At 41.9% G+C, this 144,179-nt stretch overlaps 1 protein-coding gene, 1 long non-coding RNA gene and 1 pseudogene across 3 annotated transcripts; 2 read left to right on the plus strand and 1 right to left on the minus strand.

Annotated features, from left to right (window-relative positions):
• The first annotated feature begins 47,756 nt into the window (after positions 1 to 47,756).
• On the plus strand, positions 47,757 to 65,904 carry LOC139969382 (uncharacterized). 2 transcript variants are annotated; one of them, XM_071974277.1, is made up of 5 exons: positions 47,757 to 47,843; positions 60,798 to 60,872; positions 61,282 to 61,619; positions 63,054 to 63,240; positions 65,518 to 65,904. In XM_071974277.1, the coding sequence occupies exons 3-5, from the start codon at positions 61,452 to 61,454 to the stop codon at positions 65,727 to 65,729; spliced, it is 567 nt and encodes a 188-aa protein (XP_071830378.1). In that variant the 5' UTR covers positions 47,757 to 47,843; positions 60,798 to 60,872; positions 61,282 to 61,451; the 3' UTR covers positions 65,730 to 65,904. The 2 variants fall into 2 exon arrangements, with proteins under 2 accessions (XP_071830378.1, XP_071830379.1); XM_071974278.1 differs by having other exon boundaries at positions 61,285 to 61,619.
• LOC139970207 (uncharacterized) lies at positions 65,736 to 71,610 on the plus strand (annotated as a pseudogene).
• A 22,596-nt stretch (positions 71,611 to 94,206) lies between these two features.
• LOC139969383 (uncharacterized) lies at positions 94,207 to 97,745 on the minus strand. The gene is made up of 3 exons (XR_011793710.1): positions 97,132 to 97,745; positions 96,297 to 96,452; positions 94,207 to 96,027 (listed from the first exon to the last, which is right to left on the minus strand). It is a non-coding gene; the product is annotated as an uncharacterized lncRNA (long non-coding RNA).
• Between the last annotated feature and the right edge of the window lie 46,434 nt (positions 97,746 to 144,179).

The following is a 144,179-nucleotide window of genomic DNA, read 5'->3' on the forward strand; positions in this document are numbered from 1 at the left end:
TCGATCGAATGTGCGGTACCGATCAAACGAATGTGCGGTACCGATCAATCGAATGTGCGGTACCGATCAATCGAATGTGCGGTACCGATCAATCGAATGTGCGGTACCAATCGATCGATCGAATGTGCGGTACCGATCAAACGAATGTGCGGTACCGATCAATCGAATGTGCGGTATCGATCAATCGAATGTCCGGTATCGATAAATCGAAGGTGCGTTACCGATCAATCGAATGTGCGGTACCGATCAACGAATGTGCGGTACCGATCAATCGAATGTGCGGTATCGATCAATATAATGTTCGGTACCGATCAATCGAATGTACGGTATCTATCGATCGAATATGCGGTACCGATCAAACGAATGTGCAGTACCGATCAATCGAATGTGCGGTATCGATCAATCGAATGTCCGATATCGATCAATCGAATGTGCGGTACCGATCAATTGAAAGTGCAGTACCAATCGATCGATCGAATGTGCGGTACCGATCAAACGAATGTGCAGTACCGATCAATCGAATGTGCGGTATCGATCAATCGAATGTCCGATATCGATCAATCGAATTTGCGGTACCGATCAATCGAATGTGCGGTACCGATCAATCGAATGTGCGGTACCGATCAATCGAATGTGCTGTATCAATCGATCGAATGTTCGGTAGCGATCAATCGAATGATCGGTACCGATCAATCGAATGTGCGGTATCGATCGATGAAATGTTCGGTACCGATCAATCGAATGTGCAGTATCGATCGATCGAATGTTCGGTACCGATCAATCGAATGTTCGGTATCGATCAATCGAATGTGCGGTACCGATCAATCGAATGTGCGGTATCGATCAATTTAATGTTCGGTATCGATCAATCGAATGTGCGGTATCGATCAATCGAATGTCCGGTATCGATAAATCGAATGTGCAGTACCGATCAATCGAATGTGCGGTACCGATCAATCGATCGAATGTGCGGTACCGATCAAACGAATGTGCGGTACCGATCAATCGAATGTGCGGATTAGATCGATAAATCGAATGTGCGGTACCGATCGATGGAATGTGCGGTACCGATCAATCGAATGTGCGGTACCGATCAATCGAATGTGCGAATCCGCTCGATCGAATGTGCGGTATCGATCAATCGAATGTGCGGTACCGATCATTCGAATGTGCGGAACCGATCAATCGAATATGAGTTACCGATCAATCGAAAATTCGGTACCGATCGATCGAATGTGCGGTATCGATCGATCGAATGTTCGCTACCGACCCATCAAATGTTCGGTACCGATCGATCGAATGTGCGGTACCGATTAATCGAATATGCGGTATCGATCTATCGAATGTGCGGTACCGATCGATGGAATGTGCGGTACCGATCAATCGAATGTGCGGTACCGATCAATCGAATGTGCGATTCCGCTCGATCGAATGTGCGGTATCGATCAATCGAATGTGCGGTACCGATCATTCGAAAATTCGGTACCGATCAATCGAATGTGCGTTACCGATCGATCGAATGTGCGGTAACGATCAATCGAATATGCGGTACCGATCAATCGAATGTGCGGTACCGATCAATCGAATGTGCGGTACCGATCGATCGAATGTGCGGTATTGATCGATCGAATGTGCGTTACCGATCAATCGAATATTCGGTACCGATCGATCCAATATGCGGTACCGATCGATCGAATGTGCGTTACCGATCGATCGAATGTGCGGTACCGATCAATCGAATGTGCGGTATCGATCAATCGAATGTGCGGTACCGATCGATCGAATCTGCGGTACCGATCGATCGAATGTGCGGTATTGATCGATCGAATGTGCGTTACCGATCAATCGAATGTGCGGAACCGATCGATCGAATGTGCGGTACCGATCGATCGAATGTGCGGTATTGATCGATCGAATGTGCGTTACCGATCAATCGAATATTCGGTATCGATCGATCCAATATGCGGTACCGATCGATCGAATGTGCGTTACCGATCAATCGAATGTGCGGTATCGATCAATCGAATGTGCGGTACCGATCGATCGAATGTGCGGTACCGATCGATCGAATGTGCGGTATTGATGGATCGAATGTGCGTTACCGATCAATCGAATGTGCAGAACCGATCAATCGAATGTGCGGAACCGATCAATCGAATATGCGTCACGGATCAATCAAAAATTCGGTATCGATCGATCGAATGTGCGGTATCGATCGATGAAATGTTCGGTACCGATCAATCGAATGTGCAGTATCGATCGATCGAATGTTCGGTACCGATCAATCGAATGTCCGATATCGATCAATCGAATTTGCGGTACGGATCAATCGAATGTGCGGTACCGATCAATCGAATGTGCGGTACCGATCAATCGAATGTGCTGTATCAATCGATCGAATGTTCGGTAGCGATCAATCGAATGATCGGTACCGATCAATCGAATGTGCGGTATCGATCGATGAAATGTTCGGTACCGATCAATCGAATGTGCAGTATCGATCGATCGAATGTTCGGTACCGATCAATCGAATGTTCGGTATCGATCAATCGAATGTGCGGTACCGATCAATCGAATGTGCGGTATCGATCAATCGAATGTGCGTTATCGATCAATCGAATGTCCGGTATCAATAAATCGAATGTGCGGTACCGATCAATCGAATGTGCGGTACCGATCAAACGAATGTGCGGTACCGATCAATCGAATGTGCGGTATCGATCGATCGAATGTGCGGTATCGATCAATCGAATGTGCGGATTAGATCGATAAATCGAATGTGCGGTACCGATCGATGGAATGTGCGGTACCGATCAATCGAATGTGCGGTACCGATCAATCGAACGTGCGTTACCGATCGATCGAATGTGCGGTAACGATCAATCGAATATGCGGTACCGATCAATCGAATGTGCGGTACCGATCGATCGAATGTGCGGTACCGATCGATCGAATGTGCGGTATTGATCGATCGAATGTGCGTTACCGATCTATCGAATATTCGGTACCGATTGATCGAATGTGCGGAACCGATCAGTCCAATGTTCGGAACCGATCAATCGAATATGCGTCACGGATCAATCGAAAATTCGGTACCGATCGATCGAATGTGCGGTATCGATCGATCGAATGTTCGGTACCGACCCATCAAATGTTCGGTACCGATCGATCGAATGTGCGGTACCGATTAATCGAATATGCGGTATCGATCTATCGAATGTGCGGTACCGATCGATGGAATGTGCGGTACCGATCAATCGAATGTGCGGTACCGATCAATCGAATGTGCGATTCCGCTCGATCGAATGTGCGGTATCGATCAATCGAATGTGCGGTACCGATCATTCGAAAATTCGGTACCGATCAATCGAATGTGCGTTACCGATCGATCGAATGTGCGGTAACGATCAATCGAATATGCGGTACCGATAAATCGAATGTGCGGTACCGATCAATCGAATGTGCGGTACCGATCAATCGAATGTGCGGTACCAATCGATCGATCGAATGTGCGATACCAATCGATCGACCGAATGTGCGGTACCGATCAATCGAATGTGCGGATTAGATCGATCGAATGCGTTTAACCAATCAATCGAATGTTCGGTACCGATCGATCGAATGTTCGGTACCAATGAATGGAATGTTCGGTACCCATCGATTGAATGTGCGGTACCGATGAATCGAATGTTCGGTATCGATCCATCGAATGTTCGGTATCGATCGATCAGATGTGCGAAACCGATCAACCTAAAGTGCGAAACCGATCAATCGAATGTTCGGTACCGATCAATCGAGTGTGCGATACCGATCAATATCATGTTCGGAACAGATCAATCGAATGTTCGGTATCGATCAATCGAATGTGCGGTATCGATCAATCGAATGTACGGTACCAATCGATCGAATGTGCGGTATCGATCGATCGAATGTACGGTACCAATCAATCGAATGTGCGGTATCGATCGATCGAATGTGCGGTACCGATCAAACGAATGTGCGGTACCGATCAATCGAATGTGCGGTACCGATCAACCTAATGTGCGAAACCGATCATTCGAATGTTCGGTCCTGATCAATCGAATGTTCGGGACCGATCAATCGAATGTGCGGTACCGATCAATCGAATGTACAGTATCGATCAATCGAATGTGCGGTTTCGATCGATCGAATGTTCGGTACCGATCAATATAATGTTCGGAACAGATCAATCGAATGTTCGGTATCGATCAATCGAAAGTGCGGTATCGATCAATCGAATGTACAGTATCGATCAATCGAATGTTCGGTACTGGTCAATCGAACGTGCGGTACCGATCAATCGAATGTGCGGTACCGATCAATCGAATGTTCGTCATCGATCGATCGAATGTGCGAAACCGATCAACCTAATGTGCGAAACCGATCAATCGAATGTTCGGTCCTGATCAATCGAATGTTCGTGATCGATCAATCGAATGTGCGGCACCGATCAATCGAATGTATAGTATCGATCAATCGAATGTTCGGTGCCAATCAATCGAATGTGCGGTATCGATCGATCGAATGTTCGGTACCGATCAAACGAATGTGCGGTACCGATCAATCGAATGTGCGGTACCGATCAATCGAATGTGCGGTACTGATCAATCGAATGTGCGGTACCAATCGATCGATCGAATGTGCGGTACCGATCAAACGAATGTGCGGTACCGATCAATCGAATGTGCGGTATCGATCAATCGAATGTCCGGTATCGATAAATCGAAGGTGCGTTACCGATCAATCGAAAGTGCGGTACCGATCAACGAATGTGCGGTACCGATCAATCGAATGTTCGGTATCGATCAATCGAATGTGCGGTACCGATCAATCGAATATTCGGTACCGATCAATCGAATGTGCGGTACCAATCGATCGATCGAATGTGCGGTACCGATCAAACGAATGTGCGGTACCGATCAATCGAATGTGCGGTACCGATCAATCGAATGTGCGGTACCGATCAATCGAATGTGCGGTACCAATCGATCGATCGAATGTGCGGTACCGATCAAACGAATGTGCGGTACCGATCAATCGAATGTGCGGTATCGATCAATCGAATGTCCGGTATCGATAAATCGAATGTGCGGTATCGATCAATCGAATGTGCGGTACCGATCAACGAATGTGCGGTACCGATCAATCGAATGTGCGGTATCGATCAATATAATGTTCGGTACCAATCAATCGAATGTGCGGTATCGATCAATCGAATGTCCGGTATCGATAAATCGAATGTGCGGTACCGATCAATCGAATGTGCGGTATCGATCAATCGAATGTCCGGTATCGATAAATCGAAGGTGCGTTACCGATCAATCGAAAGTGCGGTACCGATCAACGAATGTGCGGTACCGATCAATCGAATGTTCGGTATCGATCAATCGAATGTGCGGTACCGATCAATCGAATGTTCGGTACCGATCAATCGAATGTGCCTTTACCGATCAATCGAGTGTGCGATACCGATCAATATCATGTTCGGAACAGATCAATCGAATGTTCGGTATCGATCAATCGAATGTGCGGTATCGATCAATCGAATGTACGGTACCAATCGATCGAATGTGCGGTATCGATCGATCGAATGTACGGTACCAATCAATCGAATGTGCGGTATCGATCGATCGAATGTGCGGTACCGATCAAACGAATGTGCGGTACCGATCAGTCGAATGTGCGGTACCGATCAACCTAATGTGCGAAACCGATCATTCGAATGTTCGGTCCTGATCAATCGAATGTTCGGGACCGATCAATCGAATGTGCGGTACCGATCAATCGAATGTACAGTATCGATCAATCGAATGTGCGGTTTCGATCGATCGAATGTTCGGTACCGATCAATATAATGTTCGGAACAGATCAATCGAATGTTCGGTATCGATCAATCGAAAGTGCGGTATCGATCAATCGAATGTACAGTATCGATCAATCGAATGTTCGGTACTGGTCAATCGAACGTGCGGTACCGATCAATCGAATGTGCGGTACCGATCAATCGAATGTTCGGCATCGATCGATCGAATGTGCGAAACCGATCAACCTAATGTGCGAAACCGATCAATCGAATGTTCGGTCCTGATCAATCGAATGTTCGTGATCGATCAATCGAATGTGCGGCACCGATCAATCGAATGTATAGTATCGATCAATCGAATGTTCGGTGCCAATCAATCGAATGTGCGGTATCGATCGATCGAATGTTCGGTACCGATCAAACGAATGTGCGGTACCGATCAATCGAATGTGCGGTACCGATCAATCGAATGTGCGGTACTGATCAATCGAATGTGCGGTACCAATCGATCGATCGAATGTGCGGTACCGATCAAACGAATGTGCGGTACCGATCAATCGAATGTGCGGTATCGATCAATCGAATGTCCGGTATCGATAAATCGAAGGTGCGTTACCGATCAATCGAAAGTGCGGTACCGATCAACGAATGTGCGGTACCGATCAATCGAATGTTCGGTATCGATCAATCGAATGTGCGGTACCGATCAATCGAATATTCGGTACCGATCAATCGAATGTGCGGTACCAATCGATCGATCGAATGTGCGGTACCGATCAAACGAATGTGCGGTACCGATCAATCGAATGTGCGGTATCGATCAATCGAATGTCCGGTATCGATAAATCGAATGTGCGGTATCGATCAATCGAATGTGCGGTACCGATCAACGAATGTGCGGTACCGATCAATCGAATGTGCGGTATCGATCAATATAATGTTCGGTACCAATCAATCGAATGTGCGGTATCGATCAATCGAATGTCCGGTATCGATAAATCGAATGTGCGGTACCGATCAATCGAATGTGCGGTATCGATCAATCGAATGTCCGGTATCGATAAATCGAAGGTGCGTTACCGATCAATCGAAAGTGCGGTACCGATCAACGAATGTGCGGTACCGATCAATCGAATGTTCGGTATCGATCAATCGAATGTGCGGTACCGATCAATCGAATGTTCGGTTCCGATCAATCGAATGTGCGGTACCGATCGATCGATCGAATGTGCGGTACCGATCAAACGAATGTGCGGTACCGATCAATCGAATGTGCGGTATCGATCAATCGAATGTCCGGTATCGATAAATCGAAGGTGCGTTACCGATCAATCGAATGTGCGGTACCGATCAACGAATGTGCGGTACCGATCAATCGAATGTGCGGTATCGATCAATATAATGTTCGGTACCAATCAATCGAATGTGCGGTATCGATCAATCGAATGTCCGGTATCGATAAATCGAATGTGCGGTACCGATCAATCGAATGTGCGGTACCAATCGATCGATCGAATGTGCGGTATCGATCAATATAATGTTCGGTACCAATCAATCGAATGTGCGGTATCGATCAATCGAATGTCCGGTATCGATAAATCGAATGTGCGGTACCGATCAATCGAATGTGCGGTACCAATCGATCGATCGAATGTGCGGTACCGATCAAACGAATGTGCGGTAGCGATCAATCGAATGTGCGGTATCGATCAATCGAATGTCCGGTATCGATAAATCGAAGGTGCGTTACCGATCAATCGAATGTGCGGTACCGATCAACGAATGTGCGGTACCGATCAATCGAATGTGCGGTATCGATCAATATAATGTTCGGTACCAATCAATCGAATGTGCGGTATCGATCAATCGAATGTCCGGTATCGATAAATCGAATGTGCGGTACCGATCAATCGAATGTGCGGTACCGATCAATCGAATGTGCGGTACCAATCGATCGATCGAATGTGCGGTACCAATCAATCGAATGTGCGGATTAGATCGATCGAATGCGTGGAACCAATCAATCGAATGTTCGGTACCGATCGATCGAATGTTCGGTACCAATGAATGGAATGTTCGGTACCCATCGATTGAATGTGCGGTACCGATGAATCGAATGTTCGGTATCGATTAATCGAATGTTCGGTATCGATCGATCAGATGTGCGAAACCGATCAACCTAAAGTGCGAAACCGATCAATCGAATGTTCGGTACCGATCAATCGAGTGTGCGATACCGATCAATATCATGTTCGGAACAGATCAATCGAATGTTCGGTATCAATCAATCGAATGTGCGGTATCGATCAATCGAATGTACGGTACCAATCGATCGAATGTGCGGTATCGATCGATCGAATGTACGGTACCAATCAATCGAATGTGCGGTATCGATCGATGAAATGTTCGGTACCGATCAATCGAATGTGCAGCATCGATCGATCGAATGTTCGGTACCGATCAATCGAATGTTCGGTATCGATTAATCGAATGTGCGGTACCGATCAATCGAATGTGCGGTACCGATCAATCGAATGTGCGGTACCAATCGATCGATCGAATGTGCGGTACCGATCAAACGAATGTGCGGTACCGATCAATCGAATGTGCGGTACCGATCAATCGAATGTGCGGTACCGATCAATCGAATGTCAGGTATCGATAAATCGAATGTGCGGTACCGATCAATCGAATGTGCAGTACCGATCAATCGAATGTGCAGTATCGATCGATCGAATGTTCGGTACCGATCAATCGAATGTGCGAAACCTATCAATCGAATGTTCGGTCCTGATCAATCGAATGTTCGGTATCGATCGATCGAATGTGCGGTATCGATCAATCGTATGTGCGGTACCAATGATTCGAATGTTCGGTAACGATCAATCGAATGTGCGGTACCGATCAAACGCATGTGCGGTTCGATCGAATGTGCGGTACCGGTTAAACGAATATTCGGTACCGATCGATCGAATGTGCGGATTAGATCGATCGAATGCGTGGAACCAATCAATCGAATGTTCGGTACCGATCGATCGAATGTTCGGTACCCATCGATTGAATGTGCGGTACCGATGAATCGAATGTTCGGTATCGATCCATCGAATGTTCGGTATCGATCGATCAGATGTGCGAAACCGATCAACCTAAAGTGCGAAACCGATCAATCGAATGTTCGGTACCGATCAATCGAGTGTGCGATACCGATCAATAAAATGTTCGGAACAGATCAATCGAATGTTCGGTATCGATCAATCGAATGTGCGGTATCGATCAATCGAATGTGCGGTACCGATCAATCGAATGTTCGGTATCGATCGATCGAATGTGCAAAACCGATCAACCTAATGTGCGAAACCGATCATTCGAATGTTCGGTCCTGATCAATCGAATGTTCGGGACCGATCAATCGAATGTGCGGTACCGATCAATCGAATGTACAGTATCGATCAATCGAATGTGCGGTTTCGATCGATCGAATGTTCGGTACCGATCAATATAATGTTCGGAACAGATCAATCGAATGTGCGGTATCGATTAATCGAAAGTGCGGTATCGATCAATCGAATGTGCGGTACCGATCAATCGAATGTTCGGCATCGATCGATCGAATGTGCGAAACCGATCAACCTAATGTGCGAAACCGATCAATCGAATGTTCGGTCCTGATCAATCGAATGTTCGTGACCGATCAATCGAATGTACAGTATCGATCATTCGAATGTTCGGTACTGGTCAATCGAACGTGCGGTACCGATCAATTGAATGTGCGGAACCGATCAATCGAATGTTCGGCATCGATCGATCGAATGTGCAAAACCGATCAACCTAATGTGCGAAACCGAACAATTGAATGTTCGGTCCTGATCAATCGAATGTTCGTGACCAATCAATCGAATGTGCGGTACCGATCAATCGAATGTATAGTATCGATCAATCGAATGTTCGGTGCCAATCAATCGAATGTGCGGTATCGATCGATGAAATGTTCGGTACCGATCAATCGAATGTGCAGTATCGATCGATCGAATGTTCGGTACCGATCAATCGAATGTTCGGTATCGATCAATCGAATGTGCGGTACCGATCAATCGAATGTGCGGTACCGATCAATCGAATGTGCGGTACCAATCGATCGATCGAATGTGCGGTACCGATCAAACGAATGTGCGGTACCGATCAATCGAATGTGCGGTATCGATCAATCGAATGTCCGGTATCGATAAATCGAAGGTGCGTTACCGATCAATCGAATGTGCGGTACCGATCAATCGAATGTGCGGTATCGATCAATATAATGTTCGGTACCGATCAATCGAATGTACGGTATCTATCGATCGAATATGCGGTACCGATCAAACGAATGTGCAGTACCGATCAATCGAATGTGCGGTATCGATCAATCGAATGTCCGATATCGATCAATCGAATGTGCGGTACCGATCAATTGAAAGTGCAGTACCAATCGATCGATCGAATGTGCGGTACCGATCAAACGAATGTGCAGTACCGATCAATCGAATGTGCGGTATCGATCAATCGAATGTCCGATATCGATCAATCGAATTTGCGGTACCGATCAATCGAATGTGCGGTACCGATCAATCGAATGTGCGGTACCGATCAATCGAATGTGCTGTATCAATCGATCGAATGTTCGGTAGCGATCAATCGAATGATCGGTACCGATCAATCGAATGTGCGGTATCGATCGATGAAATGTTCGGTACCGATCAATCGAATGTGCAGTATCGATCGATCGAATGTTCGGTACCGATCAATCGAATGTTCGGTATCGATCAATCGAATGTGCGGTACCGATCAATCGAATGTGCGGTATCGATCAATTTAATGTTCGGTATCGATCAATCGAATGTGCGGTATCGATCAATCGAATGTCCGGTATCGATAAATCGAATGTGCAGTACCGATCAATCGAATGTGCGGTACCGATCAATCGAATGTGCGGTACCAATCGATCGATCGAATGTGCGGTACCGATCAAACGAATGTGCGGTACCGATCAATCGAATGTGCGGATTAGATCGATAAATCGAATGTGCGGTACCGATCGATGGAATGTGCGGTACCGATCAATCGAATGTGCGGTACCGATCATTTGAATGTGCGGAACCGATCAATCGAATATGAGTTACCGATCAATCGAAAATTCGGTACCGATCGATCGAATGTGCGGTATCGATCGATCGAATGTTCGCTACCGACCCATCAAATGTTCGGTACCGATCGATCGAATGTGCGGTACCGATTAATCGAATATGCGGTATCGATCTATCGAATGTGCGGTACCGATCGATGGAATGTGCGGTACCGATCAATCGAATGTGCGGTACCGATCAATCGAATGTGCGATTCCGCTCGATCGAATGTGCGGTATCGATCAATCGAATGTGCGGTACCGATCATTCGAAAATTCGGTACCGATCAATCGAATGTGCGTTACCGATCGATCAAATGTGCGGTAACGATCAATCGAATATGCGGTACCGATCAATCGAATGTGCGGTACCGATCGATCGAATGTGCGGTACCGATCGATCGAATGTGCGGTATTGATCGATCGAATGTGCGTTACCGATCAATCGAATATTCGGTACCGATCGATCCAATATGCGGTACCGATCGATCGAATGTGCGTTACCGATCGATCGAATGTGCGGTACCGATCAATCGAATGTGCGGTATCGATCAATCGAATGTGCGGTACCGATCGATCGAATCTGCGGTACCGATCGATCGAATGTGCGGTATTGATCGATCGAATGTGCGTTACCGATCAATCGAATGTGCGGAACCGATCGATCGAATGTGCGGTACCGATCGATCGAATGTGCGGTATTGATCGATCGAATGTGCGTTACCGATCAATCGAATATTCGGTATCGATCGATCCAATATGCGGTACCGATCGATCGAATGTGCGTTACCGATCAATCGAATGTGCGGTATCGATCAATCGAATGTGCGGTACCGATCGATCGAATGTGCGGTACCGATCAATCGAATGTGCGGTACCGATCGATCGATCGAATGTGCGGTACCGATCAAACGAATGTGCGGTACCGATCAATCGAATGTGCGGTATCGATCAATCGAATGTCCGGTATCGATAAATCGAAGGTGCGTTACCGATCAATCGAATGTGCGGTACCGATCAACGAATGTGCGGTACCGATCAATCGAATGTGCGGTATCGATCAATATAATGTTCGGTACCAATCAATCGAATGTGCGGTATCGATCAATCGAATGTCCGGTATCGATAAATCGAATGTGCGGTACCGATCAATCGAATGTGCGGTACCAATCGATCGATCGAATGTGCGGTACCGATCAAACGAATGTGCGGTACCGATCAATCGAATGTGCGGTATCGATCAATCGAATGTCCGGTATCGATAAATCGAAGGTGCGTTACCGATCAATCGAATGTGCGGTACCGATCAACGAATGTGCGGTACCGATCAATCGAATGTGCGGTATCGATCAATATAATGTTCGGTACCAATCAATCGAATGTGCGGTATCGATCAATCGAATGTCCGGTATCGATAAATCGAATGTGCGGTACCGATCAATCGAATGTGCGGTACCGATCAATCGAATGTGCGGTACCAATCGATCGATCGAATGTGCGGTACCAATCAATCGAATGTGCGGATTAGATCGATCGAATGCGTGGAACCAATCAATCGAATGTTCGGTACCGATCGATCGAATGTTCGGTACCAATGAATGGAATGTTCGGTACCCATCGATTGAATGTGCGGTACCGATGAATCGAATGTTCGGTATCGATCCATCGAATGTTCGGTATCGATCGATCAGATGTGCGAAACCGATCAACCTAAAGTGCGAAACCGATCAATCGAATGTTCGGTACCGATCAATCGAGTGTGCGATACCGATCAATATCATGTTCGGAACAGATCAATCGAATGTTCGGTATCAATCAATCGAATGTGCGGTATCGATCAATCGAATGTACGGTACCAATCGATCGAATGTGCGGTATCGATCGATCGAATGTACGGTACCAATCAATCGAATGTGCGGTATCGATCGATGAAATGTTCGGTACCGATCAATCGAATGTGCAGCATCGATCGATCGAATGTTCGGTACCGATCAATCGAATGTTCGGTATCGATTAATCGAATGTGCGGTACCGATCAATCGAATGTGCGGTACCGATCAATCGAATGTGCGGTACCAATCGATCGATCGAATGTGCGGTACCGATCAAACGAATGTGCGGTACCGATCAATCGAATGTGCGGTACCGATCAATCGAATGTGCGGTACCGATCAATCGAATGTCAGGTATCGATAAATCGAATGTGCGGTACCGATCAATCGAATGTGCAGTACCGATCAATCGAATGTGCAGTATCGATCGATCGAATGTTCGGTACCGATCAATCGAATGTGCGAAACCTATCAATCGAATGTTCGGTCCTGATCAATCGAATGTTCGGTATCGATCGATCGAATGTGCGGTATCGATCAATCGTATGTGCGGTACCAATGATTCGAATGTTCGGTAACGATCAATCGAATGTGCGGTACCGATCAAACGCATGTGCGGTTCGATCGAATGTGCGGTACCGGTTAAACGAATATTCGGTACCGATCGATCGAATGTGCGGATTAGATCGATCGAATGCGTGGAACCAATCAATCGAATGTTCGGTACCAATGAATCGAATGTTCGGTACCCATCGATTGAATGTGCGGTACCGATGAATCGAATGTTCGGTATCGATCCATCGAATGTTCGGTATCGATCGATCAGATGTGCGAAACCGATCAACCTAAAGTGCGAAACCGATCAATCGAATGTTCGGTACCGATCAATCGAGTGTGCGATACCGATCAATAAAATGTTCGGAACAGATCAATCGAATGTTCGGTATCGATCAATCGAATGTGCGGTATCGATCAATCGAATGTGCGGTACCGATCAATCGAATGTTCGGTATCGATCGATCGAATGTGCAAAACCGATCAACCTAATGTGCGAAACCGATCATTCGAATGTTCGGTCCTGATCAATCGAATGTTCGGGACCGATCAATCGAATGTGCGGTACCGATCAATCGAATGTACAGTATCGATCAATCGAATGTGCGGTTTCGATCGATCGAATGTTCGGTACCGATCAATATAATGTTCGGAACAGATCAATCGAATGTGCGGTATCGATTAATCGAAAGTGCGGTATCGATCAATCGAATGTGCGGTACCGATCAATCGAATGTTCGGCATCGATCGATCGAATGTGCGAAACCGATCAACCTAATGTGCGAAACCGATCAATCGAATGTTCGGTCCTGATCAATCGAATGTTCGTGACCGATCAATCGAATGTACAGTATCGATCATTCGAATGTTCGGTACTGGTCAATCGAACGTGCGGTACCGATCAATTGAATGTGCGGAACCGATCAATCGAATGTTCGGCATCGATCGATCGAATGTGCAAAACCGATCAACCTAATGTGCGAAACCGATCAATTGAATGTTCGGTCCTGATCAATCGAATGTTCGTGACCAATCAATCGAATGTGCGGTACCGATCAATCGAATGTATAGTATCGATCAATCGAATGTTCGGTGCCAATCAATCGAATGTGCGGTATCGATCGATGAAATGTTCGGTACCGATCAATCGAATGTGCAGTATCGATCGATCGAATGTTCGGTACCGATCAATCGAATGTTCGGTATCGATCAATCGAATGTGCGGTACCGATCAATCGAATGTGCGGTACCGATCAATCGAATGTGCGGTACCAATCGATCGATCGAATGTGCGGTACCGATCAAACGAATGTGCGGTACCGATCAATCGAATGTGCGGTATCGATCAATCGAATGTCCGGTATCGATAAATCGAAGGTGCGTTACCGATCAATCGAATGTGCGGTACCGATCAATCGAATGTGCGGTATCGATCAATATAATGTTCGGTACCGATCAATCGAATGTACGGTATCTATCGATCGAATATGCGGTACCGATCAAACGAATGTGCAGTACCGATCAATCGAATGTGCGGTATCGATCAATCGAATGTCCGATATCGATCAATCGAATGTGCGGTACCGATCAATTGAAAGTGCAGTACCAATCGATCGATCGAATGTGCGGTACCGATCAAACGAATGTGCAGTACCGATCAATCGAATGTGCGGTATCGATCAATCGAATGTCCGATATCGATCAATCGAATTTGCGGTACCGATCAATCGAATGTGCGGTACCGATCAATCGAATGTGCGGTACCGATCAATCGAATGTGCTGTATCAATCGATCGAATGTTCGGTAGCGATCAATCGAATGATCGGTACCGATCAATCGAATGTGCGGTATCGATCGATGAAATGTTCGGTACCGATCAATCGAATGTGCAGTATCGATCGATCGAATGTTCGGTACCGATCAAACGAATGTGCGGTACCGATCAATCGAATGTGCGGTACCGATCAATCGAATGTGCGGTACCGATCAATCGAATGTCAGGTATCGATAAATCGAATGTGCGGTACCGATCAATCGAATGTGCAGTACCGATCAATCGAATGTGCAGTATCGATCGATCGAATGTTCGGTACCGATCAATCGAATGTGCGAAACCTATCAATCGAATGTTCGGTCCTGATCAATCGAATGTTCGGTATCGATCGATCGAATGTGCGGTATCGATCAATCGTATGTGCGGTACCAATGATTCGAATGTTCGGTAACGATCAATCGAATGTGCGGTACCGATCAAACGCATGTGCGGTTCGATCGAATGTGCGGTACCGGTTAAACGAATATTCGGTACCGATCGATCGAATGTGCGGATTAGATCGATCGAATGCGTGGAACCAATCAATCGAATGTTCGGTACCAATGAATCGAATGTTCGGTACCCATCGATTGAATGTGCGGTACCGATGAATCGAATGTTCGGTATCGATCCATCGAATGTTCGGTATCGATCGATCAGATGTGCGAAACCGATCAACCTAAAGTGCGAAACCGATCAATCGAATGTTCGGTACCGATCAATCGAGTGTGCGATACCGATCAATAAAATGTTCGGAACAGATCAATCGAATGTTCGGTATCGATCAATCGAATGTGCGGTATCGATCAATCGAATGTGCGGTACCGATCAATCGAATGTTCGGTATCGATCGATCGAATGTGCAAAACCGATCAACCTAATGTGCGAAACCGATCATTCGAATGTTCGGTCCTGATCAATCGAATGTTCGGGACCGATCAATCGAATGTGCGGTACCGATCAATCGAATGTACAGTATCGATCAATCGAATGTGCGGTTTCGATCGATCGAATGTTCGGTACCGATCAATATAATGTTCGGAACAGATCAATCGAATGTGCGGTATCGATTAATCGAAAGTGCGGTATCGATCAATCGAATGTGCGGTACCGATCAATCGAATGTTCGGCATCGATCGATCGAATGTGCGAAACCGATCAACCTAATGTGCGAAACCGATCAATCGAATGTTCGGTCCTGATCAATCGAATGTTCGTGACCGATCAATCGAATGTACAGTATCGATCATTCGAATGTTCGGTACTGGTCAATCGAACGTGCGGTACCGATCAATTGAATGTGCGGAACCGATCAATCGAATGTTCGGCATCGATCGATCGAATGTGCAAAACCGATCAACCTAATGTGCGAAACCGATCAATTGAATGTTCGGTCCTGATCAATCGAATGTTCGTGACCAATCAATCGAATGTGCGGTACCGATCAATCGAATGTATAGTATCGATCAATCGAATGTTCGGTGCCAATCAATCGAATGTGCGGTATCGATCGATGAAATGTTCGGTACCGATCAATCGAATGTGCAGTATCGATCGATCGAATGTTCGGTACCGATCAATCGAATGTTCGGTATCGATCAATCGAATGTGCGGTACCGATCAATCGAATGTGCGGTACCGATCAATCGAATGTGCGGTACCAATCGATCGATCGAATGTGCGGTACCGATCAAACGAATGTGCGGTACCGATCAATCGAATGTGCGGTATCGATCAATCGAATGTCCGGTATCGATAAATCGAAGGTGCGTTACCGATCAATCGAATGTGCGGTACCGATCAATCGAATGTGCGGTATCGATCAATATAATGTTCGGTACCGATCAATCGAATGTACGGTATCTATCGATCGAATATGCGGTACCGATCAAACGAATGTGCAGTACCGATCAATCGAATGTGCGGTATCGATCAATCGAATGTCCGATATCGATCAATCGAATGTGCGGTACCGATCAATTGAAAGTGCAGTACCAATCGATCGATCGAATGTGCGGTACCGATCAAACGAATGTGCAGTACCGATCAATCGAATGTGCGGTATCGATCAATCGAATGTCCGATATCGATCAATCGAATTTGCGGTACCGATCAATCGAATGTGCGGTACCGATCAATCGAATGTGCGGTACCGATCAATCGAATGTGCTGTATCAATCGATCGAATGTTCGGTAGCGATCAATCGAATGATCGGTACCGATCAATCGAATGTGCGGTATCGATCGATGAAATGTTCGGTACCGATCAATCGAATGTGCAGTATCGATCGATCGAATGTTCGGTACCGATCAATCGAATGTTCGGTATCGATCAATCGAATGTGCGGTACCGATCAATCGAATGTGCGGTATCGATCAATTTAATGTTCGGTATCGATCAATCGAATGTGCGGTATCGATCAATCGAATGTCCGGTATCGATAAATCGAATGTGCAGTACCGATCAATCGAATGTGCGGTACCGATCAATCGAATGTGCGGTACCAATCGATCGATCGAATGTGCGGTACCGATCAAACGAATGTGCGGTACCGATCAATCGAATGTGCGGATTAGATCGATAAATCGAATGTGCGGTACCGATCGATGGAATGTGCGGTACCGATCAATCGAATGTGCGGTACCGATCAATCGAATGTGCGAATCCGCTCGATCGAATGTGCGGTATCGATCAATCGAATGTGCGGTACCGATCATTTGAATGTGCAGAACCGATCAATCGAATATGAGTTACCGATCAATCGAAAATTCGGTACCGATCGATCGAATGTGCGGTATCGATCGATCGAATGTTCGCTACCGACCCATCAAATGTTCGGTACCGATCGATCGAATGTGCGGTACCGATTAATCGAATATGCGGTATCGATCTATCGAATGTGCGGTACCGATCGATGGAATGTGCGGTACCGATCAATCGAATGTGCGGTACCGATCAATCGAATGTGCGATTCCGCTCGATCGAATGTGCGGTATCGATCAATCGAATGTGCGGTACCGATCATTCGAAAATTCGGTACCGATCAATCGAATGTGCGTTACCGATCGATCGAATGTGCGGTAACGATCAATCGAATATGCGGTACCGATCAATCGAATGTGCGGTACCGATCGATCGAATGTGCGGTACCGATCGATCGAATGTGCGGTATTGATCGATCGAATGTGCGTTACCGATCAATCGAATATTCGGTACCGATCGATCCAATATGCGGTACCGATCGATCGAATGTGCGTTACCGATCGATCGAATGTGCGGTACCGATCAATCGAATGTGCGGTATCGATCAATCGAATGTGCGGTACCGATCGATCGAATCTGCGGTACCGATCGATCGAATGTGCGGTATTGATCGATCGAATGTGCGTTACCGATCAATCGAATGTGCGGAACCGATCGATCGAATGTGCGGTACCGATCGATCGAATGTGCGGTATTGATCGATCGAATGTGCGTTACCGATCAATCGAATATTCGGTATCGATCGATCCAATATGCGGTACCGATCGATCGAATGTGCGTTACCGATCAATCGAATGTGCGGTATCGATCAATCGAATGTGCGGTACCGATCGATCGAATGTGCGGTACCGATCGATCGAATGTGCGGTATTGATGGATCGAATGTGCGTTACCGATCAATCGAATGTGCAGAACCGATCAATCGAATGTGCGGAACCGATCAATCGAATATGCGTCACGGATCAATCAAAAATTCGGTATCGATCGTTCGAATGTGCGGTATCGATCGATGAAATGTTCGGTACCGATCAATCGAATGTGCAGTATCGATCGATCGAATGTTCGGTACCGATCAATCGAATGTCCGATATCGATCAATCGAATTTGCGGTACGGATCAATCGAATGTGCGGTACCGATCAATCGAATGTGCGGTACCGATCAATCGAATGTGCTGTATCAATCGATCGAATGTTCGGTAGCGATCAATCGAATGATCGGTACCGATCAATCGAATGTGCGGTACCGATCAATCGAATGTGCGGTACCAATCGATCGATCGAATGTGCGGTACCAATCGATCGACCGAATATGCGGTACCGATCAATCGAATGTGCGGATTAGATCGATCGAATGCGTGGAACCAATCAATCGAATGTTCGGTACCGATCGATCGAATGTTCGGTACCAATGAATGGAATGTTCGGTACCCATCGATTGAATGTGCGGTACCGATGAATCGAATGTTCGGTATCGATCCATCGAATGTTCGGTATCGATCGATCAGATGTGCGAAACCGATCAACCTAAAGTGCGAAACCGATCAATCGAATGTTCGGTACCGATCAATCGAGTGTGCGATACCGATCAATATCATGTTCGGAACAGATCAATCGAATGTTCGGTATCAATCAATCGAATGTGCGGTATCGATCAATCGAATGTACGGTACCAATCGATCGAATGTGCGGTATCGATCGATCGAATGTACGGTACCAATCAATCGAATGTGCGGTATCGATCGATGAAATGTTCGGTACCGATCAATCGAATGTGCAGTATCGATCGATCGAATGTTCGGTACCGATCAATCGAATGTTCGGTATCGATTAATCGAATGTGCGGTACCGATCAATCGAATGTGCGGTACCGATCAATCGAATGTGCGGTACCAATCGATCGATCGAATGTGCGGTACCGATCGATCGAATGTGCGGTATTGATCGATCGAATGTGCGTTACCGATCAATCTAATATTCGGTACCGATCGATCCAATATGCGGTACCGATCGATCGAATGTGCGTTACCGATCGATCGAATGTGCGGTACCGATCAATCGAATGTGCGGTATCGATCAATCGAATGTGCGGTACCGATCGATCGAATCTGCGGTACCGATCGATCGAATGTGCGGTATTGATCGATCGAATGTGCGTTACCGATCAATCGAATGTGCGGAACCGATCGATCGAATGTGCGGTACCGATCGATCGAATGTGCGGTATTGATCGATCGAATGTGCGTTACCGATCAATCGAATATTCGGTATCGATCGATCCAATATGCGGTACCGATCGATCGAATGTGCGTTACCGATCAATCGAATGTGCGGTATCGATCAATCGAATGTGCGGTACCGATCGATCGAATGTGCGGTACCGATCGATCGAATGTGCGGTATTGATGGATCGAATGTGCGTTACCGATCAATCGAATGTGCAGAACCGATCAATCGAATGTGCGGTACCGATCAATCGAATGTGCCGTACCGATCAATCGATAGTTCGGTATCGATCAATCGAATGTGCGGTATCGATAAATCGAATGTGCGGTACCGATCAATCGAATGTGCGGTACCGATCAATCGAATGTCAGGTATCGATAAATCGAATGTGCGGTACCGATCAATCGAATGTGCGGTACCGATCAATCGAATGTGCGGTACCGATCAATCGAATGTGCGGTACTGATCAATCGAATGTGCGGTACCAATCGATCGATCGAATGTGCGGTACCGATCAAACGAATGTGCGGTACCGATCAATCGAATGTGCGGTATCGATCAATCGAATGTCCGGTATCGATAAATCGAAGGTGCGTTACCGATCAATCGAAAGTGCGGTACCGATCAACGAATGTGCGGTACCGATCAATCGAATGTTCGGTATCGATCAATCGAATGTGCGGTACCGATCAATCGAATGTTCGGTACCGATCAATCGAATGTGCGGTATCAATCGATCGATCGAATGTGCGGTACCGATCAAACGAATGTGCGGTACCGATCAATCGAATGTGCGCTACCGATCAATCGAATGTGCGGTACCGATCAATCGAATGTGCGGTACCAATCGATCGATCGAATGTGCGGTACCGATCAAACGAATGTGCGGTACCGATCAATCGAATGTGCGGTATCGATCAATCGAATGTCCGGTATCGATAAATCGAAGGTGCGTTACCGATCAATCGAATGTGCGGTACCGATCAACGAATGTGCGGTACCGATCAATCGAATGTGCGGTATCGATCAATATAATGTTCGGTACCAATCAATCGAATGTGCGGTATCGATCAATCGAATGTCCGGTATCGATAAATCGATTGTGCGGTACCGATCAATCGAATGTGCGGTACCAATCGATCGATCGAATGTGCGGTACCAATCGATCGACCGAATATGCGGTACCGATCAATCGAATGTGCGGATTAGATCGATCGAATGCGTGGAACCAATCAATCGAATGTTCGGTACCGATCGATCGAATGTTCGGTACCAATGAATGGAATGTTCGGTACCCATCGATTGAATGTGCGGTACCGATGAATCGAATGTTCGGTATCGATCCATCGATCGTTCGGTATCGATCGATCAGATGTGCGAAACCGATCAACCTAAAGTGCGAAACCGATCAATCGAATGTTCGGTACCGATCAATCGAGTGTGCGATACCGATCAATATCATGTTCGGAACAGATCAATCGAATGTTCGGTATCAATCAATCGAATGTGCGGTATCGATCAATCGAATGTACGGTACCAATCGATCGAATGTGCGGTATCGATCGATCGAATGTACGGTACCAATCAATCGAATGTGCGGTATCGATCGATGAAATGTTCGGTACCGATCAATCGAATGTGCAGTATCGATCGATCGAATGTTCGGTACCGATCAATCGAATGTTCGGTATCGATTAATCGAATGTGCGGTACCGATCAATCGAATGTGCGGTACCGATCAATCGAATGTGCGGTACCAATCGATCGATCGAATGTGCGGTACCGATCAAACGAATGTGCGGTACCGATCAATCGAATGTGCGGTACCGATCAATCGAATGTGCGGTACCGATCAATCGAATGTCAGGTATCGATAAATCGAATGTGCGGTACCGATCAATCGAATGTGCAGTACCGATCAATCGAATGTGCAGTATCGATCGATCGAATGTTCGGTACCGATCAATCGAATGTGCGAAACCTATCAATCGAATATTCGGTCCTGATCAATCGAATGTTCGGTATCGATCGATCGAATGTGCGGTATCGATCAATCGTATGTGCGGTACCAATGATTCGAATGTTCGGTAACGATCAATCGAATGTGCGGTACCGATCAAACGCATGTGCGGTTCGATCGAATGTGCGGTACCGGTTAAACGAATATTCGGTACCGATCGATCGAATGTGCGGATTAGATCGATCGAATGCGTGGAACCAATCAATCGAATGTTCGGTACCAATGAATCGAATGTTCGGTACCCATCGATTGAATGTGCGGTACCGATGAATCGAATGTTCGGTATCGATCCATCGAATGTTCGGTATCGATCGATCAGATGTGCGAAACCGATCAACCTAAAGTGCGAAACCGATCAATCGAATGTTCGGTACCGATCAATCGAGTGTGCGATACCGATCAATATAATGTTCGGAACAGATCAATCGAATGTGCAGTATCGATTAATCGAAAGTGCGGTATCGATCAATCGAATGTGCGGTACCGATCAGTCGAATGTTCGGCATCGATCGATCGAATGTGCGAAACCGATCAACCTAATGTGCGAAACCGATCAATCGAATGTTCGGTCCTGATCAATCGAATGTTCGTGACCGATCAATCGAATGTGCGGTACCGATCAATCGAATGTACAGTATCGATCATTCGAATGTTCGGTATCGATCAATCGAATGTGCGGTACCGATCAATCGAATGTGCGGTACCGATCAATCGAATGTGCGGTACCGATCAATCGAATGTGCTGTATCAATCGATCGAATGTTCGGTAGCGATCAATCGAATGATCGGTACCGATCAATCGAATGTGCGGTATCGATCGATCGAATGTTCGGTACCGATCAATCGAATGTTCGGTATCGATCAATTGAATGTGCGGTACCGATCAATCGAATGTGCGGTATCGATCAATTTAATGTTCGGTATCGATCAATCGAATGTGCGGTATCGATCAATCGAATGTCCGGTATCGATAAATCGAATGTGCAGTACCGATCAATCGAATGTGCGGTACCGATCAATCGAATGTGCGGTACCAATCGATCGATCGAATGTGCGGTACCGATCAAACGAATGTGCGGTACCGATCAATCGAATGTGCGGTACCGATCAATCGAATGTGCGATTCCGCTCGATCGAATGTGCGGTATCGATCAATCGAATGTGCGGAACCGATCAATCGAATATGAGTTACCGATCAATCGAAAATTCGGTACCGATCAATCGAATGTGCGTTACCGATCGATCGAATGTGCGGTAACGATCAATCGAATATGCGGTACCGATCAATCGAATGTGCGGTACCGATCGATCGAATGTTTGGTACCGATCGATCGAATGTGCGGTATTGATCGATCGAATGTGCGTTACCGATCTATCGAATATTCGGTACCGATCGATCCAATATGCGGTACCGATCAATCGAATGTGCGTTACCGATCGATCGAATATGCGGTACCGATCAATCGAATGTGCGGTGCCGATCGATCGAATGTGCGGTACCGATCGATCGAATGTGCGGTATTGATCGATCGAATGTGCGGTACCGATCAATCGAATATTCGGTACCGATTGATCGAATGTGCGGAACCGATCAGTCCAATGTTCGGAACCGATCAATCGAATATGCGTCACGGATCAATCGAAAATTCGGTACCGATCGATCGAATGTGCGGTATCGATCGATCGAATGTTCGCTACCGACCCATCAAATGTTCGGTACCGATCGATCGAATGTGCGGTACCGATTAATCGAATATGCGGTATCGATCTATCGAATGTGCGGTACCGATCGATGGAATGTGCGGTACCGATCAATCGAATGTGCGGTACCGATCAATCGAATGTGCGATTCCGCTCGATCGAATGTGCGGTATCGATCAATCGAATGTGCGGTACCGATCATTCGAAAATTCGGTACCGATCAATCGAATGTGCGTTACCGATCGATCGAATGTGCGGTAACGATCAATCGAATATGCGGTACCGATCAATCGAATAAGCGGTACCGATCGATCGAATGTGCAGTACCGATCGATTGAATGTGCGGTATTGATCGATCGAATGTGCGTTACCGATCAATCGAATGTGCGGAACCGATCGATCGAATGTGCGGTACCGATCGATCGAATGTGCGGTATTGATCGATCGAATGTGCGTTACCGATCAATCGAATATTCAGTATCGATCGATCCAATATGCGGTACCGATCGATCGAATGTGCGTTACCGATCAATCGAATGTGCGGTATCGATCAATCGAATGTGCGGTACCGATCGATCGAATGTGCGGTACCGATCGATCGAATGTGCGGTATTGATGGATCGAATGTGCGTTACCGATCAATCGAATGTGCAGAACCGATCAATCGAATGATCGGTACCGATCAATCGAATGTGCGGTATCGATCGAGAAATGTTCGGTACCGATCAATCGAATGTGCAGTATCGATCGATCGAATGTTCGGTACCGATCAATCGAATGTGCGGTATCGATCAATCGAATGTCCGGTATCGATAAATCGAATGTGCAGTACCGATCAATCGAATGTGCGGTACCGATCAATCGAATGTGCGGTACCAATCGATCGATCGAATGTGCGGTACCGATCAAACGAATGTGCGGTACCGATCAATCGAATGTGCGTTATCGATCAATCGAATGTCCGGTATCAATAAATCGAATGTGCGGTACCGATCAATCGAATGTGCGGTACCGATCAAACGAATGTGCGGTACCGATCAATCGAATGGGCGGTATCGATCGATCGAATGTGCGGTATCGATCAATCGAATGTGCGGATTAGATCGATAAATCGAATGTGCGGTACCGATCGATGGAATGTGCGGTACCGATCAATCGAATGTGCGGTACCGATCAATCAAATGTGCGATTCCGCTCGATCGAATGTGCGGAACCGATCAGTCCAATGTTCGGAACCGATCAATCGAATATGCGTCACGGATCAATCGAAAATTCGGTACCGATCGATCGAATGTGCGGTATCGATCGATCGAATGTTCGGTACCGACCCATCAAATGTTCGGTACCGATCGATCGAATGTGCGGTACCGATTAATCGAATATGCGGTATCGATCTATCGAATGTGCGGTACCGATCGATGGAATGTGCGGTACCGATCAATCGAATGTGCGGTACCGATCAATCGAATGTGCGATTCCGCTCGATCGAATGTGCGGTATCGATCAATCGAATGTGCGGTACCGATCATTCGAAAATTCGGTACCGATCAATCGAATGTGCGTTACCGATCGATCGAATGTGCGGTAACGATCAATCGAATATGCGGTACCGATCAATCGAATGTGCGGTACCGATCGATCGAATGTGCGGTACCGATCGATCGAATGTGCGGTATTGATCGATCGAATGTGCGTTACCGATCAATCGAATATTCGGTACCGATCAATCGAATGTGCGGAACTAATTAATCGAATGTGCGTCACCGATTAATCAGTTAGTCGGTACCAATCGATAAAATGTTCGGTATCGATCAATCGAATATTCGGTACCGATCGATCAAATGTTCGGTACCAATCGATCGAATGTGCGGTAACGATCAATCGAATGTGCGGTACCGATCAATCGACTGTGCGGAACCAATTAATCGAATGTGCGTCACCGATTAATCAGTTAGTCGGTACCAATCGATAAAATGTTCGGTATCGATCAATCGAATGTTCGGTACCGATCGATCAAATGTTCGGTACCAATCGATCGAATGTGCGGTATCGATCGATGAAATGTTCGGTACCGATCAATCGAATGTGCAGTATCGATCGATCGAATATTCGGTACAGATCGATCGAAAATGCGGTACCGATCGATCGATTGTGCGTTACCGATCGATCGAATGTTCGGTATCGATCAATCGAATGTTCGGTACCGATCGATCAAATGTTCGGTACCAATAGATCGAATGTGCGGTACCGATCAATCGAATGTGCGGTACCGATCAATCGAATGTGCGGTACCGATCGATCGAATGTGCGGTACCGATCAATCGAATGTGCGGTACCTATCATTCGAATTTGCAGTACCAATCCATCGAATGTGCGGGACCGATCAATCGAACATGCGTCACGGATCGATCGAAAATTCGGTACCGATCGATCGAATGTGCGGTACCGATCAATCGAATGTGCGGTTTCGATCAATCGAATGTGCGTTACCGATCTATCGAATGTGCGGTACCGATTGATCGAATGTGCGGAACCGATCAGTCCAATGTTCGGAACCGATCAATCGAACATGCGTCACGGATCAATCGAAAATTCGGTACCGATCAGTCCAATGTTCGGAACCGATCGATCGAATGTTCGCTACCGACCCATCAAATGTTCGGTACCGATCGATCGAATGTGCGGTACCGATTAATCGAATATGCGGTATCGATCTATCGAATGTGCGGTACCGATCGATGGAATGTGCGGTACCGATCAATCGAATGTGCGGTACCGATCAATCGAATGTGCGATTCCGCTCGATCGAATGTGCGGTATCGATCAATCGAATGTGCGGTACCGATCATTCGAAAATTCGGTACCGATCAATCGAATGTGGGTTACCGATCGATCGAATGTGCGGTAACGATCAATCGAATATGCGGTACCGATCAATCGAATGTGCGTTACCGATCGATCGAATGTGCGGTACCGATCGATCGAATGTGCGGTATTGATCGATCGAATCTGCGTTACCGATCAATCGAATATTCGGTACCGATCGATCCAATATGCGGTACCGATCGATCGAATGTGCGTTACCGATCGATCGAATGTGCGGTACCGATCAATCGAATGTGCGGTATCGATCAATCGAATGTGCGGTACCGATCAATCGAATGTGCGGTATCGATCAATCGAATGTGCGGTACCGATCATTCGAATGTGCGGAACCGATCAATCGAATATGAGTTACCGATCAATCGAAAATTCGGTACCGAACGATCGAATGTTTGGTATCGATCAATCAAATGTTTGATACCGATCGATCGAATGTGCGTTACCGATCGATCGAATGTGCGGTAACGATCAATCGAATGTGCGGTACCGATCGATCGAATGTGCGGTACCGATCGATCGAATGTGCGGTATTGATGGATCGAATGTGCGTTACCGATCAATCGAATGTGCAGAACCGATCAATCGAATGTGCGGAACCGATCAATCGAATATGCGTCACGGATCAATCAAAAATTCGGTATCGATCGATCGAATGTGCGGTATCGATCGATCGAATGTTCGGTACCGACCCATCAATATTCGGTACCAATCGATCGAATGTGCGGTATCGATCAATCGAAAATTCGGTACCGATCGATCGAATGTGCGTTACCGATTAATAGAATATGCGGTATCGATCAATCGAATGTGCGGTACCGATCGATGGAATGTGCGGTACCGATCAATCGAATGTGCGGTACCGATCAATCGAATGTGCGATTCCGCTCGATCGAATGTGCGGTATCGATCAATCGAATGTGCGGTACCGATCATTCGAAAATTCGGTACCGATCAATCGAATGTGCGTTACCGATCGATCGAATGTGCGGTAACGATCAATCGAATATGCGGTACCGATCAATCGAATGTGCGGAACCGATCAATCGAATATGAGTTACCGATCAATCGAAAATTCCGTTCCGATCAATCGAATGTGCGTTACCGATCGATCGAATGTGCGGTAACGATCAATCGAATATGCGGTACCGATCATTCCAATGTGCAGAACCGATCAATCGAATATGAGTTACCGATCAATCGAAAATTCGGTACCGATCAATCGAATGTTCGGTATCGATCAATCGAATGTTTGGTATCGATCAATCAAATGTTTGATACCGATCAATCGAATGTGCGTTATGGATCAATCGAATGTGGGTAACCGATCAATCGAATGTGCGGTACCGATCGATCGAATGTGCGGTACCGATCAATCGAATTTGCGGTACCGATCAATCAGAAAGTCGGTACCGATCAATCGAATGTGCCGTATCGATCTATCGAATGTGCGGAACCGATCAATCGAATATGCGTTACCGATCAATCGAAAATTCGGTACCGATCGGTCGAATGTTCGGTATCGATTAATCGAAAGTTGGTATCAATCGATCGAATATTTGGTACCGATCGATCGAATGTGCGTTACCGATCAATCGAATGTGCGGTACCGATCAATCGATTGTGCGGTACCGATCAATCGAATGTGCGGAACCAATTAATCGAATGTGCGTCACCGATTAATCAGTTAGTCGGTACCAATCGATCAAATGTTCGGTATCGATCAATCGAATGTTCGGTACCGTTCGATCGAATGTGCGGTACCGATCGATTGAAAGTGCGGTATTGATCGATCGAATGTGCGTTACCGATCGATCGAATGTTCGGTACCGATCGATCGAATATGCGGTACCGATCGATCGAATGTGCGTTACCGATCAATCGAATGTGCGGTACCGATCAATCGAATGTGCGGTACCGATCGATCGAATGTGCGGTACCGATCGATCGAATGTGCGGTATTGATCGATCGAATGTGCGTTACCGATCAATCGAATATTCGGTACCGATCGATCGAATATGCGGTACCGATCGATCGAATGTGCGTTACCGATCAATCGAATGTGCGGTACCGATCGATCGAATGTGCGGTACCGATCAATCGAATGTGCGGAACCTATTAATCGAATGTGTGATACCGATCAATCGAATATGCGTTACCGATCAATCTAAAATTCGGTACCGATCAATCGAATGTTCGTTATCGATTTATCGAATGTTGGTATCAATCAAACGAATATTTGGTACCGATCGATCGAATTTGCGTTACCGATCAATCGAATGTGGATACCAATCGATCGAATGTTCGGTATCTATCAATCGAATGTTCGGTACCGATCGATCAAATGTGCGATACCGATTAATGGAATGTGCGGTACCGATCAGTCTAATGTTCGGAACCGATCGATCGAATATGCGCTACCGATCGATCGAATGTGCGGTACCTATCAATCGAATGTGCGATACCGATCAATCGAATGTGCGGTACCGATCGATCGAATGTGCGGTACCTATCAATCGAATGTGCGATACCGATCAATCGAATGTGCGGTACCGATCAATCGAATGTGCGGTACCGATCATTCGAATGTGCGGAACCGATCAATCGATTATGCGTTACCGATCAATCGAGAATTCGGTACCGATCGATCGAATGTATGGTATCGATCGATCGAATGTTTGGTATCGATCAATCAAATGTTTGATACCGATCGATCGAATGTGCGTTACCGATCAATCGAATGTGCGTTACCGATCAATCGAATATGCGTCACGGATCGATCGAAAATTCGGTACCGATTGATCGAATGTGCGGAACCGATCAGTCCAATGTTCGGAACCGATCAATCGAATATGCGTCACGGATCAATCAAAAATTCGGTACCGATCGATCGAATGCGCGGTATCGACCGATCGAATGTTCGGTACCGATCGATCAAATGTTCGGTACCGATCGATCGAATGTGCGGTACCGATCAAACGAATGTGCGGTACCGATCAATCGAATGTGCGGAACCGATCAATCGAATATGCGTTACCGATCAATCGAAAATTCGGTACCGATCGATCGAATGTGCTGTATCGATCAATCGAATGTGCGGTACCGATCGATCGAATGTGCGGTACCGATCAATCGAATGTGCGGTACCGATCAATCAGAAAGTCGGTACCGATCAATCGAATGTGAGGAACCAGTTAATCGAATGTGCGTTACCGATCAATCAGAAAGTCGGTACCAATCGATCGAATGTTCGGTATCAATCCATCGAATGTTCGGTACCGATCGATCAAATGTTCGGTACCGATCGATCGAATGTGCGGTATCGATCAATCGAATGTGCGGTACCGATCAATCAAATGTGCGGAACCGATCAATCGAATGTGCGTAACCGATCAATCGAATATGCGTCACGGATCAATCGAAAATTCGGTACCGATCGATCGAATGTGCGGTATCGATCGATCGAATGTTCGGTACCGATCGATCAAATGTTCGGTACCGATCGATCAAATGTGCGGTACCGATCAATCGAATATGCGGTATCGATCTATCGAATGTGCGGAACCGATCAATCGAATGTGCGGTACCGATCGATCGAATGTGCGGAACCGATCAATCGAATGTGCGGTATCGATCAATCGAATGTGCGGTACCGATCGATCGAATGTGCGGTATTGATCGATCGAATGTGCGTAACCGATCAATCGAATGTGCGGTACCGATCAATCGAATGTGCGGAACCTATTAATCGAATGTGCGATACCGATCAATCGAATATGCGATACCGATCAATCGAATATGCGTTACCGATCGATCGAATGTGCGGTAACGATCAATCGAATATGCGGTACCGATCATTCCAATGTGCGGAACCGATCAATCGAATATGAGTTACCGATCAATCGAAAATTCGGTACTGATCAATCGAATGTTCGGTATCGATCAATCGAATGTTTGGTATCGATCAATCAAATGTTTGATACCGATCAATCGAATGTGCGTTATGGATCAATCGAATGTGGGTTACCGATCAATCGAATGTGCGGTACCGATCGATCGAATGTGCGGTACCGATCAATCGAATTTGCGGTACCGATCAATCAGAAAGTCGGTACCGATCAATCGAATGTGCCGTATCGATCTATCGAATGTGCGGAACCGATCAATCGAATATGCGTTACCGATCAATCGAAAATTCGGTACCGATCGGTCGAATGTTCGGTATCGATTAATCGAAAGTTGGTATCAATCGATCGAATATTTGGTACCGATCGATCGAATGTGCGTTACCGATCAATCGAATGTGCGGTACCGATCAATCGATTGTGCGGTACCGATCAATCGAATGTGCGGAACCAATTAATCGAATGTGCGTCACCGATTAATCAGTTAGTCGGTACCAATCGATCAAATGTTCGGTATCGATCAATCGAATGTTCGGTACCGTTCGATCGAATGTGCGGTACCGATCGATTGAAAGTGCGGTATTGATCGATCGAATGTGCGTTACCGATCGATCGAATGTTCGGTACCGATCGATCGAATATGCGGTACCGATCGATCGAATGTGCGTTACCGATCAATCGAATGTGCGGTACCGATCAATCGAATGTGCGGTACCGATCGATCGAATGTGCGGTACCGATCGATCGAATGTGCGGTATTGATCGATCGAATGTGCGTTACCGATCAATCGAATATTCGGTACCGATCGATCGAATATGCGGTACCGATCGATCGAATGTGCGTTACCGATCAATCGAATGTGCGGTACCGATCGATCGAATGTGCGGTACCGATCAATCGAATGTGCGGAACCTATTAATCGAATGTGTGATACCGATCAATCGAATATGCGTTACCGATCAATCTAAAATTCGGTACCGATCAATCGAATGTTCGTTATCGATTTATCGAATGTTGGTATCAATCAAACGAATATTTGGTACCGATCGATCGAATTTGCGTTACCGATCAATCGAATGTGGATACCAATCGATCGAATGTTCGGTATCTATCAATCGAATGTTCGGTACCGATCGATCAAATGTGCGATACCGATCAATGGAATGTGCGGTACCGATCAGTCTAATGTTCGGAACCGATCGATCGAATATGCGCTACCGATCGATCGAATGTGCGGTACCTATCAATCGAATGTGCGATACCGATCAATCGAATGTGCGGTACCGATCGATCGAATGTGCGGTACCTATCAATCGAATGTGCGATACCGATCAATCGAATGTGCGGTACCGATCAATCGAATGTGCGGTACCGATCATTCGAATGTGCGGAACCGATCAATCGATTATGCGTTACCGATCAATCGAGAATTCGGTACCGATCGATCGAATGTATGGTATCGATCGATCGAATGTTTGGTATCGATCAATCAAATGTTTGATACCGATCGATCGAATGTGCGTTACCGATCAATCGAATGTGCGTTACCGATCAATCGAATATGCGTCACGGATCGATCGAAAATTCGGTACCGATTGATCGAATGTGCGGAACCGATCAGTCCAATGTTCGGAACCGATCAATCGAATATGCGTCACGGATCAATCAAAAATTCGGTACCGATCGATCGAATGCGTGGTATCGACCGATCGAATGTTCGGTACCGATCGATCAAATGTTCGGTACCGATCGATCGAATGTGCGGTACCGATCAAACGAATGTGCGGTACCGATCAATCGAATGTGCGGAACCGATCAATCGAATATGCGTTACCGATCAATCGAAAATTCGGTACCGATCGATCGAATGTGCTGTATCGATCAATCGAATGTGCGGTACCGATCGATCGAATGTGCGGTACCGATCAATCGAATGTGCGGTACCGATCAATCAGAAAGTCGGTACCGATCAATCGAATGTGAGGAACCAGTTAATCGAATGTGCGTTACCGATCAATCAGAAAGTCGGTACCAATCGATCGAATGTTCGGTATCAATCCATCGAATGTTCGGTACCGATCGATCAAATGTTCGGTACCGATCGATCGAATGTGCGGTATCGATCAATCGAATGTGCGGTACCGATCAATCAAATGTGCGGAACCGATCAATCGAATGTGCGGTACCGATCAATCGAATATGCGGTATCGATCTATCGAATGTGCGGAACCGATCAATCGAATGTGCGGTACCGATCGATCGAATGTGCGGAACCGATCAATCGAATGTGCGGTATCGATCAATCGAATGTGCGGTACCGATCGATCGAATGTGCGGTATTGATCGATCGAATGTGCGTAACCGATCAATCGAATGTGCGGTACCGATCAATCGAATGTGCGGAACCTATTAATCGAATGTGCGATACCGATCAATCGAATATGCGATACCGATCAATCGAATATGCGTTACCGATCAATCGAATGTGCTGAACCGATCAATCGAACATGCGTTACCGATCAATCGAAAATTCGGTACCGATCGATCGAATGTGCGGTGTCGATCAATCGAATGTTCGGTAGCGATCGATCGAATGTGCGATAACGATTGATCGGATGTGCGGTACCGATCAATCGAATGTGCGGAACCAATCATTCGAATGTGCGGAACCGATCAATCGAATATGAGTTACCGATCAATCGAAAATTCGGTACCGAACGATCGAATGTTTGGTATCGATCAATCAAATGTTTGATACCGATCGATCGAATGTGCGTTAACGATCGATCGAATGTGCGGTAACGATCAATCGAATGTGCGGTACCGATCGATCGAATGTGCGGTATCGATCAATCGAATGTGCGGTACCGATCAATCGAATGTGCGTAAACGATCAATCGAATATGCGTCACGGATCAATCGAAAATTCGGTACCGATCGATCGAATGTGCGGTATCGATCGATCGAATGTTCGGTACCGACCCATCAAATGTTCGGTACCGATCGATCGAATGTGCGGTACCGATTAATCGAATATGCGGTATCGATCTATCGAATGTGCGGTACCGATCGATGGAATGTGCGGTACCGATCAATCGAATGTGCGGTACCGATCAATCGAATGTGCGGAACCGATCAATCGAATATGAGTTACCGATCAATCGAAAATTCGGTACCGATCAATCGAATGTGCGTTACCGATCGATCGAATATGCGGTACCGATCAATCGAATGTGCGGTACCGATCGATCGAATGTGCGGTACCGATCGATCGAATGTGCGGTATTGATCGATCGAATGTGCGTTACCGATATATCGAATATTCGGTACCGATCGATCCAATATGCGGTACCGATCGATCGAATGTGCGTAACCGATCAATCGAATATGCGTCACGGATCAATCGAAAATTCGGTACCGATCGATCGAATGTGCGGTATCGATCGATCGAATGTTCGCTACCGACCCATCAAATGTTCGGTACCGATCGATCGAATGTGCGTAACCGATTAATCGAATATGCGGTATCGATCTATCGAATGTGCGGTACCGATCGATGGAATGTGCGGTACCGATCAATCGAATGTGCGGTACCGATCAATCGAATGTGCGGTAACGATCAATCGAATATGCGGTACCGATCAATCGAATGTGCGGTACCGATCGATCGAATGTGAGGTACCGATCGATCGAATGTGCGGTATTGATCAATCGAATGTGCGGTACCGATCAATCAAATGTGCGGAACCGATCAATCGAATGTGCGTAACCGATCAATCGAATATGCGTCACGGATCAATCGAAAATTCGGTACCGATCGATCGAATGTGCGGTATCGATCGATCGAATGTTCGGTACCGATCGATCAAATGTTCGGTACCGATCGATCAAATGTGCGGTACCGATCAATCGAATATGCGGTATCGATCTATCGAATGTGCGGTAACGATCAATCGAATGTGCGGTACCGATCAATCGAATGTGCGGTACCGATCGATCGAATGTGCGGAACCGATCAATCGAATGTGCGGTATCGATCAATCGAATGTGCGATACCGATCGATCGAATGTGCGGTATTGATCGATCGAATGTGCGTAACCGATCAATCGAATGTGCGGTACCGATCAATCGAATGTGCGGAACCTATTAATCGAATGTGCGATACCGATCAATCGAATATGCGATACCGATCAATCGAATATGCGTTACCGATCAATCGAATGTGCTGAACCGATCAATCGAACATGCGTTACCGATCAATCGAAAATTCGGTACCGATCGATCGAATGTGCGGTGTCGATCAATCGAATGTGCGGTACCGATCGATCGAATGTGCGATAACGATTGATCGGATGTGCGGTACCGATCAATCGAATGTGCGGAACCAATCAGTCTAATGTTCGGTAGCGATCGATCGAATGTGCGGTACCGATCAATCGAATGTGCGGTATCGATCAATCGAATGTGCGGTACCGATCATTCGAATGTGCGGAACCGATCAATCGAATATGAGTTACCGATCAATCGAAAATTCGGTACCGAACGATCGAATGTTTGGTATCGATCAATCAAATGTTTGATACCGATCGATCGAATGTGCGTTACCGATCGATCGAATGTGGGGTAACGATCAATCGAATGTGCGGTACCGATCGATCGAATGTGCGGTATCGATCAATCGAATGTGCGGTACCGATCAATCGAATGTGCGTAAACGATCAATCGAATATGCGTCACGGATCAATCGAAAAGTCGGTACCGATCGATCGAATGTGCGGTATCGATCGATCGAATGTTCGGTACCGACCCATCAAATGTTCGGTACCGATCAATCGAATGTGCGGTACCGATTAATCGAATATGCGGTATCGATCTATCGAATGTGCGGTACCGATCGATGGAATGTGCGGTACCGATCAATCGAATGTGCGGTACCGATCAATCGAATGTGCGATTCCGCTCGATCGAATGTGCGGTATCGATCAATCGAATGTGCGGTACCGATCATTCGAAAATTCGGTACCGATCAATCGAATGTGGGTTACCGATCGATCGAATATGCGGTAACGATCAATCGAATATGCGGTACCGATCAATCGAATGTGCGTTACCGATCGATCGAATGTGCGGTACCGATCGATCGAATGTGCGGTATTGATCGATCGAATCTGCGTTACCGATCAATCGAATATTCGGTACCGATCGATCCAATATGCGGTACCGATCGATCGAATGTGCGTTACCGATCGATCGAATGTGCGGTACCGATCAATCGAATGTGCGGTATCGATCAATCGAATGTGCGGTACCGATCAATCGAATGTGCGGTATCGATCAATCGAATGTGCGGTACCGATCATTCGAATGTGCGGAACCGATCAATCGAATATGAGTTACCGATCAATCGAAAATTCGGTACCGAACGATCGAATGTTTGGTATCGATCAATCAAATGTTTGATACCGATCGATCGAATGTGCGTTACCGATCGATCGAATGTGCGGTAACGATCAATCGAATGTGCGGTACCGATCGATCGAATGTGCGGTACCGATCGATCGAATGTGCGGTATTGATGGATCGAATGTGCGTTACCGATCAATCGAATGTGCAGAACCGATCAATCGAATGTGCGGAACCGATCAATCGAATATGCGTCACGGATCAATCAAAAATTCGGTATCGATCGATCGAATGTGCGGTATCGATCGATCGAATGTTCGGTACCGACCCATCAATATTCGGTACCAATCGATCGAATGTGCGGTATCGATCAATCGAAAATTCGGTACCGATCGATCGAATGTGCGTTACCGATTAATCGAATATGCGGTATCGATCAATCGAATGTGCGGTACCGATCGATGGAATGTGCGGTACCGATCAATCGAATGTGCGGTACCGATCAATCGAATGTGCGATTCCGCTCGATCGAATGTGCGGTATCGATCAATCGAATGTGCGGTACCGATCATTCGAAAATTCGGTACCGATCAATCGAATGTGCGTTACCGATCGATCGAATGTGCGGTAACGATCAATCGAATATGCGGTACCGATCAATCGAATGTGCGGAACCGATCAATCGAATATGAGTTACCGATCAATCGAAAATTCCGTTCCGATCAATCGAATGTGCGTTACCGATCGATCGAATGTGCGGTAACGATCAATCGAATATGCGGTACCGATCAATCGAATGTGCAGTATCGATCGATCGAATGTTCGGTACCGATCATTCGAATGTTCGGTATCGATCAATCGAATGTGCGGTACCGATCAGTCGAATATGAGTTACCGATCAATCGAAAATTCGGTACCGATCAATCGAATGTTCGGTATCGATCAATCGAATGTTTGGTATCGATCAATCAAATGTTTGATACCGATCAATCGAATGTGCGTTATGGATCAATCGAATGTGGGTTACCGATCAATCGAATGTGCGGTACCGATCGATCGAATGTGCGGTACCGATCAATCGAATTTGCGGTACCGATCAATCAGAAAGTCGGTACCGATCAATCGAATGTGCCGTATCGATCTATCGAATGTGCGGAACCGATCAATCGAATATGCGTTACCGATCAATCGAAAATTCGGTACCGATCGGTCGAATGTTCGGTATCGATTAATCGAAAGTTGGTATCAATCGATCGAATATTTGGTACCGATCGATCGAATGTGCGTTACCGATCAATCGAATGTGCGGTACCGATCAATCGATTGTGCGGTACTGATCAATCGAATGTGCGGAACCAATTAATCGAATGTGCGTCACCGATTAATCAGTTAGTCGGTACCAATCGATCAAATGTTCGGTATCGATCAATCGAATGTTCGGTACCGTTCGATCGAATGTGCGGTACCGATCGATTGAAAGTGCGGTATTGATCGATCGAATGTGCGTTACCGATCGATCGAATGTTCGGTACCGATCGATCGAATATGCGGTACCGATCGATCGAATGTGCGTTACCGATCAATCGAATGTGCGGTACCGATCAATCGAATGTGCGGTACCGATCGATCGAATGTGCGGTACCGATCGATCGAATGTGCGGTATTGATCGATCGAATGTGCGTTACCGATCAATCGAATATTCGGTACCGATCGATCGAATATGCGGTACCGATCGATCGAATGTGCGTTACCGATCAATCGAATGTGCGGTACCGATCGATCGAATGTGCGGTACCGATCAATCGAATGTGCGGAACCTATTAATCGAATGTGTGATACCGATCAATCGAATATGCGTTACCGATCAATCTAAAATTCGGTACCGATCAATCGAATGTTCGTTATCGATTTATCGAATGTTGGTATCAATCAAACGAATATTTGGTACCGATCGATCGAATTTGCGTTACCGATCAATCGAATGTGGATACCAATCGATCGAATGTTCGGTATCTATCAATCGAATGTTCGGTACCGATCGATCAAATGTGCGATACCGATCAATGGAATGTGCGGTACCGATCAGTCTAATGTTCGGAACCGATCGATCGAATATGCGCTACCGATCGATCGAATGTGCGGTACCTATCAATCGAATGTGCGATACCGATCAATCGAATGTGCGGTACCGATCGATCGAATGTGCGGTACCTATCAATCGAATGTGCGATACCGATCAATCGAATGTGCGGTACCGATCAATCGAATGTGCGGTACCGATCATTCGAATGTGCGGAACCGATCAATCGATTATGCGTTACCGATCAATCGAGAATTCGGTACCGATCGATCGAATGTATGGTATCGATCGATCGAATGTTTGGTATCGATCAATCAAATGTTTGATACCGATCGATCGAATGTGCGTTACCGATCAATCGAATGTGCGTTACCGATCAATCGAATATGCGTCACGGATCGATCGAAAATTCGGTACCGATTGATCGAATGTGCGGAACCGATCAGTCCAATGTTCGGAACCGATCAATCGAATATGCGTCACGGATCAATCAAAAATTCGGTACCGATCGATCGAATGTGCGGTATCGACCGATCGAATGTTCGGTACCGATCGATCAAATGTTCGGTACCGATCGATCGAATGTGCGGTACCAATCGATCGAATGTTCGGTATCTATCAATCGAATGTTCGGTACCGATCGATCAAATGTTCGGTACCAATCGATCGAATGTGCGTTACCGATCAATCGAATGTGCGGTACCGATCGATCGAATGTGCGGTACCGATCAATCGAATGTGCGCTACCGATCAATCGAATGTGCGGAACCGATCAATCGAATATGCGTTACCGATCAATCGAAAATTCGGTACCGATCGATCGAATGTGCTGTATCGATCAATCGAATGTGCGGTACCGATCGATCGAATGTGCGGTACCGATCAATCGAATGTGCGGTACCGATCAATCAGAAAGTCGGTACCGATCGATCAAATGTTCGGTACCGATCGATCGAATGTGCGGTATCGATCAATCGAATGTGCGGTACCGATCAATCAAATGTGCGGAACCGATCAATCGAATGTGCGTAACCGATCAATCGAATATGCGTCACGGATCAATCGAAAATTCGGTACCGATCGATCGAATGTGCGGTATCGATCGATCGAATGTTCGGTACCGATCGATCAAATGTTCGGTACCGATCGATCAAATGTGAGGTACCGATCAATCGAATATGCGGTATCGATCTATCGAATGTGCGGTAACGATCAATCGAATGTGCGGTACCGATCAATCGAATGTGCGGTACCGATCGATCGAATGTGCGGAACCGATCAATCGAATGTGCGGTATCGATCAATCGAATGTGCGGTACCGATCGATCGAATGTGCGGTATTGATCGATCGAATGTGCGTAACCGATCAATCGAATGTGCGGTACCGATCAATCGAATGTGCGGAACCTATTAATCGAATGTGCGATACCGATCAATCGAATATGCGATACCGATCAATCGAATATGCGTTACCGATCAATCGAATGTGCTGAACCGATCAATCGAACATGCGTTACCGATCAATCGAAAATTCGGTACCGATCGATCGAATGTGCGGTGTCGATCAATCGAATGTTCGGTAGCGATCGATCGAATGTGCGATAACGATTGATCGGATGTGCGGTACCGATCAATCGAATGTGCGGAACCAATCATTCGAATGTGCGGAACCGATCAATCGAATATGAGTTACCGATCAATCGAAAATTCGGTACCGAACGATCGAATGTTTGGTATCGATCAATCAAATGTTTGATACCGATCGATCGAATGTGCGTTACCGATCGATCGAATGTGCGGTAACGATCAATCGAATGTGCGGTACCGATCGATCGAATGTGCGGTATCGATCAATCGAATGTGCGGTACCGATCAATCGAATGTGCGTAAACGATCAATCGAAAATTCGGTACCGATCAATCGAATGTGCGTTACCGATCGATCGAATATGCGGTACCGATCAATCGAATGTGCGGTACCGATCGATCGAATGTGCGGTACCGATCGATCGAATGTGCGGTATTGATCGATCGAATGTGCGTTACCGATATATCGAATATTCGGTACCGATCGATCCAATATGCGGTACCGATCGATCGAATGTGCGTAACCGATCAATCGAATATGCGTCACGGATCAATCGAAAATTCGGTACCGATCGATCGAATGTGCGGTATCGATCGATCGAATGTTCGCTACCGACCCATCAAATGTTCGGTACCGATCGATCGAATGTGCGTAACCGATTAATCGAATATGCGGTATCGATCTATCGAATGTGCGGTACCGATCGATGGAATGTGCGGTACCGATCAATCGAATGTGCGGTACCGATCAATCGAATGTGCGGTAACGATCAATCGAATATGCGGTACCGATCAATCGAATGTGCGGTACCGATCGATCGAATGTGAGGTACCGATCGATCGAATGTGCGGTATTGATCAATCGAATGTGCGGTACCGATCAATCAAATGTGCCCAACCGATCAATCGAATGTGCGTAACCGATCAATCGAATATGCGTCACGGATCAATCGAAAATTCGGTACCGATCGATCGAATGTGCGGTATCGATCGATCGAATGTTCGGTACCGATCGATCAAATGTTCGGTACCGATCGATCAAATGTGCGGTACCGATCAATCGAATATGCGGTATCGATCTATCGAATGTGCGGTAACGATCAATCGAATGTGCGGTACCGATCAATCGAATGTGCGGTACCGATCGATCGAATGTGCGGAACCTATTAATCGAATGTGCGGTATCGATCAATCGAATGTGCGATACCGATCAATCGAATATGCGTTACCGATCAATCGAATGTGCTGAACCGATCAATCGAACATGCGTTACCGATCAATCGAAAATTCGGTACCGATCGATCGAATGTGCGGTGTCGATCAATCGAATGTGCGGTACCGATCGATCGAATGTGCGATAACGATTGATCGGATGTGCGGTACCGATCAATCGAATGTGCGGAACCAATCAGTCTAATGTTCGGTAGCGATCGATCGAATGTGCGGTACCGATCAATCGAATGTGCGGTATCGATCAATCGAATGTGCGGTACCGATCATTCGAATGTGCGGAACCGATCAATCGAATATGAGTTACCGATCAATCGAAAATTCGGTACCGAACGATCGAATGTTTGGTATCGATCAATCAAAGGTTTGATACCGATCGATCGAATGTGCGTTACCGATCGATCGAATGTGCGGTAACGATCAATCGAATGTGCGGTACCGATCGATCGAATGTGCGGTACCGATCGATCGAATGTGCGGTACCGATCAATCGAATGTGCGGTACCGATCAATCGAATGTGCGATACCGCTCGATCGAATGTGCGGTATCGATCTATCGAATGTGCGGTACCGATCATTCGAATGTGCGGAACCGATCAATCGAATATGCGTTACCGATCTATCGAAAATTCGGTACCGATCGATCGAATGTTCGGTATGGATCAATCGAATGTTTGGTATCGATCAATCAAATGTTTGATACCGATCAATCGAATGTGCGTTACCGATCAATCGAATGTGCGTTACCGATCAATCGAATGTGCGGTACCGATCGATCGAATGTGCGGTACCGATCAATCGAATTTGCGGTACCGATCAATCAGAAAGTCGGTACCGATCAATCGAATGTGCCGTATCGATCTATCGAATGTGCGGAACCGATCAATCGAATATGCGTTACCGATCAATCGAAAATTCGGTACCGATCGGTCGAATGTTCGGTATCGATTAATCGAATGTTGGTATCCATCGATCGAATATTTGGTACCGATCGCTCGAATGTGCGTTACCGATCAATCGAATGTGCGGTACCGATCAATCGAATGTGCGGACCCAATTAATCGAATGTGCGTCACCGATTAATCAGTTAGTCGGTACCAATCGATCAAATGTTCGGTATCGATCAATCGAATGTTCGGTACCGATCGATCGAATGTGCGGTACCGATCGATCGAATGTGCGGTATCGATTAATCGAATGTGCGGTACCGATCAATCGAATGTGCGGAACCGATCAATCGAATGTGCGTAACCGATCAATCGAATATGCGTCACGGATCAATCGAAAATTCGGTACCGATCAATCGAATGTGCGGACCCAATTAATCGAATGTGCGTCACCGATTAATCAGTTAGTCGGTACCAATCGATCAAATGTTCGGTATCGATCAATCGAATGTTCGGTACCGATCGATCGAATGTGCGGTACCGATCGATCGAATGTGCGGTATCGATTAATCGAATGTGCGGTACCGATCAATCGAATGTGCGGAACCGATCAATCGAATGTGCGTAACCGATCAATCGAATATGCGTCACGGATCAATCGAAAATTCGGTACCGATCGATCGAATGTGCGGTATCGATCGATCGAATGTTCGGTACCGATCGATCAAATGTTCGGTACCGATCGATCAAATGTGCGGTACCGATCGATCGAATATGCGGTATCGATCTATCGAATGTGCGGTACCGATCGATCGAATGTGCGGTACCGATCAATCGAATGTGCGGTACCGATCGATCGAATGTGCGATATCGATTTATCGAATGTTGGTATCAATCAAACGAATATTTGGTACCGATCGATCGAATTTGCGTTACCGATCAATCGAATGTGGATACCAATCGATCGAATGTTCGGTATCTATCAATCGAATGTTCGGTACCGATCGATCAAATGTGCGATACCGATCAATGGAATGTGCGGTACCGATCAGTCTAATGTTCGGAACCGATCGATCGAATATGCGCTACCGATCGATCGAATGTGCGGTACCTATCAATCGAATGTGCGATACCGATCAATCGAATGTGCGGTACCGATCAATCGAATGTGCGGTACCGATCATTCGAATGTGCGGAACCGATCAATCGATTATGCGTTACGGATCAATCTAAAATTCGGTACCGATCGATCGAATGTGCGGTATCGATCGATCGAATGTTCGGTACCGATCGATCAAATGTTCGGTACCGATCGATCAAATGTGCGGTACCGATCAATCGAATATGCGGTATCGATCTATCGAATGTGCGGTACCGATCGATCGAATGTGCGGTACCGATCAATCGAATGTGCGGTACCGATCAATCGAATGTGCGATACCGCTCGATCGAATGTGCGGTATCGATCTATCGAATGTGCGGTACCGATCATTCGAATGTACGGAACCGATCAATCGAATATGAGTTACCGATCAATCGAAAATTCGGTACCGATCGATCGAATGTTCGGTATCGATCAATCGAATGTTTGGTATCGATCAATCAAATGTTTGATACCGATCGATCGAATGTGCGTTACCGATCAATCGAATGTGCGGTACCGATCAATCGAATGTGCGGTATCGATCAATCGAATGTGCGGTACCGATCATTCGAATGTGCGGAACCGATCAATCGAATATGAGTTACCGATCAATCGAAAATTCGGTACCGAACGATCGAATGTTTGGTATCGATCAATCAAATGTTTGATACCGATCGATCGAATGTGCGTTACCGATCGATCGAATGTGCGGTAACGATCAATCGAATGTGCGGTACCGATCGATCGAATGTGCGGTATTGATCGACCGAATGTGCGTTACCGATCGATCGAATGTGCGGTATCGATCAATCGAATGTGCGGTACCGATCAATCGAATGTGCGTAACCGATCAATCGAATATGCGTCACGGATCAATCGAAAATTCGGTACCGATCGATCGAATGTGCGGTATCGATCGATCGAATGTTCGGTACCGACCCATCAAATGTTCGGTACCGATCGATCGAATGTGCGGTACCGATTAATCGAATGTGCGGTACCGATCATTCGAATGTGCGGAACCGATCAATCGAATATGAGTTACCGATCAATCGAAAATTCGGTACCGATCAATCGAATGTGCGTTACCGATCGATCGAATGTGCGGTAACGATCAATCGAATATGCGGTACCGATCAATCGAATGTGCGGTACCGATCGATCGAATGTGCGGTACCGATCGATCGAATGTGCGGTATTGATCGATCGAATGTGCGTTACCGATCAATCGAATGTGCGGTACCGATCGATCGAATGTGCGGTACCGATCGATCGAATGTGCGGTAGTGATCGATCGAATGTGCGTTACCGATCAATCGAATATTCGGTACCGATCGATCCAATATGCGGTACCGATCGATCGAATGTGCGTTACAGATCGATCGAATGTGCGGTACCGATCAATCGAATGTGCGGTATCGATCGATCGAATGTGCGGTACCGATCGATCGAATGTGCGGTATTGATCGATCGAATGTGCGTTACCGATCAATCGAATGTGCGGTACCGATCGATCGAATGTGCGGTACCGATCGATCGAATGTGCGGTAGTGATCGATCGAATGTGCGTTACCGATCAATCGAATATTCGGTACCGATCGATCCAATATGCGGTACCGATCGATCGAATGTGCGTTACAGATCGATCGAATGTGCGGTACCGATCAATCGAATGTGCGGTATCGATCGATCGAATGTGCGGTACCGATCGATCGAATGTGCGGTATTGATCGATCGAATGTTCGGTACCGACCCATCAAACGTTCGGTACCGATCGATCGAATGTGCGGTACCGATTAATCGAATATGCGGTATCGATCTATCGAATGTGCGGTACCGATCGATGGAATGTGCGGTACCGATCAATCGAATGTGCGGTACCGATCAATCGAATGTGCGATTCCGCTCGATCGAATGTGCGGTATCGATCAATCGAATGTGCGGTACCGATCATTCGAAAATTCGGTACCGATCAATCGAATGTGCGTTACCGATCAATCGAATGTGCGGTAACGATCAATCGAATATGCGGTACCGATCAATCGAATGTGCGGTACCGATCGATCGAATGTGAGGTACCGATCGATCGAATGTGCGGTATTGATCGATCGAATGTGCGTTACCGATCAATCGAATATTCGGTACCGATCGATCCAATATGCGGTATCGATCGATCGAATGTGCGTTACCGATCGATCGAATGTGCGGTACCGATCAATCGAATGTGCGGTATCGATCAATCGATTGTGCGGTACCGATCGATCGAATGTGCGGTACCGATCGATCGAATGTGCGGTATTGATCGATCGAATATGCGGTACCGATCGATCCAATATGCGGTACCGATCGATCGAATGTGCGTTACCGATCGATCGAATGTGCGGTACCGATCAATCGAATGTGCGGTATTGATTGATCGAATGTGCGTTACCGATCAATCGAATGTGCAGAACCGATCAATCGAATGTGCGGAACCGATCAATCGAATATGCGTCACGGATCAATCAAAAATTCGGTATCGATCGATCGAATGTGCGGTATCGATCGATCGAATGTTCGGTACCGACCCATCAAACGTTCGGTACCGATCGATCGAATGTGCGGTACCGATTAATCGAATATGCGGTATCGATCTATTGAATGTGCGGTACCGATCGATGGAATGTGCGGTACCGATCAATCGAATGTGCGGTACCGATCAATCGAATGTGCGATTCCGCTCGATCGAATGTGCGGTATCGATCAATCGAATGTGCGGTGCCGATCATTCGAATGTGCGGAACCGATCAATCGAATATGAGTTACCGATCAATCGAAAATTCGGTACCGATCAATCGAATGTGCGTTACCGATCGATCGAATGTGCGGTAACGATCAATCGAATATGCGGTACCGATCAATCGAATGTGCGGTACCGATCGATCGAATGTGCGGTACCGATCGATCGAATGTGCGGTATTGATCGATCGATTGTGCGGTACCGATCGATCGAATGTGCGGTACCGATCATTCGAATGTGCGGTATCGATCGATCGAATGTGCGGTACCGATCGATCGAATATGCGTTACCGATCAATCGAAAATTCGGTACCGTTCGATCGAGTGTTCGGTATCGATCAATCGAATGTTTGGTATCGATCAATCAAATGTTTGATACCGATCGATTGAATGTGCGTTACCGATCAATCGAATGTGCGTTACCGATCGATCGAATGTGCGGTAACGATCAATCGAATGTGCGGTACCGATCAATCGAATGTGCGGTACCGATCGATCGAATGTGCGTTACCGATCAATCGAATGTGCAGAACCGATCAATCGAATGTTCGGTATACCGGTCGTTCGAATGTGCGGAATTGATCAATCGAATGTGCGGTATCAATCAATCGAATGTGCGGTACCGATCAATTAAATGTGCGGAACCGATCAATATCCGATTGATCGATAACGCACATTCGATTGATCGGTACCCCACATTCGAGTTAACGATACCAAACCTTTAATTGATCGGTTCCGCACATTCGATTGATCGGTACCTATCAATCGATTGATCGGTACCGCACATTCGATTGATCGGTACCGCACATTTGATTGATTAGTTCTATGGTACCGAACATTCGATTTAACGGTACTGCACAATTGATTTAACCATACCGCACATTTAATTTAACGGTACCGCACATTCGATTCATCGGTTCCGCATATTCGATTTAACGGTAACGCACATTCGATCCATCGGTACCGCACATTCTGTTTAACGGTACCGCACATATGATTTAACGGTATTGCACCGGTACCTATTTGTTTGTATATATCAGTAACAAGGTGTTAAATATCCCTTCTTAGTATTTATTTTACAACCAAATAGGGCATAACACCAACAACATTTATTTGAAGTATCATTACATCGTAGAATCACACCAGGTAAGAGCCTTTTATTCACTTCATGGTGTTTTCTTTTTGTCAGTGGCATATGAAGGTACTTTTGCTTAGGGGGCCTGAAGACTGATGGCCGTCCTGGGGGAGGGGTTTTGGTTTTGGATTTTTTTACATTTCCAGGTGGCCTCAGATGCAATTTGGTGCAATGTAGCACACTTCAACACCCACTCCATTTCGTAAATAATTTTGCATTTTCACATGGCCTTAGATGCAATTTGGTGCTCCCGAATGAGATTTTTTTTCTCATTTGAAAATGAAAAGAGGTTTTCTGACTTGCGAAGCGGGGGGGGGGGGGGGGGCCGAATGATACTTCCGCCTCTCCTTTTTTTCACTGGGGGCTGGCACCATAAGACCTCATATTGGGGCGACAATTGGCCAGCTGTTTAGCTTGACATATATTGATTAATAGCCTATCTTGTTAGAAATATACGGCAAACCGTACAGATATATGGAGTATCCCCGAAATTCTCCATGGAAATGTCTGTATAGTGATTAGTAAAATAAGAACTGTTTTTTATGTGGGGGTGAGGGGGATAGGGATGGAGTCGTGGGCTAGACCTATATGAAGTTTCGTGAAAGTGTAATAAGGCAAAACTAACTAATACAGTCAAAAGAGAAAATGAACCTGAGATAATGAAATGGTATGGAGCCGCGCCCAACCTGTAAATACAAACATCCGATTAGCGGGTCCAGATAATTATCTATATTGTTGCACGGAAAAATAGGTACCCATACAAATATATCAAATTGGCGTTCATTATAAATTACAAGCACCTAAACGCACACTAAATGTGTACATTTGTGCCTATATGTAGGAACGTACGTTGATAGGCGCTTGCTATATCTGCCAATTGAGCTGTTCGCTTCATATGTTCTCGGTCCCCTTTCTGCAGGTGAGTTTACATGAATTATTTAATGTCAAATACCAAAACTTCAACCAGTTGTATTAAAACACCTCTAGTTTTGATTTGATTAAGTCTTGGTTGATGATGTTGAGGCAAACGATGATATTTTACAAGACTACAAATATGTAACCACACGTGCAACGATGTCACAGAATATTACGTATAATATTGTAGGTTAGGTCAGCGAATAGCACTTATTCGTCGTTAAATACGTCAACTAAGTTTCGTATATTGCAGGACTTGGATCTGTGGTAATATAAACAGTCAATTAGGCAATTCAAGTAGGGTAATTAGAGTATTTTATAAAATGTTGATCACGTAGAGGTACGGTAGTAAATTTTTACTATTAGGCTAGGCTCACTGTTTCTTGACTGTTTAGTGTAGGCACAGACCTATCGTGTAAGAAGTCAAACCGTGCGTATTGTTCTTGAACATACTTGAAGGGCGCCACCGATTTTGTCGCACAATTAGGGGATTCACCGTAGATCAATATTCCAGGACCAATGTTGCAGTGTTAATTGTGTTTTACACTGGAAATAAGTTAAATTACTGCCATTTGATCAAATAATAAAAGTTGCTTGCTCTATCTACCAATTGAGCTGTTCGCCTCATATGTTCTAGGTCTTTCTGCAGCCCTAAACAAAACCACCCCGGTAGCAGCCCTAACCCATAGGATCTGGGGATGAGCAAACCATTTTTTTTTCTTGCCAAAAAAAACACGAATCTGGCTAAAAAACCGTTTCCCTCCCCCCCCCCAGTGTTCTCCACAGGTCAATTTTTTTGTCCGGGTGGTAATCACCGTCCTGGGGGTAATCGCCGTCCTGGGGGAGGGGTCTAAGGGGAGGGGGTGTCCCCCTTTTGAAAATTTTTGCCCTCCGAAGGTGGGCTGCACGCCAAATGGTGCAACATTTGGTGCTATATTTGCCTTGCATGTATCTCCAGGAATTGCTATTTTTTAGGCAGTGTTTTAAATTTTCTCTTACGTTTGTCAAATGAAAAAAAATAGGAACACTTCAAAATTGTTGCTGAAATATGAGTAGTAATGAATAGGCCCTAAGTCCAATGAAAAATTATTCTACACTGTGCAAGGCTAACCCAACACAGCCTGTGCTTGACTGGGATAACTGCCAAGTTCAGGCATATCAACCAATTATCAGTCCTTATTACACAGATGCACACAATGAATGAAAGAATGATAAATAGATGATCAAATAACAAATTAGTCTTTATTTATTTCAACACCAACAAGATAACAATTGCAGTGAGAAAGTTGAAATGAAATACAGTTTATCAACTTCATGACTTTTGAAGTTCGTAAAAACCTGTCCTTTACAACATTCACTGTATAGAGAACAAAACTCTGAAAATCAGTAGAGAAATTACCAATTGTGTACGAAAAGTAAGTTGGTACACCTTTCAAATTTTACGAAAGATCGAGCAAAATACTTTCGAAAAATTCACGTGAAACTGGCATATCGTGCTAAATGCAACTAATTTCATGTAAACAAGGCTCTAGTTCACCCATTTATGAATTATCCATAAGACCACATCTGGTGTTGAGCGGCAGAAAAAGAAAGTATTTTCTAGAATTTACACAAAAAAAGAAAAAATTAATATCCTACCATAGTTAAGTGTATAGTAAATAGCCTAACCACTTCGTCGGTTACGGATCTCACGTAACAACAAAAACACAACTTAAATTGTATTTTGCGAAGTTGACGTTCTCAACAAGGACATGGAAACAATATTTAGCATTTAGTTAATCATGCCAAGTGGCCGAAAACATGGGATTGCATGTTTTACTTTCATAAAGATGGCCATACTTTAGCCATTGGGCCTTGATATCGTGCTATGTCTGTATGGTATAGACTGTGCCTGGTGTATCATGGGGAATAGATTGTTTTGTTCATGCGAAAGGAGTCAGTTGGCTTGAGGTGTGTTTTACTTACCCTAATGTTACGGGGATATTTACCTACTTTTCTTGAACGTATAAGATAACATTTCGCATAACTTTACCGATCCTTTACTGACTGACCTAATTAATTTAGAGTGGAGCCAAAATAGTTTACTCCATGAAAATTTTTTTTGGAAACGTGCCAAAAATGTTAAAAAACAGGTGTTAGACAGGGGGTTGTTTGGCAAGGTACCTGGGAAAATTCAAAACACATGAAGCCAGCCTACCGTGATATTTAAGTAGGGTTAAACACTGCAGTTGTAAACTGATGTACGTATAGTGCACGCTGTTCATTGTTAGGCAGTCTGGAAACGGGGCTTTGCCGAACGTAGTTTGTTTCATAATATCGAAGAAGTTTCGTACCTCGCGGAGTCGGTGTTTATTTACGATATGTCATGTGTGTAGGTATTGGAGAATTTACAGGCATACAGGGGTGATGGGCAAATCGATCGCGGCCGCGGCAGAAACAAAACATGTATTTTCGATCAAATTCGTCACTCTTAAAGAATATGAGTGACTTTTAGAAAATGTTTGACGAGGTGCCAGTGTATTTTTTTTTTGTCCGGACGGCCGAGTTTTTCGTCCGGGCGCTAGTTTTATGTCCGGGCGCTAGCCAGCCCTTTCAAATTTTGTCCGGGCGGCGCGCCCGGACAAAACCGGTAGTGGAGAACACTGCCCCCCCAAATTCCATTGAAAACATCCAAATCTCTGACGGAGGTGTAGCGATCACTAAGATGGGTATTTTTAAAGCTTTACCGACAGCGGTCCAAGTCTAGTTCGTTCGCAGTAAAGAGTAAAATATAAGGAGAATAAATTCAAGAAATGCATTTCTCTCTTTTTATAAAAGTAAAAATGTTAAAAAGGAATGTGTTAGTGAAATGTTTTCTTAAAGTTTTAACATCACGCACACGTATCATTTGTCTTGTGTTTACTGTACTTCACCAAGTTCATGTTCGTGTTCAGAAAAAAAATCATGGTCATCCAGATCACCCAATGGTCTCTTCAGCTAGAAAACTACTCTGATAGTGACAGTACAAGTAAATATTTACTTACAATTGTCTAAGAATTTCCGTTAACTAAGGAAGGGCTTGCTCAGTCAGTTGCTTACTGTTTAACCTGCTAATGATGATAAAATAGAATTCGTTGGTTAACACACAAAAAATTAGTGTCTTGGGGGTAAACTAAATTTCTCTTCAAGGAGTTAATGAATTTACAGTCTACACTTTCAAGTACAAGTTGAATAATAATGCTGGCAAAAGCGGGGATTAGGTCGCAAAGATTATAAATTGTTTACATTAAAGTTGGAAACATGTGTTCCTCAACGTAAACAAACAACCAACTGAGAGACGCCTTGTCTGATAACTGATAAGAAGAAATAATGAAAGGGAACTTACAAATATAATAAAATCTATTAGCATACAAAGTAAACTTGTCCAACAGCAACATCTGTAATTTCCAGCCATATTTGCAACATTTTTACTCCTTTAGTATTCCTTGGCTCAAGCCTGATGCCAGGTGTTATCTTGTGAATAAAGGACTGTGATTGATCTAATGTTACTTTTTGCATCTTTAGTTGTTCAGCTCACAGAGCTAGCCTGTTATAAATGTTTGTCACTGCTACTAGGCCTGTGTTCTGGGCCGGCTGCGTGCGCGGCTGTACATGTCGTATGGTATTGTGGATTGCGCATTGTAACTTTCAAGTTTTAAAGATCAAGTTTTGAACACGAACCGTGCTCAATGTGTTTGAAAAGATTTTCTCCATGTCCTCTACTATTAAATTGATGTAAAATAATAAGAACAACACAAAGAGGACAAACACGTTGGATATAACAGTTTATTTTGAACTGCATCTGGTCATTTGATTGTGTACTTCTCACAACTACTAATGTTGGCCACCAAGGTCAGTTCAATACTACAAGGTCACCTAACTGATTTACTCATATAAGGGCTGCATAGCCTAATGTAAGGCCTAGCTATCCACCCTCAAGCACTGGTATATGACGTGTGCCGATCGTAGCTGACAATGTCGTCTAGCAGAATAGCTTTCTCTTGTTGCAATTTACTTTCATATTGCAAAAAGACCAGTAAATATGAGAAACCAAAGTCAACAAATGATGGATGGAAGCTTTAACTTTGTTTTTTCCAGTATTTGCAATTCACGTTTCAGTTTTTTTGTTGTTGGTTAAAATGGAAAATAATACCGAAATTCGGTCAACAAAAACCGGTTTGGGTACTAAAATTGTTTACCGTGCTAGCCTACCCAGGGGTAACAATATAAGATCTACATAGGTCTAACCATAGGCCTATGAGAAGGGGGAGGGGCTGCCCTTCCCTTCGCTCAGAAGGTTCCTTTTTTCAGATAAGCCGCTCTTTTTTGGGCATGCTTGTGTTGAAACAAAACTTGCCTCAGCCCCCACCCCCCCCTCCCACAACGAAGGTAGTCTACGCTTATGTACATAACAAAACAAAGGGAAGTATATAAGCTACCGCATATTTTCGCAAAACACTGAATTCCTCCCCTTCTTAATTTGCCCATGAAGATGGAGCCTAAAAGTGAGTATTTCTCGAGACACTTGTTGACACAATATTCTTAGTAGTACAGCTTGAGCTAGCTGGAACAATATTTTTTGTAATGCTATTTTACTGATAAGGGTCACCTCAATAATCGAGATGTATATGACTTCATAAATCCATATTTGTATCTTTGAAGAATCATCATTTGAATATTAATGGGTTCATTACTTCTCGTGCTTACTCTGAAGTTTTGTTGTTGTTCAAATGTCTAAACAAAAAATAATGGTATGAGCAATTATTCGAAATGAGGTTTGTCGGAACGGGTTCCTTCAGTCTCCTCACTGTTATGGGAACCAAAGTAGTGATGCACTAAAGATATCAAGTGCTATTTGTATCACCAGTTTTATATTGGTTGGCCGAATGTTGCACAAATTCATTATATAAATAATAAATAAATAAAAAACTGTAGAAACATCGCTTTCTTTTCAATTTGACTTGACCTTGTATTCAAAATATAGGGTTTTCCACATGTCCAGTGTATAGGGGTCAACCAAGTTATCCGTTTTTTGTTTGTTTTATTTTTGCCTATTCTGATATGAGCACCTGCTCAGTTGCTTTTCTAAACGACTCTCTTTTGCTCACGGTGTGCTCTTTTGCTCTTTGAGTCACTCATTTTATGCTCTTTTGCCCATGGTGTGCTCTTTTGCTCACGGTGTGCTCTTTTGCTCTTTGAGTAACTCATTTTATGCTCGCGTTGCTCACGGTCTGCTCTTTTGCTCACGGTGTGCTCTTTTGCTCTTTGAGTCACTCATTTTGTGCTCGCGTGCTCATGACATAAACCACATCATGCGTTTTTCTTGTTGCCTATTCTAATATGAGCACTTGCTCAATTGCTCATCTAAACGACATTGCTCTTTGAGTCACTCATTTTGTGCTTGCGTGCTCATCACAGTTAAAGGTGTGATCTAAACAATGCACGTTTACCCTCCTCATGACATTACCAGTCTGTCATGACGAAATGAAGCTCCTATCTAATCGAGTGGCGACTTAATGAATATGCGTGTTCTTAAAATGGAGCAAAAATAAATAAATAAATAAAAGCCAAAGACAAAAATTTCAAAGCATGCAAGTTGATTATCTCCCTCCTAAATATATGCGCCTGCTTACCGTGAATAGAACCAGACCGTCCAAGTGGAGACATCCATTTTTTGGAGATTTATCCTTAGTGAATATGCACGTTACGAAAACGGGTAAAAACGAATCAATACAAAATAGACACAAAGACACAGAATGCATGTTTAACAGAGAAAGGCTCGCTCTTTCTGGATTATTCAGTGGCCCTAAAAATAGCCGTTGAATTTTATCAATCTCTTTCAGTTCATAAACTAACGACCTCTTTGTTATACATAAGGCCTGTCCAGGATACTAAATATACGCTGGTCTTGTTGTGATCATGAACACAAAGGGTATTACAATTATACATCTACCTACCAGTCATAATTATTATTTTCTTAATGAGCGAAGGCTTATTCGTTATCCATGTTATTGAGTACCATTGAACATACAGATACAAATTCAGCGACCTAAAATCACTAAAGTAACTAGGATTAAAGAGGAAACATTCGGGTCTTTCCCCCCCCCCCCCCCCTTTCATTGGTTATCGGTTTTCAAGTGACCATTCTGTACGTGGAAGTTTCAGGCAGGCTTTGTTCAACAGGATGGCATATTGCCTTTTAATCAATTTAAACACTTAGACCTTCTTCCTCCTCCTCAATTAATCTTACCGGAATATCACTAAAAAGTTTCCAATAATATGCTGGTTCATGGAATATAATGGGAAAATGTTGCTCGTTCTTAAAACGTTAAAATCATTGATGGCTACATCTCAGTGACAGAAAATCTCAACTGATAAAAAATTGGGATTGCACGGGTGCGATTATTGATGGATACATCTCAGTTACAGGGAATCTCAGTAGATATAACACATTTTGATTGTACTGTGTGCGATCATAATGGCTACATCTTACCGGGGGAAACATCACAAGTTGGAATTGTACGGGTGCCATCATAAAGGCTACATCTTTCCGGGGGTACATCACAAGTTGGGATTGCACAGGTGCCATCTTAGGGGGTACATCTATGATGGAAATCAAGATACATCCAAATTAGGATTGCACCGGTGCGATCCGGGGCCCTCTATACTACTCTTGGGCAGTTCCAAGGATTATATATGCACAGAAAACATTCTTGTATGAATGTATGTACATTGTGATAACCCCTCCTCGTGGCTTTCCCACTACAGTAGTGGAAGAGTTTTGAGATATTTGACAGGAGGATGTAACTAATCATATTGGAAATTTTCAGGGAAGCTTTAAGATAAGAAATTATCACTGAAGCTATTCTGCAAGGGACTAATTGGTATGCCAAAGTTGAATACCACTTGAAATTTTCATTGTAACAGTTTACAGTTAGCAATATCAATCAACAAGCATTACTGTCCAATGAAAGTGCTAATCAAAATCAAATTGGTTTAGTAGTTTAAGATTTAATAGTAAGTAGCAAATTGCGGTGCAAATCCAGTTATTTTGTACTGAGCAACACAGATTTAATCCTTACATCCTGGGGCCTGCTCGTTTACAAGCTCTTCAAGTTCATATGACACCGTAACATTGGTTGGAATTGAAAAAAAGATGTACCTTGTAACAATGATTTTTCAGACAGATATCAGGAAGGTATCCAGGATTTTCAAACCCGGGGGGCGTGAATTACTGTCTAAGCAGAGCGCCACCATCGGTTGGCGCGCAGCGTACAAGAAAATTTCTGGTTTTGATACCCCCCAGATCACCGGAAATGGCACTTCTCGGGATTAAAAAGGACCAAACAGATGTAGACTTTTGCCTGAAGAACCAAGTATTTCCCCATAGTTTTTTTCATCCATAACCTTTTTGAAGATTGTCACCAGTCACACATCATGTTCGACCTCATCGCATCTCCTGTGGATCATTGCTTTTTGTAGGTGATTCTACGTCGTGGCCCAAAATACCGTCAACCCCATTTTGCAAGGTTTAAAGTCCATTATTTGTTCAGAATTTGAAAATTCACAATTCTCGTGAATATAATTCACTTCAAAACATACCCATAATGTTGCACAAAATTTCATCTATGGACAACCAATATAGAATAACCTCCTTCAACCCCTAACAGACCGGTCAAAAGTGGACGAGAGGGAAGTATGATGAAGAATGTTGGTCAGGGAGTTTTCGAAAATTCAGACACAGTTAATTTATTGGTGTGCAAATATTAAAACCTCTTATAACGGCTACTATAAAACTTCGTTGAAGAAATGAAAAAATACCAGATATTTCCAAAACCGAACACTAAACACATAGACAGATTGGAGGCTGTTCATCCTGGAACGCCATTTTCATGCTCACTGATATGATGTGATATCTCAGTGCTGTTTACTTTACAAATTCGAATAATTGAAATGAGACTGAAATATATAACATTTTCTGTTTATTTGGCTATGCCCCACCAGTGGCGTAACATGGAGCCTGGGGCCCCGGCTCCTGACCCAAAGGGGCCCCTATCAGGAGGTTCAAGCAAGGGCGTCCGCATACATGTTTACAAGGGGGGGGGGCAGTAGGTCATATAGGTGTAATACACTACTTGATACTATCTAAGCAGAGCGCCACCATCGGTTGGCGCAGAGCGTACAAGGATTTTTTTTGCCAACAAATACTCATAGATCGTCGGACCGTTCAAGTTGCATTTACACATCTGTTGTTTTGACATCTCATGTCTTAGGATTTTGACTTTCAATCATTTCAGTAATGCATTATGGGTCTGTATGCAATGAACATAACTAGACAACTGTTGGGGAAATCAATGAAATGTCAAATGCTTAATTTTTATTGAATTTATTTTCCAGGGAGAGAGTAGGACAAGTGCCGCCCCCCCCACTGTATGGAGTATAATGGAGACTACTGTACAAATACATTAATCAAACCTAGGCATAGGCCTAATTTCGGCTGAAACTTTGTCTCCATCTAAGCCTAAATTCCTGTGCATTTTTTACTTACCAGATACACCAAAGGCATCTTTATTCTTACATTTTATTATTATATTTATCAGGAAGCCTTGCCTTCTTTTCAATGAACACAGTTTCAAGTCTGTTGGGTTATTGTTGGGTTATTGTTTTATCATTTTTCAAAAAATCATATGTCCCGCTGTTGTACTCAGTACAACATTGGCTGGAATTGGGTTTTAAATTATATACTTTTTTTTCATTATAATAATATATAACAAAACTAGCTCGATACAGACATTAATACCCAATGAGCCCATGATCATGATGTCCGTATTAGGTATCACGTGAAAATATGTATATTGTCTTGTTCAGTCTTGCATGAGTTTTTTTTTCCAGTAAAACGGGCCCTCCCTATCCAAAGAGGTACCCTTTTTTCTGTGCATCAGTATAGCGGGGCCCCTATTGGTCGGGCCACCGGCTCAGCACAGTCCGAGCCCATAGGAGTTTCGCTACTTTGCCCCACATTCTTTTCATTCGAAAGACGCAGTTTCAAGTTCATTACACACTGAAGGATTCGATTCTCAATCTGCCTTCAGTTTAGGGAAGATAATGGGAATTTCATCCCTAGATATCGCTAGATATCCATACAGTACAGTGCCCTTGGGATTTCTTGGATTTTTCGGGTCCTGATCTTTGCAAAGTCGGGAGTGGTCACACTCCATGTAGGTCAGTGCACGACCTCTATGCGTCACTAATACACAATCCGATCACTTGTTATCGATGAAGTGGTGTGTTGCGGGATTTTGTCAAGGTCTTGGTACTACGGGCGAAGGTCATTAATTAAGTTTCGTAACTCATCTGGAAGCCATTAGATGGGTGGGGCGTTGGGCTGTGGGCCCATCATGTTCCCCGACGACTCGGTCGAGACCAGCCACAGTTGGTTTCATAGCACAATTGATTAAGGCGTCCATACACTTACGCGTTATAATAGACCATGTAGCATATATATATATATATATATATGCATTAATAATGAGAGAGGGGAATGGAAACATCAAAAATGGAGTTGTCTGTGTAAGGGGTAGGGTGAGGTGCATGCCCCCCTCCGTAATCCTCGATCCGTCACTGGCTACCCTGTGTATATAATAGTGATCAGCGCTGTAATTATGACTGTTCCTCTTCTCTTCCTGGTGTCTTGGCATTTATCTTCTACTCCCTCCTTTTCTCCTTTTTCTCTTTCTTTTTTTTCTTTTCCCTTCCTTCCTCTCCTTCCTCCTCTTTTTTCCCCCTCTTTTCCTTTATTTCTTCTCTTTTTTTCCCTCCTCTTTTTCTTACCCGGGGGGCGCGCCCCTGGATACCCCCCCTGAATACGCGCCTGTGTATGAAACAGTTTGTTTTTTATTATTATCCTTCATTGACAAGCAACAACAACAACAAAATAAATCTTTTTTTAATGTATCATTTCAGAGCTTATTTAAGGGTATAAGCAGTTGCCCCAAACTAATATGTAATATCAGCTAAATCTTGTAAATCTCTGGTGCTGACGTTACGATTATATTTTATGGCATTTTAGAACATAAATATTGCATATAAAAGGCAAATCTAAGGGTTATGCTGCATAAATTCAACAATTCAGTAACAAAAACAGTGTCACATGAGTAGGAAGAGCCATAATAGAGATATTATATACTACAGTATATTAATTCAAATCGGGGTGACTGCATTTTCTCTTTAAGCTATCACTAAAATATTAAGGGTTTGGGGAGGCGGTTGGTGGGTTTACATTAAGTCCCACACATTCCCTGCAGAAGATGGCCAGTAAAAAATCCCTTATTTGTAGAGGCCATTTATTATGAAGTCACATTTTGCTCAGTACTGGCATGCATGTTCAACAACTTACAGCCGAAGTTTTGAAAATCAAGCTGTTAAACCTATGTCAAAGTATATTCTGTACTGTTCATATAAACTGTGTTTAGGGTCACTTGATTGAAAGTGCTAATTCTATACCTTTTCGTAAAAAAAGTGGTGTTATTTAACCTGGAACAATAACACATTTGGAACAGTGGCAGAGCTAGGGGTATTGGTCAAGGGGGGCGAGAATGGTCTGTAGGGGTGCTTTCGACACTATCTAAGCGGAGCGCCACCACAGGTTGGCGTGGAGCGTTCAGATATTTTTTTTTTTTAGTAAAGATACACCCTAGATTGCCGGAAATGACCCTTTCCTGGCCTTGCTTATTTGCAGATAAATGAAGAATGAATAGGTGTCATCGCCAAAAAATGTGACAAATGTCAATATGTAGATGAGAGCGCAATAAAAAAAAATTAATAATCACGAATAAGTAAAAAGTGGTAAAAAGCTGAAAAGGGCGCCAGCAGTCCATTTGAGTCCGTCAGGGGGCATCCGCCCCCCTGACTGTATGGATGTATGTAATAGCACATATGACTCTTTCTGATAGTGTGCAATAGTTAATAATGCACAGAATTGAAGCAACATAAACACTTAAATTTAACAGTGCTATGCAAGTTTGTGTTGTGAACCATCAGTTAATATGCTTGAAACAGGAATCAGGGTGTTTTCAGGGTTTGCCTTGATGGCATAGGCGTACGAGGCGGGGGGGGCAGGGGGGCAGACTGCCCCCCCAAATTTCCAGAGGACAAGAAATTCGGGCAAAAGTCCTGAAAAATTCGGGCAGCATAAGAGGAAAAAAATGTATATATATATAATGCGTTTTGGGTTATTTGTTTTTTGACATTAATATTAATATAGGCCTAATGATTTTCTTTATTTAGCATCATGTTGCCCGAATATTTCCGTGTAACACCATCGTAAGCGCAGCTCATCTGGGCTACCACGCTTTATGCACTATCATTTTTTTTTTAAAACTAGTCAACTGTATCCCTGGACATCCCCTACATGAGTGTATATAAGAAACATTTTCTTGTTCATGGATGTTGGGGGGGAGTGCCTACAAGCCTAGAAGTACAGGTTTATCATATTCTTTGTTATTTTTTATATTTTTATGGTGAGACAAATTGCAGTCTCACCCAACACAGCGACATTATCCCGCCTACGTGTCGTTGAACAATGTATGTTTTCTGGAGGTAGCTGAGTACTGTGTTAAATAATTAATACGGTAACTAAATAGGAGCTTAAAAAACATACTGTCCTATTTTTCCCCTTCAAAGTGATGTTACCATTTTTTCTTCTTCAAATTTACCAAATTTTTGAAGAAGTGTAAATTTCTAAAACGTGAGATTATAAAATAAAGAATGTTTAGATGCAACTTGCAAGGCCTCAGAAGTGCCATTTCCGGCAATCCGAGAGGCATTTATTGCCCAAAAATTTCTTGTACGCTACGTGCCAACCGATGGTGGAGCTCCGCTTAGATAGTGTCACGGGAACTTTCGGGCACAAAAGTTTCTGCCCCCCAAACGGAAATGGTCCCGTACACCTATGCTTGATGGGGTAGACTCACGGCCAAATGGTTTATTAAGAGAGAGTGTGTATGTGTAGACCAGCAGCCGAGATAGGAAGCATGAGTACTTCTCACATTTGGTATGTGGATGAATTATATTGATTACAAACTTCCATTGTGGAATTTGAGTTCAGCAAAGATTAAAGATGAACATGTTATTAGGTCAGGCATCTCAAAATGGATAAAACTAATGATTTTACATCTAAATGTTCAGCTGTTTTCATGTATGAACTTGTCTTTGCTGATAGTCAAAATGCACTTTCATGTTACCAGATATATACCAATACATACTTGCATTATTACAGAAGACTAAAGTTTGTACTATGCCATTATTGCCATAACACTGTAAGCTACATGTCGACGAGCCCAGCTAACATGCATAAGTGAACATCAAGATTAACTATTGTTGCCAAAATAAAGGGCATCATACCTATATCGTCTTAGCATTTGGGATATATACAAATGAGGGATAAAGGCCTGTATTCAATTGTAAAGTGAACTCTCACCCTTAACCGATTAAGGGTGAGAGTTAACTTTACAATTGAATACAGTCGTTTGTTATTTCATTAAACATATATTGGGCCATCAGTCTTTATTATAAGATGTTTCAATACCTTGTAATTGTAGAACAGAATGATATCAAGAAGACTTTCTGTCCAAGTAGTAAGCTTTGTCTTGTGAACAGCAGAATCCTGTTGTGAAGTTACTAAAAATGAAATGTATGTTTCCATTTCTGGTTTTTTATGTTTGGTTGAGTAAAGATAATGTACTTTTATGATTACCTGATTCAATAACATGCAACTTGTCTTGTATGATAAAATATAACAGATTCAGCACATGACTCAAGTATGATCCTTCAATGAGAATGCACAGATCTTAACTAAGATTTCACCTAGTGTGCAATAATAATCTAGGCTTGTGATGAGAATGCGATTTGCTTATGGATCATCTTCTGTGTTCATTTTCAGATATCCCACCACTGAGCAGCAGTTATTGCAACCTTTCCTTGCCTGACTACAAGAACCCTGTTTTGTGAACCTTTTGTAAGCACTTAATTTCAATATATAAAATTTTAGATAAAGAAGATTCAAACTATTTGCTTCTAATCGTTCATTATTAAACAAGAACAAAAGGGTTTTGTTTATACAGGAAATTGAGGTTTTGTAGTCTGGGCAGCCAAATCCCAATGCCCTCACAGACATCCTGGGGAATTGAACACTTTTGCAGGAACATGGATATTTGCAATTTTGCATGGCATTCCCCCCCCCCCCCCTTTGAAGTCTAGTGTGAAGTCATCGGAACCTCAGTGCATTTTTGCATTCTGGTTTAAGTTCCATTCCATGCATGAAATATTTACCTCTTTCATTTTTGACAACATTTATTTTGCCAAATTGATGAAATGAAATTCTTACATGTACCTGAAGCACTCCCTACTATCTTCACATTACTCAGGAGGCAGTGAAAAATGCTTTGAGAGACAAGTTTAGAAATGAAAGGTGACACATGAACTCTGATGAAGTATCCAGGAAAAGAAAAAATCACAGTCATCTAAGGAAGAACATGGAAGTAAACGTAAATATTTTACAATTATACTTGAGGGAGAAACAAAGGAAACCATTGATATGCATGTGAAGGACATGAAGCAAGAATCTACCAAGAAGCAGCAAGACGAGAAAAAAATAAAATCTCTGATGGCAAAAACATTCGGACACCGAAGATCTTTTATTCTCGAAAGGAAACCTGTAATAGACATCAAAGACACTTACCGGTTGTTATCTGCCTCAGATATGGTTAGTATGTTAATTTGCTTACCCCTTGTTATACTTGTAAAGTGCAAGTTCTAGGCTTCCCAGTGTTAAAAGTTTCCCTTAACAAGGGCTGCATATACAGTCCTGGGAAGTCTCCACCATAATATAAAAACCCATAGAGGCTGTTCTAGAATTGGTTGCATACATCTGCAGGGCTTCCTAATAGTATCCATAGAATTATTATGGTTGAGGATACCAAGTTGCACATTATCATATGTGGTCTATATAGACCCAAGATGAACCTGGTTTACAACATATACACCCAATTGAATACCAATTACATCCACTTGAAATTTCAAGTTGGATGATACAGTATTTATAAGTCAGGAAAGTAATTGGTTTCATACTTAACAAAGCTAACAGAAAACCGAACCTGGAATGTCGGAAACAAAATGTAATTCTTATCCACCAATACAATCCTATAAAGGTCTATAAGTGTACCAAGAAAAAATAGCATCCAGAATCAGTAGGAAGGAACAGTAACTGCTAGGTTGCTTTCTTTGTAATTGACACTTTCTGTCAGTAAATGTTTAGGCAAACTAATTGGGGGACAAGGGCGGCGGAACCGGGGGGGGCACAGGGGGCACGTGCCCCCCCCACTTTTCCTCAGATTAAAAATGTGCCCTTTTTCTACATACAAATTTCTAAATAAAAAAAGAATTTACAAAGCGAAACCCACGTCGAATGAAATATTTCGGGAAGTTTTAAATGTTTACTACCACAGGCGTAGGAGCCCAATTTGATTTGGGGGGCTGTAACGACTTGCCCGAAAAATATTACCAAAATTTTTCACGCATGTGCATATCACATAGGCATGCGTTGGTTTTTACATCGCATGCCAATAACATACAATCATTTGCCGTGTTATAACCCTTCCAACTTGGTTAGAATTATTGGGAAAGTTGTTACAATCATAATGATCATAATAATATCAGTTTAACCATTGAAAAAAAAAGATAGAAAATTACTTTTATTTCAGTATTTTGACATATTTCATTTGCTTTCATGCATGTATCGATCGCGTGTGCAGGGACTTGGACTTTATAATGATTTCACCTCATTTTGTCTTTTTCCTTGTTTCCCAATTTGCACGTTAGATACTGCAGTGCTAGTAGGCATTGTTTCCTTGAGAGGGGGGGGGGGGTGGCGTTGATGGAGTGATGTGTATACGCAAATAAGATAATATAATAAGAGTTATAAAGGGTACTAAATATCAGGCTGCATCAGTCCAATCGAATTTCAGCAAAGTGCCCTTCGACGTTGGTGCCCCCCCAGACTAAAAGTGCTTCCGCCGCCCTTGTTGGGGGACGTTTATGCTACAAAATATTCTAAACAGATATGCTAATAATTCTAAACAGAATATTCTAAACATACATATATACATATTGTCCATTTTCTACTATCTTCTTTAAACAGATTATCCAAGACTTTTCAACCCTGTGTGATTGGCAAGACATATCTGAAGAATTTTTCAGAAACCTAGATGACATAGCCAACAACATTATAAACTTCAAAATGATCAACCATTCAAAGGGTACCTTATATTTTCTCCTGGATTATTGGACACACATGCAGAGGATGTTATCTCCAGAAGAAAATGCAAGTAAGTCTTTACCTGTTATTGTAGTGTGCACAGTACACAAACCTTACATAGTTTCTGAAGGCTACAGTTTTGTATTTTAAGTGCTTTCTCATAAACAGTTTTATAAACATTCAAGAAACTATAAATGTGAGCTTGGATATATCTAGAGAGCAAAATGAAACCTGTCTTGTTAATTTTATATGATTTTGGGTGGTAGAAATGACTGAAACTATACCACCCTTTAAAAGAATACCACACTATGTGCTGCTAGGTTACATGTAAAATATCTACACATTCTATAAAAAAGGTTTTGAAAGTCCCAGAGGTACACATGAGCTGAAAAACATGTTTTCTTTATGAGGAAGAATGAAAAGAAGGTGAGTAGTCAAAAACTCTCTAATTTACACTGTTAAGTGGTCAGGTTTGACTTCTGCACTCACATTTTTGTGCGTAGTAAATATGGAAGGATGGGTGGTTGTTTTATTGACCTAACATGAAGAGCAAAAGTTCTTGAAATTGTCCATGGTAGTCTGAATATATGTCATCTTCTACTGCCAGACATGGAATTTTGCCCGAATATGTTTTTTCTGTCAATTATGTGACTACTTCTAGCCCTCATCACAAAATGACTGTGTTTGATATGCTGAGCATAGGCTATTTACACACTGTCATTGTGCTTTATAGTTATAGCTTTCTCTCTTATCCTTCATTAGATATTCTTGTTGATCAATGTATTTTTAATATGCTCTTAAGGCCTTTATGAAGAAAGACATCAAGTTTACTCTCATCACTTACTGTTGGGATAAGTACTGATGGTGCAAGTCCAAACCCCTCCCCCCCATTTTGGCCACCCTACCAATATTTCTAAAGTATATTTGTGTCCTGACCTTTTGTGCTAAAAGTTTGACATCAACCCCCTCAAGCGACATTGCTCAAAGAACACCAATTGCCCTGCACAGATGACTTATAGTGAAGAAACTTGTACGATATTCGAGGTTAGTATGATGTCACACTACAGCCTATGATCCTGGGTATGACTAACTATACAGCCTATGATCCTGGGTTGGATATGATGTTAAACCACAGCCTTGGGGCGAGTAGTGCCCGTAGGTGTGTAGTGCCCTGTGGCGAGTAGTGCCCTCAGGTCAAGTAGTGCCTCAGGGCATGTGGCATTGTGGTGCCCCTGTAGTGAGTACTGGTAGTGCCCTTGGGGGAGTAGTAACCCATGGTGGGTAGTGCCCTCACAGTTGGTAGTGCCCCTGTGGAGAGTAGTTCCCTGGGGCGAGTAGTTCCCTGGGGCGAGTAGTTCCCCCAGGGCGGGTAGTGCCCGGGGGAGAACTTTATATAGTGCTTTAATGGACAATTTTATGAATATTTATTTGAATTTTACAGGAGTACAGATGAACACACTAATTCTATTTGCGATAGTGTTCTAGGAGGAAAAAAGTTACCCCAGTAGTTCCCCCAGGGCGAGTAGTGCCGCCATGGCGAGTAGTTCCCCTGGGGCGAGTAGTTCCCTTAGGGCGAGTAGTGCCCAGGGTGAGTACTGAGTAGTGCCCCATGGTTGAGTAGTGCCCCTGGGGCGAGTAGTGCCCAGGGTGAGTACTGAGTAGTGCCCCATGGTTGAGTAGTGCCCCTGGGGCGAGTAGTGCCCCCATGGCGAGTACTTTACATAGTGCTTTAATGGACAATTTTATGAATATTTATTTGAATTGTTATTTTACAGGAGTACAGATGAATACACTAATTCTATTTGCGATAGCGTTCTAGGAGGAAAAAAGTTACTGCCTGCCTACCTCACTATAACCAAACGAAAATCCAAAATATTAACTACGATTCCTACTTTAACTTTATTAGAAAAACTTCAGTTGAGCTCATACTTGTATTTAGCATAACTTGAATTGAGAGGCAAACTTTGATTGGGCTTATCCTTTTAATATGCTGAATTTTGATACCTATTGCTTTTGGTTATATTGAATGGATGCATGTCCTCAACCTTGTGGTACCTACTCTCCAGTGTATATAATTCCAGAACAAGTTGGTATTATATTAATGACTACATCATATACAATCTTGTACCGACAACTAATCACTGTGCCAATTGGAATAATTTCTTTTACTGATTTATAAGTGTCATCAGAGGAGACCCTCTTGGATCACTTGTGGAGCAGATGTAATGACAATTGAATTGACAATTGTGTCTGTCTGTCTGTCTGTCTGTCTGTCTGTCAGATTGTTGTTGATGTTACTGATTGAGATTTTACCTATCAAAATTTATTTTATTTCTATATTTTATAGACTATACTATAAATGCTTCAAGAAAGCCTCAGCAGGCTGGTGTCCTCCAACACCTAGAAAATCTGATTCTTCAACTCAACCAGGTAGATGGTGACTGTGTCAAAATGGACTGCACTTCAGATAACCAGCTAATAGTAGGTATTTGCACAATGTTGATGAAACAGGTTCTCAGTACAGTTATAGTCTGGCGAATTGATGATTGTGGATTCTAGGTAATTTTTCTAGGACAGAATTGTCGTATATATCTCCTGATGACTCATTCATGCAGTGGAGGCCTTCCTGTGGGATGTCTTAAAGTCACCAATGAAAGCAGTAACACAATGAGGTGGCTATGGGATGGAAAACATGGTATTAGTAACCTGTGTTAAAGATCTGCTATATGCTAATGATGCCAAACAACTTGATGATGTGTACACGTCCATGCTAACAAATAACAGTAATTAAGTATACAAGCTTCCAAGACTATGTTAAGCAACTGTATAGCCACAAAGAACAATGGGCCCTATGCTATAGAAAAGACATTCCGGTGAGAGGAATAACACAAACAATTATTTGTGAAGCCGCAATGCGTGTTTTGAAGGATCGTATTCTGCAACGCAGCAAGGCATTTAATGTTGTCCAGCTTCTTGATTTTGTGTCAACGAGAATGATGGACTTCTATGAGCTACGCATGTTGGACATTGCCAACAATCGCATGTATCATAGCAAGAAGAATAAATTCTTGCCACCTGCAAGTTCCATCGACCAAGAGCAGATTGTTTCCATATCTGAAACACAGTATAGTGTACCCAGTTCCAGTGAAGATGGCATTGTGTATACTGTAAATACTGCATCTGATATAATAGAAAGTACTAGTGAGTATTCAGCTGTGCCGTCAGATGAATATGGAGCACTTCTGCTGTATAAGGCAGCTTAAGTATTTCAAAATGCATATCTTGCAAGGACTGCACATTATAATGTCTCCCAAGAGCAACCCCTACAAACCAGAGTTAAAAATAACTTAAAGAACTATTTTGACTTGCTGTCATCCGAGAAGTTAAATGACAACCCAGAATGCTATGCTCCTGCTATTGAAGCATTCATTAAATCTGGTAGGAAGCTTCATACCGATGCCGCGTTACTTTCTGCATTGAATTGCTTTGGGAAGTTTTCAGGCTTAAAATCAAAATGCAGGAAAAGCAGTCTAGTCAGCTTGAAAACCATTGGTTTGCAGCCAACTGCATTATCCAGAAGAAAGATGCCTATTCAGGGCAGATCTTCTCATGGTGGAGGCCGTCCCTGTAAATCATCGCATGTACAGGAACATCGTTATGCAAACATAAGAAAGAAACTGAAATTCTCTCCACTATTCTCCCTAAGGGTAGACATGCACCACATTCATTGGCCACCTGTGTTACTGAAAACCATAGCTTTAGGAAAGCGACATAGTGCAGTAAGCCATGTGTAGACTTGAATTTGAGTCATTTGATGGACTGACTCGACTCAATTATTGCAGTTAAATCATTTTTATTGACAAAATGCATGGATGGTTAGCCAAATCACTTTGCCAAATGGTAATCTTGGTGTTATAGTTGAGTACTCTTATCAGAGAACCAAGAACCGGAGTACTCCTCAGCAGGCTTGGGGTAATCGTAATCAGTAATCGTAATCGATTACAATCGATTACATTTTTTGAAGTAATTGAAATCGTAATCGATTCCTTTTGTGAAAATTACAAAGTAATTGTAATCGTAATCGATTACAAGGGCAAAGTAATCGTAATCGTATTACATTTATGATTACAGTGAAATTTGAATGAGAAGGGCAAAATTAGTAGAAATGATTAAAACTAATTCTTACTATTGGCTTTTAGTGTGACCAAAGAAGTGTTCCTGCTTCTAGAATTCTCTAGCACAATAAACTTATACTAAGAAGTACTGGGGATTTGATCGCCATATTCAAGGATTTTTTATCACCTGAATTATTCTGTTCAATGCTGCCTCTCAGCGTTCACAATCCTTTTGCATACACAACTGGTTGATATTAGTTGACATGGTGTGCTTATTATAGAAAATTATTTCATTACTATATTAAACACTTAACAAACAATAACAGTCAGGCTGACAAAATACACCCTTTAAATTCATTTAAGTAGTAAATTTGATAAATAATTCCATTTGCCATGTTCAGTGGGCCACAACGCTCAGGTGTAGCAGCTATTGAAAGCACATTGCTATTTATGTCAGTCTATTGTTCTCATTTGAATACAGAAATACTGCAAAACGCATTGGCAGCTAGCATAAAAATTCTTGTGAAAACATCACGGACGGGACATTTCAATGTCCATTAGTAAAACATTAATTGTTCTCATCTCATGTTTTGGGAAAAAAGTTATTCAGAAATTTGCCTATATTCCATTGTCCAATAACCCATCCAACTTTGCACCATTTACACCTCTTTAATTAATGTAATTAACCTTGTTGCTGAAAAAATCACTGCAAATTAAGTATTTTGGTGGATCAGAATTTGCTTTACCCCTTTTGATGAAAATAATTTACTCTTACTTTGGCCTCCCATGTACTGTGGAATGCCCCATTTCAAAGCTGTTTAGTTTTATTTTGGTGTTATAATGTAAAAGAGTTTTTAGTTTTGCTGCTTTATGCAGAAATTATTAGTTTACAAAATATAGTGTTGCATGAAAATCTTCATTTGTTTTACTTTAGTATTTGTCTGTTTTACTCTGTCTGTTTAAATTGTATTTTTTACTGGACTTATGGGTTACACATCTTAAACGTGTTAAGGCATAAATGTGTAATGCCTGGTAGGAATTGTAGATATACTTCCACAATTTTGTCCGTATACTGTAAATGCCCTTCCTTTGCCGTATTTCATTGCCCTATTTTCCGGCAGAGAGTTATATTAAACAGATAGGCAGAGGATTGTGCAAGTAACCACAATGTAATCATGATTGTAATCACGATTACATTACAATGTAATCGTATTACTTCAACTTTAGGCTAATCGTAATCGTAATCATAATCATACATTCTCAAGTAATCGTAATCGTAATCGATTACATTCAGATGTAATCGCCCAAGCCTGCTCCTCAGGGCTCTGTGCAGTGTAAGCAGGGGCGTATCCAGGATTTTCTAACCCGGGGGGCGCGAATTACTATCTAAGCGGAGCGCCACCATCGGTTGGCCCGGAGCGTACAAGAAAAATTTTTGGTTTTGATGCCCCACAGATCATCGAAAATGGCACTTCTCGGGCGTGAAAATGACCAACCAGATGTACACTTTTGCCTGAGAACCAAGTATTTCCCAATAGTTTTTTTTTCCATCTATAACCTTTTTGAAGATTGTCTACAGTCACACATCATGTTCGACCTCATTGCATGTCCTGTGGATCATTCATTGCTTTTGTAAGTGATTCTACGTCACTGCCCACAATATCCGAAAGCCCCACTTTTTCAAGGTTTTAAGCCAATTATTTGTTCAGAATTTGAAAATTCAGTTTCTTGTGAATAAAATCACTTCAAAATCCAATCTATGGGAAACCAATATAGAAAAACCTCCCTCATCCTCTCCTTCCTCGTCTTTTTCCCCTTTTTTCTTCTCTTTTTTTTTCTCTCCTCTTTTCCTTACCCGGGGCACGCCCCCAACACCCCCCTAGATACGTACGCACCTGGTTAGCGCTAAGCAGCACTATTGCGGGAGTCCATCACTTTCTTGTCAATCCCGCTACGATAATTGGTGGGGGTGAACTTCCCCCTGAATTTTTTTGGGGGAGGGGGGGTGGGCTGTTTCATAATTTTATCAGCTTTCAATTTATACTACTTAAGCCAAACTGTCATTTGTTAATGCATAAAACTAGTACAACCTATTTAAATGTTTAAAAAGTACAAATTTATGCTTAATATTGCTATTCGTGATCCTGAACCCCCAACCCCACCCCCCCTAAATTTGAAATTCCCCCAAAATATTTGTATGTATGTATGTATGTATGTATGTATATTAGATCCTCCTGCAAGCAGGAACTCGCGAAGAAGCCTCATTGGCTTATCAAAGTCGCAAGCTGACCGAAGTCAGTCTCTTACATTCATATTTAACGTCCATGATTATGAATTGTTAATTGTCAACAACTCTGTAACTGGACGACATACATTAATCTTGGAGTGACTCGAACCGGGGACCTTTTGATTGAAAGGCACCGGCGTTTACCACTGAGCTAACACTCCATCACTCCATTTGGAAGGGGGAGTCCACCCAATAAATTATAATCATAGTGCCAACACTGGCTCTGAATACTTAGTACCATTATCAGAGTCCAAGTATTTCAAGATCTTAATATGAGCTCTATTGTATGTGTACGATACAGTTGGGACTGAGTGCAAGTTCTTTTTTATCATATACTTTCAAGTACTTGTGGAGTGTTTTCCAATACTGTTGAATAATTAAACTCCAGCATTGCAAGTTGCGACTCTGCATTCCCTGGGTAATTGATAAAATCTACACAGGCTTATACAAGAACACAAAAGCAGCTCTTGAGACATTCCCTAGGGAATGTGATAACATAATATGTACACTGTCATATATGTGTAGCAGGGGTAGTATAATTTGCAGACAAACCAAAATATGCAATGAATGGAAAGAAAGTAAGTGAAATAAGTCCAAATCCAGGATATTTGGAAAATTACTAGCATATTCCGAGTACTTTTGATACTAAGTACCATTGCACAAGTAAGGGTACTTTGTCATCCGATATGGAGTACTTTAACATCCGAGTACAAACACTAACAAACTTGCAAATCAGTACTCTAGTAGTACTAGAGTACCATCCATTTTTCAAGCATTACAACACTGGTGATGTGCCCACTTACTTCTTGCAAAGTTATTCAGAAAGTTTGGTAGTCAACAAGTGCACTGTAAATTAAAAGTGTTTAGATTTGAACACCAAAGTAAACACTAGGCTGTAACAGCCTTTGAACACATTGATCTTTTGCAGTTATGTCAAACATTAGTGTTTAGGCTTTGCTTCGCAGTGCAGTTTTGTATATATTTGTGTATTATTATTCTTGTATTGTATTTTTGTTCTCTAATTAGTGCTGCGATGTGGATGGAGCAGCACTAAATGTGCGTTATGTATGTGTGTGTCTACTGTGTCATATGTGTCTGTATGTATTTACAACTTGAACATGGTTTTTAAATGCAAAAACATATTCAAAGGTGTTTAAAAATAAACACATGTAAGCATTTATAGCAGTTCTGCTTTTGAACACCAAATGTTATTTATATTGTAACACAAATTTAATATAATTAATATAAAGTGTAAATTTGTTTCAACTGTTAGTATGTGTAAATTATATATTTTTACACTGCATTTTACATTAATCTTGATAGAAATATTGATGCATAGGTAGGTTCTTAATTGATGAAATGCATTTTTTGCTATGATATATGCTATGACGTAATTTGCATATCATATTCAATAATTTCATTGTTTTAGGCTTATGGGCTATGTGTTAACACATGACATGCCATACATATGCTTCAAGGGTCACATATTTAAACACTGCGTTTATTTAGGTGGGACGATGAGTCACTGTCACACAGAGTCACACAGAAATAACCAATGAGGTTTAATCAGTTAGGGTTGAAACACTAACTCGAGGCGGAGTGTATAGCCTAGTGGTTAACGCCGGCGTCTCCCAGTCATGAGATCCCCGGTTCGATTCCCCGCCGACAGCAAAGTGTGTCGTCTGGCAAGGGTGTTGTTCAATAACAACTTCCCGACATGGACGTTAAATGGATATGTGCCGAGAGATTGGCTTCGGTCAGCTTGCGGGTCTATAAGCCTCCATGGCTTCTTTCGCGAGTTCCTGCTTGCGGGAAGATCACATATACATACATACATACTATGCGTTCATTGTTAAACATGTGATATGTCATAATAAACACATCACACGTCTCAATTCTTCACAGTGTAGTACTGTATATCACCATGTTTGAATTATTATATATAAGTATTTTTATGGTATATAAATTATAATTTGTCAATATATATCTGTTGTTTTGAAAATAAACATATATAACTGGAACATTATGTTATGTACTTTATAAATCATGGCAGATAGCACTAAAGTGGGAACCCTTTGGAACCCTTCTGTGGGCCAGATCAGAAAAACAAGTTGAACCTCTGCATGACAAATCTCTGGCTATGTGCCTGTACATACATAGGCTTAGGGGGTGTGGGGGGGGGGGGGGGGCTGAGCCCCTGCAATAATTTGACTAGGGGCCATTGAATACCCCTCTTTACACACTAATTTGTGAGGAAATCAATATTAGCCCCCCCCCATATGCTCAATGTTGGAAAACTTCCAAAGCTAGTGATATGGTTCATTCACATTGAATATATAAGTGAAATAGGTCAACTTTCTATGCATCTCTCATGTGATGTATCTACGGCGGCTCAATTTGGCCATGATAATTGTTTTTTGTTTTCCTACTTTTTTCCCTGTTTTTCTGAGTTAAAATTTGGTTTTTTGGACTTTTTTTTCTGTTTTTTTTTGGGGGGGCGGGACGTATGGCTTTTTTTGCTCGTTTTTCTGACTTTTTCTTCGTTTTCAGACTTTTTTTCTTGAACCCTGTAGCATTGGTGCAGTATGGATACTGTGCTACTGTACACGTGGAAATATCTTGTATGGTATGTGCCGGACAACGGATGTACTGAAGGTAGCATACGCCCATTAAAAGCCCCATTGACTTACACACTAAATCACAAAAGTAATTTGGTCTTTAAGTCTAGATAGAAGTTTTCACTAGCTTAAACGCTACCCATCACCAGATAGCTGACAAATTGGCCTTTCATGGCACCATCAATTTTTTGTATCATGACCGTGTAGATTTTTTTGCTATCCGAGCCGGAAGTTTTCTTCACTTGTAAACAAACCTCTTCACTCAGTGGTAAACAAATTTCCTATGCTGCTCCTGGGAGGCCTAAAGGGGTCTAAAATTGCCTCAATTGACCCAATTTTCTCAACACATGAACTTCCATTCATGCTCTTCAACATGCAAGCCGCACAAAACTAGATGATGATTGATGACAGGTCACAAAAGATCTTCTCCTGTTGCTTTTTGGCACATTTCCTGAATTAGGAGAACAATCGAGCAGATGGATATAGACTCTAATAGGAGTATGCCACCTTAAGTGAGGATTAGCTAACCTAACGCGTAAGCCGACATCTACAGAAGATCGACTCACCTGTTACCAGCATGGAACCAAAATGAAAGCTCATGTATGAATTAACATTTGAAACGCAGTTTGCCTCAACCTTGCCTTATCAGAAAAACGAAAAAAAAAAAAAACCCAAAAGTTTGAATACCCAAGCCTGAAATTCAATGTAAGCAATTGCTCCCTAGACAAGCTAGCAGCCATTGCAGCAGTACTTTTACAGTAGACAGGCGAAGCGTTTGGCTTTGCTATAGTTACAAACGTGAAGGTAAACACATTGCAAGTATAGGCTAGGCAAAGTTGGAAAAAATGGGGGGGGGGGGGGAGGGCGGGAAGTAGGAAAAACGGGGGTAAAAAGTCAGAAAACGAGGGGGGAGGCAGTAAAACGAGGGGAAAAAAGTCGGCAAAACCAGAAAAAAAGTCGGAAAAAAAACGATAAAAAAAGAAAATTATCATGGCCTTATTAAGCTGCCGTATGTATCAGCTTTTTTTTGTTGAGAAGTTTAATGTCACATTTTATTCCAACTCTACCACTACATATCAATGGCTACTGGGGTTTTAATAAGAGCAGTACAAGTAGGTATGCAGTCAGGGACGTAGCTAAGGCCTGATGATTAGGGGGGGGGGGGGGGGTTAGTGGCTGAAATTCCAACTGGATGGGTTTTGGAGCCAGAAAATTCTGACTGCTGCCTTGTACCCCCCCCCCCCACCACATCGCACTAATCATCAACGATACGGTCAGAGTCAGTCAGAAACCCCATCATTCGCGACTGCCCTAATTATGTTCCGAACTTTTTCGATACATTTGTACCTTATGGGGCAAAGTTTTTTGCTTATGTTGATGGCACTTTTAAGTTTCCTTAGATTAGCATTTGATAGATAGATAGATAGATAGATAGATAGATAGATAGATAGATAGATAGATAGATAGATAGATAGATAGATAGATAGATAGATAGATAGATAGATAGATAGATAGACAGATAGACAGACAGACAGACAGACAGACAGACAGACAGACAGACAATCAAATATATACAATGGAAATTTGATGAAAACATGAGTGTTTTAATTGTATACCATAGAGACAATGTATATCCCAACGACGTAGCCAGGAATTTGAAAGAGGGAGCACCTTTTTCGTTTGATATGGGGGAGGGGTCTAAGGGGAGGGGGTGTATTTTTGAACAATTGAAGGTCCTAAGATGCGATCTGGCTCAATTTGTTGCCAGTTTCATCATTATCATATGATATCATATTATCAGCAGATTTTGTTTCCTGTTTGAATTCTTCTACATAATATATCAGAAAGACAAAAATAGGGCTCGCCATGTTTGTTGTTTTCTACAGAACTCAGAACCCATGGCTCATTGGACAATTCATATCACATGATACAGATATCTCACTTGCGCACGACTTTTGAACGTAACACGGCAGATTTCTTAACATACGCGATAAAAAATATAGTTGGATCTTTCGAGCGGCATTGCGCAAAAACTGCAGGAAAGCACATGGAGAACTTTTGAATCATTAATCCTCGTCAATTCATATATTCAATGCTGTAGAGAAATGTTAGTTCCGCAGTTGCTGGAACGAAAAAAAACGAAATTCGACTTTCAGCTGATGGCCTTTAATTATCGTAAATGATATGAGCAGACGATATGATATGATAACACGGAAGAAATCAGTGGCGTGTTGTCAGCATCATCTTTCTTCGGAAATTTGCTTGTTTTTTGCTCATTTTAGTGAACACATCCTGTCACGTTTACTCTAATATCAAGATTTATTGTTTCTGTCAACGGATCTAATAGTTTAAAATATTAACAATTTCGAGGAAGCAATAAACCTTGCGCAAGATCGTGATACGTGGCGGAGGTTAATTACTGAGCATGCCTGATAGACGAGACTCAGCTTACTACTTCCATGGAGCTATAAACTGGGAGTATATAGCTCCATGCTACTACTATACAAATAATAAATGGTTATGAGTGCAATAGTGCAAATATTTCATGAGTTGAAAGATGGAATGTTCCATTCAACGAGGCGCAGCCGAGTTGAATGGAACAAAGTACATCTTTCAACGAATGGAAACCATTCATTATTTGTTTTATACAACACCTTCAAATTTGGATATAATTGGATGTAAAATGCACTCATGCAACAGATTGTTTTGAACAGACAGGTTTCTCTGCTCTCTTACCATTGAAAAAAAAAGTGCTACCAAAAAAGTATAATGCATGGTTCTATCATCATAGCGTGCAATAGAGCGGATTTTGCACGCAATCGACGAGCAATTGACCAATCAAATGGCCGGAATATATTTAGGTGTTGTATAATACTATATGAGCAGACGACATTGATTTTGTACACAAATCTTGTCGGCTTACTACTAGTCACCTTGGACCCTTGGTCATCCAAAGTCGCACATTATAGAAGATTTAAATTTTTCGGTCATGTAGCAAAACTCCAGTCCACGAGGACGCTCCAGCATAGGTTGCTTTAAGAGAAGCATTAAGACATACTGCTAAACCAGTAGGAAGGCCCGTGGCTACCTTGCTTGGAAAAATAATTGCGAGGAAGCAATAAACCTTGCTTCAAGATCGTGATACGTGGCGGAGGTTAATCACCGAGCATGTCGGATAGACGAGGCTCAACTTACTACTACTACTACCTAGTACTAGTGAGAAGTAGGCGGATATTTTTAAGAAATACTGCAAATATAGAGATCATGCCGTGACGCGTTGCCAGGGGTGTAGCAGCATGTCTGAAAATGGTTTCCAAAGGGTAAGCTTTCCAAGTGACAGAAGGGAGATTTGTCGGTAAAATTGGGAACTGCTGAATGAAGATCGATAGGAACAGCTGTAACTTGTAAGGTGTAACGTTATGGCTAACTTGCATTAGGCCTAGCCTATGCACTATACGTTTTAACGTAGTCAAACATTGTGAATCAGGTATAGGCCTAGGCCCATATGTAACTGAAGTATATACTTCAGTTCGTATATACCAGGGTTGTCCAACCTTTTGCAGAGGAGGGCCACATGGAATGATTATGAAAAAGAAGGGGGCCGCATGAACCGTACGCTCAATTTTTTGCCCGAAGCCCAAGGCACCAAAATGTGAGCACTGCAGCTGCCCGCAGAGCGCAGTGATTTATTTTCCTTCCTGATAAAACATGAATAAAGTCCAGCCGCCCCCCTTCGCTAAGAGTGTCACACAAACTGACCTGTATGCAGTTGTTTGGACCCAGAAGGTTCGAAAGATTGATTATATAGCTTCAAATTGTTATCAATAAATCTGCTCACTAAAATTTCGCACCGTGGAGCATCTCTGGCGGGTCGAACGCAACCCTGTGGCGGGCTGGACTGTGGCCCGCAGGCCGTAGGCTGGACAACCCTGGTATATACGAACGTGCATAATGTCACTTACAATGTAAATAAAGTAGGTTAAGCTGGTAGCCATATATCAGGAGAAACTATGTTAGTAACAAGGCCAAACTTTACATGTTACAATTATTTTGTCCTTAAGTTTCATAAACTTAGCTGAAAGAATATGCTGTTGACTGTGCGATGTAGGCTAAAAAAGATTAATATTAATAAGGCTGTAGTAAAGGTAAGGCCTTGAACCTATTACCGGCAATCTGCTGGTCTACGTACTGTAGGCTGGCTCTGAAACAAGTTGCTATATCATTCTCTAACTTGGGCCTAGGTTTGACACTATTGTAGCATGGTATACAGTACACATGTAGTTGTATAATGCTAACACAGATATTCCAAGATTATTACATGGAATTCCCCACATTAGTGCTAAGTTTAACTGTAGGGTTAAGCAAAGTTATTGTTACACTGGGAAGTGCCATTTGGCTGGGGATGGGGGGGGGGGGGGGAGACACTGAAAAGAGAGAGTTCTGTCAAAGATGTTATTTCAGAGATACTGTTACAGTCACAAACTTATTGTTTTTCTCTACCAGTAATAGAATGAAACTTGAATATAATATATAAACTACGTTTACTAGCCAAAGTGCATGTGCACTCCCTATTTCTTGTGAAGCACAGACCAATAAAATAGTGAAACATGAACATGTAAATGGTTGAAATAAGGGGATAATAATCAGTTTTAAGAACATGATTCAATGTCTATTCTTGTCCTAAGTGACTAAACAACCATCATGTTTGGATGATTCTTACGTTGTCCTCTTAGGGCAGGGCTTGTGCCCATATACCCTCAACACCTTTAATTTAAGGGATCATCCCCAACAATAGCGCCTAAAGAAATGTGAATGACATGCATATCACAGGTCCTAGGCACATACACTGAAAAACTTTACATGTTTTCTGCGAATAACACATATCTGCATTTAACTAGGGTTGGGTAACTCAATTCTCTAGCTCTTCTCACTCCAAATTTGTGAACATTTGAGATCTGGTTCCACATCACAGGAATGCAATATATACAGTAGCAACTTTATATCCATTTGCCACTGCCCACATCAGTGGAGAGTATATGCACAGTAGAATGATATTGGGTTGAGCAATTTCTACCATGTCCATATAGATTCTGAAAATTACAAATTCAACCAACATATCCAATACAATAGAGAAACCTTTAAACATGATATAGGGTTCCATGCTTACAAAACACTTACAGCCTGGAAACAAAAAAGATGCTTGCTTGCTTACATAATTAGGATTTAACAAATGGCTCCTCTAGTACACAACTGACGGTGACTTCCTACATTAAAATTGTAACCATGCTGATGATAAGGTTGGCTTAGCTGATATATTCTAGTACTACTGTGCATTACATGAGGTATCCACAGATTGTAAATTTGTCCTCCAACTGGAGCATGGGGGAGAACCACAGACTGTGCTTTTGGATATTTACTTTGGTCCCCCATATGCCTGTATTTCTGTTGTTGGGCATTACCAATATTTGACACATGACACTCTCGATTTTGAACAGTGACAGCAGTTTCAATTTGGGCCGGGGATCCCAGTCTGTCGTAGGTCAAATATCGCTTAGACGTGCGATCTCGATGAGATCTTCTGATAATTTTGCCATGTGAGTCATTATGGTCATTCGGTTCTAGGGCAATGTCATCCGCTGTAAGGGGTCTGTATGTCCTTGGTTGGAATGGTCTAAAGTGTGTCCTCACCTTTACTTGCAATACAATTCCTCATAACTGTCAGAGTCACTTCAATGATCACTAAGATCTTCCTCCATGAATTGCTGAGCTTTAGGATTATGTAACGGCTGCTGATGTTTAGTAGTCTCAGTTTGCTTTGGAGTGATTGGGAGATAATTGCGCTGTAACAAGAGATTCCTACACTCTTCAGTTTCTGTTGAGACGTCATAAACTGGAATGCTTTGCTGCTCTGCTTTACTTTAGTGCCTTCAGGCTATGTGATAGGCTTCCTTCAGTGCATCTTCCCACCTATCAACATACTATGATATGACTCCCTTGATGAGAGAATACCTTCTGAAGCCAGGTCAAACATGATCTCAATTGGTAGCTCAGGACACCTACCAAACATAAGAAAATATGAAGAGTATAGATGACTCATGTATAGTTCGTCTTCTCCTTGTCACTAACGTTGCGCAGCATGCCTAGTAGTTCATCCTTTCTACCTGTCTCTGGATGCTATGGAGTGGTCAGGCTGGAATGCTTGATAACCCTTAAGTGCTTGTACCTTGGCAAATAGCTAATTTTCCATCCAGCCCTGATCATGATGCAATCTGCATGGAAAACCAAGTCAATTATGGCTAAGAAAGGTCGTGGTTAAGGAGAAAATGTCTCCTGGTTACAAGTCAGCAATTGTCAAATTTATAAACAGGCAGCTCTGCTTGACTCTGCCCACAGTCTGTCATTGCTAAAACAGCCTCACATGGTACAGCTTGTGTGTACTCTCTCATGTAAGTCTCTGTGTGTCCTGGTAGTGGGTATCCAAGATAGAGTGTCAGCATCCTGGTTTTCTTCCCAGGAAGGTATCTTGAACAGATATCCAGCTAATTCTGCAATCCACCGATGTCCTGGGATGTTGAGTCTAGCAGTTGTTAAAATATAAGTCAGAGGGTTACTGTCAGTATAAACAGTAAAGTGGGTACAGAAGATAGTCATGAAAGCAATCAGTGATGGCCTCTATAAGAGCTGAAAACTCTAGATAACCTAAATGTAAATGGTACTTCTTTTCTACCAGTGTCAAGGTTCGTGACCCAAAGGCTATCACTCTTAATCTCCCAGCCTGTAATTGATATAGTACACCCACCACCCAATCCTTTCTCAGATAAATCTGTGTGCAGTACATATGGCTGAGTGAAATCAGGGTTACTGTCAGAACTGGGTGACATGTTATGTGGTCAATCAAAGTCTCCATGGGTATGTTGATGTTTTTGGGTCCACACAACCGTCTGTTTTGCGGAAAGTTGGGGTATGTTATTTAATTTTGCTGTTTTTGTCTGGGGGTTTACCCTCATCCTTCTTGATGGCCCCTTTAATAACTGATAGAGTGGACCCTGCAATTTGTGAGAAGTTTGGGATATATGCTAAGATAATATCAACCGAGGCCTAGTATTTGTCTCAAATCTCTTAACTGTAGATGGTGGTTTCCTTTTAAGTGAGACTACTGCCCTTATTTCTTCTGGGTCCATAAGTTGTAAACCTCCTCCAATATGATTCTACCCAGATATCGTACCTCTCTTTGCAACATCTTACACTTTGCTGATTGAAGGGTTATACCCTTCTCTTGTAAGCTTTGCAGAACTACTTGTACTCTATCTCTCTCTACATGTTAATCAAAAGTGGGTGCAAACACTAAAATCTCATCCAAATACACTGTACCTTCATCTGACAACTCCCCTAGTGAAGAAACTATGTACCTTTGGAAAACAGCTGGAGCATTCTTAAATCCATGCTGCTTACCCAAACTTAATACCTTATGGGGAACACCATGTGAGTGTGAGAAACAGCAATGAGCGTGAGGATACCATAGGGGTAACAGTGAGGATGAAGATACCTTGTGAGGAACAATAGTGGTAGCATACAGTACACATTAGTGTTTAATTATTCCTTAAATAACCAATTGGACACTTGATTTTAGGAAAGGAAATATTGTCCACGATCATGTCATAATTGATGGCAAAGTAGTTGAGAGGGTAGAAAGCTACAAGTACCTGGGAACGTATATTGATAATAAATTGATAATAAACTTAATTGGAATGTTCACACAAAGGCTGTTAAGGGTAAAGCCTGCCAACGACTTTATTTCCTTAGAAAATTAAAACAATGCAGAGTTAATTATACCATCATGAAATTATTCTACCAGTCAATCATCCAAAGTGTCATAACGTCCAGTATTATATGTTTATTTGGCAGTATGCCGAAGAAGTACAGGGCAGAGCTGGAACGTGTTCGGAAGTTAGCTGAACGTTGCATTGGTTCAAGTCTTCCGTCACTCTCAACTATATACGAAGAGAGTCTGTTAAAGAAACTAAAAAATATAAAAGAAGATCACACACACCCTTTTCATAGTCATATCATTTTCAGCAGATCCGGGATACGATTACAGGTGCCCAATACTAAAACGTCCAGGTTCCGTAATTCTTTCTTACCTGAGGCAACACACTTATTTAACTCGCATGCATCGCGATCTGGCCACAGTGTGTGATCTGTCACTTGCAGCCCTCTGTGCTGCCTCTGTTACTGTTCTGGTTCTGCTTATTTAGTTTTATTCTCGTAGCTGTTCACTTATAGTTTACTTATTGTTTGATTATGTTTGTATTCACTATTGTTTTTTGTTTACTGTCGACGGGAAATAATTTCCGTTTTCTGTTTTCTGAAATGGACAATAAATTTTCTATCTATCTATCTATCTAATTAAATGAATGAAACTTTTCAGGTTTGTGTTTTTTAACCCTGATTTGCTGTAGCTCAACTGTGTATACTTGAAAGGCTTTTAAGCTGTTCCATGGGCAAAAAGTAAGATGATTGTGGTGTAAAAGAAACACTAATTAAGTTCAAAGTGAAACTACATACCCTCCATTAAATTATGAATCAATGAGAAAATGATTACTTAGCATCAAGTCAAATAAAGGTGTAAAAGTTAGGAACTACAAGGTTAGTTAGGATATATTGATCCCTTCAAACCAATGAGTTTTTGGTTAAATATTACATACAGTGTATATATAATCTGTACAATGAGTTTATTATTCGCATTGTAGGAGCTAATAAAATATGATATGAGTACTAGTGTAGCTTGTGTGGTACAGAACGTAAATTGATATATATAAATGTACCTGAATGCATCTAAAGTTGCAGCCTAAAGTAGATGCCTTCATTGCTATTAGAAGTCAAACAATAACTTTTACTTAGGTTTCATACTGGAATATGAAAATTCATGTCTATTGATGCTGTATTCTGGTCATATTGTATAAGTGCCAGGATACCTTGTGGGGTACAGACAGTGAAATAAAAAGGTCAATCTGTCTTTCAAGAATTAAAGCCTTCTACCTAGCAAACAATAGAAATTCCTTGATATGAACTAATGACCAGGTACGGCCAGTTCTATGCAGGGCTTTGTTAGACATTTCAAAATGTGGATGTGAGGAATATAAATGATGAATGCCAAAGAAAGAGCTTCTTTTTATATTGCCAATAAACATTTCATTTTCTGATGTCCCACTTAAAAGCAATAGCTCTAAAGTTGAGGGCTGTCTAACCTCATAAGTTATTAATTTGAGAAAGGCTTCAAGGATTTTTCAGCCTAAGTAGCATTTGGGGCACCAAGGGTTCAAAATAGATTTGGGGGGAAAACTGTCTTGATGCATCTCTCTCTTCTACCCCCCCCTCCCACCTTGTCACTGACCATATGCACATTACCATTTTGAATTGTACTAAATTCAGTCCTCCAGTACAGTGGTGATACTAGCCCAGTGGTCTGTGCAAAGGATATTGGGGGGAGCTGTGAGGCATTGCCAACCCCCCCCCCCCCCCTCTCCAAGGAAAAAGACATCAAAGAATTATTCTATTCTCTCTCCCTGTATTAGACAATCTTTTTCAATCAATTCTTTTTTGATATCTTGACAGGGAGAGGAGTGTTTGCAACAAAGCAATTCAGGAAAGGTGAATTCAGATTGGTGGAACTATAGATCGGTAAGTTAATGTTTTCTTCCCATTTACAGTAGTATATGGGTTTAATTTTCTTCATGGCTGTTCACATAACATCAACGAATTTAAACATGTACCTAGTAAACAATGGAAATTCCTTGATAAATTAATGGAAAAGACAGTGATAATCTGTACATTAAATTTATTAATCCCATTGTAGGACCTTATAAATATGATATGAGTACCAGTGTAGCTTGTGGGGTACAGAACTAAAATATGATATGAATGTACTTTAATTCATCTAAGTTGCAGCCTACAGTAGATGCCTTCATTGCTATTAGAAGTCAAACAATAACTTTCACTGAGGTTTTGTACTGGAATATGAAAATTCACCCATTGATGCTGTATTCTGGTCATATTGTATGAGGGCCAGGCAGGGATGTAACTATTAGGCCTGATGATTATGGGGTGTAGTTGCTGAAATTCCAACTGGATGGGATTTGAAGCCAGAAAATTCAGACTGCTGCCTTGTACCCCCCCCCCCCCCCGACGTAACTTGTCAACAATACAGTCAGTCAGACACCCCATCTTTCGCGACTGCACTTTTGTTCCAAACTTTTCTCGATACATTTGCACCCATTGGCCCTCACTTCACAAACTTATTAATCACTCTGGTTAAGCAAGTAAGCAACTGAGTATAAGTTTTCTGCTTGAAGGCTACGTAGACTAATAACTACAAAAGAGGGGAAACCTTTTTTTTTTCAACAAATTATATTCTACGACATAGTGAATTACCAAAAGTAACAATCTGCCTATTATCTTTGTCAAGGACCAATGGAGTTCTTAGAAATAAGTATTAAAACATACTGTAAAAACATACAGTTTTCAGTGGTGGGGGTTTTCACGTAGGCCTTTATATAAATTTGATATGGCTAAATTTGGTGGTGATATATAATATGCCAATCCGTATTAACTAATAACGTGATAGTTAACTCTGCTCTAAGATGAATACACACAGTTCGCAGATAAAACAACTACAACCATGACTGAAACTAGAAGTGTTTTCATGGCAGCCATGTGCATATAAAATAGCTGTAAAGGGTGCTAATATTAAATTTTAGTCAGTCTGACTCTGCCAATGCGAAACTGTGGCCAAGAAATATCCCTAGGGCGGGGAGGAAATATCCCTAGGGCAGGGAGAACATACTTAGTATCGCCCAAATGTTACATACTGTACACCAAATTATTTACCCAATAATTTTTAAAGAAAGTACAACCCTAGATGGTGGTAAAATCGAGAGGTTTCCCAACATCATGGATTTTTCAGCCACTGTACAATTGAGATAATCAGTTGTAACTAGTTAAACCTAGCCAAGGGCCCAATGGAAGTTGGAAAAGCTGATACTTTGAAGAATATAACTTGTACAACAAAAAATGAAGGAATCATCCAGAAGTTAAATTTTAGGCCAATCCCTGAACACTTTTTTCACTTCTCAAACCTTAGTTATTTGATGTAAACCTTATACATTTTTTATATTTTTATGGTCGTTACATCTGAGGAAGATTATCATCTACTCCTAAGCTATACATTATTATGTGGGCCCGATTCCGCAAACAAAATTAACAACTGAACTATTTCTATAAAATATATTCAAGTCTATATTTGGCCAAAGTAGTCTTACACCTACTGTAACTTTTAACACTGTATAAAATGTACTTGTCTGAATAATAAAATATGAACCAATTTGGCAAAGATTAAAGAGTTCGGTGAGACGTACCAAGTAACGTACTGTAATGGTTACAACTACTATACTGACTAGCATTTAGTGTTTTAATAATTGTATACCATAGAGACAATATACCAGCGAAGTAGCCAGGAATTTGCAAGAGGGGGGAGCACATTTTGCAATTGATATGGAGGAGGGGTCTAAGGGGAGGGTGTGTCCCCCTCCCACTTGAGACATTTTCAAACAATTAAAGGTCATTAGATGTGATCTGATTCTGGTGCAATGTTTTGCCAGTTTCATCATTATCATATTATCAGCAGATAAGTTTGAATTATTGTTTTACATGTTCTTTTACATACTGTATTACAGTTTATCAGATAGACAAGCATATTGCTCTTTTACAATTTTTCCAGTAGGATGATTCTTGTTTATTGTCCAATGTCTGGACTTCAATACATTTGACAAACTGAACTAATGGAAAATATAAACGTTCATATTTAGCAGTGTTTCACATACAATTACTAGCTTAGCTTCATAACATGCTGTTCGTGAACAACTAATGACGAATCATAGAAAGGATGAGAACGCACGTTGGCATCGCCCTTGTGCAAACGATTCATGACTCTCCATCGAGTGCGGTTAGGTAGGCTATACCGGTGTGAATTTAGATACTAGTTAATTCCCTGGATCCTCGTTTGACATTCACGAATGAGTAACTGCTTTACTTAATCGACAATGGTATCGACGTACAGTATCACCCATGGCAAGACGAAAGCTTTCTTACAAGAATGTTCAGCATTGGTCGTGGAAAGTGGTTTATCTATGGGTCATTTGAACTCTTATGACAATGTAGAAGGGTACCATAGTGCGTCTTGCTCGGTCCAAAGAGTTCTTGACCAATTAAAGTGACCACTAAATCAACACTTTATTAAATGAATGTAACGGGACCTGAAAAAAATTCTTTAGGCCCCAGACAAGACCAGCACGCCTTGGACCACCCAACCAATGGGTCATTTGAACTCTAATGACAATGTAGAAGGGTACCATAATGCATCTTGCCCGGTCCAAAGAGTTCTTGACCAACTAAAGTGACCACTAAATCAACACTTTATTAAATGAATGTAACGGGACCGGAAAAAATTCTTTGGGCCCCAGACAAGACCAGCACGCCTTGGACCACCCAACCAATGGGTCATATGAACTCTAATGACAATGTAAAAGGGTACCATAATCAGGGTTCATTTTAAGCGGTATCGCATCGCACTTTGCGATGCGATTATTTACATTTGCGATGCAAGATGATACTTTGTATCGCGCAACTGCTACACAACCCAAGGTAGGCCCCTAGACTACACACACCTACAGTATAGCAGCCTAAAGTCCCAAATAACCACAAACATTACTATCACACAGAGCATGATTCATTGGCACGAAATGTTACACTCATATTTACTATTTTATCTGACACTTTTGGAGTTTTGTTTTCGCATTTGATTCAAATAATTTACTTGGCCTAGGCCTATGCCTGATCTGACCTATGCGGCTACCCAATAATAATAATATAACGTTACTTTCGCACTCGTACTCCGATCCACCGGTGCGGGCTCAGTCTGTATCAAGCTGAAGTTGGCTACCAATAACAGCGGACAATAGCAGCCGCCAATAAGCAATACTAGTGGCGGACAATAGCAGTGGATAATAAGCGAGTTGCTGCTATCGGTAGCTAGCTTCGGAATATTTACTTGGGATATGCTTCCACTTTTTTATTGACATCAAAACTGCAAACTATTGTAACTGGCAAGCTAGGCGGCAACCTAGTGTGATTGTACCATGGATATACATGATTTCGCGCACTTTTGACGTATTTTAATCAATATCTTGAACATCCTACAATAAAATTTAAATTCATCACGATTTTTGATATTTGTGTAACTATTTATGGGGCCAACGGCGAAATTCGATATATATCAACGTTACTGCGCAATATGCCACATCGTGAATGCTTGCATAATTGCATTCCCTCTAAAAGTGGAAAGATATGTTTGAAACTTTCTTCTGAGAGTTGAGAGTCAATATTTCCAAAGAGGGAGACCCCGCCCCCAGTGCCAGGGATACATTTATGACATTATCTTTATCGTGCAGCGCACGTGCACAGAAAAAAAAATTGCTAACCATTTTTACCAAACTGCTAATCAATTCAGAATTTTGATTAGCAGTACTGCTAAGCAAATTGAAAAATCTAAAATGAACCCTGACCATAATGCGACTTGCCCGGTCCAAAGAACGCTCGACCAATGTAAATGACCACTAAATCATTACTTCTTTAATGAGTGTAACAGGACCTGGGGCCTGTTTCACAAAGCACTAAGTCGCTTCTTAGTGGTCTTAAGACTCATCTTAGTGAAAAGGACTTAGTGCCGGTTTCACAAAGATCACTAAGTCGCGTACAAGACTTAGTCCACTCTTCACTAAGTAGCATAACAAGACTTAGTCTACGTCTCGTATGGACAAGACTTAGGGACTGATCTTAGTGTATTTCTAGTCATGTGATCGCATTGGCGCCAATTTTAACCTGCTAAGTCTGCACAAATTACACCATACACGACCGATATCAACTACAATGGCCGCTCAGATTGCTCAGGAAATTCACAGCAGGCTGTAAACTGTGTTAAAGCATGGAGCTATAACCGCTCCATGGTCAAATTAATCTTGAATTCCAAAAACAAGATTACAATCAAATTTAACAGAGTTTCATCACACAAAAAGCTGTGTTTGGCGCATTGAAAAGAAGGACTACTACAGTCTGGAAATCCTGTTATTGTATAAGTTTTATTCAATCTATAACAAAAAGAAAGAACACATCCACAATTACCACAAGGTAAAATGCTAACAATGTTTGAAAAAGGAAAAATGTGACTGATCATCATTCGTGTCTCGCATACACAAATAAACACCATACACAGAGTATATACCAATAAGCAATGACTTCGGTAATGTTATATAATCGATAAACAACCAATTGACTGCGTTAAAAAATGACTGCAAACTGTTAAAACAATTTTAAAATGGTGGAAACACCATCAACATAACAGTACAGGTAACGTGACATACCTGGACACCGAGTCCTGTGACAATACTGACTTGAAAAACACCCTAGAACATTGGTAGACAAACGATGACTGCTTAAATAACGAGCATTTCCCAAACCCAAACCCATCACAAGATTGCCTGAACTGGAGTAATCCACAAAACAGTGAAACCTGTATGGCACACCAACTACTCCGTACTGACAAAACAAAGATGTTATGGAACGGTGCTACACTGAACCCACTCCCGTGCTAGCATTTGGCTAGCTTCAACTCGAGCAACGACTCTCTTGAACATTTCCTAAATCGACAACACATGTCGCATCCTAACATACTAATATATATGAATTGGGGAATATAAAGTACATAAGTAACCCTCGGTAACAACCTAGCGTTATTCCCTAGATAATGAAGACTTGAAAAAGCAGATTTTGAATAATACAAATGATTTAACACCTTAACGTTTTCTCAAAAACAACCAATACTCACTTCTTGGCAGGATAAACCAGCAACTCGTGACAGAATCAAGCCCTCGCGGGATTAATTACTGTAAAACTGACAGATACTACGGACAAACAAGAGTTCGCCGTACTCAAATCTTTAACTGAACTGAAGCTATCGACAAGACTCGACATCGACAACCTTTACAAACAACCGAAAACTACGGAAGCGCTGAAAAACTATAGTAACGTGAATTAAATTAAATCAATAATAAAAGTGTATAATAAACCCAAACTGTACAACGAAACATCGTTTATTTGCCTTTATTCAAAATGACCTGTCAATATTGGGAAATTTAGAGAAATTTATGTAACACATACTTTAAGAACTGACATATGCTTGTAATGTTAGCACAATATACAGTTGATCAAGGGAAGAGGGGTTCAACTTATGCAATGAGTCGACTACCTTTGCGAGGATATAAGTACAAGTATACCAAAATGAATACAAACACAATAGATTCTTGGTGACCCTCAGGGTAAATACTATATATTAACCATAAAGTAAAAGATGGATCAAGAGTACGAATACGCAAAAATTAATTAATCACTAACAGTCCACTAAACCTGCAGCCTTATACATATATTACATGACAGTACTATGAAAGATCACATTTAATGTATTTATTTGTTTTATCACAACATTCAGGTAATAATAATAATAAAAACAAATACAAAGAGTTGTGAAAGGAAGTGTTCTAAAAAAAAACCTTTATGGCTTAACGAGTAGTGCACTCCCTGGTTAACTTTGAAAATATACAAAAATATATGTCTCCCACATTCAAAACCACCTGACCCTTGCCACAACTTTCCAACCTTTCCCCACCCATAACTCCCAGCTATAAGCCCACCCTCCACTCAAAACCTCCCATCCATATCCTCACCCAACACCTGTTGAAACTTTTGCCTGAAAAGAAATTTGGGATTATTATGGGTATCCCAGGCTCAAACAATTTGTTTGATTTTTTTTAAATGCTAAAGTAAAAATGAAACAAAACTGCTGGCAAACTGCTTATCAACTAAAAAGCCTGTGTAAGAGAATGTGTAAAAGTAAGTTGGCCTGACGCTTCGTTCCAGCAAGATCTTCTTCAGAGGCTGAATGACAAGTAACAGTAACAGAAGGGACAAATACACGCACATAATACAGACAGGTTAATGGGCAGGGTAAACACAAAAGAGATAGATGTAAGAGGATTAGTAGACAAGGGATGGAGAGAAGAAAGAAAGCAACAAGGGGAAGAGGAGAGGTAGGAGGAGATAAACTGTAGAGGGACAAAGAGATGATTAAGGGAAGAGGGTAGGAATAACTAGAGAAGGACAAAGACAGAAAGGTGTGGTGAAAAAAGGGGTGGAAGAGAGCTAGGAGAAGATGGGTGACAGGAAGCGGGGGGGGGGGGGGGCAGGAGTTTGGAAGCAGAAGAAAGGTTAGTCATGTCCTTCCTGAATGTTGAGTCCATGAGGTTGAATGTTTCGAAGGCATTGCATCCAGTCTCTCTCTGGTGATACTAGGTCAGGACGGCTACCTAACGATTCAATCCCCTGCTGCCTTCTTCCAGTTTCTGTTGAGTATGATAAAGGTTAAACAAATTAAATACATGTTTATATTTCATCCAATAGCACCAGCACCAAAAAAATTAAACCAACACTGATATATACAACATGATAACAGAAGGCCTCTCCATAATAAAATAAAAATTTCAAACCTGGGCATCCATTAGAAAGCAAAGGAAAACAGAATTTGTTCAAGATATCACTCAAGATCAGTCATCTGACAACTTTTGAATTCTTAAGTGATATTTTATGGCTTCCGACATTTCAAATGATATTTTAATAACAAAAATTAGGAGTTACTAAGGCTGTTGTAAAACCAAGTCTTGTGTAGTGGAATCTCTTAGCTGTAGCTGCAAAAATAAAACAAACAAACATACAGACAATTTGAACACAAAATGATTGTTGTGGAATTCACAAACCTTTCCTTCATCTTCTCCTCTTTACTGGAACCCTTCCCTCCAGTGCCAAAGAGCAGTGCCTTGTGAGTGGAGACAAAACTCCACCAAAGTCAGTGTTTCCACCTCTGAGAAATCAGGGCACCGTTTTCGCTTTGCCTGAAGAGGAATATTTGTTTGTGAAAATTAGGGCAACAAGATACAATGAGTGCTCTTCTGATTTGACCACTAATTGTAACACTGTCATACCACATCTTAGTCCTAGTACTAGCACAGTGAGTAGCGGTGTAATGTTAGTATTATTGTTAATGTCAGGTTAGGTCTATTCAACTAGGCTAGGCCTAATTTCTTATAGGACTGGCATACACGTTCAACAACCTACACTGTACTAGCCTAATACTAATAGCATTCCTGTAAATAGGCTTGGCATATGTGAACATTCATGGCGACAAAAGGTAAGTAGGTCTAAGGCTACTAGGCCTACATCGCAAGCACAGTAGCCACTTGGGCACTGACGCTATAGCCTACCTAAGCCTAGGCCCATAGCTAGCTTTTGGCTTTGTAAAGTTGTAAAATGTAGGCTATAGTATAGCAGTATAACTAAGCCTACGTAGGCTAGTACAGTATTAGTAGTAACTTGAAACATGTCATGATCTACCTTACGACAGTATTGCTAGCCCATATTAGCCTAGCCCTTGAAGGGGACTGTAGTGTGGGATCCTCGCGATCAGCCTTAGCGGCTTCCTGACTCGGATTCGGAAAACATTTAGCATAGTACATAGTACTAGTAGGCCTAGGCCTTACACTGATAACTGCTAACACTTGGCCTATGCTTGGATTACGGTTAAAGTGCTAAATATGGTTACTAGGCTATTTGGTCCCATTACGCCTGCACTGTAGCTTTATAATAACAACGAAGGAGACAACTTTATGTCTCGATAACTGCATGAGAAGTCTCTCCGTCTATTTGACATCAACATATTAATACCACATTAGTTTTGGCCAAATATTGTGATTATAAAAGGAATTCTACTTGGTATTTACCTTTCCCATTCTCGCAATTGTAAAGTTCGTTCGTGCGATGAACTGTTAAAACTTTTCAAGGTCAAAGGTCACAGCCTCGTTCATGTCAACAAAAATTAAATGTACGCGTCTTAAGATCTGTCTTAGTGAAGAACAGTTTTGTGAAACCGAGATCCAAACAGTACTTTACTAAGACGCATCTTAGTGTAAGTCGAGTCCGCAGAGCACTAAGTCCTGTGTGCGTAAGTCGAGTTTAGTGAAACAGGCCCCAGGCCTTAATCCATTCAGCACGCCTTGGACAACCAATCCGAAGGGTAACATGAACTCTAAGGACATTATATAAGAGTACCATAATGCGTCTTGCCTGGTCCAAAGAATGTTTGACCAATTAAAATGACCACCACATCATCACTTCTTAAATTTATGTAACACATTCATGAATAAAAAGGCATTTGGGCCCTAATCAAGACCAGAACGCCTTGGACCACCTAACCAATGGGTCATATGAACTCCAATGACAATGTAGAACAGTACCATAATGCGTCTTGCCCGGTCCAAAGAGTGCTTGACCAATTTGAATAACCACTTAATTATTACTTTTTTAATGAGTGTAACGGGACCATGAAAAAGCTTTGGGTCCTAATCCATGCAGCACGCCTTGGATCACCAAACCGATAGTTAATATGAACTCTAAGGACATTGTAGAAGAGTACCATGATGGGTCTTGCACGGTCCAAAGAGTGTTTGACCAATTCAAATGACCACTACGGGACCTGATAAAAAACCTTTAGGCCCTATCCAAGACCAGCATGTCTTGGACCATCCAACCAATGGGTCATATGAACTCTAATGATAATGTAGAAGGGTACCATATTCATAGGCGTAGGAGCCTCATTTGATTTGGGGGGGCTGTAACGACTTGCCCGAAAAATACAACCAAAATTTTTCGCGCCCTCCGCGCGCGTTCCACATGTTAATGTGCATATCATGTATAGCATTCATCGCTTATTACATCACGTGCCAATAACATAAAATAATTTTTCGTGTTATTACCCTTCCATATTGGTTATAATTATTGGGGAAGTCGTTACAACAATAATAATAATAATACAAGTTTAACTATTGAAAAACACATTGCAAATTCTTCTTCGTTCAGTAGGTGCCAGTGGCGGAGCTAGGGGTATTGGTCAGGGGGAGAGAAAATGGTCTGTAGGGGCGCTTTCGACACTATCTAAGCGGAGCGCCACCACGGGTTGGCGCGGAGCGTGCAAAAAAATTTTGAGTAAAGATACTCCCTAGATCGCCGGAAATGACCCTTTCCAGGCCTAGCTAATTTGCAGATAAACGAAGAATAAATAGGTGTCATCGCCATTTGTCAGAAAATTGCACCAACAAAATGTGACAAATGTCAATAGGTATTTGAGAGCGCAATAAAAATGTCAATAATCGCGAATAAGTAGAAAGTGGTAAAAATCTGAAAAGGGCGCCAGCAGTCCATTTGAGTCCGCCAGGGGGGCATCCGCCCCCTCTGACTGTATGGACGCTCCGCCACTGGTAGGTGCCCGAAAAATTCTCAGCATATTGCCCAAATTTTCACCCAAAAAATTGAAAAACACACTGTAAATTATTACTCTTTCAGTAGGTGCCCGAAAAATATTCTCAGCATATTGCTCGAATTTTCACCAAAAAATTGAAAAACACATTGCAAATTATTATTCTTTCAGTATAGATGCCCGAAAAATTTTCAGCATATTGCCGAATTTTCACCCCCAAAAAAGAAAATGAAAAACACACTGCAAATTATTATTCTTCCAGTAGGTGCCCGAAAAATATTCTCAGCATATTGCTCGAATTTTCACCAAAAAATTGAAAAACACATTGCAAATTATTATTCTTTCAGTAGATGCCCGAAAAATTCTCAGCATATTGCCGAATTTTCACCCCAAAAAAAAAATGAAAAACACACTGCAAATTATTATTCTTCCAGTAGGTGCCCGAAATATTCTCAGCATATTGCCCGAATTTTCACAAAAATAATTGGTTGGGGGGGCTGCAGCCCCCCCAGCCCCCCCGCCTCCTACGCCTATGACCATATTGCCTCTTGCCCGGTCCAAAGAGTTCTTGACCAACTCAAATGACCACTACTTCATCATTTCTTAAATTAATGTACCAGGACCTGAAAAAATCCCTTTAGGCCCTTATCAAGACCAGCACGCCTCGGACCACCCAACCAATGGGTCATATGAATACTATGAACATTGTTGAAGAGTACCATTATGCGTCTTACCCGGTCCAAAGAGTGCTTGACATATACAAATGACTAATGCACAATCATTTTCCAATAGATTCATCAATATTTTCTTTTTTGAAGTTTTACTCTACTTGTGTACCAGTGTGGTGATACAAACAAAAGCAACACCTTTGGCGAGCAAGATTAATGCTAATTGGTGCTTAATGATCATCAGCATACAAAGTTTCCTTCCCATCCAGGAGAAACACACGCGCACTCTTTTGGGGGGGACGGGAGGGGGGTTCAAGCACCTTAGCGCAACTCCATTTCTCAGAATGAAGTGATTTATGTAGACTGGCAACTCAATGAAATCAGGTTTTTTGTCTATTATTCGTTTATAGAACTTCATTTCATTTCATTTATTTGTTTTTCACAACATGCATTTAAACGTTTACAAATAACAAGTAACATGAAGTAGTAGTGGATAATACATGAAGTGAAGGAAGCGGAACAAAAAACCTTTGCGGGCTTGACAGGGTGCTCCGCTCCCTAAAATATAGAGAAAGAGACCAATCAAAGTACAACAAAGCAAAATACACAATTTCATACAATAGGACAATAAGACCATAACAAAACAATAACACCCCCCCCCAAAAAAAAAAAAAAAAAAACAATCCAGTGCATCTTAACACCTGAGTTTGTCCATACAACAAGTTGGAGTCTTTCAATTACTTGTCAAGAGTTAGTATTTGTTTAAATAATAATTACTTAAGTTATACCTAAAAGATTTTAAGCTAGGCTTGTCACTTATTGCCTTGGGTAATGAGTTCCAAAGATTAGTGGCACGATATCGAAGGCTTGAGTGGGAATAAGTGCAATTTACAGTATGCAAAAGAAGCTGAGGATTCCGTGTATTGTAGTTATGAATGAGGGAATTGATTGTGAAAAAGTTAGAGAGAGCTTCTGGTAGCAGATTGTGAATGAAACGATATGTGATTGAAGCAACTTCCTAGATTGATGATGTTTTAAATAGAATATCAGTGTGATCACGGGGGCCAAAAAATGACAAATATGTCGAACAGCTCGTTTCTGATGAAGAAACAGACGTTTCAAGTAAGACTGCCTGGTACACGACCATACAGTACTGCAATAAGTAAAGTGCGGATATATCAAAGTGAAGTACAAAGTGCGAAGAACGCTCTTTGGCAGTACATATTTAAGTCTACTAATAATACCGACTCCACTTGCAATTTGTGAGGATAAACTATGGATATGTTCTTGCCAATTGAGATTACAATCAATAATTACCCCGAGAAATTTAATCTTACTAATAGAATTCAGAGTGTGACCATTCATGTTAATGTTAAAACTATAATCGTTGTAATGCTTAAGTTTGTTAAATACCATGAAGTTTGTTTTGCTGATATTTAAGGAAAGCTTATTAGGCCATCAGCTGAAGCTCAAAATGTGGCTGTAAAATCAGTTTCGTTCCAGCAACACCGGGTCTAGACTTTTAATGCATTTTTGGGTAGTTTAATGCATCACAAACATTATATCAAAAGTTCTCCAAAAAATTTCCTGCAGTATTTTTGTAACGCACCCTTGAAATTGGGTATGTTATGTAGACATTACGTGCTACGATGCTATGTATTAGGAACACATGTGCTAACGTTAGATTTGGTACAGTGATGCATACATACTGGTCACTCTTTTCTTATATGTTTAATTACGACTGATATATTTTTTTGTATAATAGTTGGGTCAGGGTTACAAGAATGGTGGAAGAGGATTCTGGTCTAAGGGTCAGTGAGGGATGTTTTCAGGCATTACAAGTTGTGCCCTCCCCCCCCCCCCTATTTTCGCCAAAATGGTAAAAAATCACATTTTCAACTTTGAAATGTGAAATACAATTTTTGCACATTATAACTTAAGGGTTTTAATTATAAAAATGTACCACTTTTAATAAACTCAGATATAATGCTTTGTAATAAATCAAATATTTTTAGATTTCCCCCCTATGTTATGAATGCATTTCGTCTGTGCATGTACGCGTAAATATACACATATAATGAAAAGTTCCTCTCCATAATTGTTACACTCCCCATCCAAACTGTTTTACACATGTGACCCCCTCCCCCTCTACTTTACATGTAGCTAAATCCCTAGTTACAGTGAGATGTGCCAATGCCCCAAGACCAGTGAGCTATTTCTTTTGTATAAATCAATATATAAGTTGGCACACTAAGACATCATGGCATATCGTATATGTGAAATAAAGTTAGTCGGTATATATCCGTTACCTTAGTACTCTTTCTACAGTCTTCTGCAAAACTAGGTACTTTCTCCATGTTACGGAAACGACATGTTTATAATTCGTATTCCTGCAAAAAGTGTTTCCAAGGGAGTTAACATATAAAAGAAAGATCGACAAGGTTTCGATTGATATTTTGAATATATAATAATAGTTCTATATTCTACAAATAATATGAATAATAAAGGTGAATGGTACAAATAAGTGAATAACGAAGACAGTTAACTTAAGCCCCAGATAGAAAGAAATAATGTATCTATTAAGACTGGGTCGATACACTCAATGGTGTAGTAGAGCTGGGCCTTTACGATGATTCAAGATACAGGTTCTTCATCAAAAGGCGCGGCGAGGAATTAATAAGTGATTAAAAGTTCATCGAAGGACAGTTGTACTAGTTATAACAGGATCCACTTCAATTCACTGCATGGAAGTCAGATATGGTATGGAAAAGGGAAAGTCCATTCCGTAGTAGAGGTGAAGATAATTAGATGAAATAAAAGTCACTAAAGACTTGAATATCCTTCAGTCAAATCTTGAACAGATGCACAAAACGTGTTTACAATATGAATAAAACAGGTAACGAAATGTTACGGCAAAACAATAAAGAACCGTGATATTGGAACAGGGTCAGGGGCGATGGTTCCCCAACAACAGTATATAAACCTCTGACTGGGTTCAGGACGCGGTATTTGCATCATCGTCATCAGTAAATGTAGTTGTGAATATGCAAGAGGTAAAGCATGCCCATAACACCCTCCTCCCCCCTCCCCTCTCAGCAAAAAAAGTGTGATTTGAAGAAAATGTGGATATTTATCATAAGGTGTCTGGTAGGTAGGGTAATCTACATAAAACTACTAATAGCTAAAATGAATATATGAATAAGATCATGTTTTCTGGTTCCTTTAAACTCTGGGAAACAAAATAATGACAACATAACTTTGAAAAAGTTAACCCTCTTCACAAACTTCAAACTTGATTAAAATTTTAGACTAAGATATCAAGATTTAACACCATCACAGTTCATCTTCCAAATCATCTTCCCCTGCATCAACAATCTCAACATCTTCTTGGTAGTTGCTGCAATTTCTATATTTACATAGGTCTGTACACGGTAGTTGTGCATTCATTCAGGAACATCTTCCTTTAAGACATTTGCCGACTCTACAGCTACTGCTGACACACTGAAGCAAAACATCTGGGTCAGGTGGCTTCGTCATCCAAGTGATTATAAGGTCATCATTTTCAAGTTTCCATCCATGTCCCTCTGGTGAGAGTGCATCAATCCTTTGCTGCAATGCCCTACTGTGAATAGCAGCCTGGTTGGTGCAGCGCTTAACATGCTGGATCAGAGCATCTTTTGTTGGTGGTAAACTCTGCTCTGAGGAGGAGATGAACAGAACACCTTGTACCATGAAATTGGATATTTTTGAGTCTCACATTTTATGATGGGTACCAATATAATTACAATTCAGCTAGAAATATGTTACAAATTACTTTAATAATTTCAATGGAAAGATTAACCTGATATTGCATCTCAAAGCGTTTAGAGAATTTTTTAATTTTCCTTGGGGAGGACCCCCATATTCCAAAAGTCCTAGATCCACCCCTGAACACTCAATGAACCACACATTGAAGAGAGTACTTTACCTTTCAAGATCTGTATGTCTTCCTTGTCAAGAATTGTATCTAGTTTCTTCAACATAGAGAGTGGTACCTCACTTCAATGGCAACACGGTCTTTTCCTCTAATATTCATAAAATCTGGGCTCATCTTTTTTCCGCTCTGCTGCTTGTCAAAGCAATACTTTAATAAAATGAAATAAAAAAAGCAAATTGTTTTGCATTTTCTGTTGATCAATATGTAAGTTTGAACAAATAAGAACTAAGACAATTTTATTTATATACCATGTGATCTGCTCATCTTCTATGGACAAACAAAGACACATTCAAATTTTGCAAACCAGTGTGATGCAAAAAAGAATTAAAACAGGCTTTTTTTGACAGTACAGTACATTATCTCTTAATGTTATGGTTTAAATTATACAATGGTAGATTACATCTGTTACTAATAATAAAGGAGACAGATACTTGTTCATTTTGGTAAAGCTAGACAGGCTGACCATAAGACCTTGCAAACCTAACCTTATTGCACCTTTGTTACACTTATTTTTCTAACAAATATAATATCTCTATCATTCAAATAAAGGGCCACAGTAAGAAAACTATGAAGCCTGTATTTAACACTTAAGCTAGTGCCCCAGATGGAGAATTTGAAACAAATTTCCGTTCCTACCACCTTATAACAAAACAAATCAGATGACCATGCCACTAATTATATTATGTTCAGGTCCAACACTGTGCCCTTTGACTTGGATTCTATCCCTCAAGAGCTACTGATCTTGCATTATGCAACTTCTCTTAACACTTCAACTATGCCACAGAAGTACAAGTAGAGTCGTGTAGCCTAGTATGCTTAGGCTTACCTCCATCGAAAGTCTCTGCCTGCTGCAGCTTGTCCTGCACCCGTTTGCAACGCCGAGTAATGTATTGTTTCTTTTTCCCACATATAATAAATTGAACAGGCAATACACCAGAGCTTCTGCTTGGTTTCCTCGATCTTTTCCGTCAATTCTTCGTTTAAAATCATATGGGGTCTCCTCTGGAACTGTCCGTTTTCTTGCAGCAATGTGCTTGCTATCAATGAACCGCCTGTAACACTTATCGTGGAACCCCATCATACTATGCTGTTGAACACACGCTTGATCGTAGTAGGCCATGGAGTAATCAGTAGTACGGCGATATCACTGTCTCCGCCGCTGAGATTAAGCCAATCTTTAGCGCAGGAAGTAACTTTAGTCCATCGTTTATTCGTCAGTGCCTTGACTGCTTCAAATTTTACAGATTCAATGTGCACTGAGCACTGTAGATTTCCGTGTGTCGAAGACTGACTAGCGCCCGTGGGAGCCGCCATGTTTGTTGTTTTCTACAAAGATTGCACACAGAACTCATGGCTCATTGGACAATTCATATCACATGGTACAGATATTTCACTGGCGCACAACTTTTGAACGTAAAACGGCAGGTTTCTTAACATACGCAATAAAAAATATAGTTCGAATTTTTGAGCGGAATTGTAAAAAAACTGCAGGAAAGTACATGGAGAACTTTTGGATCATTAATCTTAGTTAATTTATGTATTCAATGCTGTAGAGAAATTTTAGACCCGCAGTTGCTGGAACGAAACAAGCGAATTTCGACCTTCAGCTGATGGCCTATATTAGCTGCAAACCAATAACAATAAGCTTTTAGTTCAGAACAAACAGTCCTTTCTAACCGTTTAGGGTTATCGTCTGAAAAGAAAATGTTTGTGTCGTCAGCAAAAAGAACTAATGAAGAATTTCGTGAGACAGATGATATGTCGTTTACATAAATAATAAATAGAAGTGGGCCAAGGATTGAACCTTGGGGAACCCTGCAACGAACAGAAGCCAGGTCAGAGTCTGTATTATTATAGTGAGTGTATTGTTGCCTGAGAGTCAAGTAACTATCGAACCATTTGTGGTCGACTGTGTCAAAAGCTTTGGATAAGTCTAAGAAGATTCCAATCGAAGTCTCTTTCTTCTCGGCGGCTTTGTTTAATTTGTCAATAGCATCTACAAGAGCAGTTTCGGTAGAATGACCTGGGCGGAATCCGTACTGACTGTTTGAAAGAACTTTGTGCTTGTCTAAAAAGTTTTGTACTCTGTTAAATGCTAGTCTTTCTATAATTTTTGAAAGGCAGGGCAATACAGAAATTGGACGATAGTTTATAAACTGAGTTTGGTCACCTTTCTTGAAAAGCGGAATAACTTTGGCGACTTTTAGCTTGTCGGGAAAATGCCATGCATAAAAGAGGCGTTGAAAACATAAACAAAAGGGGCTTCGCTATGTGAGGAATTGCTCTACGGACAATAGCTGGTCGCAAACCATCGCATCCAGCAGATTTATTAGGGTTCAGACAATCGTATGCGATCTTTGTGAATTCACAGTAGCTAACTGGTGAAAAAAAAATAGAAGAAAGATTTCTGTCTACTAAGCAGTTCTCTGCGTGACCAATATTAGGAATGCCTCTAGCTTGTGACAGGCCAATATCGGTAAAAAAGTCATTGAATGCATTAGCAATGCTTAAAGGATTCGTCAAGTATTTGTTGCGGTCAATAAACTTGTCAGGATATAGTACTCGTTTCTCCTCTTGTGCAATATGTCAATGTGTTGACAGGTGCGTTTTGCATCGTTTTTTGAGCTATCAAAGATATGTTTATAATGCATTTTCTTCGCAATACGAATGATATGAGTTCATTTCTTTCGATACCTATTGTAATGAGTTTTGTTTGTAAGTGTAGGTTGTTTGAGATAACGTCTGTAGAGCTAATTTTTACATTTAATCGACTGAAGTAGACCTTTGGTGATCCATTGTTGTTTTTTCTTCTTTCTCTGACCTATTTTAATCAGAGGAAAGCTATTGTTGAAGATATCATTAAAAGTAGTAAGAAATGAGTTAAAAGCTGAGTTCACGTCACTCTCCCTATAAACATGGTCCCAATTGACTTGGGAAATAGATAAATAAAACATTGAACATTTCTAGTTGAATAGTTCCTCGAGAATGTTGATAGCGCTTTTGCACTGTTGAACTGTATATTAGTTCGAATAAAAATCGGAAAGCGATCACTAATATCAGTTACTAAAATTCCAGAGGTATCAACCTTAATCGATTTGTCAATAAAGCCTATATTAGTAAAGATGTTGTCAATCAAAGACTTACAACTATTGGTGACTCTTGTTGGTTTGCTGATGGTTGGACTGAAACCACACGAAGTGAAATTATTTAAGAAATCAGATGCTTTAAACTTACAAAGATCGACGTTAAAATCCCCCATTACAAAACCATATTTAGCGTTTGATGAGACATCGCTTAGTAAATTGTACAAATAATCATTAAAATTTGCCAGATTACCCGTAGGTGGTTGATAAATTACTCCAATGATAATTCCTTTACTTACAATTGGAATTGAAATCTCAATAAAAATACTTTCAATGTCAATGTTCAAGAGAGAAATGTTGTGTCTAACATCAAACACGAAATCGTTCCTTACAAATAGGCAAACGCCACCTCCCTTTCGGACAGGGCGATGGTTTTCAACCAACCGATAACCTTCAAGGTGCACTAAAGAAGAAGAATTATCCTTAAACCAAGTTTCTGTAAAACCTAAGGCCGCAAAGTTATGGTTAAGGAGTGAAAGATAATCATGGAAACTAGAAAAATTTCTAATTAAACTGCGACTGTTAAGGTGAAAAACGCTGAAGTCATCCTTTTGAAGAGTATTTAATTGATCAATGTTAATATAAGTTGATTCAACCTTACATCCAATGCCACATGTATTGGTAATGGTATCCAGATCATTGCCATGAGAAGAATATTTTTTACAATAAATGAACTCATGAGGAGAACTTAGATCACTAAAAGGAAGATTTCTCTCTGTACAGTGTGGTTTACAAATACCCCTAGGTGTGTCTAGATTTGTGTAACTAGAACAGGCTTCATGGTAGAACATTTGACACTGAAAGCATGTTAGAAGATGACCCATATATATATAAATCCCCTTTACAGAAAACACAAAGAAAATCTAACATTAAGACAAAACAAAACGTTTCACACCTCACAGATTTACAGATTTATAAAACAGAGAAGTTTTCTTGCCTCTCTATATGAAAGTGTTTGTGAACGCTGTTACCCCCCCTCATAGGTTATGAAAGATTCCACTCTACATTCTATATAGAGCTGACTAAGGCAATCAGTCATCTCGGGTCAAGCGGAGATAAACTTACTTTAGAGTTCATGTTACCCGTCGGTTTGGTGGTCCAAGGCGTGCTGCATGGATTAGGGCCGAAAGCTTTTCGTGGTCCTGTTACACTCATGAAAGGAGTAACGATTTAGTGGTCATTTAAATTGGTCAAGCACTCTTTGGACCGGGCAAGAAGCATTATGGTACTCTTCTATAATGTCCTTAAGGTTCATGTTACCCGTCAGTTTGGTGATCCAAGGCGTGCTGCATGGATTAGGGCCGGAAGCTTTTTCATGGTCCTGTTACACTCATGAAAGAAGTAACGATTTAGTGGTAACTTTAAATTGGTCAAGCACTCTTTGGACCGGGCAAGACGCATTATGGTACCCTTCTACATTGTCATTAGAGTTCAAATGACCCATTGGTTGGGTGGTCCAAGGCGTGCTGGTCTTGTCTGGGGCCTAAAGAATTTTTTCAGGTCCCGTTACATTCATTTAATAAAGTGTTGATTTAGTGGTAACTTTAATTGGTCAAGAACTCTTTGGACCGGGCAAGACGCATTATGGTACCATACTACATTGTCATTAGAGTTCAAATGACCCATAGATAAACCACTTTCCACGACCAATGCCGAACATTCTTGTAAGAAAGCTTTCGTCTTGCCATGGGTGATGCGTCGATACTATTGCTGAATAAGGAACTGAAATAGCAGTTACTCATTCACGAATGTCGAACTAAGAATAAGTATCTAACTTCACACTGGTAGTAGGCTATGTATTTTATTACGCAGTGGCCAACTGTAGGCTGGTAATAGACTATAGGCTTAATTTAGCTAATTGCATCTGCCAAACTAAGTACAGTAGCTGAATCAGTAGGCCTGAATGTTCCGATTATAATCGAGTTAACGGAGCTGATGAGTATTCAAGATCAAAAGAGCACTGACAAAATACCATGCAAAAACTCGACAGTTTTAACATTTTTTCCACATTGAAATGGGGGGACGGGCAGTTGCTCCCACTGCACCCCCTGGCTACGTCCCTGATATAAACTGAACTTACTTGAAGCTAGCAAACAGGGTCAACCCACCCAATAGCAAAATTAGTACATAAATAAACCGAATAGAAGCTGGCAAAAGTTGTACGGTACAGTAGTTCTATGAGGCATTTTTTAGAGTATTTTTTTGAGTATTCAAAACCATACAAAGTTTTGTGTAGTGGGGTATATGGATTGCAAGATACAATTTCTCAAAGTGGCAAGTAAAACATGGTAAATATGACTGATTAAAGGTCAATATTGAGCGAAATTTTCAATTTTTAGGTCGTTCACAATCACAGAAATATATGAATAGGCCTAGGTAAATTTGTGTCTCCATTTTTCCAACTATCGTCAGTTTTACCAAGATTGGGGGGATGAGACACACCCCCTCTAGTGAAGTCCCTGGTGCCAGGATACCTTGTTGGGTACAGACAATGAAATAAAATGTCAATATGGCTTCAAGAACTACAGTAAAACCTTCTACCAAGCAAACAATGGAAGTTCCTAGGTATGAATTCCATCGAATTGACAGCGGTAATCTGTACAGAAAATTCATTACTCCCATTGTAAGAGCTAATAAATTTAGTACCAGTCTATTATGTGGGGTACATAACTTAAATGTGATATAAATATACCCTAACGTATCTAAGTTGCAGCCTAAAGTAGATGCCTTCATTGCTATTAGAAGTCAAACAATAACATTTAAGTGAGGTTTTATATGAAAATTCACCTATTGATGCTGTATTCTGGTCATATTGTATGAGTGCAAGGATACCTTGTTGGGTACAAACAGTGAAATAAAATGTCATCATGGCTTCAAGAACAAAAACCTATCAAGCAAACAATGGAAGTTCCTTGGTATGAATTCATCGAATTGACAGCGGCAATCTGTACAGAAAATTCATTTCTCGCATTGTAGGAACTAATAAATATTATAGGAGTACCAGTGTAGCATGTGGGGTACATAACTTAAATGTGATATAAATATACCCTAACGTATCTAAGTTGCAGCCTAATGTAGATGCCTTCATTGCTATTAGAAGTCAAACAATAACATTTAAGTGAGGTTTTATATGAAAATTCACCTATTGATGCTATATTCTGGTCATATTGTATGAGTCCAAGGATACCTTGTGGGGTCCCAGACAGTGAAATAAAATGTCATCATGGCTTTAAGAACTAAAACCTTCTACCAAGCAAACAATGGAAGTTCCTAGGTATGAATTTATCGAATTGACAGCGGTAATCTGTACAGTAAATTCATTACTCCCATTGTAGGAACTAATAAATAGTATATGAGTATCAGTGTAGCTTGTGTGGTACAGAACTTAAATGGCATATAAATGCACCTGAATGCATCTAAGTTGCAGCCTAATGTAGTTGCCTTCATTGCTATTAGAAGTCAAACAATAACATTTAACTGAGGTTTCATACTGGAATATGAAAATTCACCTTTTGATGCTGTATTCTGGTCATATTGTATGCAGGCTCGTAGCCAGCGTGGGGCACGGGGGCCGTGCCCCCCCCATGCAAGGGTGCTTGCCTCCCTTGTAAAAGATGATAAGAAAAAAAATTCATGAAATTAAACGAATAAAATTGTTAACATTTTGTTGTTTATATGAATTGCAATTTGTATTTTAGTCTGAAAAATTTAATATCGAAGAGTATAGTTTGCAGCCTCCCTTTCCACCTGCCTGATCCCGACCCGCCCTGTTCCCCACCCGCCTGTTCCCACCCACTATTGTATTTCTGTGCTAAAACTGCAAACTCTCAATAGAAGTCTTGTATAGGCTATTGTAATTTTCACCAGATTCTTCTACTGTAATACATGTAATGTATACAAATAATACGCGCGTTTCTACACCCCTTCACACACGCGTTTCTACACCCCTTCACACGCGCGTTTCTACACCCCTTTACAAAAAAAATCGAAAAGTTGCAGAGTGAGCATACACTCTGGACACATTGTTGTCAATTTGTTTTAGTTGGAGCTTTGCCCAACTTCCTACAATATGGATCCCTTCCTTGTCAGGGGAAAGTTTTTCAGCCCCCACTTCTTCCTCAGGATGCCCATCAGATCTGGCAAAGATTTGCCAGAGAGACCATATCGGTCTACATAATTTGGGGCAAGGCACGGATCATTCAATAAGGGGTGGTATGATCAATACCCATGGATAGAGTATTCAATCTCAACGGACCGGGTTTTTTGTTATACCTGTAGAAACTTTGCACCAATTAGATCATTAAAAGACAGAACATTCACCATACAAGGATTTAATCAGTGGAAATCTGCAATAGAAAAGGGGAAGGGTTTCGTTAAGCACAATGGGTCAGAGACTCACATTCAGGCTATGAACTTGTGGAGAGAAAGAGATATCCGAAATCATCAGGAAAGTGGGGTTCATCAGCAACTGTGTGAAGGACAACTGGAGAAAAATAGGTACCATCTTTGCAGTGTCTTTGATGAACTTTCTTGCCCTGAATGAAAGGGCATTTCAGGGAAATAACTCAAGTGGATATCCGAGGATTTCCAGGGGGCGAAATTCTCAAAATTTCTGACTTTTCATCGCGATTTTCCGAATTTTCTTCGAACTTTTCCAGAGGGGGCAAGACATCCAGAATTTACTTCGCTCCTCGCTTACCTGTCTCCTCACAACCTTAGCACCTCGTTCTACCGTGCCTATAAAGTCCTGGTAAAATAATAACACTGTGCGCCCTCTATAACCGGACCCCCCCGGTCACTCCTCACTACTCATTCTACCATTAAAAGTGTCTTCACGTGAATTTCTCGTGCAAAAATTTCCTTGGATTTCGTCTTGGTTTTCTTTAGCGATCGTTGGAAGTTTCTTTCCTTGGATTCTTAGGAGTATTGCAGTCCTTTCCAGCCCGATAAGTATCCTATTTACTTCGCTCCTCGCTTACCTGTCTCCTCACAACCTTAGCACCTCATTCTACCGTGCCTATGAAGTCCTGGTAAAATAATAACACTGTGCGCCCTCTATGACCGAACCCCCCTTCGGTCACTCCTCACTACTCATTCTACCATTAAAAGTGTCTTCACGTGAATTTCTTGTGGATATATTTCCCTTGGATTTCGTCTTGGTTTTCTGTAGCGATCTTTGGAAGTTTCTTTCCTCGGATTCTTAGGAGTATTGCAGTCCTTTCCAGCCCGATAAGTATCCTTTTTTGTTGAAAGGGAGGGTTTTGGGGACTGTTTTTATTCCTAGTGCGTTCCCGCCCTTAGGTTTTTTGCAGGGGTAGCAGTTCCGCGAACTGCCTAGGTTTCCCGCCATTTTCCTTCCCCACCCTATAGGCGTGTCGTTGTATTTTCATGTTCATAGCATGTCTACATTGTATTTCTATTCGCGATTTCTTCTTCTATATTTCGCTCTCTCATGTTCTTTTTCAGCTTGTGTTGATTTTGTTAGGCCACTTCGTAGCGTTTTTCGTATTTTGCCGTTGCTAGGTTACGCTACGTACCTCTACTCACCGTTATGTACCTCCCGTTATCTCCCGTTTTCTTGTTAGTTTGCATTTTTCCGTAAGCTTAAGAGTTAGTCTTTCCTTAATTCGAACACGATTTGTGTCCTAAGTGTAAAACCTACACCAGACGGGACCCATGCCTGGTCTGCATAAATTTTTCGCCAGCCCAGTGGCACTAGATAGACCAGTGGCTTACGAGTCTAAGAAGCAAGCTTTAGGGCAGACTGGACTTGATTCCTTAGGCCATCGGTGCCCCAGAAAAAGATATAGGAGAGACAAGAGAGAGAGAGAGAGGAGGAGGGAGAAGTGGTGAGAGAGGTGGAGGAAAGTGGCCAGGAGAGGGCCGAAGGAGAGGTGGAGAGAGAGAGAGAAAGAGTACCCCTAACGGTCCCGGCCACGTCCGATTGATTACGGCCAGAGGGAAGGGCAGGAGCAAGGCTCCTGCCAAGAAAAGACCTCTTGAGAAGAGGCACGGCTCGGCCGGGCTAGAGGCAACGTCTCAGTCCGGGTTGCAGCAAAGAGAACCCCTAACGGTCCCGGCGACATCCGGTTGATTACGGCCAGAGGGAAGGGCAGGAGCAAGGCTCCCGCCAAGAAAAGACCTCTTGAGAAGAGGCACGGCTCGGCCGGGCTAGAGGCAACGTCTCAGTCCGGGTCGCAGCAAGAGAGACCCATGGAGCGGGGGCTACAGGCCACGGAGAGCTCGGGTCCGAGAGAGAGAGTACGACTGAGGAGTCGCTGAAACGGAGCCGGTCCCATAGCAGGCTCCGGGAGCCCGGGTCCGGCGAGAAAAAAAAAAAAAAGAAAATCCCACCGGAAAGGGCAGAATGTCCGGGTCGAGGAGTACCGGCGTGGTGGGACCCGGCGTGGTACGCACACAGAGACGGGCTCCGGGAGCCTGGGTCCGGCGAGGCCCCGGGTCCGGCGAGACCCCGGGTCCGGCGAGAATCGAAGGGAAGGCAGAACCGAGGTTTCACTCCAGATCCGAGACCGCCCCCGGAGCCGGGAACCAGAGCTATACAATCGACTGCTGGGTCCTCAGAGATTGGCTCCGGAGGGCCCGGGCCCGACGAGAACGGGGGCGCAGGGGCAGAAGCCCGGTCGGCAGATCTCCAAACAGGATCCAAACTGGTCCCGAAGTCGGGAGCCTACGAGAGTAACAACATTTACAACTGCGACATTTACAATAACATTTACAACTACAACAACATTTACAACGAGATTAACAACTGCTAGGCCCCAGAACGGGGTAGCAGGTGCAGAAGCCCGGCCCGCAGACCCCCTAACCGGAGCCGCGGCCGGTCCTGAGGCCGGGAACCGACAAGATTACCAATGCCGGGCCCCCAGAACGGGGTAGCAGGGGCAAGCGCCCAATCCGAAAAGAGAACCAGCCCCGAGCCAGGTTCCCACGGCAAAGGGAGAAATACTTATCCCCAGACACCGAACACAGACATCGGTGCGGAGGAGCGATCGCAACCCACGGCCAGCCCCGCCGCGACACCACGATCAATCCCAGACCAAAGAATGGAACCTGATTTGTTCCCCGGCAAGGACGACCTGGTTTGCAGAGCGTCGGTCAACCTGTCCGGCCTAGACGACGAGGTCGACCCCTAGATTTCGGGGTTACAGAGGATGGTTACTCCCGCTTCCCAGAATAGGGGGAGTGCCCCCCCCCCCGGAACTAGCAGCTTGAGCGGTGACGACAGGTTCGAATCATTTGCGGAAAAACACCGCTACCACTACACATCCCAAATGTTTGTTTATTTATCGAGTACCTGCAGACACTCTTGGGTCATATTCTCCTCGCTAATTATACTCCTCTCTAATCATAATTCATCGCCATTTGCCTAGGTTAAAATCTTACCTGTGTTTAAAAACACTGTCGTTTAAAACACTGGTGAACCCACTTCCAGAACATGTTAAAATGCGTAAGACTGAGGGGTTTCAAACGGTTCTCATGACATACAGTATTCCGTTTACTTTCTCGAGACTTGGCAAAGTGCCAGGAAACATAACGCGCATAGATCCTTGGCAAACTGCCAGAAAAAAAGGTACAACGTGGCACATTTGTTAAGAGAGGAGGGGGGCCAAGCAGTCACCTGGCTTGACACATGTAAGCTCAACTTTTACTGCAACGAGCTATCGACTACGTGAGCGATCCTATGGAATAAGCCTTTCTCCCTATTTCTTTGGTGAATTACCAAGACAAACGCGTTAGTAAGTTGAAAAAGGGGTAGGATACAACCCCAGCAAGTTACAAGCGCTAACACGCTCCAAACATACAGCATGCGCTTCATGAACAATGTTCGATGTTCCGACATCTTAAGCAGAGTTGCATTTCGTAGCACCTGATGGCCTAGTCTTGACTAGCCTAGGCGCTAGGTGGTTTCAATAGGAAGCTGGAAACCTTTACTGCACTACGAAATGGACACATCTCGACAGGAAGAGATTTGAGAAGTAACGGGTACGTTATCATAACATTCAATACGTGTTTATTACGTTAAATGTGGTGTTGATAAAACGTTGACATAAGATGTCTATGAGATATTACGTTATATTAATGTTATATTAATGTCTTAACGGAAATTGTTTTGAAATAATAGCCCCTAAAGGGTTTCGGTAACATATTTCTTACACCTCTAATAACGCTATCATAGCAAAAGACTAAACATTTAGTAACGCCTTTGTGTTTGCTGAGTAACTCCCTGGACTCCGTTAAACAGCCAGGATTTATGAGGTGGAATTTCTACAAACCCACCCTACACATCCCCTGTTGGGTGTTTGTTCCTGGTGAGTAGGGCTGTAGCTTAGTTAGCTCAGTGGTTAAACCCGGTGCCTTCCAATCAAAAGGTCCCCGGTTCAAGTCACCCCAAGATTAATGTATGTTGTCCAGTTACAGAGCTGTTGACAATTCATAGTCATGGACATTAAATATGAATGTACGAGACTGACTTTGGTCAGCTTGCGGCTTTGATAAGCCAATGAGGCTTCTTCACAAGTTCCTACTTGCAGGATGATCTAAATTACATACACAAATACTGTACATACATATACTGTAGTTGTAAAAGCCACATAGCAGCTGTAGCATTGAGTAAGACTCTGATGAAGCAAACTATCCATTCAGTACTCAATTTTTGGAGAGCACTATGGTCAAGCAGTGTAGGCAGTGTACTGGTGATCTAAGGCTTGCAGGTTTTAGTCCTGGCCAGATCATTCTGTTGTTTCCTTGGGCAAGGCACTTTATCTCCATTGCGTCTTTCCATCCAGGAGGGATTTCTCTCTGTTTAACAGGTTATTGTTGACCAGGGTAATATTGCTAGCGCCTCTGGCTTCGTTATCAATAGATAGGCCGGCGCAGTTCAACCCTCAATATTATTATTAATATTATTTTTCATGGAAAGAACCTCCATTAAACCTCCCTACAGGGTACAGCTTAGGTCTACATCATCAAGGCATTACTTTTCTTCAGAGGTTTTCTGATTGCAACTGGTTGATAACTAAAGGGGTCATCAGCGGTACTGTGGTACTGCAAGCAGTACTGCGAGTGCTGCTGTACTGCAGGCGCTAACAAGGTCATCATACAGGCCACTGTCCTTGACTTCTTTAGCAGCATACACAGAGAAACCACTTTCCTGCACCACAGTGGCGTCATCAGGGCAAAGGATCGGCCCCAACACTCTATTTGCAAAGATAACCAGGTTTCATGTACTTTCGCCTCGCTCTCAGGACTGTGGGGTTGGGGCTCTCTCGGGAACCCTCCCAAGCCCGAGTACAGGGCACTTTGATCACCATCCTCTCAGACAACACGATGGTGGTGGCATACTGTACAGTAGCTACATCAATAGACAGGGTGGCACCAGGGCAGAGAGATTGTGTCGTCTGGCATGGGAGACCCTCACCACAGCTGCAGAATCTGACATGGCCCTATGGGTCTCCCATATAGCCAGAAAGGAGAGTGTGAGGGCCGATGCTCTGCCCAGGGGACAACTCGACCCCGACGAGTAAACCCTTCGCAGGGAATATGCGGTAGGTTTTTCCACATGTTCGGCATACCTCTGATAGACCTGAATACTACAAAGGGCAACAATGGGCTGCCCATCTTTTGTAACAGGTGGTCCCACCTGCAGCCTTCCACATAGCGCCAGGTCCCTGCCTTGAGACGGACCAGAGGTTTAAATTCTTCCCCCCCTTTGGCATGATCAGCCAGATACTGAGGAAGATTCGCAGCTCCAAGGGTAAATTCATCCTAGTGGCTCCCTCCGGGTCCCAGGCCGCAGGTCCCACACGCAGGCCCCAGACGGGGACGTCTGGTTTTCCAGACGGCTCCACGCTGGGCATTAGCCCAGACATTGACCAGCTCTCCAAAGGCATGGCTAATGGCCGTCCACGAGTCAGACAGTTAGCCCCCTCGGCGGGGCTCTCAGCAGTGCTGCATGCCCTGGCAGGGCCGCTTTACGAATCAACGGGGAACGCTTCCCTGGCTGCTCTTACAAAGAAAACACTCTTCGTCATTGCGGTAGCGTCAGCGTGAAGGAGTTACCTCCAAGCCCTAACAACCAAACAGAACCACATCAGATTCGAGGGCCATGGGGCGAGGACGGTTCCAGACCCGTCCCTTATTGCCAAGAACCGGGCCTTGACTTTCTTGCCCGGGGACATTTTCTTTCCGGAAATCAAAACCCTTTCATCAGTGGCTGAGGACAAGCGATGGTGCCCAGTCAGGGCACTGAAGTGGTACTTAAACAGGACAGAGAAGTTGAGACAAACAACCTCCCTTTTCATCCTGCCACGACCACCTTAAACAGCAGCCGCCAAGGATACCCTATCCCGATGGCTAGTAGAGATGATCCGCCCGTTCACGATGGGGGGATACCCGGCCAAGAGATCACAGCATCAGTGGGGCCTCGGCTCCACAGCTCTCTCTGCCGGTATCCCGATACAGGACATCCTCAAGGTGGCAGCGTGGAAAACACCAACTACGTTCGTCGCCTGTTACTTACCTGACACTCTACACGCCGAGGCAGCTTTTGGTAGCGCGGTGATGCGAGGTCCGGTGGGTACTTGGTCCCACCCCTCGGGCCTCCCACCATCGGGCAGTGCCACTCGGTGCTAAGGTTGTGAGGAGACAGGTAAGCGAGGAGCTAAGTAAATATTCCAAAACTTACTGGTTTGGATATTTACGAGTGACAAGCTTACCTGTCTCCATTCCCGCCTCCCTCCCCCGAGGGGATGGGACACAGCCGGACGGGGGAGCAGTCGTTCGACTAGGCTCACGACTCCAAGCACAACACCAGATAGACAGAGCCAACAACTACTAAGATTCACCGGCCAGGTCTATCGGTGAGGGTAACTTTGTACCCTGTGTTTTTCATATGCGTACTCACCTAAGTTGTCTTAGGGTTAGCAAGTGTTGGGCCTTTACAGGATGAGGCTCCTTGTTAGGAAAAAGGGGTATTTTCGCCTGCAGGGCTCAGGAGAGTGTCCCCCCCCTTACCCGCTGCGGCGGGGAGGATTACACTCTCCCTGCTAGGAAGGCATCAGTGCCTTTTGTTAGGGGCTCACCTTTGAGAAGTTTAGTCGACGGGAGTCCTTGGGGGTGGCCAGAGGATTCTGGCCACCCCTATTTCGGTGACCGTGAGGCCACTTTTAAGGAGTGGTCTCATGAGTAGTGAGGAGTGACCGAGGGGGGGTTCGGTCATAGAGGGCGCACAGTGTTATTATTTTACCAGGACTTCATAGGCACGGTAGAATGAGGTGCTAAGGTTGTGAGGAGACAGGTAAGCTCGTCACTCGTAAATATCTAAACCAGTAAGTTTTGGAATTTTTGTTGAAAGGGAGGGTTTTGGGGACTGTTTTTTCTTAGTGCGTTTCCGCCCTTAGGTTTTTTTGCGGGTGTAGCAGTTCCGCGAACTGTCTAGGTTTCCCGCCATTTTCTTTCCCCACGCTATAGGCGTGTCGTTGTATTTTCATGTTCATAGCATGTCTACATTGTATTTCTATTCACTATAATTTCTTCTTCTATATTTCGCTCTCTCATGTTCTTTTTCAGCTTGTGTTGATTTTGGTAGGCCACTTTCGTAGCGTATTTCGTATTTTGCCGTTGCTAGGTTACGCTACGTACCTCTACTCACCGTTATGTACCTCCCGTTATCTCCCGTTCCCTTGTTAGTTTGCATTGTTTCGTAAGCTTAAGAGTTAGTCTTTCCTTAATTCGAGCGTTTTAGTATGTCTCGTAACCAGCTGAAGTTTTTTTAACTGCTCGATGTTTCGGCAAGGCAGAACCTGGGTCGAACACGATCTGTGTCCTAGGTGTAGAACCTACACCAGACGGGACCCATGCATGGTCTGCATAAATTTTCGCAAGCCCAGTGGCACTAGATAGACCAGTGGCTTAAGAGTCTAAGAAGCAAGCTTCAGGGCAGGCTGGACTTGATTCCAAAGGCCATCGGTGTCCCAGAAAAAGATATAGGAGAGACAAGAGAGAGAGAAAGGAGGAGGGAGAAGTGGTGAGAGAGGTGGAGGAAAGTGGCCAGGAGAGGGCCGAAGGAGAGAGGTGGAGAGAGAGAAAGAGTACCCCTAACGGTCCCGGCCACGTCCGGTTGATTACGGCCAAAGGGAAGGGCAGGAGCAAGGCTCCTGCCAAGAAAAGACCTCTTGAGAAGAGGCACGGCTCGGCCGGGCTAGAGGCAACGTCTCAGTCCGGGTCGCAGCAAGAGAGACCCACGGAGCACGGGCTGCAGGCCACGGAGAGCTCGGGTCCGAGAGAGATTACGACCGAGGGGTCGCTGAAACGGAGCCGGTCCCATAGCAGGCTCCGGGAGCCTGGGTCTGGCGAGAGAAAAAAAAAAAAGAGAGGAGAAAGAGATATTGCCCCACCCCTCAGAGGTCCCAGTGCCGTCAGGATTTTATGACCAAGGGGGTAGGCAAGGCTCAAGGCCAATAAAAAGCCCATTAGAAATTCCGACCGGAAAGGACAGAATGTCCGGGTCGAGGAGTACCCGGCGTGGTGGTACCTGACGTGGTACGCACACAGAGATGGGCTCCGGGAGCCTGGGTCCGGCGAGACCCCGGGTCCGGCGAGACCCCGGGTCCGGCTAGACTCGAAGGGAATGCAGAACCGAGGTTCTACTCCAGAGCCGAGACCGGCCCCAGAGCGGGGAACCAGAGCTACAATCGACTGCTGGGTCCCCAGGGATGGGCTCCGGAGGGCCCAGGTCCGACGAGAACGGGGGCGCAAGTGCAGAAGCCCGGTCGGCAGATCTCTAAACAGGATCCAAAACCGGTCCCAAAGCCGGGAGCCTTCGAGATTAACAATTGCTGCACCCCTAGAACGGGGTAGCAGGGGCAAGCGCCCAATCCAAAAATGGAGCTAGCCATGAGCCAGAAATACTTATCCCCAGACACCGAACACACACATCGGTGCCGAGGAGCGATCGCAACCCACGGCCAGCCCGGCCGCGACACCACGATCACGATCCGGCCTAGACGACGAGGTCGACCCCCTAGATTTCGGGGTTACAGAGGACGTTTACTCCCGCTTCCCAGAGTAGGGGGGAGTGCCCCCCCCCCAGAACTAGCAGCTTGAGCGGCGACGACAGGTTCGAATCGATTGGCGGAAAAACACTGCTATCACTACACATCCCAAATGTGTGTTTTTATCAAGTACCAGCTGAAACCAGGACATGACATAGATTTCCCGGGCACTCATGGGTCATATTCTCCTCGCTAATTATACTCCTCTCTAATTATAATTCATCGCCATATGCCTAGGTTACAATCTTACTTGTGTTTAAAACACTGTTGTTTAAAACACTGGTGGAACCCACTTCCAGAACATGTTAAAATGCGCAAGACTGAGTGGTTTCAAATCGGTTCTCATGACGTGCAGTATTCCTTTTATTTTGGAACCTTGGCAAACTGCCAGGAAGAGAACTTTCTCGAGACTTGGCAAAGTGCCAGGAAAACAAAAACTTCTTAGAACCTTGGCAAACTGCCAGGAAAATGTACAACGTGGTACATTGAGGGGGCCAAGCAGTCACCTGGCTTGACATGTGTAAGCTCAACTTTTACTGGAACGAGCTGTCGACTACGTGAGCGATCCTATGGAATAAGCCTTTCTCTCTATTTCTTTGGTGAATTACCAAGACAAACACGTTAGTAAGTTGAAAAAGGGGTAGGATAGAACCCCAGCAAAGTTACAAGCGCTAACACGCTCCGAACAAACAGTATGCGCTTCATGAATGATGTTCGATGTTCCGACATCTTAAGCAGAGTTGCATTTCATAGCACCTGATGGCCTAGTCGTGACTAGCCTATGCGCTAGGTGGTTTCAATATGAAGTTGGAAACTTTTACTGCACTAGGAAATTGACACATCTCCACATGAAGAGATTTGAGAAGTAACAGGTACGTTATCATAACATTTAATACGTGTTTATTACGTTAATTGTGGTGTTGTAAAAACGTCGACATAACGTTTCTATGAGATATTAAGTTATATTAATGTTATATTAATGTCTTAACGAAAATTGTTTCGAAATAATAGCCTCTAAAGGTTTTCGGTAACATATTTCTCACACCACAAATAACGTTAAATCATAACAAAAGACTAAACGTTTAATAACGCTTTTGTGTTTGCTGAGTAACTCCCTGGGCTCCGTTAAGCAGCCAGGGATTTGGTGGTGGAATTTCTACAAACCCACCCTACACATCCCCTGTTGGGAGTTTGTTCCTGATGAGTAGGGCTATAGGTTAGTTAGCTCAGTGGTTAAACCTGGTGCCTTTCAATCAAAAGGTCCCCGGTTCAAGTCACCCCAAGATTAATGTATGTTGTCCAGTTACAGAGTTGTTGACAATTCATAATCATGGACGTTAAATTTGAATGTACAAGACTGACTTTGGTCAGCTTGCGGCTTTGATAACCCAATGAGGCTTCTTCACAAGTTCCTACTTGCAGGATGATCTAAAATACATACACAAATACATACATATACTGTAGTTGTAAAAGCCACATAGCAGTTGTAGCATTGATTAAGATTCTGATCAAAGCAAACTGTCCATTCAGTACTCTTTTTTTGAGAGCACTGTGTTCAAGTGGTGAAGGCAGTGGACTGGTGATCTAAGGCTTGCAGGTTTGAGTCCTGGCCAGATCATTCTGTTGTTTCCTTGGGCAAGGCACTTTATCTCCATTGCATCTTTCCATCCAGGAGGGATTTGTCTCTATGTTTGACAGGTTATCTTTGACCAGGGTAATATTGTTTGCGCCTCTGGCATTGTTATCGATGGATAGGTCTGCGCCTTATCAATCCTCAATATTATTATGAATATTATTTATCATGGAAAGAACCTCCATTAAACCTCCCTACAGGGTACAGCTTAGGTCTACATCATCAAGGCATTACTTTTCTTCAGAGTTTTTCTGATTGCAACTGGCTGATAACTGAAGGGGTCATCAGCGGTACTGTGGTACTGCAAGCAGTATTGCGAGTGCTGCTGTACTGCAGGCCCTAACAAGGTCACCATACAGGCCACTGTCCTTGACTTCTTTAGCAGCATATACAGAGAAACCGCTTTCCTGCACCATAGTGGCATCAGCAGGGCAAAGGATCGGCCCCAACATTCTATCCGCAAAAGTAAACCAGGTTTCATGTACTTTCGCCTCGCTCTCAGTATTGGGGGGTTGGGGCTCTCTGGAGCCCTCCCAAGCCCAAGTACAGGGCACTTTGACCACCATCCTCTCAGACAACACGATGGTGGTGGCATACTGCAGTGGCGGAGATTTCTTGTCAGAAGTGGGGGGGTTGCAGGCCATTGATGAAATAAAAAGTCATAACTGCTGGCTCACTATCTAAGTGGAGCGCCACCATAAGTTGGCGCGAAGTGCACAAGAATTTTTTGGCAAATATTGCCTCCCAGATTGCAGTGAATGGCAAACAGGCCTTGAAAAGCTGCAATTAACCAGGGGCGTATGCAGGATTTTCAAACCCGGGGGGCGCGAATTACTATCTAAGTGGAGCGCCACCATTGGTTGGCGCGCAGCGTACAAACAAATTTCTGGTTTTGGTACCCACCGGAAATGGCACTTCTCGGGCTTGAAACTGACAAACCATATGTACACTTTTGCCTGAGAACCAAGTACATCCAAATACTTTTTTTCTCATCTATAACCTTTTTGAAGATTGTCACCAGTCACACATCATGTTAGACTTCATCACATATCCTGTGGATCATTGCTTTTGTAGGTGATTCTTCATCGCGGCCCACAATACCCGTCAGCCCCACTGTTCAGAATTTGAAAATTCACAATTATCGTGAATAAATTCACTTCAAAACATACCCATAATGTTGCACAATATATCATCTATGGACAACCGATATAGAAAAACCTCCTTCAAACCCTAACAGACGGGTGAAAATTGCACGAGTATGATGAAGTATGATGAAGAATGTTGGTCAGGGAATTTTTCGAAAATTCAGACAGCTACTAAAAAATTTCATTGAAGGAAATAAAAATATACCAGATATTTTCGAAACCGAACACTACACACATCGACAGTTTTGAGCATGGGCGCAGATCAGTCTTGGATAATGGTAGGGACCCGTGTCTGTTCTCTGACACTATCTAAGCGGAGCGCGACCATGGGTTCACGCGAAGCATACGATTTTTTTGGGCAAATATACCTCCCAGGTCGCCGGAAATAACACTTCCCAGACCTAATGATGCTCCTAAACCTCCTTAAGTTTTAGATCTCATGGCTTAGAAATTTAGTTTGGAGAAATACATGGGCTTCTGCAGAGAGAAAATCAGGGGACAAATAATCCAAGTAGACTTTTGCATATACGATGGGGTCCTCTCCCAGATAACAAATATAGACTGCCGCAAATGCGATTTCCGTCCTATATTTAACAACTGTGGATAAAATACAAACTTCTGCATGTCATTTGCACATTGCTGGATCAAACTGCGCCAAAGTTCAATACAGGGGAACTTGAAATGCAGCTATTGGTCAAGACAAATTGGTGGGGACCCGGTATATCATGTCCCCGCTACTGAAAAGTTAGTGGGGATGTGTCCCGCTGTCCTCCCAAGATCTGCGCCCATGGTTTGGAGGCTGTTTATCGTGAAACGCCATTTTCATGCTCACTGATATGATGGGATATCTGCTGTTTGCTTTACAAATTCGAATAATTTTGTTACTGTTCCTCTTTCTCTTCCAGGTTTCTTGCCGATTTTCTACTCCATCCTTTTCTCCTTTTTCTTTTCCTTCCTTCCTCCCCTTCTTTCCTCTCTTTTTCCCCATTTTCCTTCTCTCTTCTTTTCTCTCCTCTTTTTCTTACCCGGGGGGTGTGCCCCCAACGCCCCCCCTGGATACGCGCCTGTTAACCATTTCATATTTTGAAAATTGAAATCTCATGTTCTGTCACTGATGTGTTACTATAATGAAAAGCAAGATTTTTCGTTTTTTCATGTTGTATTCTCAACTTGTAAATAAACGGTCACCATGGATTCTATAGCCTATTGGCCGTATCCAATCAACTTTTTCTGAATCGCATGCGCTCTACCAGTACAACATATAGGATACAGTAAAATTCATTTCAATGCAGTTTTCCCCCGTGGGTGCAAAATATTCTGGAGTCCCGTATGTTGTTTTATTAGCTGTCCTTGATACTCTCAGTCAGTTACAGCATAATAGTTCTACACTAACCATATCACAGGTTTACACACAGGAACAAAGTCTCAAACCTAATTTACATTTGAATTCAGGTGAGTTTTCACATGATTCAAGTGAAGTTTCCAAACAATCTACAGTCATCACATACTCCAAACTTTGCCAAAATAGTCCTAACTCATAAGGTAGTCCCCTACAACACAACCAATGTAATTATCAATTCATGCCTAAAAACAATAAGAGTACATTTTTACCAAACGGTGCTGTGTAAGACGTAAGGCACATGCGGCAAAATCGACCTTGCATTGATAGTGCCAAAGCGCGCTAGCCTAGCGACATATTTCGACACTCATATTGCCTACGTACATGTACTTAGAAACACATCGTTGAAGTTGGCAAGTGTATACAGTTCCAAAGCTATTCAACAGCAACAAAATGTTATTTTGTGTATGTCTGTCGTGGGGTGAAGTTAGCGCTATGAGCTACAAGTTCCAATGCGCAAGGTGGGGGAAAGGGGCTAGAAATAATGTGTGGGTCAATTCTAACTCGGTTTTCGGTCGTTAATTGTTCATGTAGCCTACCAGGTAAAAGGTTGAAATTACTTTAACAATTTCAAATTTAATGATTTGATTTATTGTGCCATTTGGAGCACATAACATAGGCTATAACAGAACATTACTGGCAAAAATTAGGGGGGGTTGATTGTGTGGGCCAACTCCCCCTCTTCAAAAAGTGGGGGGTTAAAACCCCCAACCCCCCCTGTTTCTCCGCCACTGGGCCATACTGTAGCTGTAGACATCAACAGACAGGGTGGCACCAGGGCAGAGAGATTGTGCCGTCTGGCATGGGAGACCCTCACCACAGCTGCAGAATCTGGCATGGCCCTACGGATCTCTCTCATATAGCCAGAAAGGAGAATGTGATGGCCGATGCTCTGCCCAGGGGACAACTCGACCCCGACAAGTTAACCCTTCGCAAGGAATATGCGGTAGGTTTTTCCACATGTTCGGCAGACCTCTGATAGACCTGTTTACGACAAAGGGCAACAATGGGCTGCCCATCTTTTGTAACAGGCGTCCAACCCGCAGCCTTCCAAATAGTGCCAGGTCCCTGTCGTGAGACGGACCAGAGGTTTAAATTCTCCCCCCCCCCTTTGGCATGATCAGCCAGATACTGAGGAAGATCCGCAGCTCCAGGGGTAGATTCATCCTAGTGGCTCCCTTCGGACCCCGGGTCCCAGGCCGCAGGCCCCAGACGGGGACGTCTGGTTTTCCAGACGGCTCCATGCTGGGCATTAGCCCAGACATCGACCAGCTCATCAAAGGCATGGCTAATCGCCTTCCACGAGTCAGACAGTTAGCCCCCTCTGGGGGGCTCTCAGCAGTGCTGCATGCCCTGGCAGGGCCGCTGTACGGGTCAACGGCGAACGCTTCCCTGGCTGCTCTTACAAAGAAAACACTCTTCCCCATTGCGGTAGCGTCAGCGTGAAGAAGGAGTTGCCTCCAGCCCTAACAACCAAGCAGAACCACATCAGATTCGAGGGCCATGGGGTGAGGACGGTTCCAGACCCGTCCTTCATTGCCAAGAACCAGGCCTTGACTTTCTTGCCCGGGGACATTTTCTTTCCGGAAATCAAAACCCTTTCATCAGTGGCTGAGGACAAGCGATGGTGCCCAGTCAGGGCACTGAAGTGGTACTTAAAAAGGACAGAGAAGTTGAGCCAAACAACCTCCCTTTTCATCCTGCCACGACCACCTTAAACATCAGCCTCCAAGGATACCCTATCCGGATCAGGCTAGTAGAGATGATCCGCCCGTTCACAACGGGGAATACCCGGCCAAGAGCTCACGACATCAGAGGGGTCTCGGCTTCCACAGCTCTCTTTGCCGGTATCCCGATACAGGACATCCTCAAGGCGGCAGCGTGGAAAACACCAACTACGTTCGTCGCCTGTTACTTATCTGACACTCTATACGCCGAGGCAGCATTTGGTAGCGCGGTGATGCGAGGTCCGGTGGGTACGAGGTCCCACCCCTCGGGCCTCCCACCAACGGGCAGTGCCACTCGGTGCTAAGGTTGTGAGGAGACAGGTAAGCGAGGAGCGAAGTAAATATTCCAAAACTTACTGGTTTGGATATTTACGAGTGACAAGCTTACCTGTCTCCATTCCCGCCTCCCTCCCCCGAGGGGGGTGGGACACAGCCAGACGGGGGAGTGGTCGTTCGACTAGGCTCACGACTCCAGGCACAACACCAGATAGACAGAGCCAACAACTACTAAGATTCACCGGCCATGTCTATCGGTGAGGGTAACTTTGTACCCTGTGTTTTTCATATGCGTACTCAGCTATGTTGTCTTAGGGTTAGCAAGTGTTGGGTCTTTACAGGATTAGGCTCCTTGTTAGGATAAGGGTAGTTCGCCTGCAGGGCTCATAAGAGTGTCCCCCCTTCCCCGCTGCGCCGGGGAGGATTACACTCACCCTGCTAGGAAGGCATCGGTGCCTTTTGTTAGGGGCTCACCTTTGGGGAGTTTAGTCGACGGGAGTCATTGGGGGTGGCCAGAGGATTCTAGCCACCCCTATTTCGGTGACCGTGAGGCCACTTTTAAGGAGTGGTCTCATGAGTAGTAAGGAGTGACCGGGGGGGGGTCCGGTCATAGAGGGCGCACAGTGTTATTATTTTACCAGGACTTTATAGGCACGGTAGAATGAGGTGCTAAGGTTGTGAGGGGACAGGTAAGCTCGTTTCTTGTAAATATCCAAATCAGTAAGTTTTGGAATTTATGTTTTGAAGGTCTGTTTTAAAAGAAACAAAATTATGCAATCAATAAAGGAGGCAGCTCCCAATGTAATTTTGGATTGCTTCAGTGCATGCCAGGGATGTAGGGGGCAGGATGGACACAAGACACACAGAGGAAAATGATTTTGAGTGGTGAAACATTATAGGCAAACTGAGAATGCTTTAGGAATACTAACTGTTACGACAATGTACAGGTCATGTAGAAAGAAGCGAAAACCCCCTCTATCTAGTTGCATAAAAACACTTCCAAAAAGTGGGGTGTATGTTAACCAGTATATTTATTGTCATCAGATATTGCATCAATATTTTCATGGTCTATTTCAGTTGTGAATTAAAGTAACAAAACTATGCAAATAATATGGGGAGGTAGCTCTCAATTTGCTTTTGCATTCGGTCTGCATAGCAGGAGATGGAGAATGGGTAAGGGTAGAGATTGAAGAGAAAGGAAAGGTGTATTGGAGTTGGGTAACATTAGTAAATGAAATATCAAAAACTGCTGATGGGTGGACAGGCTTTGTACCTCCCCCTATTTGCAAGACAGATTCATTGGTTCACTGCTACCAGGGGTGAAGGATGTGTAAGGGCAGCGATTAATAGAAAGATGTTTTGGAGTAGATTCATTTAGTTTATAAATGGTGTAAGTGAATTATCCAGGACTGCTACTACCTTGACCGCAATGGACAGGTCAGCCACTGAAAAGGGAGGGTGATAAATAACACCTCTCCTTAAGTTCAAAGCCAAAGTAAATTGAAAAATTTTACAGCCCCTCTCCTATAGTATAGGGTTCAACCATGGAAAACAAACAATGAAGCTGAAATAACTTGTTCCAAATGAGTAGAAGTGTTTAAAACTTTGAAAAAACACATTCCTATCCAGTCTAAATGTAAAACTAAGACAAGGATGGGGAAATGTACTGCAAAGTGAATTACTACATTTTCCATCTTGTTCCATCTAGTTGCCTACATAATCTACAAAAGCATAAACACAAATGAAGACATACTACATGCTATTTTAATTGTCAACATTTTATTAACATACACAAAGGGTTTTACTTGTGTGATGAAATCCCAAGAGGATTGAACTAAATGCAAAGTGTTTGGAATGGCAAGATGTTACATAATATTTCAATTGTGAGTTAACAAATATTCAAAAGTAGGACAGGTGGATGAACCATTAATGAATATTGTGCATATAAGACAATACCAATTTGTGACAGTTCACTTTAAACAATACCTGAAACAGAGGATTCCATCACTCTCAAATGCTTAATTTAGGCAGAATTCTGGCCTTGAAATCTTATAGTAACGGTACCACAAAAGAGCCGAATATGAGCCTAAGTTGTTTCCTTCTGTCTTTTATATAATTTTTTTATTTTATATTTTATTTTCAAGCTTTCAGGTTGCTTTCTTTAACCTGCAAACCTATGGGTAAAAATTTTTATCAGTGAATCCGGCTCCACAAGACCACTTAGGCCTTAACTACCATGCCTTTTGTCCTTCAAAAATTGTGAATGTCTTTGAACATGGGATTGTCAGTGCAGGCCATAAAAGTCCTAGTGTATGTGTGCTAGACTGAGTAGTACTCCAGCTACTTGGAATGATTATACAACAATGCTTAAAGGGTAATTTTTCAGACAGGTATTTCCATATCAATTGTTAACTGTACTGTTAAAAGTGCATACATGATCCTTAACATACCAAGTATAAAGGCACTTTCAGTGTGTATTTAAATAAACAATTTGCATCTGAATGGTTGGACTATCTATATCATATTTTAAGCCACTCTCAATATTGACTTTCACAGTAGGTTTGGTGATTTCTTTTCATGCGAAGGTGATCAAAGATATAGCTGCAATACGTATGCATGAAATGAAGAATTCCAATATGTACCAGTATTCTATTTCTTTAATGTTAGTGAAGTACATGGTGGCTACAGCACAAAATGCATGAAATGAAGAATATCAATGTTTGACACTATGCTTGGTTATTTTATGCATAGGAGGTCAAAGATGGCTACAACACAGAATGCATGAGATAATTAATTTCAATGTGTGACAGGCCTATTAGGTGATTTTTTTTCAAGCAAAATTATGTTAACTATGGCTACAATGCAAATGCCATACATTTTTAGGAAATCCTTGTTGAATAATTGAAGTGAACAATGCAAAAACAACTCCAGAGATCAAAATGGTCCAATGAGAAATGAAGATTAACATTAGGTCATTTCATTACAATAATTCAAAACAATTCAATATAATAATTCAAATTTTAGAATGAAAACAACTATACAAGAGTCTCAACATAACACATGCAGACACTTATGATTAACAACAAGAGCCAAAATGAGTGTCTTACAATAAGGTATTATTATTATTGGTTTTATTGAATTGACAGATTTGGTTTCTTGCCGTTAATACAGCAAATTTCAATGAAATTTGTTTCAACCTGTTGTGACTTGTCTTAAATGATAAACACAGCAGGAGCCTATACTGTTTTTCTATTGTATAAACTTGTAAGTATCTGAATGTTGTGACTAATATCAGTCAATTGGTGTTGACTGTTATTCAACAACTTGCTAAACCTTTTTTTTTCTTTTTCTTTTTTCTTTTAGTCTCTTTGCTTCTTCCAGAGTGGCATATTCATTCCATTATTAAGTAGAGAAAATAAAAAAGAACTCTCAAAGTCAAAAGTGTTGTGTGAATATTGTGTGTTGAAAAATAAGTAGATTTTGATCAATAATTTGGAAAATCGACAATTAACAGTCACATTGTAACAAGAAAACAGCTAGAGTAACAAGGATTTATGCTCTGAAAGAAGGAAGATTGTCCTGATGATTAGATATACACATTATAATGAATCACCCATGGTACAATGTTTGTAATGTGCATCATGTAACAACAATGTATCATGATGATATATTGATGGAAAACTAAGCTGAATAGTAAAGCCTGTGAAATTTACTTTAACTATTATTTGAGATTCATCCAAATGAGCATCACATTAACAGTGTACAGTCAATTTTGCTTTTATTAAACATGAAGGTTTGTACTTATTATAAATTAAATTTCACATTAATGAATCAATGGAGGTAAAGTGATAGTAATGAACAGTGTATCAAAGGTATGTATTATTGGCCCCAAATATGCTATGTATTCAAATATGGTCACCTTTGGTCAAAATTCTTAATGGAAATGGTACACAGAGCCAATCATTAGTGATATAGACATTGATGTCTTCTTTAATTAAAAATAAATATAGATTTCAATAAATTCAGATGAAGACACTTTCACAACTTTCAGGAAGTGTTCCCAGTTCCATGCTCCTTTCATCAGGTTCTGGTGTAAATTTGTCTGTGGTGTATATGATAACAGCTTAAATTACTTATAGCTCTTGTTGGATTATTAATCAACATTAGCCATATTGTGGTTCAGAATGATTTAAAGGACAAGGAGTTTTACAGTATAGTTAGTCCAGGCTTGTCCAACGTGTGTTTCACCACTTGATTTCACATTGCAAGTAAACCATTATTACATGTGAGTGACAGATTAGCAATGTTGTGTAGCAACGGTAAGTAACGATGAAGTGAATGAATAATACAGGCTTCAACATTTTAAAGGAAATACAAAATGCTTAATTTCTTCAAACTTTTATTCTGGCTAACCCTAATCTGAAGTAACATAGACATTAAAACTATGGGCTCTGAGCATCCTGGTTGACTATGGTTTTACTGCTTGACATTTCCAAAAGCAAAGTAAGCTTTTTTCAGTCAATATGGTGCAAAAACACATAAATGAGTTTAACCGAACTTCAACTCTTGTATGAGACATAACTTGGAAGTTAAAGAGGGGATGAATTGGTGGATTTTCATGTCTTAAAATTAATTATCTACAGTAATTAACACCACCCATTCACTACTTCCCGTAAATGCAGCTGCCAAAGCCAGAAATTTGCTGTCACTTGTGTAAAAAACCAATTCATATGACGTCAGTAAAGGGACCATTTCAGCCAAAGCTGACTTCCCGATATTTACTGTTACGACATCATTCAGTTTACTACGTACAGGTAACAACAACACACTGAAAAATTCTTCTCCTGAATCTCCGATTTCAAGGGGCCTTTACCTCTCAGAACATTCAAAACCTTTGACGAAAATCATTTTCTAAGAGGAGGAAATAGTTTTCGAGGGTGATGAATATATGGGTTTTTTTCCCTATCAATTGAGCCTCTTGCAGAAGAATTGTAAAACATTCCCGATGGCCGATACGCGTTGCTGCCGATGGAAGTCCCCGAGCAGAATGGTTGGACTATCCTGAACTGAAATTGGACGGTTGAGCATAAACAAAACCACCGTTACCATCATATGAGTTAAATTTACTCGAATGTTGATGATCCTGCTACTTAACTTTGTATCAAATCTTCTAGAAATTGTGTTACTTACAGTGCAAGGATATTGTGGCATTCTGTAAAGTGCAAGTGCAACCCTATAGTACTAGTAGTAGTAACATGTGTCTAGACCTAACTAATAGACGTTGTGTAACAGACTAGACTGTGTAAGTTGTATCATCCAACTGTTACATTGAAATCATAACACAATGCCAGTTTTACCACAAAAGAAGAATTGCAGATCTAGTATTGACTGTTCTAAATCCAACTGGCCATAAGTTTTGTGCAAAATGCCAGGTAACCAATAAACAAAATTGTCATTTGCTGCATTAAGGAGGCTTAGTCTGTGGTCATAACAAGTAATTTGACAATAGTTTAGGCCCACGGGCACTCGTAACATTGTCTATGTGTAGTGTTTTGAACGAATCATGTCCAAATTCTTCGATTTCTGTCATCTTTTGGAAAAGCGTGCAGGTAAAATCTGTCTTTACTGGTCTTGGAGCAACCTGCAACCACACATCGGCTCGGCATAATTAACAGTTACGAGATAAATTTACGTAAAAACAAAACTCCAAACACCAAATCTCATTTACTATAGCGCACTGCAACAGTGTAATGTTGTGTGCACTCAGACGTTAAAGAATGTAAAATTAGCGTCCCGTCAATGGGCTACCATATATACAACAATTTTTGGAAAGATTTTTTTACCCACGAATGTTTGATTGTTTATTCCTGGAGGATGCAAGCTTCGTTTGACACTAATTGGGTACCATTGGAAAGCTACGAGTGTATAGAAAATGATGATTCATATAAATCTGTCCATTTCACCCCCTCTTTAAGTGTCATGTATGCCTACAGATTGTGTGCGTGTCATTATGTAAATGAGTATTAATGGTAGACCAGCTTACTGTGATGAGGATGAATTTCCCCATGCTCTTCCTCCCCATCATATCTGACATGCTTATATGTGAAGGCTTGATTATAGTCTGACTAGATTTGTGAAAGGATGAATTCAGGCAAGCTTTTGAGTAGAATTCTTATTTATAAATTGATCAATGTCTAAAGATAAAGAATTAATAACTAAACAATGTACCCATTGCTACTTGAGGTTTTCAGACTTTGGCCTTGAATTTCAACTGAACCCTCTAGCCTTGAGTTGAAAATGGTCCCTAAGTAACCTTAATTGTTGTTTCCAGTTTATTATTTTAGTGGTTTTTAGCTCATACCAGCATGCTGGTGTGAGCTATTGTTACAGTGCGGCGTCTATCACTCTATCCGTCAACAATTGGTAAAACCGCTCCCACTCGCACAGTGTTTGATGGAATTTCGTGAAACTTGGACACAAGGACCATTGGGTATAGGGCCATGAGAGATGCTCCGAAATTTGGGGTCAAAGGTCACCTGTGGGCCGTAATGGGCCATTTTGTTGAAATACGCAAAATGCTTCTTCTCCTACAGATTCCATGGTACAATGTTGAGGGTTTGTCACGAAAGTACTATGGAAGTTTTACCTTCAGGGTGTTCATGAATTTGAGATCAAAGATCAACTAGGGGTCTTTTGTGGCCCGGGCCGCGGCCCTATATTTTCAAATTGCTCCTGTTCGTACAGTGTATGGCCAGTTATAATGAAACTTGGTCACAACGTTCCTCGGGATGAGAGTTACGAGGGGTGTTCGGAAAATTGAGGTCAAATGTCATTTAGGGGGTCATCGGGGGTCATTCTTTGTAATATTTTCAAATATCTCAATCTCCTCAAGATTTTGATGGATCATATTCAAAGTTGAACTGATGATTGTTGGATTGTGTATGAATAAGGTGATGCCTAATAATTTTTGGTCAAAAGTTAATTAATTACAATTAATCCCCGTTGTTTTAAAAAATCTGAGCCTTCACCTTTTGCCAAAGCTCCTTTAATTTTTCTCCCAGTCTCTGCAGTGTTTGTTTACATTTGTGGTTAAGCTCTGCAGAGGCTGTTAGTGGAATTAGAGCAGTATTGGGAGTTGTTATTAACTGTTGAACTGTAAGCATGAGAGCCCTATAGCCAATCAGCACTTGCCGATTCTTAGAAGTCTTTGAGCCTGAGGTATGTAGGCAGCCAGCCAAAATTTTGGCAAGGAGTGCTTCAGGTCTGCTCAGGTAGAGGGGAGAAAGTTTAAGCAAGTAAGCAACTGAGTATAAGTTATCTGCTTGAAGGCAACATAGACGACTTATTTACTGCAAAAGCTATGTTAATGTAATTTTTTTTTTAAATAAATTATATTCCACGACATAGTGAATTACCAAAAAATACAGTGCGTTTTCCTAGCGCACTTAATATTATTTTCTTTAGGGGGGGGGGGGGTTGGGAGGAAGACAGGCTATTTATCACTCACATGAAAATTTGTCAATGTTCACTTCATTCCAACTGAGCATTTGGAATGAAGTGAACATTTAAACATTTGCAGAAAAATGTTGAGTTGACGAGATACGATAAGTTCTCAATTAAACATTTTGCAGAAAATTTTTCAATTGCTCAGTTGGAATGATGTGAACAATTGAACATTTTGCAGAAAAATGTTGAATTGACGAGATACCTTAAGTTGTCAATTAAACATTTTGCAGTCAATGTTTCAATTGCTCAGATGGAATGAAGTTGAACAATTGAACATTTTGCAGCAAAATGTCCAATTGACGAGATATGATAAGTTGTCAATTAAACATTTTGCAGAAAAATGTCCAATTGACGAGATATGATAAGTTGTCAATTAAACATTTTGCAGAAAATTGTTCAATTGCTCAGTTAAAGCATCTGAGCAATCCAACATTTTTCTAATTTTTGATAAGATTTTATTTTGTTATCTGAACAATTTTCTGAAATATGTCAACTTACTGTATGGGGCAAAGTTTTTCTTATGTTGATGGCACTTTTAAGCTTCCATAGATTAGCATTGAGTGTTTTATTGTATTCCATAGAGACAATATATATCCTGAACATACTTGAAGCTAGGGAACAGAGTCAACCCACCCAATAGCAAAATTAGTACATAAATAAACTGAATTGAAGCTGGTGAACGTTGTAAAGTTGTTCTATGAGGCATTTTTTGTAGAGTATTCAAAATCATAGAGAGTTTTGTACGGTGGAGTATAAGGATCGCTTGATACAATTTCTCAAAGTGGCAAAGAAACCTGATATGTAGGACTGATTAAAGGTCAAATTTAACTGAAATTTTTAGGTCATTCACAATCACAAGAATACATGAACAAGCCTAGGTAAATTAGAGTGCAACAGCCTGAAATTCCCACTGTCGCATCGTTTTATCAATATTTGGGGGGGTGAGACACCCTCCACACCCCCCTCTAGCGGCGTCCCTGCCTGGCACTCATACAACATGACCAGAATACAGCACCAATAGGTGAATTTTCATATTCCAGTATAAAACCTCAGTTATAATTATTGTTTGACTTCTTATAGCAATATTGTTATATATATAGCAATGAATCTTCTTTTGGCTGCAACTAAGATGAATTAAGGAACATTTATATCACATTTCAGTTTTGTAATCCACAAGTTACACTTGTACTCATATCATATGTATTAGGTCCTACAATGGGCATAATAAATTAACGGTACAGTTAACCCACTTTAAAGAACCCTCCCACTTTCTGTTCAATTCTTTTATTTACAACCATCTACTCCTGGTATGTATTGAACCAATGCCAAATCACATTGAAAGATATCTCCCTTATTGATTTTGTAATTTTTTTCACTTTCACACAAAATGTATGTACCTTGAAACTTATGTGCCATAATCTGTGTAGGTTTAATATACACCCCATTGAAGGGTAGGGGAGAAATAGGGAATGGTGATTGCAAAGGGCTGTAAATTTGTATCTCTTGGCTCCCACTTTGCAGCTGAAGGGAGGTGGTTTATGTCCCACCTTTTTTCTCTCGCTATAAGAATAAAGAAGACTATAAGAAGAAGACTCCCCCCCCCCCGCCCTCCACACATTCCTCTTATTCACTACTAGTACCCTAGATCCATCTTAGATGCATTGAAAACCATATTTTTTTGAATCACTTGAGCATCAATAGTTTCCACAATTGTATATTTCACTTTGATACCTTCAGTCAATTTACCAAGTAACACTAATTCTCTAATGTTTATAGTACAAAATTGAAGTGTGAAATCCAGAACATGCTCAACTTTAAGTATATTGTCATAGTCCCTAAGGCCTTTTGGAGACAGTTTAACTGAAGGTAAACATTACTAAAAAGTCTTTTTATGACCATTTTCATGTACAAAAAATGCATTATTTCATCTCAAACAGTTAGTTATGTTCAATGTTCCTGAACCTGATCTTCCAAAGTTATGATGTGTTGGATATTTGTTTTACAGATACACACACAAACTGACTGCAACAACAAGACAGATGGAAAATATTCAGTCTCTGAATCAGATGAGGATGGTGAGTTTGACTGTTTCTCCACAGGATTGTCCTTAGCCGGCTAACTAAAGTAGTATCTTGTAAAATTCCAGCTAACTGCACTCTGCTTGCTTTTATATCATCTTTATGTTACTGTACATTAAACCACATATAAAAACGTGAGGTATATGACTAGAACAGAACAACTGTTGAAGATATATTCTCATAGGTCATACTGCTGTATTGGCCCCAAATATAGCATGCTACCGCAAAAAAAGTTTCCTCCAATTATGTAACCCACCTGCCATGGTCGTAAAATGACCTCATTTTAACAGTTATCCTGCACTGCCTGGCACATATCTTTCCTTGCATCAGAATCTTTGTGTAGACACTGTCTGGTAAACTAACTGTCAACTAACGATATATTACCACGCAGTGTTTACATGAAGAACCTCACAGTGTCAACAAGCTGTGGAGGCTACTTCATAGTGACCAAGGTCATTTATCAAGGTGGCAGGTTGATAACATAATTACGAAACTTTCCTAGCTATTGCGAGCTACTGTATAATTGGTCACAACACAACAGATTTTGCAATGTAGCATTTACACATCCCGAAATCACAAACTTTCCTTACTTTGGTAGAAACTAGAGCACCAATGGTACAGATTACAGAAGCTCATACCTTTTCGAACTTAAAAATGTAGGGCCCACAAAACTTTATGGCCTACCAAATTTCAGGCCATTTTTCAGATTCCACCAATTTTGGGCCCATGAGGGATAACCCCCCCCCCCCTCCGTTAGCAGAATCCTGGCCACACCACTGGCTATAATTCCTTTTTTTCCCCCTTTAAATCCTATTTTATTCACTCTCTCAAACCATGGAGCTATTTATAGCTCCATGCTCAAACAATACCATTGACCTACCCTATTAAACTTTCTCCCCTCTACCTGAGCAGACGTAACTTCACAAGCACTCCTTGCCAAAATTTTGGCTGGCTGCTTACATACCTCAGGCTCAAAGACTTCTAAGAATCAGCAAGTGCTAATTGCCTATAGGGCTCTCATGCTTACAGTTCAACAGTTAATAACAACTCCCAATACTGCTTTAATTCCACTAACAGCCTCTGCAGAGCTTAACCACAAATGTAAACAAACACTGCAGAGACTGGGAAACAAATTAAAGGAGCTTTGGCAAAACGGTGAAGGCTCAGATTTTTTTAAACAATGGGGATTAATTGTAATTAATTAACTTTTAACCAAAAATTATTAGGCATCACCTGATTCATACACAATCCAACAATCATCAGTTCAACTTTGAATATTATCCATCAAAATCTTGAGGAGATTGAAATGTTTTATTATATTACAAAGAATGACCCCCGTTGACCCCCTAAATGACATTTGACCTCCTAAATGACATTTGACCTCATATTTCCGAACACCCCTTGTAACCCTCATCCCGAGGAACGTTGTGACCAAGTTATATTATAACTGGCCATACACTGTACGAACGGAAGCAATTTGAAAATATAGGGCCGCGGCCCGGGCCACAAAAGACCCCTAGTTGATCTTTGATCTCAAATTCATGAACACCCTGAAGGTAAAACTTCCATAGTACTATCGTGACAAACCCTCTACATTGTACCATGGAATCTGTAGGAGAAGAAGCATTTTGCGTATTTCAACAAAATGGCCCATTACGGCCCACAGGTGACCTTTGACCCCAAATTTCGGAGCATCTCTCATGGCCCTATACCCAATGGTCCTTGTGTCCAAGTTTCACGAAATTCCATCAAACACTGTGCGAGTGGGAGCGGTTTTACCAATTGTTGACGGATAGAGTGATAGAGTGATAGAATGATAGATGCCGCACTGTAACAATAGCTCACACCAGCATGCTGGTATGAGCTAAACTAGAGCACCAATGGTGCAGAAGCTCATACCTTTTCGAGCGTAAAAATGTAGGGCCCACAAAAATTTATGGCCCACCAAATTTCAGGCCATTTTTCAGATTCCACCAATTTTGGGCCCATGAGGGATAACCCCCCCCCTCCGTTAGCAGAATCCTGGCCACACCACTGGCTATAATGCCTATATTCCCCCTTTAAATCCTATTTTACCCACTCTCTCAAACAATACCACTGACCTACCCTATTAATTAATTTAACTCAATTCCGCTTTTTTGGTCGATATCGACCCAAAATAATCATTGAATTTAAAAAAAAATAGTACTCAGCCATCTTACATCCTACAACATTCAATTAGGTATTGAAATGTAGCTAAGACCATACGTTTGTGTATAAAACAAATAAAAAGGGGGGTCACTGTAATTTTTTTTTAGTGGGTGGGGCTCAAAGGCCAAAGGTCAATCTGAAAATGACGTAATTTGGCTAAAAATCGATGTTCGCTTCATAAAAATCGTGACAGAAAATAAGAGTTGAACAAACCCCCCCATATTTGGTATAAACCCTAACATGTTTTGAACATATTCTGAGCATTTTAGGAATATATCTATAGAGAGCTCTGAGAAAATGCAAATGACCTTGAAATTTCCTGTAATTTGACACCAAAATTGTCCAAATCCGTTCATTTTTGAAAAAAATCTCGTTCCCGAACACTTCAACCTACGTACGTGTTTTTTTTTTATCTTATTTTAGATATTTAGGCCGCTGTCTTCTTTGTAATTGATAGTTATGACATAGCGCCCTCGCATTCCTTTGTAAGTCGATAGTATCCGCCGCTCTTGCGCAATACTGTGTCACTGACTGTTTAGTGTGTAGCTCAATGGACTTTTACGTACGGGTACACTTTCAAATAGGCTGTGGCCCAAATTTACGGCCCAATAGGCCCTAAAGATGTGGGACGATTGGTCAGATACCATGATGAGGCCCAGGACCTTCTGGTCGAACCAGTTTATCAAGGTTCGGTCCTTTTGAGGACCCAGAAATTGTAAGTTCAATAGCGTTGTTTACAAAAATGGCTAGGCTAGGCCTAACGTTATGCCAACGTTAGGCTGTAATTTTAGAAAGTAAACAACATTTGTACTAAATGAAATCAGTCATAACTCTGTCAATCCTCAACAGATTTCAGAAAATAAGGTATCATCTGAAAGAGCAACCCCAGAAGAACCTTTTTCATACAATTTGAAGTCATTAGTGATTTTATTGTATTTTGGTGTTTTCCAATTAAAACAAAAGTGCGTCCTAATTTGCATATTATAATTTGCATATATTTTGCATTTTTTATAAAATTATCAATTCCAAATATTGTTCCCTATTGATCTAAATCAACTTCCTAATAGAGAAGTTGTCCCTAACTATTATAGCCAGCCCTAACAAGATAAGTTCCCCCAGACCCTAATTGTTTTCCCAACCCCCCCCCCCCGTCTGTATATAAGTTGTCTATGTTGCTTTCAAGTAGATAACTAATACTCAGTTGCTTACTTGCTTAACCAGAGTGATTAATTAGCTTGTGAAGTGAGGGCCAGTGGTACAAATGTATCAAAACGTGTTGAAAAGTGCAGCCGCGAAAGATGGGGTGTGTGACTGACACTGACCGTATCGTTGACGAGTAGCATGGGGGGGGGGGTACAAGGCAGCAGTCGGAATTTTATGGCTCCAAAACCCATCCAGTTGGAATTTCAGCCACTACAAAGCCCCAATCATCAGGCCTTAGCTACATCCCTGGTGTTAGGATACCTTGTGGGTGACAGACAGTGAAATCAAATGCCAATTTGGCCCTCTAGAACCTTCTACCGAGCAAACAATGGAAGTTCCATGATATGAATTCATAGAATTGACAGCTTTAATCTTTGCGCGATTCTCGATTTTGAACTCATATGGAATAAACGTATATAGTAAAAAGCCACTTGCGATTATTATTTTTTATTTATCCCATCTATAACCCATTATTAACATCTGGTAAATTTAATTGTCGGTCTATCCTTCCTTTTAAGAAACAAATGAATGGAAAATAGTAATTGTTAGAATTCTTTCTCTTTCTTCCACATGGTAGCCTAACACCACACTAAGTCAATGGGGCAATCTAGCCTAACCATCTGTTCATTCGTTGGATTTTTGTGACTCAGTTATAAGATATCCATGGAATACTTTCATTACTGCTTTATCCTTCGACCATATGGTAGCCTAACACCACACAAAGTCAATGAGGAAATCTAGCCTAACCATCTGTTCATTCGCTGAAACTGGGACGCAGTAATAAGATAACCATGGAATACTTTCATTATTGCTGTTAACTTCGACCATATGGTAGCCTAACACCACACTAAGACAATGGAAAATCTTGCCTAACCATCGGTTTCACAAACAAACGAAAAAGTCACACTTAGCGATGGTTTCGGGTAATAAATCAAGAACTGCGTAGTACCGGGCCGGGTGGGTACCCCGGTACCCAGATACCCCGTGAAAACACTAATGAATTCATGGATTGACATGTACAGTACAATTATTATTCGCATTGTAGGACCTAATAAATATTATATGTTTAACGCTGGGGGAAAGGATGTTGGGTGGTGACATTCCTGGGGGGTGGGGTGATGGGAGCTTCGGGTCTCTGCTGATGACGACAAGACTAATAGACATGATGGTTTTTGTTCTAGTCCATATGTATTAGATCTGCTAGAGTGTGCTCTGACACCCTACTAGCGAGCTCTACGTAAAAAGGAAAGAAAACAATGTCTCATAAGTAAAAGCTATTAACAAATAAGATAAAAGTGAAAATCGTAACATTACAAGAATAAGTAGCAGCATGGTAACAATTAAGTAACACACTTAAATGAAAGTAAAACTAAGGGACGGTTACACTGAAATGAGAATACTCCTATAAAAGTTAATTAGGTATCTTCAGTAGAGTACTCCTTTAATAATTAAATACAGGGACGGCTCCTTTAACTACGTGTGGTCATGTGACCATGCACAGAGTGAACTTTATTTAAGTTCAGTAGTTCACAATTCCGATTAGGAATTAACTAGAAACTAAATTATGGCAAAGCAAAGAACAAATGCCTGTTATTCACCTTATAACTTTTTGTTGTCAGTTATTCACCTTAATAACCATTTATCCTAAACTTGTAACCTATCAAAATTGCTCTATAACAATGGTTGCATGTAAGCTATCTTTCTAAAGTTATAATTAAAAGGTGTACATATTTCCCAATACAAGAAATTAAATATCTCAATTGAAAACCCAAGAGAAGTATCCAACATTTAGTTTAAACAACCACTCTGTACACATGTCAATAAAAACAACTCAGTCTCAAGTTCACATTGACATTACGAACATGAGTTAAGACTATTTCATCTAACGACTCATGGGCGCGGCCATCTTAAATACAAGTTCTTCACTAAATGAGGGTGCTATGCAAAAATACAAGTTTACTATGACGTAAGGTCACCTGTTTAGACTACAATACAATTTGTTCATGTGCATGCGTAAACTACGGTCTTTGGAACCACTTAGATCATTAAGTATGGAGATATAAAATCATGATAAAGGTTGATTAAAGGTTCCGAAAAAGCAGTTATACTATTATTTACGGAATCTTAACTAAGCATTTTACAGAGATATTGGATTGAAAAGCTACGAAGTATGCTGAAAGTTAAGCCTAGGCTATACTAATCAGGCAGTAGCCTACCATTGTAATAGTGTTAAGAGTACAAATAGAGCCAACCTTGACTCTGAACTTGATCGAGAGTAACAAAATCTAATCGATATATTATGAATTACATAACCCTTGTTTGCTTACAGTAAAAGATATAAAAAGAAGAGAAATTATATAATTACCTCATAGAGCTATTAAAGAAACAACTTCAAATGTGCTGCAAAAGCAGACAAAAACGCAGTTAAAAGGTATATAGAAATCTTGAAGGTGTTGTGTTAACTAGTCAAAGTAACAGTGTGTCTCAGAACAATGGATTTCAAGGCTACCCCACGCCTGAAGGGTCTCCTAATCTGAACGGAAAGGTTTGACCAGTTCCGGGCTCCAAATTCTAAGGCAGGCCAGCTATGCCAAAAGGGCCTGAATCTACATCCTTCCCTGCTTAAATTAGGTTTGTCCTCAAACCAGAGGCTATTACAAATAAAGAAAAGTGATCATAGCTACTAATTCTAATTGAAAAGAAATAATTTTACCTACATACACAGTATGCAATAATATGAAAATATAAACAAACTTAAACATTAAGAACACATGCAGTACAATTCTGTAGGTGACCATACAAACGTAGTGCACCAACACAAACTAAACTGTTACACCACCTGCATAAGATATAAGGAAGTGTAACTAACTACTAAATTTCGAGCATGTGCATTCAAGATGAATACGTTTAAGTAAAAAAAAGGAAAATGCATATTATTTCACTAATAATAAAATATAGCGTGATAAAAATCTGCAAAACACCTCTGCATGACAATGAAAATTAAGAAATCTGAAAAACCAATATTTGCCACCTATAAAAGCAATGTCTAGTTCAGAAGCTGAAGTTTACTCGAAATATAATTTACAGGGATGTAAGTCTTCCGTATTTTTACGGAAATCCGTTTTTTTTTTTTTAATTTCAATATGTCTCCCGTATTTTTACGGAAATCCGTTTTTTTTTTAATTCCAATAAAGTTCCACAAAATTGTTCGAATATCAAAGACACAACGCGGCAAAAATGCCTGGCCCGTTGCAGCAAGCTAACTTCAATTTTCACTCATCGATCATTTCCAGTTTCGCATCATCGCATTGCACTGTACAACATTGTGCCATGTGAATATCGTTGTGTACGTGCGAACTTCAAATCGCTATAGCTCATTTCTGTCGTTGAAAAACCTTGCCTAATTCATGTTGATTGGACTGCTAATTAATAGCTTCGTAACTGCTGGTGCTCGACATAAGTTTTGGAATTAACGCTTGTGATATTTGTGAGCGGCGGAAATCTACGGGATACGCATATGAAAGTCGATATTTGTGATCGCATTCGAATGTGAGACTGTTTTTTATTCCGTAGTTCGCTGCGACGTATTCGTAACTTTGAGCTAGCCTAGCATAACGATAGTGTGTAAGTAAGAACTAGGGGTAGGATGTGTAAGCGCTAATACTTCTAAGCTAGCCTAACATACAGTAACGATAGTGTGTAAGTAGTCAGAGCTAGGAGTAGGATGTGTTAGGACGGCATTCACCTGGGGTCTCCGAATATTTTCCGTTTTTTTTTTTGGCTGCACTTACATCCCTGAATTTAGTTGATCTAGCAAAACCCTATTTTGCTCCTGCAACTGTTGGGGTCCAGTTGGTTATTGACGTCCACTACGGCCCTTATCTCCCACAGCTCCTGTCTCTTGGGGCACCGATGGGTCCTGCACCGCCACAAGAACCCTGGGGTCCAACTGGGCCTTGGTATCCCTTGTTTACAATTGATCCTGAAGTTCCAGCATCACCATCAATACCAGCAACGCCAGGTTCACCAGTTTGACCTTGGAATTTAATAGCACCTCGAGGACCAACACCGCTGTCTTCTCCTGGATCACCACAAGCACCAGCAGCACCTTGACGACCCTGGATTCCTGGTGCGCCATTGCGTCCAACATTTCCCTCCATGCCTGTGCTTCCCTGATCACCCTGAGGTCCACGAGCTCCACTTTCTCCAGCTGGACCATCAGGTCCATTACCACCACAGGGACCCTGTTATCCTTGAGGCCCAACGAGTCCAATGTCACCAGTTTCACCATCTGGACCTGGAGCGCCATTGGGGCCTGGATCGCCTGAGTCACCCTGGATACCTGTAAGACTGGTCAGACCTGCTGGTCCAATTTGGCCAATTTCTCCCTGACGTCCTGAAGCACCTGCAGCACCATCATTACCACGATTACCCTTGGAACCTGGTCCTCCAATAATACCTTCTTCACCAGGTGCACCAGATATTCCTGGTCGTCCTGCTGGTCCTGGAGTACCAATGCTGCCAGCAGATCCTGATGGACCCTGTTTACCATCGCCACCAGATTTGCCTGCGCGACCTGGTTCACCATCTATGCAAGTATCACCAATGGCACCAGCTGGGCCACAGCTACCACTTTCACCAGCAGAACTCCAGTCTCTTGCACCCCACTCGTACTACCATTTGTAAAGCCAGGGGAAAGGATGTTTAGTGAAGACATTCCTGAGGGGTGCGGTGATGGGAGCTCCGGGTCACTGCTGATGTCGACAAGAATAATAGACACGATGGTTTTTGTTCTAGACCATATGTATTAGATCTGCTTGAGTGTGCTCTGACACCCTACTAGCGAGCTCTACGTAAAAAGGAAAGGAAAACAATGTCTCATAAGTAAAAGCCATTAACAAATAAGATAAAAGTGAAAATCGTAACATTACAAGAATAAGGAGCAGCATGGTAACAATTAAGTAACACACTTAAATGAAAGTAAAACTAAGGGACGGTTACACTGAAATGAGAATACTCCTATAAAAGTTAATGAGGTATCTTCAGTAGAGTACTCCTTTAATAATTAAATACAGGGACGGCTCCTTTAACTACGTGTGGTCATGTGACCATGCACAGAGTGAACTTTATTTAAGTTCAGTAGTTCACAATTCCGATTAGGAATTAACTAGAAACTAAATTATGGCAAAGCAAAGAACAAATGCCTGTTATTCACCTTATAACTTTTTGTTGTCAGTTATTCACCTTAATAACCATTTATCCTAAACTTGTAACCTATCAAAATTGCTCTATAACAATGGTTGCATGTTAGCTAACTTTCCAAAGTTATAATTAAAAAGGTGTACATATTTCCCAATACAAGAAATTAAATATCTCAATTGAAAACCCAAGAGACGTATCCAACAATTCGTTAAACAACCACTCTGTACACATTAATAACATGTCAATGAAAACAGCTGGGCCTCAAGTTCACATTGACATTATGAACATGATTTAAGACTATTACATCTAACGACTCATGGGCTTGGCCATCTTAAATACAAGTACTTCACTAAATGAGGGCACTATGCAAAAATATGTTTACTATGACGTAAGGTCCTCTGTTTAGGCTACATTCATAATTGCCTAAACCAACTTTCTGTATACTGGACCAGTCTCTAATGCGATTCGAGACTGGTTGAGTTTATAGAGAGGAGAATTGCTTCAGGATCGAAATGTAAGACAAACACTGGTTAGTTGCCGTGGCAATCATTAAGTCATAATTAAAAGAAATGAAGACATGGTGTAACGTTGCCATGAGTATATGCAAATATGTTTATGGGCAAAGAAATGTTTCAAATTTCAAAAGAATGCTGTACAGTATATATAGCCTACTTGCATTAGTTACAGCAGTAGTACTGTATATGTTTTCACACACCGAGTCTCAATACACTGTATGTACTGTTTAAATCATCCACCTAAATACTTCGAGTAACATGAATGACTTAGGGATTAATTTGAGCTTAATTTTGAGCTAGAGACAATGTCAGCAACCTTATTGAGGTGCTTCAATGAAGAAGCGAAGCGTAAAGCGTCCAATGTTAACACTATAACAGAAGAAACCTTGTCGCTAAGCCTAGCAATAACGTAAGCACTAGGCCTACTACTACTACTAGCAGTAACGACATGACTGACCAGGGACTAGGCCTAGCGATCTTTCAGACTCGCAATAACACTGCGGTTACTACAAGTCCAAACCTGTCGAACAATCATACAATGGGCTCGGAACTTTTTCAAAAACTGCTCATTCTTAGTAAATGTTTATTTGAACAGTTCATCTACCGACCAGGGATAGACGAGTTCTACTCAAAAGAATGTTAACAACAGGCAACTTTGCTAGCCTAACTGTTGTAGCGTTTACGGACTTTCCAGAACACACACAACTCAGCATCTGTTTATTGCACAATTTGACCTGGTAGGTCAAAAAAAAGTTTGAAAATGTTATCTTTAGAAATTTGTTCTCATTTCATTGTCATTTCCCTCCATTTTTTAGTGTTTGAATTGATAAAATTACCAAAATTTAAGACCAAACGATACTGCTTCACATATTTTTTCACTCTTAATATTGGTTGGAAGTAAATGCTGTTTTACATAAGGTGACTATTACGCCATTCAGGAAAAAGATCAAGGGGAGGCATAAGGAGAATTAAATACAGATCAGCAAAAATTAGCGAAAAAATGCCGTTTTCTAACATTTGTGAGGGTCATTTATGAATGGTGACGTCTGATGACGTCATCGAGAAGGGCAGCGGACCTCGGCTATCGCCTCGGTCTGCTCAGCCTCCTCGATGAAGTCATCATCAGTCTCAAATCAAATTTAAGACCGGTTCCCCTCGTATTTATCCCCTAAATACAATTTGTTCATGTGCATGTGTAAATTACGATCTTTGGAACCACTTAGATCATTAAGTATGGAGATATGAAGTTATGATAAAGGTTGATTAAAGGTTCTGGGGAAGCAGTTATACTATTATTTACGGAATCTCATTTTACAGAAATATTGGATTGAAAAGCTACGAAGTATGCTGAACAGTTAAGCCTAGGCTATACTACTCAGGCAGAAGCCTACCATTGTAATATTGTTAAGAGTAAAAAAAGGGCCAACCGTGAGTCTGAACTTGATCGAGAGTAACAAAATCTAATCGATATATTATGAATAACATAACCATTGTTTGCTTAAAACAAATATAAAAAAAAGAGAAATTTTATAATTACTTCATAGAGCTATTAAAGAAATAACTTCAAATGTGCTGCAAAAGCAAACAAAAACGCAGTTAAAGGTAAATAGAATTCTTGAAGGTGTTGTGTTTCCTAGTCAAAGTAACATAGTGTCTCAGAACAAAGGATTTCAAGGCTACCCCACGCCCTGAAGGGTCTCCTAATTTGAACAGAAGGGTTTGACCAGTTACGGTGTCCAAATTCTAAGGCAGACCAGCTATGCCAAAAGGGCATGGATCTACATATGAGTACCAGTGTAGCATGTGGGGTACATGACTTAAATGTAATATCAATATACTTTAACGTATCTAAGTTGCAGCATCAAGTAGATTGCTATTAGAAGTCAAACAATAGCTTTGATTGAATGATATGAATTCATCAAGTTTACTTGCTATGAATTCATCCAACTTACAGCTTGGTAATCTGTACAGTAAATTTATTGCTCCCATTTTAGTAACTAATCAATATTATATGTACCAGTAAAGCTTGTGGGGCATAGGTGGCAATCATGGGGGGACAAGGGACATGTCCCCCCAATATTTTAGGTGGGGGGAAGTAGTATCTAATACCCCCCAATATTTGGTGGCATAGTTTTTGTTTTGTGGGCTATTAATAGAAAACAATGTCTGAGATTATTTATCCAAATCATATTTGGCAGTGGCTAAAACTTCATCCAAAAATGCTGCATGAGGTAAATGACACCTCGTGGCGAAGGTGGCGACTCCCCCCCCCCCCCCTTGAGCATATTTTTTGTTTTGTTTTTATGATATTGCGAGTAATTTCAAAATAGAAAATGCTTAGATGCAACATACAAGGCTTAAGCCATTTGCAGCGATCTGGAAAGCACTTCTGCCAAAATTTTCCGTTACGCTATATATATATATATATATATATATATATATATATATCTAGAGTTGCTACGCGACTGCTTCCAGGCAACTTCCCCCGCCCCCCCCAATATTTGAAACAAATCGCCGCCCGTGTTGTGGGGGTACAGAACTTAAATGGCATATATACACCTGAATGCATCTTAGTTGCAGCCAAAAGTAGATGCCTTCATTGCTATTAGAAGTCAAACAATATTTATAACTGAAGTGTTATACTGGAATATGAAAATTCACCTATTGATGCTGTATTCTGGTCATGTTGTATGAGTTTCAGGCAGGGACGCTGCTAGAGGGGGGTGTGGAGGGTGTCTCACCCCCCCCCAATATTGGTAGAACTGACGATGCGACAGTGGGAATTTCCGACTGTCGCACTCTAATTTACCTAGGCCTATTCATGTATTCTTGTGATTGTGAATGACCTAAAAATTTCGGTTAAATTTGACCTTTAATCAGTCCTACATATCAGGTTTCTTTGCCACTTTGAGAAATTGTATCAAGCGATCCTTATACTCCACCGTACAAAGCTCTCTATGATTTTGAATACTCTACAAAAAATGCCTCATAGAACAACTGTACAACGTTTGCCAGCTTCAATTCGGTTTATTTATGTACTAATTTTGCTATTGGGTGGGTTGACTCTGTTTGCTAGCTTCAAGTAAGTTCAGGATATATATTGTCTCTATGGAATACAATAAAACACTCAATGCTAATCTATGGAAGCTTAAAAGTGCCATCAACATAAGAAAAACTTTGCCCCATAAGTTGACATATTTCAGTAAATTGTTTAGATAACAAGATGAAATCTTATCAAAAATTAGAAAAATGTTCGAATGCTCCGTTGCTTTAACTGAGCAATTGAACAATTTTCTGCAAAATGTTTAATTGACAACTTATCATACCTCGTCAATTGGAAATTTTGCTGCAAAATGTTTAATTGTTCACTTCATTCCAACTGAGCAATTGGAAAATGTTCTGCAAAATGTTTTATTGAGAACTTATCGTATCTCGTCAACTCAACATTTTTCTGCAAAATGTTTAATTGTTCATTTCATTCCAAATGCTCAGTTGGAATGAAGTGAACATTGACAAATTTTCATGTGAGTGATAAACAGCCCGTCTTCCTCCCAAACGCCCCCCCCCCCCCCAAAAAAAATAATATTAAGTGCGCTAGGAAAAAGCACTGTACTTTTGGGCAATTCACTATGTCGTGGAATATAATTTGTTTAAAAAAAAAATTACATTAACATAGCTTTTGTAGTATAATAGTTGTCTATGTTGCCTTCAAGTAGATAAGCAAGTAAGCAATTAGCTTGTGAAGTAAGGGCCAGTGGTACAAATGTATCAAAACAAGTTGAAAAGTGCAGCTGCAAAAGATATGGGGTGTCTGACTGACACTGACCGTATCGTTGACGAGTAGGGGGGGGGGGGGTACAAGGCAGCAGTCGGAATTTTCTGGCTCCAAAACCCATCCAGTTGGAATTTCAGCCACTACAAAGCCCCAATCTTCAGGCCTTAGCTACGTCCCTGGTGTCAGGATACCTTGTGGGCTACAGACAGTGAAATCAAATGCCAATTTGGCCCTCAAGAACCTTCTACCGAGCAAACAATGGAAGTTCCATGATATGAATTCAAAGAATTGACAGCTTTAATCTTTGCGCGATTCTCGATTTTGATCGCATATGGAATAAACGTATAGTTAAAAGCCACTTGCGATTATTATTTTTTATTTATCCTGTCTATAACCCATTATTAACATCTGGTAAATTTAATTGTCGGTCTATCCTTCCTCCTAAGAAACAAACAAATGGAAAATAGTAATTGTTAGAATTTTTTCTATTTCTTCCACGTGGTAGCCTAACACCACACTTAGTCAATGGGGCAATATAGCCTAACCATCTGTTCATTCGCTGGATTTTTGTGACTCAATTTTTAGATATCCATGGAATACTTTCATTATTGCTTTATCCTTCGACCATATGGTAGCCTAACACCACACTATGTCAATGGGGAAATCTAGCCTAACCATCTGTTTATTTGCTGAAACTGGGATGCAGTTGTAAGATATCCATGGAATACTGTCATTATTGCTGTTAACTTCGACCATATGGTAGCCTAACACCACACTAAGACAATAGAAAATCTTGCCTAACCATCGGTTTCACCAACAAAAACAAAAAAATCACACTTAGCGAAGGTACGTTTCGGGTAATAAATCAGGAACTGCGTAGTACCGCACCTGGTGGGTACCCGGGTACCCAGATACCCCGTGAAAACACTAATGAATTCATGGATTGACATGTACAGTAAAACTATTATTGGTATTGTAGGACCTAATAAATATTAAATGAGAACCAGTGTAGCATGTGGGGTACATAACTTCAATGTGATATAAATATACCTTAATGTATCTAAGTTGCAGCATCAAATAGATTGCTATTAGAAGTCAAACAATAACTTTGCTTGAATGATATGAATTCATCAAATTTACTTGATATGAATTCATCCAACTTACAGCTCGGTAATCTGTACAGTAAATTTATTGCTCCCATTTTAGAAACTAATCAATTATATGAGTACCAGTATAGCTTATGGGGCATGGGCGGCAATCATGGGGGGACGGGGAGACATGTCCCCCCCCAATGATTTAGGTGGGGGGATATAGTATCTAATACCCCCCAATATTTGGTGGCATAGTTTTTGTTTTGTGGGCTATTAATAGAAAATAATGCATGAGATTATTTATCCAAATCATATTTGGCAGTGGTTGAAACTTCATCCAAACATGCTGCATGAGGTAAATGACACCTTTAGGGACCACGCCCTTTATATAATTACATATATATATAGATATATATATATATATAGATATAGAGATATATCGATCATATAGATACAGATATAGATACAGTTATATAGATAGATATATATATACATAGATATGGATATATAGATATGTATATACCAAATATCACCACGCGTGCGAAAAATTTTGGGGATGAAAGTTGCTACGCGCCTGCATCCAGGCAAATGTTCCCCCCCCCCAATATTTGAAACTAATCGCTACCCCTGTTGTGGGGTACAGAACTTAAATGGCATATCAATATACCTTCAATGCATCTAAGTTGCAGCTCCTAAAGTTGATGCCTTCATTGCTGTTAGAAGTCAAACAATAATTATAACTGAGGTTGTATACTGGAATATGAAAAATTCACCTATGGATGCTGTATTCTGGGTTATGTTGTATGAGTGCCAGGTGGGGTACAGACAGTGAAAATTAAATTTCAATTTGTCTCTCAAGGACTAAAACACTCTACCTAGCAAATTCTTTGATAAATTATTGGATTTTACAGCTCGGTAGTCTATACAGTTAATTTATTATGACCATTGAAGGGCCTAATACATATGGTCAATTCCATGATAAGGTCAACATCATACCAAAAAATTTAAAATCGTTGTACATTAAAATTGTATAAGTTTTAAATAAATTGAATACTTGAAGTTACTAAAAATATTTTTTTTCACCCCAGAAAAATCATTTGTTTGATTATGGTGTCAGTAATAACAAATGGTTGCTGTAGTAACTAAATTATGAAAAATACAGTGAAATTTCGTTTTGTGCAGATTTGTACATAGTAATCATAGGTATCATCAGTTTTTTGGACTAATTATATTTGCTATAGCATAGTGCTCACTTATTAGCTTCAATTTTTTTTCGACATCAAGGCATTAAACAACAGTGGTGAATTGAAAACACCCTCGATTTACTGTCACGCGAGTCACAAAATTTACTGTTTTTTTTCTCCTTGCCTGCACAAAAGTTTTACTCAATATAATGAATATCAAGTCTTCACATAGATACCAAAAGGATTACTGAATTTTCCTTTTCAGAAGATATTCAAATTTTGCGGAAAATCATCCTTTATGAATGTCACGCGAGTCACGTCACGCGAGTCACATCAATTCAAGATAGTGTTTCTACCTATATTACTGTGTGAATATTACAGGGATGTTATAGTTTGATAAATGAATCACTGAATAGTGATTTTCAATTTTTTTTTTCGACAACAGTGGTGAATTGAAAACACCCTCAATTTACTGTCACGCGAGTCACAAAATTTACTGTTTTTTTTCTCCTTGCCTGCACAATAGTTTTACTCCAAATAATGAATATCAAGTCTTCACATAGATACCAAAAGGATTACTGAATTTTCCTTTTCAGAAGATATTCAAATTTTGAGGAAAATCACCCTTTACGAATGTCACGCGAGTCACGTCACGCCAGTCACATCAATTCAAGATAGTGTTTCTACCTATATTACTGTGTGAAAATTACAGGGATGTTATAGTTTGATGCATG

Source organism: Apostichopus japonicus, chromosome 7 (assembly GCF_037975245.1).
Source record: "Apostichopus japonicus isolate 1M-3 chromosome 7, ASM3797524v1, whole genome shotgun sequence".
Classification (NCBI taxonomy): domain Eukaryota; kingdom Metazoa; phylum Echinodermata; class Holothuroidea; order Aspidochirotida; family Stichopodidae; genus Apostichopus; species Apostichopus japonicus.

Excerpts from the sequence above, each read along its gene's own strand:
- LOC139969382 (XM_071974277.1), top strand. The coding sequence starts at position 61,452 with ATGCATGTGAAGGACATGAAGCAAGAATCTACCAAGAAGCAGCAAGAC. Across the intron at positions 61,620-63,053 it reads TGTTATCTGCCTCAGATATG|ATTATCCAAGACTTTTCAAC; the intron begins GTTAGTATGTTA and ends TTCTTTAAACAG. Across the intron at positions 63,241-65,517 it reads ATCTCCAGAAGAAAATGCAA|ACTATACTATAAATGCTTCA; the intron begins GTAAGTCTTTAC and ends TATATTTTATAG.